Below are 144,179 nucleotides of genomic sequence, written 5' to 3' on the forward strand. Positions count from 1 at the left end.
GATGTGGGAAATCTAATACTAGGCTAGAATTTTAGCTGCTGCACGCAGAGAAGATATTTAAAGATAACATTTTAAAATTAAATACAGCTAAAATAACCTCTGTGACCACAGCAAAACGTTAGCTGTCCTATTAATGGCAAGACTTGGAGATATGAAGCCATTTTCATTGAAGCCAGCCTGCTGCATGCTGGGAGATATTCATCCCATGGGAGTCCAGGAGGTGTTGCAACCATCACCCTCTGCTGGGGTTTTCTACCAGCTTTAGTGCCTGATCCAAAGCCCTTCAATGTCTATCAAGAGACTCCCATTGACTTCAAGTGGCTTTGGCTCAGGTCCTTAGGCCTGGTCTACACTACAAAGTTAGGCAAATATAAGCTGTCTTGTGTCAATCCTGGGTACGTGTCTACACTTAAATTTGTCTCCCACCGATGTAAGTGCCCCATTACAGCAATGCAATAACACAACCTCCCTAAACTTCCTTGTGCTACAGTCGATGGTGTTTCCAGTAGAGCTAGGGAAGGGTTATTACCATTATACAAGGCATTGGTGAGACCTCATCTGGAATACTGTGTGCAATTCTCCCATGTTTAAGAAAGATGAATTCTAACTGGAACAGGTCCAGAGAAGGGCTGTTAGGATGATCAGAGGAATGGAGAACCTGCCATTGAGAGAAGACTCAAAGAGTGTGTCACTGAACAAAGGCTCAGGGGGAACTAGGATTGCTCTCTAGAAATACATCAGAGGGATAAACACCAGGGAGGGAGAGGACTTATTTAAGTGCCAGTGTTGACACATGAACAAATGGATATAAACTGACCATCAACAAGTTTAGGCTTGAAATTAGACAAAGATTTCTAACCATCAGAGGAGTGAAATTCTGGAGCAGCCTTCCAAGCATGGCAGAGACTGAGGAGGGGCATTGCCTCCCCCAAAACTATTTTCTAACTGTGGAGGGTGTCCCCCTAGGGGGGCATGGAGGAACGTTTGTGGGGGTGATAGAGTGGCGACGCCAGATGGCTCGGGTCAGCCCCATATGGTGAGACTCTGGGAGAGAGTGCCACCTCCACCCTGACTCATTCATTAAGTACACTGTAATGTAAGTACCACTAACAACTGGTAAATCTGGAAGTTAGACTTATACCTATTATTAATAGTATTAAACCCTGTGCCCCCACCCCCAAAATATAGAAGTCAAACTACACCTATGCTTCCAAGGGGAGCAATGGGGGCAAAAAAACCCACCCCTAACTGGCTTCAAGACTGAGCTTGGTAAGTTTCTGGAGAGGTTGGTATGATGGGACTGCCAATAATGGCATCTGGCCCATCTTCAAATATCCCCAACAGCCAGTGATGGGACGCTAGACAGTGAGGGCTCTGAGTTACTACAGAGAATTCCTTCCCAAGTGTCTGGCTGGTGGGTCTTGTCGAAATGCTCAGAGTCCAACTGATCAGAAAGGAATTTTCCCCCAGGTCAGATTGGCAGAGCCCCTGGGTTTTTTTGCCCTTCTCTGCAGCCTGGGGCATGGGTCACTTGCAGGTTTAAGCTATAATAAATGGTCGATTCTCTGTAACTTGAAGTCTTTAAATCATGATTTGAGGACGTCAGTAACTCAACCAGAGGTTTGTGGCCTAGAATGTGTAGATCAGATTAGATGATCACGATGATCTGTTCTAGCCTTAAAGTCTGTGTGTCTACGTACTGAAGTTGACACAGAGTGAATGTAGATATTATGTCACTTATGTTGACCCTAGCAGTCCTCTACCTGGTGTCCCACAATGCCCGACACTGACCACTCTGGTCACAATTGTGAGCTCCACTGCCCATGGTTCACAGACACCAGAAGGCCCTCCCCACTTTAAAGCCTCATGAACTTTTGAAATTCCTTTTCCTGATTGTCCAGCTTGGCAAGCATACCTAAAAGCTCTCCTTCGTTGTACACAACTGTCCAGTTGACCATGTGATCTGCAAGCTCCAGACACGAGCTGGCTTGAAGCAGGCAGGCTTGGAGTAGATATTGGATCTCCTGGGACTGTAGTGAGAAAAGGCAGTGCAATACACCAGCCATAGAAATATGGACAGCTACAAGCAGATTGCACAAGGGTATGGAGCATGACAGGGACCAGCAGCAGTGCCATGTGAAAGCCAAGGAACTGCATCAGGCATATCAGAAGGTCGATTCGGTGCTGAGCTGCAGGCTTGCTGCTTTTACAAAAAGCTGCTTGCCATGTTAGGCAGAGACTCCCCCCACCACCACCCTGCATAGTATTGCAGATACTTCTGAGGAGTCACAGGCTCCTGGCATGAACCAGGAAGGAAGGAGGCTGGGAGACATGGGACTGGGGAGTCCAGCTATGCCGTGAGCCAGGCCATGTTCAAGACACCCCTGCAGTCCAGTCAGTCTCGCCAGCTGAGCACGGGTGAGAGTTGAGCACAGGTGAGGGCACTGACTAAGACAGTCCCGTCAGTCTCGCCAGCTGAGCATGGGTGAGAGTTGAGCACAGGTGAGAGTTGAGCACGGGTGAGGGCACTGACTAAGACAGTCCCATCAGTCTCGCCAGCTGAGCATGGGTGAGAGTTGAGCACAGGTGAGAGTTGAGCACGGGTGAGGGCACTGACTAAGACAGTCCCATCAGTCTCGCCAGCTGAGCACGGGTGAGAGTTGAGCACAGGTGAGAGTTGAGCACAGGTGAGAGTTGAGCACGGGTGAGGGCACTAAGACAGTCCCGTCAGTCTCGCCAGCTGAGCACATGCAGCAAAGTACCTAGCACTTAGTTGTTACGGTACAGCATGACAACTCACAGGATCCATGACCTACCCAGTGTAACAATCGTGAATGCACAGCAAGCACCGCAACATTAATAGGTGCATCGACAGTGTTATATTCATAGATGTGCACCAAGCACTGCACATTTCCAGACAGGCCCCAAAACAGCAGGGCAAGGTAAAGCACAGTCCACCACAACGCATTGCTGTGGTTCACCATTCAAATGCTCTTTCAGTGCTTCTCTGAGATGCATAACTCCACACTGAGCTTTTCCAATAGCCTTTGTGTCAGACTGTTCAAACTCAGCAGAAAGCTGCTCGACTTCCATTCTCCACCTCAGCAGCATCTTTTCCCCCTTTGCTTCACAGATATCATGCAGGGCACAGCCAGCGGCTATAACCATTGGGATGTTTTTATCACTGAGAGCCAATCTTGTGAAAAAACAATGCCAGTGCCCTTCAGTCTACCAAAAGTACATTCAACTGCACCTGTTGAGCTGGTAGTTGAATCTTTCCCTGCTGCTGTCAAGGTGGTGGGTGTCCAGCTTCCTGAGCCAGGGGAACAAAGTGTAGGCTGGGTCCCTGAGGATCGTTACTGGCATTTCAACGTTGCCAATGATAATCTGCCAGTCGGGAAAGAAAGTCCCAGCTTGCAGCTTTCTGAACAGTCCCGTGTTCTTAAAGGTCCTGCATACTTGCCTGACAACAGCTCCTGAGGTGGATTTTCCAACCCAAAATGATTTCCCACTGACTGGTAGCAATCTGGTGTCGCAAGTTTCGACCATATGATCACCACTTGCTTCTCCATGGTCAGTGCAGCTCTCGTTTTGGTGTCCCTGCGCTGGAGGGCTAGGGTGAGCTCAGAGTCCAGATCCAGAAATGTGGCCTGGCACATCCCAAGCCTTCATCATGATGAGATTCCATCAGTCAGTGTTCATTTCTCGGGTCCAGTGCAGCACTTCACCATCTGCAGCTGCTCTTCAGCAACCAACAGCCTTGAATTGGTTCTCGCTGTGTCCTACTGCCAGAGGTGCCGACTTTCTGATTTCCCAGGGGGTGCTTGAACCCTGCTCCACCCAGGCCCCCGCCCCCACTCCACCCCTTCCCCAAGGCCCCACCCCTTCTCACCCCATTCCACCCCTCCCCCAAGCATGCCCTGCCCTCACTCTGCCTCTTCCTGCCCCCACTCCTCCCCCTCTTCCCAGCACCTCCTGCCCATTGCTGAACAGCTTATCAGTGGTGGGCGGGAGGCGCTGGGGGCAGAGGAGGAGGAGCTGATTGGTGGGGCCCACTGGTGGTGCTGAGCACCCACTATTTTTTCCCCATGGGTACTCCAGCCTCAGAGCACTCACAGAGTCGCCGCCTATGCCTACAGCAATCTGTCCTCCAAGAAATCATCATGTTCCCCACTGATTCGGTTCTTCTTATGGCTCTGCAAACTCTGGAGGCTCATGTGTCCTGTGCTTTCAAAGTTCATGACAATAGTGCAGAGCGGTGCAGGCTCCATGCTTGTGTCAGAGATGGTGGACAACAAGGAGGGCTGCGTAAGTTTGTGGGATTTTGAAAAAAGATGTGGAAATTTTGCGATCTAGATGACATTATGGGTTGGAGACAGACCCTGCCACCATGCAGCCAGAGCAACTGCTGCCTGCCACCCCAGGGCTGAAGCCGGATGCCTGAGCCCCACTTCCCCCAGGAAGGTGGGGAACTCATGCTGGCTGGCTCGGCAAGGGAGAGGGTCCAACCCTTGCTGGTGGCCCCAGGGGCGGGGCCCCTGCTTTTCTCCTCCCCATCACCGCCCAGAAAATGTGGCCACAAGAAAAGCCCCTGGTGGCTGCATGTGACCATGGGGGCTGCATTTGAGAAATGCCCAAACTAGACACAGATAAAGGGGAAGCACTTAAAAGAAGATACTGTTTAGTTGCTACCTTTCTGTTAAACATGGGGAACAATCTTTATATGAGTGGCCCCTGAACATGGTGGTTTTGGGCTTTTCGTTGGGGTTTTTTTGAGTCTCTTTGGCCAGATTTACAGAAGTGCTTTGATCCAGTTTATTTTAGCTGGAGTTCACCTCTTGTCATTTCATTAGTAATCTCGCAATATTTGGGTTTTACTTAAAGCTCCTGGGGAAAGTAATTATGAGAGAATCTCAGTGCTCATTTTTTTGTTTGTGTGTTTGTTTTATTAAAGAAAAGTTTCTAGCCCTCATGGCTGTGGAGAAAAACTTGACAATGTGACCCGAGTGCACCCTGAAGACTCCAAAGTTAGAAGCCAAATAAAAATGGAGCCAAAAAAAGTCAAACATTATTACGCTTAAGCCAATCTTGTGATTTTGTGGGGCTCAACATCTGGGGTTGGCAATAGTGAGCTTTAGTGCTTCACTCCTAGGAAAGTCAGGGCCTAAGTGTTTCAAGAAGGGCTGCCAAAACTGAAACCCCCCCAGATGAAAGGCCACTTTTGAAAATTTAGCCCCTTAAGGGCCTGGTCCATAGCCCAGTCAGTCCCTTTGACTGAATACCCTTACTGACTTCTATGGGCTTTGGATCCAGGCTTACAACCCTCTACTGCCTCAGTTTACCAATCTGTAAAAAGGGTCTACTTACCTACTTGAATGCTCAGGGGTTCTGTGAGGCTGAATGTTTGCGGAAAGCATGGCAGGAAAAGATTTATACTCATCTCCTAACAGCTGAACAAATGAGAGGGCTAAAGCAGGGAAGACGCTGTGAAACACATTTAATGTGCAAAAAGAAAAGGAGTACTTGTGGCACCTTAGAGACTAACAAATTTATTAGAGCATAAGCTTTCGTGAGCTACAGCTCACTTCATCGGATGCATTTGGTCCACCAAATGCATCCGATGAAGAGAGCTGTAGTTCACGAAAGCTTATGCTCTAATAAATTTGTTAGTCTCTAAGGTGCCACAAGTACTCCTTTTCTTTTTGCGAATACAGACTAACACGGCTGCTACTCTGAAACCTGACATTTAATGTGTAAAGAGCACCCAGTTCTTTCTGCATAAATAACTGCATAGAAGAAATAATTCAGTGCTTTTTTGTGCATCATTCAATGCACTTATTGGGAGTATTCCATGTTAGGCAGTTTCTGCCTCATGCATGCATCCCATCAAATAACACTTACTACAGCCATAGTTAAAACACTGACTTGCAGAATGGCAATGTGCCCATTGGAACAAGGACCTGAAACAAAATACCTTCACTCTATCTCACATGGATTCTTTCTTTCTGTAACTATGATATCATTCTAGAAAGCATTGGGATGCATGTGTAGGAAAGATGCTATTTATAAAGTATATTATTAATTTGTCAGTATCATTGCATTATGCTAGTACAAGAAGACAGCACTTATAATAAAATATTGCATGTATACTTATACAAGGTGGCCAAGAATGCCATGTGGATGTGTGTTGAGTGAGATCTATTAGTAGATTTTAAAACAGAAGAGATCATTCTGATCACCTAGTACTATTTCCTACAAAACACAGTCCAGAGAATTCCACCTAGTGATTCTTACATCAAGCCCATAACTTCTGGGTGAGAATTTGCATTTCCACCCGCAGGGCTTCCTCTGGCCAGGGACCTTTCGTCAGCCATGAATGACACATTATACATTAAGCTGCTTTGTATACAGAGATAGATTGGAACAAAAACCCTGGATCCAAAAGCAGTTTAACTTTGGCAAAACTCATATCTGAATTTGCGGCTTGGGCCCCATCTCCAGCTGAACTGCATATGGCCCATTACTCTTCTACGAAAGACATATATAGGAATAGTAACCAAGTCCCGATGTCCATTCCATACATGTTTCTTCTCATCCTGTTCATCAGATCCTTTAAAGTAAATTTTCCCACAATGGGATACTGGATGACTCAGAGGACTGGCAATGGAATACAATACCTTTTGCCTCTTAGCTCACCTGTTTGAATCCAGCCCAGGTATAGAACCAGTGAGGAATTTTTCAACTGAATTGTTTGGTTAGAAAATGCCATCTTGTCGGAACTGAGACTTTTCATGGGAAAGGGTTGGTTTCAATGAAACAGGGAAGGTTTCTCAGGTCCAGGATGGAATTTCTGGTCAAAATGAGAGAAATACACCTTCCCCACCCCCAGAACAGCCAATAGTGGAGTAGGCAGAGTACTCACCTGAGATGTGGGAGATGGAGGGACTTGATCTTGAATCTCTCACATCTCTGGGGAGTGCCCTGACCCACCATGCTATTGTCTACTTTGTGAGTGTGGGGTGCTCTCATTTTGAAAATTTTCGTGGTACAGGAAAACTGTTGCCTACCCAGCTCTACCCAGCTGGGTGCTGAAGCGACAAAGTTATCATCCAATGGCTGCTGGGTGGCCTCTGGGAAGTGAACTGGCCTCCACCTTGCTCTCACAGTGGACACGTGTCCATATCACAATAACCACTACCCCTTTGGGCACTGACTGACATTCTGATGGACACTCTCCGCAGGGAAGCCAAGGACTGGATGAGCCCTGGAGACCGAACCACCCTGTTAGCCCTAAAGGTTGACCCCTCCAGGTCAGGGTTCAGGTCAGAGATGAGCTGCCAAAATCTTAACAACCGGTTCCCTCCTCACCCGACGAGGGGGTCGTGGCCCGCCCCAGGACTCCTTTATCCAACCCCCTGCGTTCCTTGATGCCCCCTCTCCCGGGACCCACTGCCCCATCCACCCCCCTCCCCTGTCCCCTGACTGCCCCCAGAACCAGGCAGGAGGGTCTCGTGGGCCACCATAGTGGGTGCCCACCCTGCCCTGCCCCTAAGAGCCAGAGGGACCTGCCAGGGTGCAAGGTGGGGAGTCCCAGCAGTGCTTACCTGGGGCAGCTCCCAGGAAGCATCCGGCAGGTCCCTCTGGCTCCTAGGGGCGGGATAGCGTAGCTAGGGAGGGAGCAGGGGGAGCGGCTGCTCCCCCCACTGATCACATCAAAAGTGGCGCCTTAGGCACCAACTCCATGGGTGCTCCGGGGTTGGAACCCCCACAGTGAAAATTTGTGGCAGCTCCCCGCCCCACGCCCGGCCCCAGCTCCCCTCCCCTCCGCTCCGCCTCTGCCTCCTCCCCTGAACATGCCGCCCTGCTCTGCTTCTCCGCCCCCCACCCCGGCTTCCCGCAAATCAGCTGTTCATGCGGGAAGCTGGGGAGGGCTGAGAAGCAAGTGGCAGCTTCCCACTCAGGTCGAGGGTGGCGGAGGTGAGCTGGGGCGGGGAGCAGTTCCCCTGCGCGCCCCCCAGGTTACCTGCTGCGGTGCGGGCAGCCCTCCTCGCGCCCCCCCCGCCCCAGCTCACCTCCGCCTTCACCTCCCTAGGCCTGAGTGCGAAGCCGCTGCTTGCTTCTCAGCCCCCCCGGCTTCCCACGCGAACAGCTGATTCATGGGAAACTGGCCGGGGGGAGCGGAGAAGCAGAGCGGGGCGGCACGTTCAGGGGCAGAGATGAGCTGGGGCTGGGCGCAGGGTGGGGCGGGAAGCTGCTGGTGGGTGCTTTGCACCTACCAAATTTTCCCCGTGGGTGCTCCAGCCCCAGAGCACCCACGGAGTCAGCACCTAAGGCACCACTTTTGAACCGGTTCTAAATTTAACAACCAGTTCCAGTGAACCAGGGCGAACCGGCTCCAGCTCACCACTGGTTCAGGCCCATTGGTAAGATAGTGTAGGGAAGCCAGCACTACTGATGTCTAAGGCTGGGCCCGCTCCACGCCAGTCTCCAGGGCTGTCAAAGAAGCTCTTCTGAGCATGACACACTAAACAATCTGCCCAGTGATATTAAAACCACTCATCTCAGCTTCTTTGAAACCTGAAGTACAGTGTGTGTGGGAGGCGTGTGTCCCTGAGTACTTATGAATCAGACATTTTGCTGCCTGCCTTTCTCCCATACAAAGTGTCTCAGTGACTTAGGCAAAGTCTCTGGAAACAGGACTTCTTTAGTCAAATGTCTGTGACCCAGATAGTCTATTATTGGAGTGACTTGCATCGAGTACAGCACTGGCTTTCTAGGTTAGGTGTGAAGAGTGTTCATACCATTTCTACTGTTATTGCGGTTCCCACTGCAGGTGCTTTCCAGCTAGATTGGCTCAGAACAGCAACGTTATATTGATTACCCATTAGACACGGTCCTCTTCCAGCATAAGAACAAGCAAACTAGTTACTTTGAATAGCCTGGTTAGACTCCATTAACACGGCACAAACTTTGGAGCATCCAGCAGAACTCAAAGCTATCGGATTTGATTACATTTGAAGGTTTGTGAGGAAGCCAGAGATTAAGAGAGTTTCTGATTGTTTTGGGGCATCACAGTTTTGCACAGTTTTTGCAATGCTCGGAACTAGGCAGGGACCCAAATCAAATCCTCTGAGCTGAACTCACGAGAAAGCTCTGAGCTAGATCCTTCCTGTGGCATGGGCCCATTTCTACTTAGAATTATTTCAGGACTTCCCATCCTCATTGAATTGCTAATCAGAGATATTAAATGACTTAAAAAATAATATGTGCTCCTATTGTGCCTACCATCTGAGCTCTCAGAGCAGGACACCAATGCTTACTGTGGTTAAACCTCACCGTACCCTACTTATAACATTAACTGATCTCTTATTTGACGGTATTAGATGAGGAAGTTGGTGCCCAGAGAGGTTAAATGACTTGTCTCAGGATCACACAAGAAATCTGTTGCACAGCTGGGAACAGAATTCATGAATTCGGACCCAAACGACCCAGATCTCTAACAGTGGCCCCCTGTATGTGTGGCAGGGATGTTCACACCGTCCCCCACCCCCACAAACGGACATAAGAAAAATGAACGCTATTGCTGGGAAGGGACATTAGCACAGGGCTAAAGAATGCTATTGTATGCTGATCTTTTAAAAAATCTCCTCCTGTCATCTTTTGCAGGCTTCCTAATGGGCTTCCAATAACTAAGCAGCAGGCAGGTTTCTGCCACATCAGCAGAAAGGAAAGAAGATGGAAATAATTTATCTTGGAGTTTTCTTTCCACTATTAAATATATTGTGGGGAAAAAACCTTTAAAAGGCACAGTATATGGTGGAAGCAATGACCCTGCCAACGTATGCTACAAATGAGTATCTTCTCCTTTAGTTATTCGGTATATCTTAGGTTGCACCATCTACCCTAGTATTTAGGTAAAGGGAGATTAACACTGAGCAGGAAGATTTAAGATGAATCAAGAACAATATTTTAGCTTGTTGAGTTGTTCCTTTGGGGATTCTTCTTACAGCTCTCCCCCTCCTCCCTCCTGTGCCCCATTTTGTGCATCTTCCCATTTCAAGCACCATCCAATAACTTCTGAGAGACAAGCAGGGCATTTGGAGGAGGGGGCGGGAGGACATTAGATGGGATATTACCCACTGGCTGCTATTTCAGTTCTCGGGAGAAATTTATGATGTGATCATTAAATCCTCAGGAGACAAACCTGAATAGCATTTTCCTTCTTTCAGGCAAGAATGTTGGAACTCTTAAAAAGGAGTTTGATTTCACAGTTCAGCAATCCAATTGCATTTAAAGAACTAGAGACTAAATAAGGATTTTTAAATGGACAGGGTTTGTTTTGTTTTGTTTTAAGATCCCACACTTTAAAAAATATTTTTCAGGAGAAAAAAAAATCTAACATCTGGTAATTAATGGGCCATGGCCCTAGGAATATTTCTTGACAGAGCCAGTTCTCCAGGGTACATTTGCTTGTCTTCCTCATTTTCACCGAAGATCGGTGCTCTCTATCTAAAGCAAAAGCCTTCCACAAGCTGCATCTTAAGCAACATTTCTATAGATTTGATTTCTCTGTGTTAGCAAAACAAACAAGAGCGAGTGCAGCCCATGGGGCCATGGAGGTCCCCACAATGTTCGGATTCTTTGCATCAGCATTCACACAAAATCCAGGAAAATGTATGAAGGTTGTGGGTCTGATTCACCACTGCATTACTGCAGTTTTACACTGAGGCAACTCCACTCCAATGCACTCATGCCAACCTACAGCTAGAATGACACAGTTGTAAATCAGATTTCTAGCTACTTGTATAGTTCCTCATCTCTCTAGTGTCTGAGCCTCTCACAAATATGAATGATTTTATCCTCACAAGACCCCTGTGCTGTGGGGAAGGATTCTCATTTCCATTTCAGAGATGGGGAACGGTGGCACAGAGATTAAGTAACTTGCCCAGGGCACACAGGAAACCTGTGGCAGAAAGCCAGGAACTGAAATTAGATCTCCTGAATTCCAGTCCAGTTCCTTAATCACAAAAATCTCCAGCACCCAGAAGAACTATGCCAAAGAAGAAAACCAAACCAATCTGCATTGGCATAATGACTTCACAGAGGAGACATCAGCAGCACTGCAGTTTTGACTAGTCATGACAAACTTGTTCAGGTCCAATGAGGCCCCAGCGCCACAAACCTTCACACATGTAGAGCTGAACCCTGGAGGTTCTGAGATAAACTTCTCCTGCCCTTTCTGGGTGGCGTGACTCACAGAACTACCAATTATTTTCTTACCAACCCCAGGTGGGACTGTGGGGAAAGCCCCCTGGCTAAGACCCATTCACTAGGTCAGATTGATAGCACAAGATTGGGCCTTCATCGAGAAGCCATCATGTGGGGGGAACCAGGGCCTGCTGGGAAGACGGGCTGGATAGCGACAGATGATGGCAGGAACTCCTCCAAAGCCTTATTATTTATAGGTATGTTAATGGCACTCATCACCATAATATCGGACAGCCTTACAAACCAGCAGCTTTTGAGGAAGGCTGGTCTGGTGGTTAGGGCATGAGCTTAGGACTCTGGACACCTAGGTTCAGTTTGCTCCTCTGTCACAGACTTACTGTGTGATCTGGGGCAAGTTATTTGGTCTCTGTGCCTCCTGTCCCTTATGAGGGTATCAGCAGAAGGGTGTGCTGAGGAAAAATAATTTCAAAAATTGTGAGGTGCTCAGATACCATGGTAATGGGGGCCATGTGCCACATCTTAAATAGAAGGTTTCAGAGTAGCAGCTGTGTTAGTCTGTATCTGCAAAAAGAAAAGGAGGACTTGTGGCACTTTAGAAACTAACAAATTTATTTGAGCATAAGCTTTTGTGAGCTATAGCTCACTTCATTGGAATGCATCTGATGAAGTGAGCTGTAGCTCACGAAAGCTTATGCTCAAATAAATTTGTTAGTCTCTAAGGTGCCACAAGTCCTCCTTTTCTTTTATCTTAAATAGACAGATTTTAGCCTCAGCTCCCTGGGAGGTGGGTATTATACCCATTTTATAAATGATGGGGAAACTGAGGCACAGAGCAATTGAATAACACCTAAGGTCACACAGGTGCTCAATTCCTGTCAAAGCTATCGTCACTATGAGGTTAATTGGAGACATACAGGGGCATTCTAAGTAGACTACTTCATGGATGGCCAAAATATGGTCCAGGAAGTTTCAACAGGATGTGTTATACACAGAAGCAATTCTCCCACCGTGCAGTTTTTTCTTTATGGGAGCAGACAGGCTGTTTGGATCAAGAGGGATCTGGAACTTGAGTTTGTGGGCTTCAACTGCATACTGAGGCGGACTACCACAGCAGTGCCCTATTTGTAATTGAAGGTAGGCAGAGATGCTTTGGCCGTATTGCTACTCCTCCGTGCTGCTGAATGAAACAATGAAGATGAGTGTCACAGTTGAGCATGCCACAAGTGAGATGGAGGGTATCTCATCACTGCTGCTTCAAGCACTGCTAAAATGGGCTCTATTTTGTACCCCTTGTCGTGTGGACTCCTAGTTATTGCCCACTGCTGCCTCCCTTTGGTCAAATTTTGTGGACTTTATCCACTCCCTTGTGTGTGACGTGTGGGCTGAAGGGTCATTTGCTGGAGAGACAGTTAAATGCAATTGTCTTTTAGGCAGAGGAACACCACCAAGTGATATTTACCCAGCTGACACGGAAGACAAAGTTCTAGCGCTTTTTGAACTGCTGGATTGCAATTAGGCTGGGAAAAGGACTTCACCCCAGGGGAATAGGAGAGGCAAAGTGGCACTGGCCTTAAATTCATCTAGCCACTGAATGACATGTAGAAAGCTTACATTCCGTGAAGTCACCATTCCCTATAGAGTCAAACCAGTCCATTGAAGCTACCAGCATACAATGTACTGTGCCATTTAATCTCAAAACAGAGGCATTAGGCCACCAGTTTGACACTGACCTTGAAAATTAGAGACAAATGACTAAGAGCTGATCTCTTTAATTAGCAGACTGGTACATATGGTATATGTTCTGCACAGCTGTCTGAATGAAATCCCCTTTTTCTCATGAAGTGACTGTCTCTGCCCTTGAAAAACCTATTCAGTACATTCATTTCAGTTCTCTTATGAATCTACATATGTTAAAGGACAGCTAAGGTAGGTCACTGTACTTAAAAAAATAATGTTCTTCATGCAGACACTGTAAATGGTGAACATTTTAAATAGTTTGTGAGGATTGGGCCAGGAGACACTGATCCTAACTCACAGATATATTGCTTTAGCTAGATACGTTAGACTAAATTTATTTTCAGTGACACCCTGTAAATCCAGAATAGTTCCAATTAAGTGGAGTTACACTGATGTGACAGAAGAATTTGGACATTTTAAAGGACCTGATCAACTTTCATTGAAGTCAATGGTCAAATTCCCATTAACTTAATGGTGTAGGATGAAGTCCTTATGGTCTGATATCAACCCCATTCAAATCAGTGGGAGTCTTTCCATTGACTTTAATAGATCTGAACAGGTCCATAATGAGGGTAGTGTGAACTAAAATGGGAAATAGCCTCTCATTCAGACACTCCAAGAAGTATTTTTCACCAATGAAAAAGGAGGATTCTGCTAAGTGATTAATAGTTCAGTGTCTGCATAGCTGAGTTACATACACTAGGCCCTACCAAATACAAAGTTATGTACAAAACTATCTCTGGAGTTACTTGTCAGTTATTAATTTATGCACTCTGGCAATAGATCAGTACACCTAAAAACTAGCTTAGTAACTTACCTTCGGAGTTGCCTATCTATAAACACTGGATTCCTAAATTAAACAGAAACGGATTGTTTTTCTGTGTGATTGTGGCTAAGTCTGCTTTACATAGTTACTTTAAATGGTAACTCTTATGTAAAGACTTGAAAAAACACTGTATTATTAAGACAGGTTTCAGAATAGCAGCCATGTTAGTCTGTATTCGCAAAAAGAAAAGGAGTACTTGTGGCACCTTAGAGACTAACAAATTTATTTGAGCATAAGCTTTCGTGAGCTACAGCTCACTTCATATATGAATCAAGGTGGGAGAATCGCTGTATATTACTTGGTTCAGAAATACGCACTATATGGGAAGTATCAATAAAGCTATGATGAAAGGTATAGCAGTTGCGTATTATCTGTGGTTTCCAGATGGCATTAGTCCTTGCTGTCTTTTGCTGGGGTTTCCATGTAGACAGCGTGTTCAGGTGCAATTATGTGATCCAAACTCTTGTCTTTCCAATGCCTGGGCAAATCCTAAAATCATTGCTCAGGCAAAACTTCCACTGAAGTCAAGGGGGAGATTTTACTTGACAGAGGACTTCAGGATTTGTCCTGTGTTAATAGTAATCATAGTAAAATTTGGGATACAGCAACTTCCATCAATGGCTCATGCAACAAAACATTTTTCATGGTCGAATGCGCCATGGCATGACTAATTGTTATTTACAGACATCTGTTAGAACTTGTTGAATCTTATCTTCATTTTTAGTGTGTTCTGTTTTGGAATGAAGTTTAATTTAGGAGACCGACTTCTAAAGATTGCTCAAGAGTCACATTACAGGATTAGCCTTCCCAACAAAGGGAAGGGGATGTTTTGTGATTAAGAGCACAGGACTGGGAGTCAGGACACTTCCCCTCTCTGTGGCTGATTTTCTGCGTGACCCGAAGCAAGTCACTTAACTCGTGTGGCTAAATGTACTGAAAAGTCTCTGTGCTCCCTCACATGCATAGTGTGAGGCTTAGTTAACATCTGTGAGGCATTTGAGAGCCTTTGCTGAAAGGTACTGGGTGAGTACTAATAGTGGTCCTCAGCTGCTCACAAGTTGTGCCTTTTCTGGTATCTGCATTTCCAAACTGAGATCCCCTTTAGAGATGGAGTTTCACCAGCAAAAGCAGGACCTGTAATTACCTGATGCCAGCTCAAGCATATGTTTTACATGGGCTACAACAGAACCAGCTAATGCCACAGCTGCCATCCAGGCTGATACACGGGGGGCCTTCAGTACTAAAAGCCTAAACTGCTAAAGTTTGGGCTGAAAAGCCAAGGCTTCCTAGCAGTGGCTGTAACAGACTTATGTTCTCTGCAAATCAGGCACAGAAGAGGACACAACACACACTGACCAGTGGTTTCAGAGTAGCAGCCGTGTTAGTTTGTATTCACAAAAAAGAAAAGGAGTACTTGTGGCACCTTAGAGACTAACAAATTTATTTGAGCATAAGCTTTCATGAGCTGCAGCTCACTTCATCACTAACATGAGTTAAAAAGTCTTAACTGTACGTACATGAGCGTTCTGATCCTGTCACGCTAATTTAATTTAACTCAATTTTGTAAAAAGCAGAGTGCAACAGTGAGGGTTCGGCATCAAGGGAAGAGCTGTGAAAGTTCAGAGACAATAAACAACCATGTAGGGGGATAGGTTATATGTATACCAGATTGAGGCAAGATGTTAATTTAAACCATTATAGTTAGACCAGTCTAACTCCCACTGGAGACAGTCTTCGTCCAGAATAAGAGTGACGTTTTCAGCTTAGTTTTAAATGCTTCCAAAACAACATTAACTGAAATGGGAAAAGCATCTTACATCAGAATCAGTGTTCACATAGCAAGCTATAGCAGTCTAACTGTAGAAGTTTAAATTAACAATTTACCTCATGTGGGTATAACTTTTCCATATAGACAAGCCCTGAGACACATGCAGACCACACAGTTAAGAATTAACTACTTTAGTAGGGACACTCCAAAAAGCAAACAGCTGAGAATTAATGTTAATCTTCTGTAATCAATAACATTGCATTATTCCAATAGTTTATTGCCAGGGCAGGTTGCATGATCAAACAGTAAACATGTGCTTTGCTGGTGGTTGACACCAGTGAATCCAGATTCCATTTTAACTTGTAAAATGAATTTTCTTCTGTTTTTTCTTTGCTGTGAGATATTCAACAGAAGCCTCAGTTCATTATTATGATACTAAACTGGGAGGAGTGGTAGATACGCTGGAGGGGAGGGATAGGATACAGAAGGACCTAGACAAATTGGAGGATTGGGCCAAAAGAAATCTAATGAGGTTCAATAAGGATAAATGCAGGGTCCTGCACTTAGGATGGAAGAATCCAATGCACCGCTACAGACTAGGGACCGAATGGCTCGGCAGCAGTTCTGCGGAAAAGGACCTAGGGGTGACAGTGGACGAGAAGCTGGATATGAGTCAGCAGTGTGCCCTTGTTGCCAAGAAGGCCAATGGCATTTTGGGTTGTATAAGTAGGGGCATAGCAAGCAGATCGAGGGACGTGATCGTTCCCCTCTATTCGACACTGGTGAGGCCTCATCTGGAGTACTGTGTCCAGTTTTGGGCCCCACACTACAGGAAGGATGTGGATAAATTGGAAAGAGTACAACGAAGGGCAACGAAAATGATTAGGGGTCTAGAGCACATGACTTATGAGGAGAGGCTGAGGGAGCTGGGATTGTTTAGTCTGCAGAAGAGAAGAATGAGGGGGGATTTGATAGCTGCTTTCAACTACCTGAAAGGGGGTTTCAAAGAGGATGGCTCTAGACTGTTCTCAATGGTAGCAGATGACAGAACGAGGAGTAATGGTCTCAAGTTGCAATGGGGGAGGTTTAGATTGGATATTAGGAAAAACTTTTTCACTAAGAGGGTGGTGAAACACTGGAATGCGTTACCTAGGGAGGTGGTAGAATCTCCTTCCTTAGAGGTTTTTAAGGTCAGGCTTGACAAAGCCCTAGCTGGGATGATTTAACTGGGACTTGGTCCTGCTTTGAGCAGGGGGTTGGACTAGATGACCTTCTGGGGTCCCTTCCAACCCTGATATTCTATGATTCTATGATTCTATGATTCTATTGTCTCTAAAATGCTGGAAGTTAGTGACTAAAATCCATCCAGGCCTAATGTGGTTGAGAGACGAGATTTTTCACCAGTGCTTAAAATGCTCCCATTTGTCACTTCATTCAAAGACATCTAGGGCCAAATTCTACTCTTGGTTACACTGGTGTAAGTCTGAAGTGACTCCAAATTTAGTTACCCTGCATTTGTATAGGTGCGGCTGAGAGCAGAATTTGGGTCTTATCGTTCCACAATAAATTTACATACACTGAATCCCATGAGTGTGAATGGCAGTTATGTATGTGCACCAAAGAGAATATAACAAAGTCCCAGGGTTACTAGGAGGAGATCACCAAACATAGTTGCTTTGCTTGTCAGAGTTAGACTGCCACTTGAGGCATGTACAACCAACCTTTAGGTGCCACTGGGATTCACAAAACCGCGGCTCAGCTGCAGCGATGCAAGTACGGTGATATGATATTGTACGCCGTACCAGTATGATATTTATAGACATAGGAGGAGCAGAACACGGGCAGCTCCTTCAGCGCTTCTGTACCACCCCCAGCCCCACCCTCAGCCCTTCCATGCAGCTGTGTTTCCTGTCTGGGGTCTGTACAGCAGCTGAGCCGGAGGACAGGGCTGGGGCAGTACAGCAGCGCTGAAGGACAGGGCCTGGGGCAGTACAGCCACGCCGGAGGAGCTGCCAGCATGGGGCCGCTGCTCCTTTCACCGCTGCGGTTCCAGAGAGCCCTGTGATTCAGAAGTCTCCAGCGCATCGGGAGGATGACAGAGCCCTCCCCCCGAGGTAATCTGGGATGGATCATGGGGAGGGGACAGGGAGAGTGCGGGGGGGCCTGGGCTGGAGGCGGGAGGAGTCACACGGGGGGGGGGTGTCACATACGGAGGTCTCGTGCCCCCCTTTGTGTCCCTCCCATGAGTGCAGCGTACCCGTAAGAAATGAATTCCGCTTGCACCACTGCTCAGCTGCCACCTACACCTGTGGATGCCAAAAGTTCCTAGGTGTCCAAGTTTCCACCATTCAAGTTGCCAGGATACTCTAGATTTCAATGACTGGCTACGCACAATGCTGCCTCCGTCCTGACAGCACCCAGCAACTCAACACCTAGCTCGTGCCTAAGTCCCCACAGGATTCACAAAACAGGTGTTTCCCTGCCCAGCTCGTCTTCAGGGCCTGAGCCCATAAATATGCTCTGAGCAGGCCTAAACTCACATGGGGGGGGGGTCTTCCTTCCACCATGACCTTTAGCTCTGTCCTTGAAGCACTCTCCCAGGACATGGGACACCCACGTTCAAATCTCTGCCTGATGTGGAGCAGGGAAATGAACTAGGGTCTCCCACTTCCCAGGAGTGCCCTAAGCACTGGGCTATGGAGTATTCTGGAGCAGGTCTCTCTCAGTCTCTCCTGCTGAAGCTGTTCCACTGTGTATAAACACTTATTAGGCCAGGGAGGGTGTAGAAATGACTCTATAGACCAGTGGTTAGGGCACTCTCCTGGGAAGTAGGAGACCCTGGTTCCAATGAATCTTTAATTATTTATACACTATGGAGCAGCTTGAACAGGAGAGAGACCTGCCCCAGAGAACCCCACAGGGTATTGAGTAGGGAGGTGGGAGATTCGAGTCCCCCCTCTACATCAGGCACAGGGGGAATTTGAACATGGATCTTTCACATCCTAGGTGAGCGCACTAACCACTTGCCTAAAGGTTCTAAGTAGGGCAGCGCTGTCTCCTCCTGGATTTTCCTCCTTAGTTAACTTGGGTCAGGCTCTAACTCTAGGAAAGGGTTCACACCTGTGAATCCCAGCTTCTAGCTCCCCTGTTGATTTCAATGGGCATTTAAATATCTTTGAAAATCTGGCCCTTGATTCTGCTGTGGCCAAATTCCCCATCTGTAAAATGTGGGTGATGATATGAATTTCTTTCCAGCCTTTGTCTTAATGTAGGTTGTAAGTTCTTTGGGAAAGGGACTGTCTCTTACTAGGTGTTCGTACAGTCACTAGCCTGACCTCAGTTAGGGGCATCGCAGCACTACTGCCATGCAAATAAAATAATCATTAGAATAAGTCAGCAAGAACAGCACCTGTTAGGTGCAGAGTAAACTGAAGGAAAATTTTGACTTGCAAGTTATCATTTCTAAAGGACAGATTTCCCAAGAAATGAACCCGGCTTCAGAGAAACAACAGGATCGATTCCCTCCATGTCATGACACTTTCATTCTGAAATGACTTGGGCTATTGTGCTTCTGAATGTCATTTCATCATAACCCTTCATATGCTCAGCGGAGTCTGCTTGTCCTAATAAAAATCCATCCCAGAAACATCTAGAGCCGTTTTCTCTTTGATATAACTTTAGGCATTCTAGTTTGGTCTCTCTGAGCCTCAGTTTCCCCATTTATGAAATGAGACAGTGATACTTACCATTCTTCAGAAAGAACTTTGGAATTGACAGATCAAGAAGTGCTTATTAATATTAATACAAGAAGTCTGTTCTAAAGATAGTGAATTTTAGTCTCTTCCCACTGGGGTTTTCCCAAAAGATCTGTAGTAGCACAAGAGACTTGAAGAAGTGGGTTAATCAAATTGTGTGCATGGACATTCATGATTCTCGGATTCAGTAGTGTAACTGTCCTAATTAAAGAAAAAATTTTCCAGGGACAGGAGTGCACTCAGTCTCTGTGTTTTGTTGGCCATTTACTGCACAAAGGGAGTTGTGGCTTCACTTTTCCTTCAACAATGATAAAAATACACATACTGCACCTTTGTCTGTCAGTAGGGAAGGAATTTTCTCCACATGCAGCCATTTTCCTCCTCCTTTAAAAAAAAAAAAGAATTTGATACTAATTGCAGGTGCCAGAGTGACATCCCCTATGCTGAAACCCTCCTTTTATCCACAGGCCAGGAGAACATCATGATTCTCACGAACTGGTGTGAAGTTCATACAACTCATGATTCACAAGAGCAGCATGGAATAATCTCTCCCTATCCCTGCTAGGCAGTGCAAGAATGCTATGCACCCATTGCTAGTTTGGCCTGTTGATCTGCACCGTGCTCAGACTGCACAAACAAAGTGCTGACCACAGGAGCAACTCCAGTTCATTCCAGACGCACAGAGCACACTGACCTAATGGACAAAGCAGTGTGGGAGGGGCCTAGTTTCTTCCCATTCCCCAAAGGGGATCCCCTCCATGAGAATGCTCATTGGTGCCTCTCCGAAGGCGGGGACAGAAAGAGAGAATGGAGCCCCCTCCTTCCCACCAGCCAACCTGAGGCAGATTTTGTACATTTCAGACTAAAACATAAATACCATTATTATTATTTTTTGGCACCTTCTGATTTTCACACTCTTGGAGCTGGACAACACTGCAACGCATTGTCAATGTGACTCAAAGCAGACCTGGAGTGACCTACTGGAGCTTGAGGTTAGCTCAGTCTCTGTGCTTTGTTCAGTCCCTTCTGCCAGAGTGGGCATCAGCTAATGCCAACTACGGTGGTGGCTTGTGTGTGATGCAGGACCTAGAGTGAGACCATCAGATTCAGCTGGCATAAGCTACTGACTCAGCAAGCTGAATTCAGAGTAGCAGCCGTGTTAGTCTGTATTTGCAAAAAAGAAAAGGAGTACTTGTGGCACCTTAGAGACTAACAAATTTATTTGAGCATAAGCTTTCGATGAAGTGAGCTGTAGCCACAAGTACTCCTTTTCTTTCTAGCAAGTTGAATATCGCCCCGCTGCTATTATTATATTGATACCGTGCTCGCATTCCAGGGCCTCTGTCAGGATTGGGGCCTCATTGCTCTGGGTGCTGCACAAACAAGGAGCAAAATGCCAAACAGTACGTATCTTAACAAAGGCAACTTATCTGTTCATTCCCCTATTCTTCGCCAACACGCTGGACACGGAAGCTCTGGTGTCACCTGTGGCTGGATGCAATTCCACACCCCACTGTTACTCTCGCTTTAACAAATGTGGTCCGTGTAGAGAGGAGCTGGAAGTGACGGCATGTTCTACTGCAGGCGTGTAGAACATTTCAAAGGCACAAAGGGCATTTAGGCACCCAATTTCAAAGTCAATGAGTCGGATGCTTAAAAAATCTCCCCCATAGCTTTTATGTCCTGCCTCTTAATAAGCAATTAAAAGCCAAAAAATCATGAGCCTGCTGCTTTCATTACGTCCTAAAGCACACTTGAGATATCACCGCCCTATGAACTACTTTGCGTGTACAGCATCCTATTGTAAATATGCCAAACAGTGAAGTGCTTAGCATTACAAAGGCAAAGACATCAAGGAGGCTTTGATAAAATCTGCTGAGCAGACAAGCATCACTTTGGTTGGCACCAACCAGGCTGGGGTTTTATTCCACAATGATTAAAAGCATTTCAGGAGAAGTATGCTAGTGTGTATTACAGACACGGGACCGGGCTGCCGCTAGGTGCCAAAGAGTGAAACCTTTCATTATGGAGAAAGGAGATTAACCTACTCAGTATTCCAGGAAGGAGGCTCTTTGATGGTTAGGTCAGGTCAAAAAAATTGGAACATTAATATTTTTCAATGGGAAAAAATAGATTTTTCATTCCCCACCTCCCTAAAGATTGTGTCCCATTTCTCAGCAAGATCTACTAATGGTATATTGTACAATGGAGACATTTCAGGGGTGGAACACAACAAGTGCACACAGCAACATTATACAACGTTTTAGGGCAAGAAATGAAGAGACAGTGTATCCAGCTGAAATTGCAGGAGGGAATTTAAGGGGACAGAAGCCAGGAATCTCTGAGGTTATTATTAAGAATTCTGCCTTTGTCTTAATGTAGGTTGTAAGTTCTTTGGGAAAGGGACTGTCTCTTACGAGGTGTTTGTGCAGTCACTAGCCTGACCTCAGTTAGGGGCCTCTCAGCACTACTGCCATGCAAATAAAATAATCATTAGAATAAGTCAGCAAGAACAGCACCTGTTAGGTGCAGTGTAAACTGAAGGAAAATTTTGACTTACAGGTTATCATTTCTAAAGGACAGATTTCCCAAGAAATGAACCCAGCTTCAGAGAAACAACAGGATCGATTCCCTCCATGTCATGACTCTTTCATTCTACCCTACAGCTTATGCCAGCATAATTTATGTCACGCAGGGGGTGAATTTATGTCATTCAGGGGTGTGAATAAACCACCTCCCGTTGGCTTAGAGCATCCATACTAGTAGTGCTACACTGGTGCAGCTGCGCCACTGGAAGCTCTGTAATGTAGCTGTAGCCCAGTTGCCCCTAAACTGTGGGGCACGACTCTGCGAGGGGGGCACGGAGGAACATTTGGGGGATGCAGCCCTCACACGAGCAGGGAGGCAACACCACCCAGCCCTGCTCTGCTCCTGGCTTCACTCTGGCCCCACCTCCAGCCTCAGCTGCAGCTCTGGCCCTGGCCTTGTCCCCCAGCTCCAGCCCCAGCTGCAGCCCCACTCCCCACCCCGGCTCCTGATTGCGGCTCTGGCCCCAGCTCCGGACCGCAGCTTCTGTCCGGGGCGTGTACTGGGTAATGGGGAGGCGTGACCATAAAAGTTTCGGGACTACTGCCATAGCCTGAGTTGGGATTTGATCATGACCCTGGAGCTAACATCCCTGCTCTTGTGAAAACTTCCTGTTACCTTCCATCTTCTTAAGTGGCCAGGACCCCAGTTTTACATAACCGAACACGAGCTTTTTGTGGCAGAGAAAATTCTTAAAATTTACATAGCACCCAGCACAGTGAGGTCCTGTTACTGACTGAGGTGTCTGGGCAGTTCTATGATGGGAATAATCACCACATCTGAAAAGCTGCATCCTTAGCAGCACCTATCCTCCAACACTGACCGGAGACACTGGGCTCAGAAGTTTCTGAGGGGGACTAGTACCATCTAAGTCATTAACAACATTTCCTGCAGAAACTGGGTTTCCCATTGATTCCTCCTGTCATAATACTGGCAATCCCCAACCTGCCTTAATTTGTCTGATCAAATGAGAACGCAGCCTGGAAGGTGGAAGGCAAAGTGCCAGTTTGGAGTGAAAACACCTGTAAAGAGCATTTCAGTGCAGAACGAAACCAGTTAAAGGTCATTATATCAGAGGGTTTAAGGTCAAAAGAAGGCCAGGATCATCTAGTCTGACCTACTGTCTATCATAGCCCATTAAGTTGCACCCCTATATTAAGCCCAAAGAGTTTAATTAGGCCAAAACATTTCAGTCCTTGGGAAGCTAAACTGTGTGCTACAGGCACAGACCAGGAGAGACCAGCATTAAATATTCAGACCATCCCATCCTTCACATTGGTCCCACACAGTTATTCTAATAATGTTTGGCACTTTGGATTTAGGTGGATGTACTTGATTGGAAAGATCTACACTCCTTATACAGATGAAGACTGATCCCCCTGTTCATATCAGGAATTGATTACAGAGACCTGTAAGGGACATTTTTCATGGATACCCACACGGATTGTGATCTCTTTGGGGCAGGGACTGTCTCTTACTATGTGTCTATAGAATGGCTAGCACAAAAGCGTCCCGGACTTGGGAAGATACCTTTTTATAGTTGAGGTTCTGACAAAACGTCCTCCATGTCTTAAGCCTCCTCGTCACTACTAAATCCAGAGGTCTAATTCAATTCCTGAAAGAAAACTAGAGAACAGAAAAAGCCATGCTTGTAGTACTCTCAGCCACAAACATTCTCAAAACAGGAGGCAGGTCCCTCCACCATATAAATAAAAAAAGAGTTTGACTTGATTTTAAAGACATTTTTAAATATATACATTTCGGGTTCTTGGCCTTCTGTTTTTTGAGCCTCTAGTTGCTCTCAGGATACATTTTCAAGCTTTTCCATGAAGCAACCAAGAAGTCTAGAAATTATTTTAATTTTAAAATGAAAGCTGAGATTCTCACACAATCACTTGCCTCCAGGAGCTGGGGATTTAAGTAAAATATCAAATATAATAAGACTCACAGTAAAATTGCAAGTGTTGGCAATGCTGTGATTGTTCATTAATTGCAGAGCTGTTGTAGCTGTGTTGGTCCCAGGATGAGAGAGACAAGGTGGTTAAAGTAATACATTTTATTGGACCAACTTTTGTTGGTGGAAGAGACAAGCTTTTGAGAGTCACAAAGCTCTTCTTCAGGTCTCTTCTGGCCTTCAAACAATCTCTCAACCTTGCCAAGCTCATCACCAGAAGCTCCCCACAGACCAGGACACACCAAATCAAGTCAAATTGATATCAGATCTTACTAGAACAACAGATTAATTTTTTTGAGCTAATCGTGTGAGTTAACTGCGATTAATTGACAGCCCTACTACTAACCCTTTTGGTCCTATGACTGCAGAGGTGTTAATTGTCCATTTCATTTTAAGTGATTTTTTGCAAAATGTGTTATCTCCTTATTCTTAATAATCTATCCCACTTTGTATTTAGATGTGACATTCTGGCTACATTTTCCATTCCAGCCCTGAAGAAGAGCTCTGTATAGCTTGTAAGCTTGTCTCTTCCATGAACAGAAGTTGGTTCAGTAAAAGATACCTTCTCTTTCTCACTCTTTTCTCTTTCTCACAGTTTTTTTACTGGCTCTTTGGAGTGCAAGGTGCATTTTCCAACTTCAAGCAGAGGACATAAAGAAAATATTCTACTTACCAGCATCTGGAAAGCTGATGTTTTCAGAGACCAGGTCACAGCGTGTTAATGGGGTTAGCAATATTAGGAACAAGAAGCTGCACCCAGGCCATATTTATAATATTTCTCCATCCTGGTCTAATGACAGACAAATCCTGTTCAATAAAGGGAGGAGTTCTTTCCCCCTCTTTTATATGTCTTTGTGCAATGCTGATCAAAGTGGTGAACAAGCCCAAATCAATTTTATTTCCTTGCAAATTAAATAGTAAGAGATCTAAAAAGAACATCTGGGGTGTTTACATTTCAATTTCCTGGTTATAGACAACTAATTTAACCCAGTCCAAAAGTGGACTCTTCCAGAGCATGTGTGGTTGTGATGGAGACATTGAACGGGCCCTTTTAAGCTTAGATGCTGTGCAGGGGTTTCATGAATGTGGTGTAGAGCTGTCAGGAGCTGACTGATGGAGGGCTCAATCCTGCTTCTCTTGACTTCAGTGGGGGCAGAAGGGAGCACGTAAGGTCATCAGGACGGATTGTGTCTCCTGCTGATCTCTGAAAGCTGCTCTAGTAGTATACAGAGACCACACAGGAGTCAAGTTGGCTGGGGCAGAATTCCCCTGGTGTGGAACGTTTCCCTCTTGCAAGCCCCAGCACAGAGAGTGTGTCAGGAACAGGTCTGGAGGTGGGCCCACAGCCGTGGAGGCAAACAGTGATTCTGGGGGGGAGGGATAGCTCAGTGGTTTGAGCATTGGCCTGCTAAACCCAGGGTTGTGAGTTCAATCCTTGAAAGGGCCATTTAGGGATCTGGGGCAAAAATTGGGGATTGGTCCTGCTTTGAGCAGAGGATTGGACTAGATGACCTCCCGAGGTCCCTTCCAACCCTGATAGTCTATGATTCTATGAAAAGGTAACCCAGGACAGGCTGCTGTAAGTTAGAATAGCCATGGGACTTTCTGCCCCTGGGAGCAGCCCAGAATTGGGAGGGACATAATGGTTTCCCACCCTCAGTCTGTGCCTTGCAAGTGCCTGAATCAGACCCATCTTGTTGTGATGTAGCTATATTTCAGCCTCCAATCAGATACGTTTTATCCCTTGTTTTCCTTTTCCCATTCTCTTTTGCAAATAAGAACCTGGGTCGTTTGAGCTGCAATGTGGGTGTACATTTTGCTTGGGGAAACCCCAAATAGTCAATGAAAGGAATCAAATGAAGGGGCTAATTCAGTTCTGATTAAAATAAACATTTCCCACAGAAAATAAAAAATAGGTAAACGGATTTAAACATACAGAGAAGTTTAGTCTTTTAGAAAATAAAAAAAAACAAGTCTCTTGGCACATTAGGGTTGTTGCCCCATCGTGAGCACCTCCATTATAAATCCCTCACAATGGAATTGGAAGTGTGAAACGTTTAAAACTCCTTCTGTGTGGAGGATAGCAAGGGGACTTGTGAAATAGACCCAGCTGTGTGCTCTAGATCTGATTGCTCATAAGCAAGTAGCTTTAGTCTGCAGGGAGCTTCATTCCTCCTTCTGGAAGGAACGGATGTATTTCTAAATTCAGGGTTGTCAGTCAGGGGTGTGAAAAAACACCCGCCTGACCGACATAAGTTACACCAACAGATGTGCTGGTGTGGACAGCGCTATGTTAGTGGGAAACACTCTCCCACCAACATAGCTACTGCTGCTTGCTGGGGATGGTTTAATGATGCCAATAGGGACCTGAGGCACAGGTGGAGTCAGGTGATTTAGGGACCCCCAGGAAGGCTGTAGTAGAGCCAAGAATTGAACTCAGATCTCCTATGTCTGCCTTACTTGAAAGGCTAAATTCCCTTCCAGACCATTAACCCCCTGATAATCCTCTCACACTATCGTAATCTGAGAATAGCTGCACCGAAGCCAGTAGTGTTACATTGGTGTAAAGGTGATTCTTGACACTTTAAATGACTGCTTCTTGGAGCAGCTAGTCCTGGAACCTACAAGAGGAGAGGCAATTCTTGATTTAGTCTAAAGTGGAGTACAGGATCTGGTTCAAGAGGTGAATATAGCTGGACTGCTTGCTAATTAGTGACCATAACATAATAAAAATGTAACATCCCTCGGGGAGGGAGGAAACACCAAAGCAACCCACTACGGTAGCATTTAATTTCAGAAAGAGGAACTACACGAAAATGAGGAAAACAAGGAAGTTAGTTAAAAAAAAAATTAAAAGGTATAGTGCCAAAAGTGAAATCCCTGCAAGCTGCATGGAAACTTTTTAAAGACACCATAATAGATGCTCAATTTAAAAGTATCCCCCAAATTAAAAACCATGGTAGCAGCACCAAAAAAGTGCCACCGTGGCTAAACAACAAAGTAAAAGAATCAGTTAGAGGCAAAAAGGCATCCGTTAAAAAGTGGAAGTTAAACCCTAGTGAGGAAAATAGAAAGAAGCATAAACATTGGCAAGTGAAGTGTAAAAATATAATTAGGAAGGCCAAAAAGAATTTGAAGAACAGCTAACCAAAGAGTCAAAAAGTAACAGCAAAAACATTTTTAAGCACATCAGAAGCAGGAAGCCTGCCAAACTATCAGTGAGGCCACTGGACAATCAAGATGCTAAAGGAACAGTCAAGGAAGATACGGTCATTATGGAGAAACTAAATGAATTCTATACATCGGCTTCAAGGTTGAGGATGTGAGGGAGATCCCCAAACCTGAACCATTCTTTTTAGCTGAGAAATCTGAGGAACTGTCCCAGATTGAGATGTCAGAGGACGTTTTTGAACAAATTGATAAATTAAACAGTAATAAGTCACCAGAAACAGATGCTATTCACCCAAGAGTTCTGAAGGAATTCAAATGTGAAATTTCAAAACTACTAACTGTGATATGTAACCTATCATTTAAATCAGCTTCTGTACCAGACAGAGGTTTTGACTTTCTGATTTCCCTGGGGGGTGCTCGACCCCTGCTCTGCCCCAGGTCCTGCCCCCACTCTACCCCTTCCCCAAAGGCCTCACCTAGCCCTGTCTATTCCTACCCCACCCCTTCCAGCCCTTGCTCCACCTCTTCCTGCCCCCGGTTCTCCCCCTCCCTCCCAGTACCTCCTGCCCACTGCTGAATGGCTGATCAGCAGCGGGAGGGAGATGCTGGGGAGGGGGGAACTGATTGGTGAGGCCTGCTGGTGGGTGCTGTGCACCCACAATTTTTTTTCTATGGGTGCTCCAGCTCCGAAGCACCCATGGAGTCAGCATCCACGGTACCAGATGAATGGAGGCTCCAAAGGTAATTCTGATAATTACAGGCTGGTAAGCCTAACTTCAGTACCAGGTAAATTGATTGAAATTATAGTAAAGAATAGAATTACAGATACATAGATGGACACGATTTGTTGGAGAAGTGTCAACATGGTTTTTGTAAAGGGAAATCATACCTCACCAATCTACTAGAATTCTTTGAGGTGGGTCACCAAGCATGTGGACAAGGGGGATCCAGTGGGTATAGTGTACTTAGATTTTCAGAACTTTTGTACTGGTGACCCCTTTCATATAGCAAGCCTCTATAGTGTGACGCTCCCTTATAAATTAAAAACATTTTTTAAAACATTTAACACCATTATAAATACTGGAGATGAAGCGGGGTTTGGGATGGAGGCTCGCGACCCCCCATGTAATAACCTCACAAGGTGACCCGACCCGCAGTTTGAGAACCCCTGCTCTAAAGGATCAGTCACCAGTTAAAAGATAGGAAACAAAGGGTAGGAATAAATGGTCAGTTGGCAGAATGGAGACAGGTAAATAGTGTGGTTCCCCAAGGATCTGTACTGGGACACGTGGTGTTCAACATATTCATAAATGACCTGGAAAAGAGGATGAACACTGTGGTGGCAAAATTTGCAAATGATATTAAATTACTCAAGATAGTTAAATCCAAAACTGACTGCAAAGAGTTACAAAGTGATCTCAAAAAGCTGGATGACTGGGCAACAAAATGGCAGATGAAATTCAATGTTGATAAATGCAAAGTAATGCACATTGAAAAACATAATCCCAACTATACATACAAAATGATGGGCTCTAAATTAGCTGTTACCACTGAAGAAAGAGATCTTGGAGTCATGTGGATAGTTCTCTGAAAACATCCATACAATGTGCAACAACAATCTGAAGAGCTAACAGAATGTTAGGAATCATTAGGAAAGGGAGAGATAATAAGACAGAAAATATAATATTGCCTCTATATACATCCCAGGTGGTCCCACATCTTGAATATTGCATACAGATCTGGTTGCTGCATCTCAAAAAAGATATATTGGAATTGGAAGAGATACAGAAAAGGGGAACAAAAATGATGAGGGGTATGGAACAGCTTCCATATGAGGAGACATTAATACTGGGATTTTTCAGCTTGGAAAAGAAACAGCTAAGAGGGGAGATGACAGAGGTCTATAAAATTCTGACTGGTGTGTAGAAAGTAAATAAGGAAGTGTTATTTACTCCTCATAACACAAGAGCTAGGGGTCACCAAATGAAATCAATAGGCAGCAGGTTTAATACAAACAAAAGGAAGTATTTCTTCACACAATGCACAACCTCTGGAACTCTTTGCCAGAAGATGTTGTGAAGGCCAAGACTATGACAGGTTTCAAAAAGAACTATATAAGTTAATGGAGGATAAGTCCACCAGTGGCTATTAGCCAGGATGGGAAGGGATGCAAAACTATGCTCTGAAGTGTCCCTAGTCTCTGTTTGCCAGAAGATGGGAATGGGTGGCAGGTGAACTATGGGCTCAGAGAGGCTAGCCCCTGGCCCTGCCTGCCCCTTCTGCCCAAGGCCCCACCCCTCCCACTGAAGCCCAGAGGCCCTCCCCCTGCGTGGCAGCCAGCCCCCCTCCAGCCCCGGGCCTCCCGAGCACGCACCCACCCCAGTGTGGGCCCCCTCCCCTGGTGCGCCAGGTGGGTGAGTGGGTAGCGCGGCCCCCATCCCCAGAACACCAGGTGGATGGGTGGCATATCCCCCCCATCACCAGAGCAGATGCCAGCCCCCATTAGCCTCAGCCCCAGTCTGGGGCCCCGGCCATGGGGGGAAAAGCCCCCCACAGCACAGCGCCAGGAAGCAGGAAAGGGCTGGGAGCGGAGCATGGGTGGAGCCATGCAAGGCTGTTTGGGGAGGCTCAGACTTTCCCTGTCTTCTATACCCACTGCCCATAGCGACAGGGGATGGATCACTTGATGATCACCTGCTCTGTTCATTCCCTCTGAAGCACCTGGCATCAGCCAGTGTCAGAAGACAGGATACTGGCCTAGATGGACCATTGGTCTGACCACTATGGCTGTTCTTATGTTCTTAAACAAAAGGACAATCAGGCCCTAACTGTATAATTTATTGTACCAAAAATTAGACATATGTGGTTCAGAAAAGCCCTCACAGGTTAGGATACTGATCCAAGCCTCTCTACAGTGGCACTGGAGTGGGATATAGATCAGAGTACAATTCCTGGCTCTGATACAGACTCCCCTCAAAGCCTTGGGATAGTCAGTTTGTCTTTCTGTGCCTCAGTTCCCATCTGTATAATGAGGAGGAAAATAATTCCATGGCTATTGAGAGTGTCAGTTCTGCAGGGCAAGGACAGTCTGTAACTCAGTGTTCATACAGTGCCTAGCACAATGAAACCCCAGTCTGCACGGGGGCCTTGTGGCACTAATGTAATATAAAAAAAGTCCCATGTTGGGTCTTAATTTACCCTAATTAGTTCACCCCTCCCAAACAGAAAAACCTATTATTTTTGTAGGGCTCTGCATTGCTTGTATTCGGGATGGAAACCCTTTCCTGCCGTGCTGAGGAACAGTCAAAATAAGGAATCTTTAGTAAAAAGTCAGCTACTATGGCTCAAAGTCAGGTTTCATTCCCAAGGGGAAATGATCCAATAGCCTTCTAGTACAAATGGACTCGTGCCTCCATTGTAGTGAAGGCAGTTCTCTGGTGGAAGTGGGCCATTTACAAGAACATTTAGTTGTGAATATGTCTTGCTGCAGGCATAAAGGAACAAAGAACTGTACTGTATGATCTTGTACTGATGAATACATTTATCACTTTCCCTAAACTCAGTGGGACCAGCCAGTCCTGTGTACCCTGAGTACTCTTACAACTTGTTTCCCTATGAAATTGGAAAGGGGACAAAATCAGTTACACAACTTTCCAACAACAAACCTCTGTGGGATATTAACTTAGCTACTGACTGTAGTTCAGATTAAGATTAAGCAAAAAGAAAAGGAGTACTTGTGGCACTTTAGAGACTAACAAATTTATTAGAGCATAAGCTTTCGTGAGCTACAGCTCACTTCATTTCCACCAAATGCATCCGATGAAGTGAGCTGTAGCTCACGAAAGCTTATGCTCTAATAAGTTTGTTAGTCTCTAAAGTGCCACAAGTACTCCTTTTCTTTTTGCGAATACAGACTAACACGGCTGCTACTCTGAAACAGATTAAGCAGCATCCCTCTTGATCAACATTTTTCTTCATTCTGGCAACGTGATCACAAACACATTTTTAAATCTACCAAAACAAACAATGACAGGGCTTTTATTCTTTAAAGATCTCCCTGAATAAGAATAAATCGGGAAAGTGCCTTTGCAAGAGCCCAATGAAAGAAGGGTATTCATCTCTGTAAACTCTGTGGGGAAGGAGCTGTCTTTTAATTACGTGTTTCTATAGTGCCTAGAGCAATGGGGCTGACTGAAGTAAGGAAGAATGGTCCACTGAAAGGGCACTAGCTAGAGACTCAGGGTGAATTCCCTACTCTGGCACAGACTTCCTGCAGGACCTTGGGCAAGTCCCCTAGCCCCAAATCTCCAAATGTATTTAGGCACCTAACTCTCATTTCAATGGGAGTTAGGCATCTCAATACCTTTGAGGATCTGGGCCTTAGCCGCTCCGTGCCTCCCATCTGTAGAATGGGAATAATAGCACTTCCCTATCTCACAGGGGTGTTGTAAGCAGAAATACATTGAAGGTTGTGAGGTGCTCAAATATTGTAGTAATGGGTCCAAATTCCTGCCAAGTGCTACTGCAATACAAATCATCATCATTATTATCATCTCCTAATGAACAAAAGGCCCTTTAAGTAGAAGTTCATATTAGAGAAAATGTTCCCATTTTGGAAGAAAAGCTTTAAAGCACTAGATCAATGAACAGCTTTCAGAATACTTCCGACTGTGTGTTTAAACCAATGTTTGCTCCCTCAGTTATGACACCTGGCAGGGGATTCAAGTTGAGCAACCAACAATGGAGGCACTTGAATAAATCCTTACTCTGTCCCTCTGGGAGTCAGCTGAGTATTGTTACTCCCATTTCAGCCACGATGCAGAGGGGTTAGTGGGATGAATCCTACACATGGTTAAAGTCAACAGCATTACTCAGGCACATAGAGTTACGCAAATACTTAAGTGTTTGCAGGAGCAGGTTTAAAGCCATAGAAGGCCAGAACCTAGATTAGATCTGAGGTGTTCACAGTACCTGGGCCATGACAACTAGCCCAGTCCTCACTCATAGCTGTTTCTGCCTACCGGTGACTGCAGGGAACTCTTCAAGCTGAATGGGTGACGTCCCGATAATTTCTCTGACATACCGTGTCCTCACTACACTGAGCACAAAAGGCCCTCGGTCATGCAAAGAGCTCTGCACAGGCACCGGTGGGTGCCTGTGAAGAACTCCATGCAGAGCGAGGGTTGCCAACTTTCTAATCGCACAAAACTGAACACCCCGCCCTTCCCCGAGGTCCCACTCTGCCCTGCCCCTTCTCCAAGCCCCACCCCCATTTGCTTCATTCCCCCTCCCTCTGTCGCTTGCTCTCCCCCCATCCTCACTCACTTTCACCAGGCTGGGGCAGAGGGTTGGGGTGCAGGTGGTGGGTGAGAGCTCCGGTTGGGGGTGCAGACTCTGGGGTGAGGCTGGGGATGAGGAGTTTGGGGTGCGGAGAGGTCTCTGGGCTGGGGCAGGGGGTTGAGGTGTGGGGGCGGGTATGGGCTCTGGGCTGGGGGTGCAAGCTCTGGGTGGGGCCAGAAATGAGGGGTTCAAGGTGCAGGAGGGGATTCCAGATTGGGGCAGGGGGTTGGGGTATGGGAGGGTGAGGGCTCTGGCTGTGGGTGTGGGATTTGGGGTGGGGCCAAGGATGAGGGGTTTGAGGTGCAGGAGGGGGCTCATGGAAGGAGTTTGGTTGTGGGAGGGGGCTCAGAACTGGGGAATGGGGTCGGGGTATGGGAGGGGTTCAGGGTGCAGGATCCCAGTGGGTTTTTCTTTGCAGTGTATACTTACCCCAAGAGACTCAGGTCAAGATCTACACAGGGTCTTAGGCTGAGCATTGCAACACTGAACTTTTAATGCCTAGAAAATCACAGGAATGACAATGTGATCCAGAAACCCTGAGGTAGGCACCTTTACTCCCTATACAATGCATGGGGAGAGGCAGGTGCCTAAGAATGGAATCCACAAAAGTCAGGGGCTTGAGCTGCAGGGCTAAAAATAGCAGTGTAGACGTTCCCACTCGGGCTGGAGCCTGGGCTCAGAGACTTCCCCTCCCTGGCTGGGTGTCAGACCCCAAGGTCCTGCCCAAGCGGGAACAGCTACACTGCTATTTTTAGTCCTGCAGCCCAATACCAGTGAGCCTGAGCAGCTGACCTGGGCTCTGAGACTCAGCACCATGGGTTTTCTTTGTAGTGCAGACATGCCCTGGGTGTCATTCCCCATCTGTAAAATGGCAATAATTGCACTTCCCTACTCCAGGGGGGCATTATGGAGATCAGTATATTAAAAATGGTGAAGTGCTTTACTATGGGAATGGGGCTGAAGGAGTATTTATTTTTTGTGGGAATACTCTTTTTCTTTTCCCTCAAGGTTGCTCCAGTGTGTCTCTTCTCCCTTACAATGCCAGTAATTGCAGGCCTTTCACCAATAACCAATAGGCAATCATTTCCAACTCCACTCCCTTGTTGTTGCAAGCTCAACATTGCAATGTTTATATGCACATTTCCCATCCTCACTTAGCCTGGTGGAGAATGAAGTGAGCTTAACAGGTATAATTGTTGCTTGTTTCCATCAAACCCCACTTACGCAAACACACCCGACAACTAAATAGAAAAATAATAAAAAATGAAAACTCTACAATGCACACACAAAGACCCCAAACAGTGTTTTTACCCCGTCATGGATCCACAGGATCAGTGCTATGGCCCCAGCTTTCGGAGGAACCGCTTCAGTGTGTCAGACAGCATTGTCAAAACGGTCATTGGGAACACAGCATAGGAAGTCCTCAGGTTAACACAGAGGGGTGAAGGTTAAAGCATCGCCCATTCTGGTTAGCTCAGAGCCCAGCCAAGCTATAGTGAATGCCATTGTTCAAACTCCGTCTCTCTCCATCTGTCTGACCTCCTTCATCAGACGCCCAGGTGTGCCCACCTGCTTTCAGCAGCAGCCCACACTTAACCCTCAACTCCCACCCCTCAGTCCTTTGCTCTCCCACTAGGAAATGCTGCTCGGCTTCCTGGGGAGACATGGGGCAATCTATGGTCCTTGTTTGCTAGGTATTAATGACCGGTCAATTGGATCTGCCATTGTATTCTCAAGAGGTCCATTGATATGGGACCAAAGACCCAGACAGCGAGGTGCCATTCACACCTGTGTCTTAGCCTGCCTCTGATAGCAAACAGTCCTTTCTCACCCAGTAGGTAACAGTGCAACATATAGAGGAAACTGAGGCACAAACAGGCCTCCATAAAAATATTAGAGAAAATTTGCACTTTGTCACAATGCAAAAGAGGGAGAAATGCCAGAGACTCCATGAAATCCACTAGGGACCTTGCTATTGCCATTGATTTTATGTGGAAGGTGCTCTGATACTATGGTGACAGGCATCCGTGCAGAACCCAGGCGCTACGTTGATACAAATAATAAATAATAGTAATAGTAATAATATAAACAGAGACAGATTTTTTCAGCTTTTCAGGCACAGCAGATAATCATGAAGAAAAGCCCCATACATATAAACATGGGGAAATAGTTTTACTTTGTGTAATGACCCATCCACTCCCAGTCTTTATTCAAGCCTAAGTTAATTGTATCCAGTTTGCAAATTAATTCCAATTCAGCAGTCTCTTGTTGGAATCTGTTTTTGAAGTTTTTTTGTTGAAGTATTGCCACTCTTAGGTCTGTAATCGAGTGACCAAAGAGACTGAAATGTTCTCTAACTGGTTTTTGAATGTTATAATTCTTGACGTCTGATTTGTGTCCATTTATTCTTTTACGTAGAGACTGTCCAGTTTGACCAATGTACACTGTATTTTCCACTGAATGCATCCGATGAAGTGAGCTAGCTCACGAAAGCTTATGCTCAAATAAATTTGTTAGTCTCTATGGTGCCACAAGTCCTCTTTTTCTTTTTACAGAAGACAGTTTCTGTCCTTTTACGCCAGAACACTGACTGATGGATTTAATCTGCATTTACATTGGTGTAACTGAGAGCAGAATTTGGCCCTCGGTTTTTACCCACTCCTTACTCAGGCACAGCTACTTTAATGGGAGCTTTGCCAGAGTCAGCAAACATTGAATAAAGACCTCGGGATTTGGCCCATAATGTTAGTTAGGACCCTTGGAGGAGTTCAGATCTGAATTCAGACTCAATAAAGTCTGAACCGCCATAAAGTTCAAGGTGTTTTGACTTGAGAGTTGTGGTTTGGACCAGTCACAGAGTCAGGCGTGAATCATGGAATTTCAGTCTGGACTAGTATTTGAATCTGAACTACCCCTAAATTCAGGGATGGTCAGATCTGAGTTTCAATTTTGTTCCTCACTATAAAGATAAACCTGATCCTGGATGTTTGGATCCAGACCCAAAGTTCGGCTGGGAGCAGTAGAGGTATCAAATCAGGAGTTCTGTTTCAGGCTCATCTTTAATTGAGATGCTGCACATTTACCCAATGAGCTATACTGTAGCAAAGCACTTCCCAGTGCCAAGCCCTAGTGACAGCAAAAACCGTAGAATGCATTATTGCCATGGAGCAGATGTTGCTAGGAAACCAAACAAGTAACAAGTTTATCTTCAAACCGGGATCCTTGGAAACTGGAATAAGCTGGGAGGAATATTCTTTACTCAGAACCACAGCATCTCATAATTCCTCCCAAACAACATTTTAGGTTCAGCCAAACCAAATAGGTGATGTGTGCACGGGGATTTGGACGCTATAATTTTTTCCAAGAACACTTCATTTGCAAAGAATGCTAATGATTTTAAATACATACATCTTTAAAAAAAACCCTAAAAAAAGACCTATAAACAAAGGGTTGTTTGAAATAAAATTTTAAGCAATAAGACACATGGGGTAGGGATGCTCAGCATGCATAATGAAGCATCTCACCCCACTCCTGATGGGCCTGCTTGTTTTACCTGGTCTTGAGAAACACCAGTTAGCATCACCAAGCAGTTCTCAATTGAATTTTTTCAATACACAAGGCAAAGGTTTGTATCAGGACAGCTACACTGGCGGCTGAAAAATCAGAATAGAATAATAGGCATTTTAGGTAATTGAAGCTAACCGAGGTACAAATCGTAATATTTTGTTCGTGATATCACAGTGAGTTGCTTTGGTGACAATTATGATGCATATACATAGGACTATGACTCCAAGTAAGCAATAAGATGAAGCTTACTGGGAGAGGCAGGATGGTCCAGTTCACAGGGCTCTGGACTGGGAATCAAGACATCTAATAATTAATTATAGTGAACTGGCTGATCTCGTGTACCACTGCCCTCTACTGGAGGGAAGCAGAAGTGCTGATGTGTGTCATGTACCCTACACTGGTAGCAACTAATGGAAACTCTTCTTTCATTCTAGTGCCAGGTGCTTTTCGAACAGGAGGTTCTGAGTTCTATTCCTCCTGGTGATGTAAAGTTGTAAACAGAGCTGAGCGAATAACTGATTTTTAGGTTCAGTGGCTGAACTGAAAAAATCTGGGGGGAAAAAATTGGTTCATTTTGTCTGTTTTGTTTTGGAATTTCGGTGTTTTAACTCTTTTTTTAAAAAAAAAAATACATCTAGCTATATTTCAAAATGAACCATCCATTTGAAATGAAAAATCAACAAGTTTCATTTTGAGAAGATCAGAATGAAACATGCTGACTTTTTTTTTTCCTTTTGGGAGTGGCGGAGCGGGAGGGGCTGAAAATACTCACCAAATTTGACCTGAAGTTATGAATAGTTTTGGTCAACCTGAAATTGCCTTTTTCAGTAAATAAATGATTTCTCTGAGAACTTTCATCCTGCTCTACTTGTCCGTAGCTATGGTATACAGCATGATGACAGCCCTGGGGATCTGAGATGCGCATGGATTGAACAGAATTAAAAAGAAAAGGAAGATGACAGAAAATGTGCTTTAAAAGATCTGTAGATTGATTGTTTGTTTTAGTGTTTCTCCATCTGGTGCCAGTGGCTCTTTAACTGGTTCTGAGCTGCTACTGTGTGTACTCAGCACTGGCATATTAATCCACATTTGTATTTAGTATGTAATGATGCTATTGATTGAAAAAGAAGTTCCACAATGTGCCTTGGTGCGAATTATCCTCCATATTCAGTCCTTCCGCAGGCAAATGGCCAGTGACTTCTGTTGGCATCAGGGGGAGTTTGTATTCAGTCCTGCTCTGATGTAAGGCCTTCGGTATTTTCCCCTATCTTTATACGAGTGCTGCTTTCAACCCTTAAAAGAAAAAGACCTGACCCACATTCAGCTCTGGGTTCAGAGCTAAAGGTTCGATTGGAGGTCTTGATTCAGGCCCATTTCTAATGTTGAGGATGGCAGAAGTATTTAGACCTTGTCTATACTGGGGCTTTAGCCCAATTTCAGTCCTGGTGGCCATCCATAGTTTAGCTGCACTGAGGCAAACCAGTAATACAGGCAGAGTAAAACAAAATAAGCCACAATTTGCACCTGTGCAGTTTATCCCCATTCCAAACTGAGTAAACTCTACCAGTGTAAAGCTTTTCCTCTCTGCCCAGGATTTGTCAGCTCCTCCAACGGCTGGCCACCAATGGCTGCAATTGGAGCAAAGCTTCTGTGCTGTCAAGGCCTTAGCTTCACTTTGCATCAGAAAAAGCTGGGAAAGCAGCAAGCCCAGCACAGCCACAAACATGCATAATTAAGAGATAATGTCGATGAGATAGAACATTATCATAGGGTAATGGTCTCCAGCTGCTACATAAATACCATGGCAAGGCTGAGACATTTATTTTCAAAGAGAGAGACATAACATTGACCCCGTGACAATGGTCTCTTACAATTACCTTAATTCTGTTAGGTCAGTACTTAAATACTTGTGCAGGTATCACTGAGGCTGATGGATGCTGGAACAGTAGGCCGGCAGTCACTCATTATTGCCTCCTCGTTGGCTTAGAGAACCACGATATGTCTAAGCTGGGCAGAATTCAACAGATCCATAAACGCACAGGCAGAAAGCACCAGAGGGAGGTGAGAAAGGGTGCTCTTGTGGGTAAGACATTGATTTGGGACTGGTGTTCTTTGCTCTGCCTTCTTCTGTGACCTTGGGCAAGTCATTCCACCCTTCTGTGGGTGTGTCGGCACCAGGAAAAGAAGATGTGTTTTTACTATATGTTAGCAAAGGTGACAAAATCCTAGTGTAGACAAGGCAGTTGCAGTTTTAACACATTATTAATTATATGATTAATAATACATTATTATTGGTATTACCATAGGGCCTAGAAACCCGAGTCATGGACCAGGACCCCATTGCACTCAGTGCTGTATAAACACAGAGCAAAAAGACAGTCCCTGTTCGCTGGTCGAGGTACACCAGGGTTTACCCAGGTCAGCAGTGACTGAAAGTTGGTACTATCTGGTGGCCTGTGTGAAATATCATAGGAGACAGAACCCTTTTTTTGACAGTGAAGCCAAGAATGACTAGGCACGGGGAATGAATTATCCTCTTGCTCCTCAATGTGGTCTCCCCGGGTCAGGGATGAGGCAGGAGGGTGAGGTAGATGGGCAGTTTAGAAGAAGCTTTTCCTGCTACTCTACATAATATTCAAGGATGTCAGTGTGGCAAATTTCACAAGTACCAGATTCATTTAACAGAAAGCATGCTGTGGTTTTACATGTCAACTGCTTTCCCCTGTTGAAATGTGAAAGGCTTTTTCTTTTGGGGAAACTGTTTAAAATTTGCCTGACTAAAGCATCCCCTTGCCTAAATATTATGCTAATCTACAAATAATGTGCCACTTTCCAAAACCACCCATTTCACCAAAACGGTCATGAATGGTCTGGGTCTCCCTAAGCCTCTGACTGCCAGAAGCTGGGACTGGATGACAGGGGATGGATCATTCGTTAAATTGCCCTGTTCTTTTCATTCCCTCTGAAGCATCTGGCATTGGCCACTGTCAGAAGACAAAAAGAAAAGGAGTACTTGTGGCACCTTAGAGACTAACAAATTTATTTGAGCATAAGCTTTCGTGAGCTACAGCTCACTTCATCGGATGCATTTGGTGGAAAATACAGTGGGGAGATTTATATACACACACAGAGAACATTACACAAAGTAAAACTATTTCCCCATGTTATTTCTCCCCCCCACCCCACCCCCCACTGTTCCTCAGGTGTTCTTGTTAACTGCTGGAAATAGCCTACCTTGCTTGTCACCATGAAAGGTTTTCCTCCTTTCCCCTCCCTACTGCTGGTGATGGCTCATCTTAAGTGATCACTCTCCTTACAGTGTGTATGATAAAACCCATTGTTTCATGTTCTCTGTATGTGTATATAAATCTCCCCACTGTATTTTCCACCAAATGCATCCGATGAAGTGAGCTGTAGCTCACGAAAGCTTATGCTCAAATAAATGTGTTAGTCTCTAAGGTGCCACAAGTACTCCTTTTCTTTTTGCGAATACAGACTAACACGGCTGCTACTCTGAAACCTGTCAGAAGACAGGACACTGGGCTAGATGTACCATTGGTCTGACCCAGTATAAGTGTTCTTAAGTTCTGCTTGCTCACACTGTAAGGTCTCCAGTGCACTGCTGGAAAATGTAGCCTTCAAGAATCTTCCCTGCACTTCTGAAAAATAAATAACATTGCCCAAGAGATAAAGTCTATTTGTTTGTACTGAGAACATTCCTCCCAGTTTATTACTTTCTACATTTAAACATGATATCTCAATGCTTACTCGGTCTCTGGCTCTCTGCAGGTCCTGCCAGGACATCCTCCTTCACCTTGCTGCAGCTGCCCACCCCCTCCCAATACTTATTATATCCTCCAGCTGACACCTTTCCTGCCGAAAGAGGAATGAGAACTGAATGGTCATCCTAGCCATAGGCGCTCAACACCCACCAGCCACCTGCTGAACAGCTGCTTGGCAGGCCCCGCCCATCAGCTGTTCAGTGGGTCATCGGGAGATGCTGGAGGGGGGGAAGAGGCGGAGCGAGGGTGGGGCCTTGGGTGAAGGCAGAGCGTGGTGGAGCACCCACTGGAAAGAAGAAAGTTGGCGCCTGTGATCCTAGCCTCCACTTGAGAAACAGACTAGGCAATGGTTTAGAGAGCCAGGGCCTTATGAGACTTTGAGCTCATTTCCCACAATTCCCTTGGGCTCCCAGAAGGCCTTTTGAAATCTCCCACAAGCCACTCTTCCACAGAGTAGTGCAACAGCAAAATATAGTATAGTACAAATGCAGTCTCATCATAAAACTGAAGCTGAAGTTTCTTGACTAGCAAGCACACACACACACACTGCATTACTGATATTTACACAGGTGTCCTCCCATTGGTTCAGTTCTCTAGTGTACACACAGCCAGAGGATCACACTTTAAAGCAGGTCTCTGGTGGCAGGGATTTGACTTAGATAGAATAAAACATGACCATTGCATCACTCAGCTCTGTGTACAACTACCATTCTGAACTGTCTAATATATTTCCCCTGAACAAGTACAATTCAATAGCTCTAGACATAACAGGGTGTTCTTTTTTACAGATCATGGTAGTAGACAGAAGGACTGAAGCAGTGAAGCTAGCTGCCTAGATCCTGTTTTCAGGGAGACCGTTTAACTCCCAAGCTCTAGGCAAACAGAGATTCTAAAATTGTGGGCGTGTGCCAGGGGATGGATGGTGCCAGCTGTAGTATATACTGTTGGCCAGCTCCTGGAGCGACAGTGGAGCTGCCTGTGCCTGCCCTTTGTGGCTGATTAGTGAAACAATACTGGAAGGGTTACCGGAGAGAGGCCAGGCAGAAGTCCTTGCATAGCTGGGATATGGTACCAAGAGCAAGGCTAATGCATGTCTGAGCAGTTCACCATAGACTTGTCTTTGAAAGTTGCTCATTCTAAGGGAAAGCTTGAATACATGCAAATTGCTCCCTATATGCAAACCTGGGAACAAAAGGTACTCAGGCCCAGCTTGTTAAAGGCATTCAGGCACCTAACTCCCCCTTCAATGGGAGTTAGGCACCTAAATACCTTTAAAAATCTTGCCCATGGTACATAACAGAAAGTGCCCATCACAGTGAAGTATTGGCCCCTAAGTCTCTGATGGTTTGCTGCAGCTGAATGGAAATTGGCTTATCGGTGCTTTAAAAAATGCTATTCCACAAAAACCCCTTCACTCTTGCTTTGAGTGTCACCATGAGACATGGAATGGAGGCAGGGAAAATATGGTGACTGGATGGCTGGGAACCAACTTGTGGCTAGAAGTCCAATGGCCAGTTAGGAAAATAACAACTGGCTTTATTTGGTGTAAGAGACTAATTCCACTGAGTTTAAAGAGTGCACTATGGAAGGAGGATTCCACCTCTGTTTGGTTTCACAGAAAACCCACTCACTAAAGCCCCCAGAAATTCAACCACCAGACTGATAGCATCAGGGGAAATTGGCTCACCATATACAGACTGTACGCTGGTCATTTCTGCTAGCTGCTTGTGGACGCTGTTACCAGACAAAAAATAATCCTGTCCCTGGGATTTGCTGGGGATGGGTGGGAGGCCAGCAACTGGAGGAGGAACCTGGCATCTTTCGTCTCCCCATTGCACTGGGATTCTTTTGAGGCAGCGGTGGGCCTTACCTAAAGCCCATTGAAATCAATGAGGGTCTTGCCATTAACTTCAAAGTGTGTTGGCTGCAGAGCCTGGAGAAATAGAATGTTGGGCCAAATGCTCAACTCATGTAAACTGAGTTACACTGAAATCAAAGGAGCTCCGTTGCGTTATCCCAGATGAAGGCATGATGAGGAGGAGGAGGAGGAATATGTTGACAGATGAGGACTATGTTGGGCCAAATCTTCAGCTAGTCTCAGTTACCTTGGCCCCAATCAGTGGAGCTACCTTGTTCTGTTGTAGATGAGGAGCTATGTTAGTTCATGCACACAGGACAAAATGGAATTTTTTATGCCACTTAAAAACAGTGATCCACTGGTTAGGGTACTAGCCTAGCACCCTGGAGACCTAGGCTCAAGTCCCTGCTGGAGCCCTGGTTTTTGAGCCACCTTGCACAAGTCATTCTCTCTGTGTCTCAGTTCCCCATCTGTAAATGGGGAAAGCCTACCTCACAGGGTGTAGAAGGAGTAACTCCATTAACGACTGAGAGGCTCAAATACTGTGCTGTTGGTAAGACAGATTTTCCCTTTTGCTGGGCTCAGCAGCCTTGTAGCTGAAACGGCACTAAATTCTGCTCTCATAGAATCCTAGAATAATAGAACTGGAAGGGATCTCAAAAGCTCATCTAATCCGATCCCCTGCACTCGTGGCAGGACTAATTATCTAGACCATCCCTGAAAGGTGTTTGTCTAACCTGCTTTTAAAAATCTGTAATAATGGAGATTCCACAACCTCCCTGGACAATTTATTGCAGCGCTTAATCACCCTGAGAGTTAAGAAGTTTTTCCTAATGTCCATTTGGACTAGTCAACTTCTTTAGCTCACTTTTTGAAATTAAAGGCTGAATGTTCCCACTTGGGCACATTGCTTTTGTGATGTTACTTCCCACAAAAGTAGGGCATACGTAGTACATAGGCCTTATTCTGGTCCTCTGCAAGACGTGAATTTAAGCCCTGTTGTGCCATGTGGTGCTCTTCATATCTGAGGAGTTTTTGAGGAATGAAGAATCTTGCTGACATTTGTGGCCTGATCCAAAGTCCACCAAAGTCAGTGAAGAGACTTCCATCAGCGTCGGTGGGCTTTGGACAGCATTGGTCTCTTTATTTTTGTTTGCTTGCATTTTGCTTTCTGTTACCGCCACTGCTGTATGGATTGTATTATTAAAAGAACAAGTGCATTCTTTTCCTGCTGCAAAAGAACGATCACCAGGGATTTATAAACTGGGTTGTGGTTGATGACTATTCTGATCACAGAGCTGGCACTGCTAGGGTCCGTCTAGTACCTCAGTATACCCAGCGCTGTCAGGCTATGTGCAGCTAGAGTTATAAATGGTTTATTAACAGCATTTCTGTTACGAGGTCAACTGGGAAGAATGTCACAGCTCTACAACTGTCAGGGTCATTCTCTGTAAGCAGAAAGGGCTTGTAATGGGGCATTTAAAAACAAAATGGGTAAGTAACACACAATGCAACTATCCACATATCAGCACCGAACAGACCAAACTTAACAGCCACCATATAAAGACTCAGAGCCAGTTCTGCCCTCATTTACACTGGCTATGATCCAGAGTGACTCTGTTAAATCTGCAAATAGAATTTGACCCAGAATTTGACCCAGAGATGGGAACAGAATAGCGGGTGGGAACAGGAGTGAGATTTTTCCCAGTATGTGGTTCAGAGCTGAGTTTTTCAGTATTATATGTTGCCTTAGTCCTATGAGAAAAGACAATTTTACATTCCACAGTTAGTTATTTGTGGAGGCCCAAATTCTCAGATGTGGGTGCCTAAAGTTAGGCACCTACACAGAAGTGGCCTGATTTTCAGAGGGGCTGAGCACCCATAAAATCCACCGAAGTCCATGGGAACAGCAACACTCAGTACCTATGAAAGTTGGGATCCAATTCAGGGGCTTGGTTTTGTACAGTGTTTACCAGCTGCCTCTGCCCCACTGTGAGCAAAGGTCTTCATTTTTACCAGCCTGGGAGGCACAGAGATGTAGACAGGGCTTCAACAAAATTCAGGTCCCAATTTCCTTTGCTAGAATAGCCAATTACTGTCATTAGTAGAGCTGGTCAACATAGGCCACTTTTCAATTTTTGGATGAAATTTAGATGAAAAAAAATGTGAATTGTGAAAAACTGCCCTTTTTCAACCAGCTCAAGTCATTAGCTAATTATGTTAGATTCATCAGAGTGCCCATCTGATGCACTGGATGTACATGAAAAGATGCATCGCTTTCCCTTATTTCCTGTCATTTATTTCTCTTTCCTTCTTTGATTCTTCTCTGAGTTTTCTTACAACACAACACAGAGAACCAATGTAAAGCATTAGTATATGATATAATGAGTAAAGCTTCATATTGTCCTTGTATTTTTTCTTATGTCATTGGTATTATTATAGTTCTGTTTGTTTTCCTTCATACAATCAAAAGGGCATGAGAGACCTTAAAAGAACACCCGACAACATTGCAAATATTGAGAACCAATACACGCCGTGGTTCATTTAGATTCAGTCTGCTGCAGAACTGCCATGTTCTCAGCACTGCTGATAAGGCTTGGGATTGCAGCTGTCTATACGCAACAAAGAATTTTCTGTCAGCTGGACAACAGTGTTGCTTCTTAAACCATTGAGAACTCTCGCTCAACCTGTTGCATGCTGCTGGTGTTTTAGCAAAGTGTCTTGTGTGTGCCAAAAGGGAGAGAGAGCTATTGATATCATGTGTGTCTTTGCAAAGGAAAATGAGAAAGATTAAATGCGATCTCACCTGTCTCTTTCATATTGGTATTCCCATGTGGCATGTTCATAGAGAGAATTGACCAATTATCTCCTGAAGACTTAGTAATGAATTTGATTCAGCCACATTTTGTCCCATGTAAACAATAGCTGAAAGCTAATTTCAAAGCCAAGGGTTTGAGGATTAGAGCTGGTTGGGAATTTTTTGATGGCATTATTTTTCTGCTCCAAAATGGCGATTTGTTGAAACCCAAACTGCTTGTGAAACACTTGACTCAAAAAATGTTTGGTAAAAAAAGTTTCTAGATTTTCAAAATTGCAACACTGTGGAACTCAAAAATATTGGTGTTTTGATCTAAGCCACTTTTTGTTTTGAAATTTTAGTAAGTTTATATCCAAAAAAAGGTAAAAAGGCAAAAAAGGTCAAAATTGAATCAAAATGTTTTGAAATTAATGAAACAAAATGTCTTCATTGGCCCAAACCAAAATATTGTTTTTATTTATTTTTGGTTCATGAAAACTTGAGATTTCCACTTTTTGTCCTGATTCAAGACGGGGAAAAATGTTTAAATGTTGAAAATTCTTGGCGGATGGGAAAACTATTTCCTACTCAGTCCAAATGAGGATTCATGGAAATTGAATTTGGAACTTCTATCTGAAGTACTGGCTGGCATGCTGATCTGATCAGGGGACAGAAACAATCCCATGTAACTTACCAAACCAACAACATCTTAAACAATGCAGCTTGGATAACAAAAAATTGAATAGTCTCAAAAAACTGTCCTGAAGGTTTAATAACAAAATTAACCAGCAATTAATTGAATAATTTTAACGCAAAATACATTTGAGAAAATTTCCATCTGTTCATGAATAGTTCATGAGCAGGAAAAGAGGATAAGTTCATTGTATAAAATTATTTGCTGCAAATTACTCAGCTCTATATAAGGTGATCCAACAGTGATATTTAATCAATAATAGGGGAACAGTCTCAGGGGTAGATCCTCAGTCATAGCTCTGAGGCGATGACAATTTACAACACCTGAGGATCCATCACCAGTGACCAGCGTCATTACACTGAAACCACAATTTTGTCCAAGCTGCTCTGTAATTAGCTGACTGGCCATTCAGCAACCTCCACCTGTGTCATCCCACTGAAGTTTCCTCTCAACCAGCTCCACCAACTTTCAGATGAAGTTGGGCCCAGCTGTCTCTGTGCTGGGCCTTAGATGTGTTTAGTACTCTGTGTTTCAGCCATCTTTTTGTTAAATTCAGAGCACTACAAAGGACAGGGCATCCCAGATCACATTCCTTAAACCACTGCCCACAGGGGTGAGTGGGGGCTGATTCTCCATTGTCTGCTCTTTGTGAAGTCATTTACACCAGTGCACAGCGGGTGGGAAATGGTACCCCAAATCGGAATGTGATTGTTTTGCTCCCACATCGCACTGTTGTAAAAGACCACACAGGGTGAAAGGCAGTGGAGAATCAAGCCCTGAGAACTTCGTAAAGAGATGTCCAAGAACCATCTGGGAAGAGGAAGCAGGACCAGCCCACCAGAACCAGTTAGGGTGGTCCAGTCAGCAGTGCTAAGGCAGGCTAGTCCCTACCTGCCCTGACTGGCATCACGCTGCGTCCCAGAAGTGGCCAGCAGGTTGGCTCCTGGGGGGGGGGAGAGGGGCACCCACAGACTAATCACAACCCTTAGTCCACATTATGTCTCCATGTAGAGCCCTTAGATACCAGTAACCATTTCTGGTGACTTTACCAGTGTTTATTGCATAAATACCAATTTCAGGGTTTTTTTATAATGGGGATGTTTTATCAGTGTTTATTGGTTAAAATTAAAAATCAGAAGCCCTACTTATACAGGTTTCAAAGTTGTAGCCATGTAGTCTGTATCAGCAAAAACAACGAGGATTCCTCGTGGCACTTTAGAGACTAACAAATTTATTTGGGCATAAGCTTTAGCCCACAAAAGCTTATGCCCAAATAAATTTGTTAGTCTCTAAGACGCCACAAGGACTCCTCATTGTTCCTACTGTGACGGGGCAAGGCCAGATGGCTATGGAAGAGTAGTGGGAGATAGATATATTAGCTCCAGGCTAAACAAATCCCTGGTACCAGGATAAGTGAAATGGCAGCTGCTCCAGGTCAATTAAGACACCTGGGGCCAATTAAGAACTTTCCAGAAGGCAGGCAGAAGGCTAGGTTGATTGGGACACCTGAAGCCAATCAGGGGCTGGCTGAAACTAGTTAAAAGCCTCCCAGTCAGTCAGGTGGGTGGGCATGACAGGAGCTGTGGGAAGAAGTTGCGCGATTGGAGAGGCTGAGTAGTACACACCATATCAGGCACAAGGAAGGAGGCCCTGCGGTAAGGGTGAAGTGGAGCTTGAAGAAGGGAGGGCTGCTGTGGGGGAAGTAGCCCAGGGAATTGTACATGTCATGTTTCTAAAAGGTTAGCTACCATAGCTGATACTATTAGGGTCCCTTGGCTGGAGCCCGGAGTAGAGGGTGAGCTCCCCCCACAACCTTTGCCCCCTGATTAATCACTGAGACAACAGAGACTGTGCAAGGAAGGATAACTTCTCCTCACCTCCCTTGCTGGCTTATGATGAAAATGGCTCAGTAGACTGTGACCCTTGTCTCTAGAGAAAGAAGGGTTATGTGGAGGGTCACAGTGAGCCTCTGAGGCTAGCGAAATCTGCCAGGAAACGTGGGACCCACGGAGGCAAGGACAGAGCTTTATTGCACTACCTATACAGTTATTTACATACCCACATAATTTGACCTAAGAGACATATCTTGCCGAAGCCAATCTCAGACACTCTAGTAAATCAGGAGTAACTCCGCTGAAGTCCATGAAGCTACACCAGGGCCAGTGAGGGGAGAATCAGTTCCTAAGACACTGGCTCTCTCACCTCTCATTTTTCTCGGGAGCTATCCTAAGAGTCATGAAAATTTGCTAGAAAAAAATCAATTTCAATAGTAAGAAATAAGGAAGGGGAGGGGAACAGTTTCTTCCCCAAAGAGGGGATAATTGGTTTATATAAGCCTCATCAGCTCTGACGAAGGAAATCTGTGCCATAAACTGTTCCATGCTGAGTGCTCATTTGGCTCCTTGCATCCAGTATCAATTCATGTGCACACTGCCTTTGAATCCAAATTGCAGTCATTTCCATCAGCCCCTCACCTCAGCCTTTGAACACTATAGGGAAACAGTGAAATCAAATGCTCTGTGCCTTCCCTCCCTTAATAGCTCTTAGCATGCGTTTCATCTTTAGTCACAAACCAAACGCTTTCTAAGTTACATTTAATGTTCCCAGTTATCTGCCCGTCATTCTGACTGTTTATAGCATGGCACATTTTGATAACTGGGAGCATTAGATGTTACTTCAAAAGCGGCCTGCTCATGACTAGACTGGAAATGTGGACTAAGTTCTATTAAGGGGGGAAAGTAGAGAGCATTTGATTTTACTATTCTGTCTACAGACAAACGTTGTACCACTTTAGTCATACCAGTATAGTTAAAGCAGTACTAGCCCTGTAGTGCGGGCACAGGCATAGTTGCATAAAAGTGTTTTACATTGGTACAGCTATTCCCATGGAGGAAGAGGAATGAGCTAGACTGGTATTAGGCACCTTTATACCAGTATAACTGTGTCCACACTAGGGGCTGTATTAGTACAGCTACACTGGCAATAAATGAATGAATGAATGATCATTGCCCCCCACCCCCATACTCAATACTGTTATACAGGTACAAAAACTGTGTAGACCATGCCTAAAGTGTTCCAAATATAAGGGGTGAATATATCACTAAGCACAAGGCACAGAACAAGGACCATGAAACAGGCAAGTCCTACAGTGGTGGACAGGCCTCGCACTGGCACAGGGCCAAATGTCACCCTCATTGAGGAGATTCAAACTCAACAGGGATTGTTAATCAGAATGCTCCTCGACTCCAGTTTATTGACCTTCATCCAGTGCAAGAGAGCTGGCAAGCCAAGTTCTGCTCTCTGGCCCCAGTGTTGATCTGCAGTGACTTCATCAAAGTCAAGGGGATTCCTGTGGATTTAATCCACCTGGAGCAGATTCTCTTCCCCTTTGCATATTGTGCTAGGCACATGGAACAAAGGGACTGGAAACCACCAGCAAGTCTCCTGCTGGGGATTCCCTCAGGGCATGGAAATCCCCCATGGGAGTAGAACCAGGACAGCCAACTCCTACATCTCCCATGAGCCAGGGGCTGCAGGGGCATGTTGGAAGTGAAGAGAGAGTGGTCAGAGCACACTGTGTTCTGGCTATCCTCAGCAGGCAAACTGGCTCAGATACTCAAACATATTTAGATGCCTCACTCTCACTGATTTCAATGGGAGTGAGGTGCCTAAATACCTTTAATGATCTGGATCATATTCTCCTGGGAACCATAGTCTTTGCTGGTGCAAATTAGAGCAGCTGCTAGGCTGCTCCAATCCTCTTGGGGCTGGGGCAGAGAATCAGTAAATTGAAGCTGCCTCTCTGCTGCACCTGCACACAGCAGAGACTCTGGCCCTCTAAATGAGCACAGGATTTGGAGTGGTGTATATTCCCTTGTTTACCATCTTGCTGGCAGTGTCAAGAGGCATCAAAGTGGATTTACACTCACTTTACATGGCCAGAATGATGTAAAGTGCCATCGTGTAAATGAGAATCAGGCCGAATGAAATTACACTGATGTAAGTGAGAGTAAAAATCAGGCCCAACAAATACAATAGTTAATTTAAGAATGATATAGTGCTGCAAAACAAAGCTTTATCAAGCATTTTACTAATGCATCATAAGGAGAATAAGCTCACATCTGCATTCTGTGTGAGTGTTTCTCTATTGTATTATTTTCTCCTCAGTTTCTGACCTTGGGACCAGTCCTACTACCATGGAATTCACTGGAAGTTTTGCCCACTGACTTCAGTAGGAGGCAGGGTAGGATCCCAGATCTTTTACTGATTCCTACTCTGTATTCTCTTTTCTCCATATGTAGGAAATTCCCAGGGCCTGAAAATTCTACTTTTTTTAAGTTTGAGAGAACATCCCCCATCATGCTCAACATTCAACTACTTAAAAAAAACAACCTCTTTTGGTTCAGACTCCGCCACCGGGAGGACTTCAGATGAACCCGAGCATGAGAACACAAATCAGAGAGAGGGGTGTCATGTGAGACTGCACTTCTGTGTATTTGTCAGAGCAGATGCACAATCAGAACACTCGCTGTTACATTTTCAGGGCTGTCTCCTTATTAAGGTATAAGTAGCTTATTCTTGCATGTCGAATGCAAAGTCCAGATGGTAGCTGGAAAGGGCAGGCCCATCAGACACATACCAGCTGTCGCTTGTAGCAATCACTCCAACCTTCCCCAGAATAGCCTCTCACTGCATGCAACTTCTTATTTCACACTTTTTGGTTTTTTATTTCTTTATTTTTTTGAGCAATTGAGTCTTGGTCTGAAATTAAGGAATACCATCACCTAAAATATCACACAGATCTAACATCTAGTTTAACAGGAGGAGCTCAACAAGGTTAGAGAAAAGTATATAATTCTCTGTTTTTCCCCCGTTTGTGCATTTGATAGAATTCGTTTGCATACAGCCAGTCTCTCTGTTCCCCTGCCTTGCTAGCTAGTCAGCTGGTCCCTGTGCTTATTTCTTCAAATAGCAACAGCAGAGAAAAACATTTTAAAAAATAAGGAAGATATGACTGTAAGGCCACAAAAACTAAAAGGAAGATTCAGGGCCAAGTGCAAAAGCTGAAATTACTTTCAAGTCATCTTGTTTAAATTAACTATATTTCAAGTTATCTATAGTAGCTTTAGAGAAAATGGTCAAACACTCTGCTGAATAGGGGCCTGATCAAAGCCCATTGACTTTGGGTTTAGATCAGGCCCCAGGAAAGGCCTTTATGATAATAACAAAGTTACAGGGGTGAACATGACATTTTGATGTCTTTGCTCCTTTAGGATTTTTGTGTTTCAGGGGTAAGATAAATGTTTTAAACTCACTTCAACATTTTCTTTGACTTGGTTTAATCTTAACCAATTTAAGCTAAACCCAACCCAACCTGGTTTAAATTGGAATAAGAATGGCCACACAGCCTTTTGCACTGGTTTAACTAAATAGGTTTAAAGTCACCTTAAGTTAAACTGGGTGTAAATTTTTATGTAGACAAGGCCTCTGTCCCTTTCTCTCTGCTCCACAAAGTCTGTAAAGCTCCCATCTAGAACCTGCGCAGTCTTCCTCCTCCCTGGCTTTCTGCTATAATTTTAAGGGAGCTGTGCATACATCCTTATTTTTGTTGCAAAGAAGTTTTTTGCACGAGTTAGATAGTGCTTCCCCTTATCACACAACAGCCATATAAAGAGGTTAGGAGTGACTGGCATGCCTATAACAAGGAATACATGCATTACTGTGCACTTATCAACACTGAATTTCATCTGACATTTTGTTGCCCAGTCACCCAGTTTTTGAGATCCCTTTGTAACTCTGTTCAGTCAGCTTTGGATTTAACTATCTTGAGTAATTTAGTATCCTCTGCAAATTTTGCCACCACAATGTTCACCCTCTTTACCAGGTCATTTATGAGTATGTTGAACTCCACATGTCCCAGTACAGATCCTTGGGGGACCCCACTATTTACCTCTCTCCATTCTGAAAACTGACCACTTATTCCTACCTTTTGTTTCCTATCTCTTAATCAGTTACTGAATCATGAGAGGACCTTCCCTCTTAACCCATGACTGCTTACTTTTCTTAAGAGCCTTTGGTGAGGGACCTTGTCAAAGGCTTTCTGAAAGTCTAAGTACACTATAACCACTGGATCATCCTTGTCCACACCCTCAAAGAATTCTAATAGATTGGTGATGCATGATTTCCCTTTACAAAAGCTGTGATGACTTTTGCCCAACATATCGAGATAATCTATGTGTCTGATCATTCTGTTCTTTACTATATTGTCAACCAATTTGCCCAGTACTGAAGCCAGGATTACTGGCCTGTAACTACCAGGATCACCTCTGAAGTCTTTTAAAAAAAATCAGTGTTACATTAGCTATCGTCCAGTCCTGGTACAGAGGCAGATTTAAGGGATCTCTGTTAGTAGTTCTGCAATTTCACATTTGAGTTCCTTCAGAACTCTTGGATGAATACCATCTGGTCCTGGTGACTTATTACTGTTTAATTTATCAATTTGTTCCAAAATCTCCTGTAGTGATACTTCAGTCAGGGACAGTTCCTCAGATTTGGCACATAAAAAGAAGGGCTCGGGTGTGGGAATCTCTTTCATATTCTCTGCACTGAAGACTGATGCAAAGAATTCATTTAGTTCTCTGTAACGGCCTTATCATCCTTTAGTGCTCCTTTAGCACCTTGATCATCCAGTGGCCGCACTGATAGTTTGGCAGGCTTCCTGCTTCTGGTGTACTGTACTTTCTTTTTTTTTGCTGTTAGTCTTTGTGTCTTTTGCTAGTTGCGCTTCAAATTCTTTTTTGACTTGCCTAATTATACTTTTACACTTAATTTGCCAGAGTATATTCTCCTTTCTATTTTACTTACCAGGATTTGACTTCCAATTTTTCAAAGATGCCTTTTTCCTCCAACCACCTCTAACCACTTCTTTTATTCTGCTATTTAGCCAGCTATTTATTTTTTTTTTAAAAATTTTTGATCCTCTTAATGTGTGTGTGTGTGTGAGGAGGTTATTCTTAATTGATTAATTGGCTTAATGCCAGAATGGCACAAAGCTGCTGAAGTGGACCTGAGAATCAGTACTATTAATTGGAAAACGAATGGCTGAATGTCAAAGCAGTAGAATTCTAAGGTTAATTAGGTATCTCCATAAACATTCCTCACAGTAAATGGGCTTGTACAAATATTTTCAGGGGGTGAATGCAAATGGTGGGGGTGGGGCGGGAGGGGTGAATGCCCCCCAGATTTTATTTTTTATTGAGAATCTGCAGCACATTTTTGGAGGTGTTTGCCCAACTGTGCAACTGAATCATGATCATGGGCCAGATCTGTTGTTGTGTAAATCAGTACAGCTCTGTTGAAGCCGTTGGAGCGTCACCATTTGATACCAGCTGAGGATAGGGACTAAAGATTTTGGGGAACAGGGTGTTGTTTTGTTATTTTCTTCCTCATCCCCCTCCCCCCCAAGAATGAAATAAAAATGAAAACATTGATTTAGGGATTTAGGGCCAGATTTTCAAGTGCTCAGCACCCAGCAGCTCCTATAGTGAAACTTTTGGCCAGATGTTCAAAAAAGCCCGGCATCCAACATGCTGAGCTCTTTGGAGAATCCAGATGCAATTTTGGGGTGCTGAACCCTTAAATTCTGGCCCCTGTGAAAGCTCTTGACAATGCCACAGATCCTGCTGTGCCCCTGAACTAGATCAGGCACAGATCTAGGAATCCTCTAAAATCTGGGGGAAATTTAGATCTAAGATCCAATCCAACTGCCACCTTCTCTACAATGGGCCAGATCAAACACCAGGTCCAAACACCTGTGACCTTTCTGAGGCTTGAAGTCTGGGTGTAATACTGTGCCTTGGCCTTTACTGCTCATGCCCTCATCAGCCTTTATCTATTTAAAGGACACACCTTCAAATTAGGTTCAAGCAAGCTATATACCCGGCTATATAAACCAATACTGAAAGACATAACCAGACAGGACTCTGCCATTGGGCATTATGACCACTAGCATTTGTTTCACATCAGAATCTAGCCCACTGAATGCTTATTCATTTTTAATTTTGTTGCTCACATATTCAGATACACAAACACACACACACCCCTTCATGTGCGATGGAGTTTTACAGCTGGGAGCTTTGAATCGTGTCTGGTCATTGTCCATGATTTACTTCAGCTGACCTAGCAGCATCTTTTATCCCAGGAAAAAGCTGATCTGGGTTTCTAGTTAATAACTTATCTTGACAGCGCAGCTATCAATCCCTCCCCCCAAAACTCCCCCAGTGCAGAGACTTAGCAACAGAAACCATTTTGGCTCCATCCTCACCCCAGTAAAGGTTAGAGACTTGTAGTAATTGACAATTAGTGCAGTACTGGATGATAAGTGCAGGTGGGTTTTTTTTTTTTACTTCCTCTCGTCTAATTACCGGCACAAATTCACTTCCCACAGACATATCTGAATCCTCAGGGATCTCAGCGAGCTGAAGACAACTGATATTTTGATTAATGTTGTGTTTCTTAGATGGATGGAGTTTGCAGAGCATGAGGGAGAGGAAATAAAGGATGGTTGGATTTGTTTCAGAAACTCTGGAGTAAATAAATACTAAAGTGAGAAGACACTGAGTGTCTAATCCCAGCAAATAAAACAATGGTGCCAGAGTACCTTGATCGATATGGTAGTGAGTGGATAATTAAGAGTTTTTTGCTTGTTGTGGAAGAAGCTATGAACAGAACCACACATGCAATACCTGACCCCAGCCTTTGGCCCAGTTGCTCAGAACAGAAATGGGGAGAGAGTTTACACCACCTTTGCCCTCCCGTACTCTGGGGCTGGCCAGAGGCTTATTCGGCCCCTGAAACAAGTTAAAGCAGCCCCAGGGCTACATAACTTGCACCCAACTGCCTATCTCCCATTCAGGCAGATGGGAATGGCCAGAGAGCAGTAGTGTTTCAAGCCATGCCCTCTTTTCTCCACCATGCCTCTGAAATTGAGGGCTACAGCTTGGTGTATATTTAAAAGTTTTGCCAGCATAGCTCCTACTGCCATAGCTGTGCCACCGAAAGCTCTAGTGTAGGTGCAGTTATACCAGCAGAAAACTCCTTTTGCCAGTACAGCTTATTCTGTTTGGGCAACTGGTTTAAGTTACGCCATCAAACACACTTTTTGCTTATCTGTATCTCCACTAGGGAGGCTGTGGGAATTGCTTTCACTGTATATACTAGCAAACCCTTTTAAGTGTAGAGAAGGCCTACGAGAAGGGCTGGTGGAAAATTTTCCATGGAAACTGCTTTTCAATGGAAAACTGAGTTTTCAACTAAGCAAAATTTTTCATGTCAAGTGTCTGCTTTCCATTGAAAAGTGCTTTTTCATTGAAAAACTGAACTCCTGGAAGCCAAAATACATTAGTTTTCAACCAAAATTTATTGGTATTTAAATTTCCATTGAAAATGAAAAAAAAAAATCATGAAAAATTCAGCTGAAATTGAAGTTGTTTTCATTTTTGTTAACATTTCCTGTGGAAAATCATCCCATTTTTGGCCAGCTCTTGCTGCCAGCTTGGGGTATGGTGTAGAACTGCTGTGCCAGCTTTGCAGCACTCTGGGATTTCCCCTACACCAAGGAAATTCCTGGGTAGTGCTATGTGTCACTGGAGGTGCTCAGGGAGAGGTACCCTGGTAACAATAGAAGCTCAGGTGCTGCCTTTGCTTTTGCAATGGTGGTTGTGGATGACTAGCTGTGACATTATCTGATTAAAATATGACCATATAGATCATTGTTGCAACCACTGTTATACATTTGCAACAAATTTTGTACAAAGGTTGTCAAGTGAGGTGTCTATGAAAAGGTTATAAATTGCTGGTTAGGATTATGCTATCTGTATGCATGTATCATGTTTGTATTTGAAGTTATAAGTATTGGCTCTATACCTGGATTTCAAGTGTTTGCTCCTGAGGTACCGCTCACAACGTAGCTAGCCAGCACATCTTGGAGGGCTATTCAAATGAAGTGGATCATCAAGAAACACTTGGTTGACCTTGGACCATGGGTAACACCCATCTGCCCTGAGTGAACTGTCATGTAAATGTGCTGTCGGGAGCATAGGTAAAGGCTTCCTGCAATGACTGAGCGAAATTGGGCATGGACATGTGACTTGCCCATGTGACTCCAAATGCCATCTTGTTGCTGTTTCCACAGTAAGAACATTGGGTGTCTGTTCACATGGTGGAGAATATAAAAGGCTTTGGAAACCCCTCCATTTTGCCTCTATCCTGCTCCAGCCTCTTTCTTGCCCAAGCCTCTGGACTATGAATTTATACTAATGGGAGTGTTCTAATCAAGGAATTGAGGACCTTCCAATGATTTGGAAGCAATCAGAGACTAATTAAGCCAGCAGTTCATTCCATCATTGCTACAAGCCAGAACCAAGAACTTTGCCATTACTGTATGTATTTGATTCCTTTAACCAATTTTAACTCTCACCTTTCTTTCTTGTTATAAATAAACCTTTAGATTTTAGATACTAAAGAACTGGCATCAGCATGATTTTTGCTTAAGATCTAAGTTATAGATTGACCTGGGTGTGTGGCTGGTCCTTTGGGATCAGAAGAACCTATTATTTGATGTGACTGGTTGTAAAGAACTACTCATCTCTGAATCCAGTGTTTTTGGTGGTGATATAAGAACTGGAATGCCTAAGGAAACTGCCTTTTTGTCTTCTTGTTAGCCAGTGTGGCAAAATAGGAGTTTACTTTTGTTGCAGGTTTGGTGTACCCTATGGGGGATTAGCCACCAGTCTTGGGCTGCCCTATTTCTGCGCAGTTTGTCCTGAATTTCGCATCTTCAGTTGTGACCCACTGAGGCACGGTTACACTAGCTGAAGGTCTTTTATGGATGAGCTGGATGACAGCCACAGTAGAAATTCAAGTCACTGGGCTAGGTGGCAAGTGGCGGAATGGGCGTAATGCAGTGGAACTCTGCCAGCTTATGGCAGTGGTGGAAGCAGCTCACCATACTTAACCACAGGAGATGCAGGGACTTTTCAAAGAACATCTGATTTTTCTGGGCTTAACTTGAATTTTGAAACGTGGATTCCCAGAAAGAGCTGGGGGCAGCAATGGTGCTTGCTAGACTTTAACCCTAAAGACAGAGCTCCTGCTCATTGTTACACATGTTCAATGGGAGGTAGAAGTTCTAACTGTAATGCTGTTTTACAAAGTGCAATGAGAATAATAGCAAGTTAGAAACAAAATAGAAAGGGAAAAGTTCCTGTGTTCTGTTTTGGTAAGTTGCAAAGTCAACTGTCAAGAGATATTGGGTTGTATTACTAATATCCTCCTCCAATAAATGATCAGATGCAATCAGATACAGAAAAACTTCCTAACTGTCAGGGTGGTTAAGCACTGGAATAAATTCCCTAGGGAGGTTGTGAAATCTCCATCATTGGAGATTTTTAAGAGCAGGTTAGACAAACTCCTGTCAGGAATGGGCTAGATAATACTTAGTCCTGTCTTGAGTGCAGGGGGGACTGGACTAGATGACCTCTCAAGGTCCCTTCCAGTCATATGATTTTATGAATCCCTGCAACTATCATTTGTTATTCGGTCCATAGCTTAGCTTTGGCTGAACGCCATTTCCAGTTACTTGGTACTCAGCTGAACGCTACAGTTTAGTCATTCAGTACACCCCTTGTAGAGGCATTAATCAAATAAGTCAGGCAAAATCATCACAGCCCTGTACGTTATGCCATCATTTACACCAGTGCGAACTGAGATCACAGTGGGAGCCTTTTATGCTTCCTTTGCATTCGTGGAAATGGTGACACAATGTGCAGGGCAACGGCAAATCAGACCCAAAGAGCTTGATTCCCTTCTCACTAATAGTTAGGGGCATAGCGAGCAGATCGAGGGACGTGATCGTTCCCCTCTATTCGACACTGGTGAGGCCTCATCTGGAGTACTGTGTCCAGTTTTGGGCCCCACACTACAGGAAGGATGTGGATAAATTGGAAAGAGTACAACGAAGGGCAACGAAAATGATTAGGGGTCTAGAGCACATGACTTATGAGGAGAGGCTGAGGGAGCTGGGATTGTTTAGTCTGCAGAAGAGAAGAATGAGGGGGGATTTGATAGCTGCTTTCAACTACCTGAAAGGGGGTTTCAAAGAGGATGGCTCTAGACTGTTCTCAATGGTAGCAGATGACAGAACGAGGAGTAATGGTCTCAAGTTGCAATGGGGGAGGTTTAGATTGGATATTAGGAAAAACTTTTTCACTAAGAGGGTGGTGAAACACTGGAATGCGTTACCTAGGGAGGTGGTAGAATCTCCTTCCTTAGAGGTTTTTAAGGTCAGGCTTGACAAAGCCCTGGCTGGGATGATTTAACTGGGACTTGGTCCTGCTTTGAGCAGGGGGTTGGACTAGATGACCTTCTGGGGTCCCTTCCAACCCTGATATTCTATGATTCTATGATTCTATGATTCTACACTGGTGTCATGTTACTCCTGATTTACACCAGTATGAGAGGAGAATCAGGCGCAGGTAGTACAGAGTGGGTCACTCTGAGAGGGAGGTGATGAGCAGATAGATTTGATGGAAAAGAGGTGCAATTCAACAGCTGAAATGCAACCACTCATAAGTGAACTTTGAGTCGTGTGTGACCTGGAACCTCACCTTCCCCCAGACAAGTCCACCCACAAACGCTGAGGATGTTCAGATCCAGAGCTTTGGTTCAACCCATTACAGAGATGAAGCCAGCCATGAAATACGGAGGTGGGTTTGAATTCCAACTGCCCACAGCTTGGCCTGGGTTTAGCCCTTCCAGTCCATCTTCTTACAGCACATGATGGGTTTGATTCTCTGTTTCTGCTCCATGCATGAGGGCAGTGCGGAAAACAAGACCAATGGCCGAAGTTGACAAATGGGTCTCTTCTTCAGCATAGTGGAAAGGGACATCTGGGGGTGGGAGGGGCAACAGGATAAGAGCCTACATTAGATGAGGCTGCAGGGGAGTGAAGTAGGCAAGCTATTGACTGCGAAGACAAGACGTTTTGATTTGTTGCAGTGGAGAACGAGGAGCAAGTAGAAAGAGTCAAAGAGGGAGGTGATGTGGTTGGATTGATAGGCAAGAAAGATGCATTCGCAGCAGCATTTTGTATGGCTTGGAGAGAGCGATACGGGTATTGGAGAGCCCAGAGAGGAGGAGGCCAAGAAGGGAGATGACTGGGGCATTACCAAGACTATTAATTCCTATGGGAGCAGGGACTGTGTCTATTCTGTATGACAATGGTTCTCAAAGCCAGTCCACTGCATGCTCAGGGAAAGCCCCTGGCGGGCCGGGCCGGTTTGTTTACCTGCCACGTCCGCAGGTTCGGCCGATCGCGGCTCCCACTGGCTGCGGTTCGCCGCTCCAGGCTAATGTGGCTGCGGGAAGTGGCGCGGGCCGAGGGATGTGCTGGCTGCCCTTCCTGCAGCCCCCATTGGCCTGGAGTGGCGAACCGCGGCCAGTGGGAGCTGCGATTGGCCAAACCTGCGGACACGGCAGGTAAACAAACCGGCCCAGACCACCAGGGGCTTTCCCTGAACAAGCGCGGACCGGCTTTGAGAACCACTGCTGTATGGCATCATGTATCTATCTATATGTGTGTGAGTGTGAATTTTCCATAGTATTTTCTTGGTCAAACATTTAATAACTTTGGCCTAACCCTCTCAGTGTAAATGTGATCTTTCAGAATTTATTTCCAAAGCATCTCATGTTTGTGAATAATACTACAGTGACCTGAGCAAGATCACTCAGGAAGCTTGTGACAGATGAACCTAGAACTGAGATCTCCTGAATCATAGCTCTGGGTGATTGTACTTGTCACGCACAGCTAGCCAATATATTTACGTATCAACCCAAGAGCGCTTTGGAAGGATTGCCCAATGAGGTCTTACCAGATGTAATTTCCTTTTGGCTGTTATGACAGCTCAAGCTGGAATGGAGCTAGTTACACCGCTGGCATAAACTGGCCAATTTACACCCACTGAGGATTTGGCTTTCAATTTCTAAGGCCTTGTCTACACAGGAAAGTTACACTAATTTAACTTAAATCTGTTTGTAAACCGATACAGTGAAACCGATGCAAAGTCCTGTGTGGACACAAGTAATGTGGTTTAAAAGCAGCTTATTTTGATTTAACTTAAGCCTGTTTGACTTCAGCTAAACTGAAAAAAGCCACTCATACTAAAACCAGTGAGTCCACATAAGAGCTTGCTATATGGATTTAAATTCACACCTAAGGTTACACCAGGGCAACTGTCGTATGTTGACCAGGCCTTGTTTGATGGTTGGTTGCAAAACGCGCTGTGAAAATTGTTTTAATTGTCTTTGGCTAGAGCCACTAACATTCTGAAATGAAAAGGGAAAACCAGGCATCATGCACTAAGCATGAATATTGTCAAATAGCATGTTTAGATAAGGATTAGTTATGAGTGGATTTCTTTTCATTCCAGGTTTCAGAGTAGCAGCCATGTTAGTCTGTATCCGCAAAAGGAAAAGAAGTACTTGTGGCACCTTAGAGACTAACAAATTTATTTGAGCATAAGTTTTTGTGAGCTACAGCTCACTTCCGATGACGTAAGCTATAGCTCACGAAATCTTATGCTCAAATAAATTTGTTAGTCTCTAAGGTGCCACAAGTACTCCTTTTCTTTTCATTCCAGTTTCTCTTCCCTTTTGTATTGGAGGCTGGGCTGTCATAAACTTGCAAAACCAGTTCACATCCTATTTCTGAAGGCTAAATAAAATGGTCATGTGATTTCTTTTTATTTCCATGCTTGTCGTGCTGCCCAGGTATTTACATGACATATGGTTATGAGGAAACTGTTTAATTTCTGCAGAAGCACAACCCAGGATTCCAACTCTTGTGATCTGATTGGGAGTCTCACCATATTTTGTGCTTTTCATATTTCCCCAGTTGCTGGAATTAAGTGACTACCTGAGGAGCGCAGCTTTATTTATTTTTAAAGTATATTTTCTAGCCCCCCTGGTTAAGACCACCTCTAACAGCTCAGAAACCAAAATGCAAATTAAAAGACCCCAAAATACATTATTAAAAAAATTCCTGATTTTCTGGGAGCCCAACTTGAGATTTTTGAATGCCTGGGGTCAGCAATATGGAGGGATAACGCCATTTCAGACCCAATCTTGCTAGGTGTTGAGCCTATGAGCCCCTAGGGAGTTCAATGGGAAAACTCAGCACTTAGCAGGAACTGAAAGCCTGACAGGATCAGGCTCCATGCACGCAGCTGACAATAACTTTGTTGAGGGAGAGTATCGATCTATCTTGGGTATTTACATGGCCCCCTTACTGGGGTATCTGAGTGTCTCACAGTCTTCAGTGTACTTATCCTCACAACACCATGTGTGGTAGGTAGAGTGCTATTATCCCATATTATAGTTGGGAATCTGAGGCATAGAGACTCTACTGAGTATCATACAACAGTCTATGGCAGAGGAAAGAACTGAACCTAGGTCACCTGAGGCTAGCTTCCTAAGCTTGGACCATCCTTCCTTGCTAGCTACAACTGAAAAGAAGAGCGTATATGTTGGTGAGATGAATTACCACCTGTTTGTTGCACTGCCGCATCCAAGAAAGCTGAAGAGGGGGGGTTATAGGAAATGGGGTTTTTTTGCAGTTCTCTGTCCAGGGTTTTTATTTAGCACCTATTGTCATGGTAGCTACATGATGCATTCATTATATAACTTGGCATAACAGATCTCAGAGGGTGTATGAACCCTCAGGAATTCCAGGCATTCAGGGCCTGTTCCCATTGAAGTCCACCTATTTCCACACTTTACCAAAGGACCCAAGCACCTTATAGATTCTGGAAAAGATAACATGGCAATATTCCCCACTGATGTCAGAGAGCCAGATTGGGTCCGGGAGGTTGGATTTTAAGAGCTAGTGAATACTGACGGTTCCAACTGAGGTGTTCAGCCACTCAGCAAATCAGCTCCGAACTAACATCTTCTATCGATTCCTCGCCCCCTCAAAAAATATTCAGCAGAAACAAAGTTTTCATTTTATTTACCAAAATACAGTTTTTAGCCTTTCTGGTTGCAGAGCCTGCCCTGCGAAAATAAACTGCTGCCTTTCAGTCTGCAGCCAGGCAGACGGCAACAATAATACCGGTAGAAGAGGGAGTTCCCCCTCATTCATCTTCATGGGTTTTCGCTCAGAAATCTGATTACGATCACTGGTGCCAAGAGCACTAACCATTTCACTGCTGCTCATCCCATCAAAAAAATAGTAAAGCCCACATGGCTGGCTGGATTGATCAGACCTGGACAGGATGTAAGTAATACAGAAATGAGGCGGCCAGTTTTCTGTATGCCAATAGTCCAGTATGCTTTGCCTTCTTCTGATAGTCAAGGCCTTTGCTGCAGGGATTTTATAATGATATGAGTTAAAACACTTTGGGTCCTTTCTGAGGTATAGCGTGGGGGATGGGCGCCGAGGAATTTGCTGGGTTTTCTCCAAAATGTGCTCCAGCAGCCGGGAAGGCTGCTCAGCTTAATCAGCTAAAAACATTTTGTGAAGGACTTGGCCTGAGTTTCTCTATGATAATAGTATCTAATATTCAAACAATCAGACTACGTCAAAGTAGAGGAGCAAAACAGGGAAGGAAATTGGTGGAAATTCTACAGCTATGGCTAATCCCCACAAATTATTATTTGTATCACCTGGGTTGCATCTTGAGGCCTCAGTCAAGATCAGGGCCCCATTGTGCTAGGCGCTGTACAAAAGCATATTCAGAGACAATCCCTGTCCTGCAGCTCTTACAGTCTAAACAGACAAATGGTGGGAAGGGAAACAGGCACACAGAAAGGTGGAGGGACTCACTCAGTCACACAGCAGGTTAGTGGCAGCCTGGGAATAGAACCCAGTCATCCTAGGCCACTGCAAGTCTTTAGCCCTTATTATTGTGAAAAAAACCTTCCAAATGCAAATCAGATGTAAACCAATGCAGGGACATCTGCATGAGCATGCCGATAGTCTGAAGCGATAGCAAAGAGTGGCATGAACTGCTCCCATTCATCTTCCTTGTGCACTAACTCCGAAACCAAACAGTGACCATTTAAATTGTGGTAGGTGTGTTGGTTCCAGGATATTGGAGGGACCACGTGGGTGAGGTAATATCTTTGATTGGACCAACTTCTGTTGGTGAAAGAGACAAGCTTACACAGACCTGAAGAAGAGCTCTATGTAAGATTCATAGATTCATAGATTCATAGATACTAAGGTCAGAAGGGACCATTCTGATCATCTAGTCCGACCTCCTGCACAGCGCAGGCCACAGAATCTCACCCACCCAAGATCAAAAGCTTGTCTCTTTCACCGATAGAAGTTGGTCCAATCAAAGATATTACCTCACCCACCCTGTCCCTCTAATTTAAAGGTAAACACTTAACGATTACTGTGATGATCAGAACAGGCAAGCCAGAAGAAGGATGATCATATTATTAGTGGATTTGGTTTTGACATCACAAGTGGAGCCTGGGAACCACCCTTTACATTTCCCATCCTGATTCCTGAGTGATGGGCTAGGAAAGGTTTCAGGAGTTGGCCCTTGGCTGCAGTGCTGGAGGTATCTGGGGTTGGGTGAGTTTACTTTTCTCTTTCATGGTGAAAGCATCAATACAATTCCCCAAACCTCCTTCCCCAAGCCCAACCAAGAATAGGTATATTTCAAAAAGCCCTGAGCTAGAGTCACGGCCAAGAACAAAGTCTTGGCCTAACCCTGCATTTAGGCTACGGTAATGAGAATCAAAGCTATAAGCTGGGGGCTCATCAGCTGGAAGCATAGAGGAGGAGTGCATGGACCAATCACAGGATGATTATGAGTTACCAGTGTGATGCAGCTGCGAAAAAGGTAAATATATATATATGATGATGTACAAGTACAGAACAGACACAGTCCCTGCTCCCGTGGGAATTTATATATATATATATATATATATATATATATATATATATATACAAGACATATATATGATGCTGTACAATATATATAGGCCTTCCATTCCCCTGGTGAGACTTCATCTGGAATTGTGTACAATTCTAGTCACCCAGGTTCAAGAAAGGTGAATTCAAACGGGAACCGGTGTAGAGAAGAGCTCCGAGGATGACCAGGGGAATGGAGGGCCTATCTCATGACAGGAGACTGTAAGACCTTGGCTTGTTTAGCCTAGCCGAAAGAAGGCTGTGAGCAGATACAATGACTCTATAAATATATCAGAGGGTAAATACCACAGAGAGTGAAGAGCTATTTAAGCTAAAGGACAACGTTGGTACAAGAACAAATGGGGATAAACTGGCCATGAACAAATTCAGACTGGAAATGAGAAGACGGTTTCTAACTATTGGAGGGGTGAGGTTCTGGCACAGTCTCCCAGTAGGAGTGTGTGTGTGTCGTGGCAGGGGGAGGAGGGCAAACAACTTCATTAGTTTTAAGAGAGAGCTGGACATATTTATGAGGGGGATTGTGTGATGGGGTCGCTTGTGATGGTCGGGGTGTGTGTGTGTGTGTGTGTGTGTGTGTTTGTGTGCGCGCCAGGGCTCTGCAACCCTAAGGGTCCCTTCAGGTTTGTCTATTAGTTCCTAAAGCTCTTGTTTCAGGGCTTCAGCTGATCACCTGCAGGAGGCAGGAAGGGATTTCCCCTCTTCCCCACAATGAATTCGGGGGGAGGGGGGCGTGGCGGGGGTTTTTCTTTCCTCTGAAGCATCAAAGATGGTCCTGGCTGGAGACAGGGATGCTGGATGTGGAGGTCAGGGCTCAGAGGTGGCATTGAGCGTTCTCTCTCTCTCATGTGCTTAGCTGGCTGGTTCTTGTTCACATGCTCAGGGTCTAACTGATCACCCTATGTGGGATTGGGATGGAATTCCCCCCTCCCCCCAAGTCAGAATGGCAGTCACCTGGGGGCATTTTCACTTTCTTCTGTTGTGTGTGGTTGCGGGTCACTTGCCAGGCTTACCTCGGTGTGTTTCACTTAAGCATTTCCGTGGATGACAGAGGATCTATCATGGGAGAAAGAACCTTTTGGAAGGCAGTGTGGGCCAGTGGCTAGTGCATCAATTTCCCATCTGTACAATGGGGATAATAGCACTTCCCTACCACACAGAGGATTTATGAGGAGATACCCATTTGAGGTTGTGAGACGCTCAGGTACAGTGATAATGGGGGGCCATACAAATAGCTAAAATAGATTATCATCTTATTTCTAGAGGGCAGTTCCCCTATCTACTGCATGCTTTGTGGAGGAATAGTTGGCTTGAACCTTCAGTGGTGTCCATCCTGTGAACCTTACACAAACCCTAAATTCACATTTTTTAAATGTATAAGGGGCGAGTGTAGGTTGAGCACAACTGTATCACAGGAATTCGTTGCATTAAACTATTGGAGGCAAAGGGAAGGAAATTAATAATAATAATTAAAAAAAACACCCAAATCCAACCTCACAATTACAGCCAGTGCTGGCACTGGCCAGTTAACTCCTATTTGATTTTGGTTTCCTGTTAGTTGTGAAAGATGGTTTCCTTTCAGCTTCTGCTCTGCTAGCTCAGTTTCCTCTCTTTAATTTTCTCTTTCCTAGCAGCAGGAGGAATGCAGAAGCAGCAGTTGTCCAACTCGCTTTCAATTTCAGACCTACCTTTGTTTGTTTTTAACATTTTTGTCAAAGTGATTCACATAAAGGACTCCCAGACAAAGCCATTGCGAAGCCAGAGTTATGATTAGGGCAACGGTGCTTGGGACAGATATTACAACTGCATACAGTATCTCTGGGGATCACACAGCATTAAGTTTATGTCTCACTGTGGGCCAGGGATTGTATGCAACTCCAGGAGGGAGGGTTATCGCAAGTCCTCCATGAACCAGAACCAGTGGGGGGTGATTCAGGAGAGCCACTTAGGTTGTGAACAGTTCTAGAGAGGTACCACCTCCTGGGGAGGCTTGCACAGACTAATTCAAACTGGATTTTCCAGGGACCAAAAGATGAAGAAGGGCTTTCGCTATAACACGGCTGGGTTTAAACTGACTCGGGACCTCCTTTCTGATCCAGGTAATGGGCATGACCTTCTGTCCAAGAGCCCCAATACTTGCAGAAGGGTTGGAAAGACTTCAGCCTGCTAGGCCCCTCGAACTGTTGGGTGACCTTGGGAAACCCCAAGCACGTGTATAGGAACCTTTATTGCATGTTGTATGTTTTCTCTGTAATGCTTTTCCCAGAAACATCAATGAGCTTGCTGAGAAAGAGCTGTGTGGTAAGTGCTGGCATACACAGTTCATAGCCCTTGGACAGAAAGCCAAGGGCCGACGCTGGAGATATCATAGTCTAATGCAGGGAGCTGTGCAGCCTTAAAACCCCCCGGCCTGAATGGGGAGGGACAAGGTTCCCTGCCCAGAGACAGGTGATAGCTGAAGACCTGAGATGAGACTGGGTGCTGCTGGAGGGGAACACAGAGTGGGGTGCAGTCACCCTGAAACAGTGACAGAACTCTATCAAGCAACATGAGTAGGATGCATTTGTTTGAAAGTGCAATGACACATTAGACACTTCAGTTATATTTCCAGCTCTTAAGTGAGGGGGAGGAGAGTATTGTGGTTAAAGCACTAGACTGGAATTAATTCCTGCCTTGGCCACAGGCTCCCTGTGTAACCTTGGGCATGTCACTTAGGACTAGATCTTTAAAGGGGTTTAGAGTAGCAGCCGTTAGTCTGTATCCGTGAAAAAGGAGTACTTGTGGAACCTTAGAGACTAACAGATTTATTAGAGCATAAGCTTTCGTGAGCTACAGCTCACTTCATCGAATGCATACAGTGGAAAATATAGTGGGGAGATTTTATATAAACAGAGAACATGAAACAATGGGTGTTACCATACAGACTGTAACAAGAGTGATCAAGAAAGGTAAGATATTACCAGCAGGAAAGTTGGGGGGGGGTGGGAGGAATAAAGACTGGGAGTGGATGTGTCATTTCACAAAGTAAAATTATTTCCCCTTGTTTATTTCCCCTCCTACTGTTCTTGTAAAGTGCGAGAAATGGCCCACCTTGATTATCACTACAAAAGGTTCCCCCCACACCTCACCCCCTTCTCCTGCTAGTAATAGCTCATCTTTCTTGATCACTCTTGTTACAGTCTGTATGGTAACACCCATTGTTTCATGTTCTCTGTGTATATAAAATCTCCCCACTGTATTTTCCACTGAATGCATCCGATGAAGTGAGCTGTAGCTCACGAAAACTTATGATCTAATAAATTTGTTAGTCTCTAAGGTGCCACAAGTACTCCTTTTCTTTTTAAAGGGGTTTAGGCTCCTGCTGATGTAGAGAGGAACCTAGTGGGATTATCAAAAGCACCCAGCTGCCTAAATGCCATTAAAATCAATGGGAGTTAGAAGCCTTGGTGCTTCTGAAACTTTTACGAGGCACCTAGCTACCTATAAATGCCAAAACACCTTTACAAACCTGGCCCTTGGTCCTGCCGTGCTGCAGTGTATCATCTGTAAAATGGAGACAACGCTTCCCTTCTCCCACCGTTCTTCTGTCTTGTCTCTCACTATATGTATGTACAGCACCTAGCACAATGAGGCCCTGATCTCAGCGGGGGACCTGTTGACACAACTGCAACACACACAATAATCATTAACACCCAAAGTTCATGTTGTTTAGAATCAGACATAATAGGTTTGAGATGCAAACTGAGCTCCAAATGGATCCATATCTAGGACTTTAAAGCAGGGGTTTGCATGGGGCGCACTGTTATTCCAAATGCATTGATTTATAATTTTAACTGGTCTTTTAAGGATTTGATTCCAAATCCTTAAAGACCACTTTAAATTTATAGTATCACACTCTCGACAAGAAGAAAAGGAGTACTTGTGGCACCTTAGAGACTAACAAATTTATTAGAGCATAAGCTTTCGTGAGCTACAGCTCACGATGCATCGGATGAAGTGAGCTGTAGCTCACGAAAGCTTATGCTCTAATAAATTTGTTAGTCTCTAAGGTGCCACAAGTACTCCTTTTCTTTTTGCGAATACAGACTAACACGGCTGCTACTCTGAAAACTCTCGACAAGTTACATGCAATCCTGGCCCACAATAATCCATAAACCATTCATTTAATACAATTGGTCCGAAAGATACTTACACTTAATTCAAAACGGTCTCTCAAGGATATATACACATGCACTTACATATAGCGTTTCAGTTCATCTGGCAATGGATGCCCAGGGAGGTGATGGTGCAATTTGATGATGACAAAGTTGTTATTTTTTTTCTCCAACTATTAGCCTGGTGGGCTGCCATGGGAATTTACTTGAATAAAGATTGAGCACTTGTCCCTGATCCTGTTTAACTCAATGCAGAACTCCATTGACTTGAATGGGAATAAACCAGCCCTTGGGTGAGAACTGCAGGATGTGACCTATTGGCTATCTAAGCTTTCAAGCTCTCTCTCTCACTCTCTGTGGCTGCCTGCCACCTGCTTATTCCCTTCAATGTTAGGCATTTATGGGGCACTTAAGCCCTGAGGTTGAAATTCGTTCCATGCAGAGGCTCAAAACAAGGCCTATACAGCCGTCCAGACCTTGCCTATTCTAGAAAGTTGTACACCTTTGACAATACTGGTCTAGTTAAGCAGAACAATGCCTCTCCCCCCCCCCGCCCCCAGGTGGATGCAGTTTTACTGGCATAAAGGTGCTTTATACTGGTACAGCTATTCCCTTAAGGGATGGGCAATAACTATACTGGTATTAAGCTCCTTTAGACCAGTACAACTAAGCCACAGTAAGGCTTGTACCGGTACAACTGTAGCGCTAAAAAAAAAATCGCACCTTCCCCCCCACCTGACCATTATATTGCACAATTTTCAAGTGTAAACCAGGCCCAAGTCCTACGTACATCCCTGATTCTGCAAGCTGCTTCATGTGGATACAGGGGTTCACCTGCCTGCAGCAGGACTGGGGCCTAAGCCCTCAAAATAGGGCTTACGTGGTGCAGATGCCTCATGCTGGACCTCTAGCACAAGGGCTAACTATCCATTCCCACGGGCCTGTGTTGAAACCCAAGGAGCGTTCTGCTGAAGTACTCATGGCACAATGACCTGAAATTCATTAACGGTTATGAATTATTTTCTACCCATTAACAAAAAACACCTCAGCAATCAGATCCACTGGTACATTTCCAGAGAGGGATGTTAAACCTTTAAAAGAACAAAACAGAACAACTGAAAACCATCTGCTTGTTCCCTTCCTCGGGATGAATCTGGTTAAATGATGTGAAACTATGACAAAGGCTTTTGTTCGAGGAGATGGAAAATATTGTTGGGGTTCAGCACCTTGTAAGTGTTCCGTCAACAGCGGAATTTGAGGTGTGAATTTGGCAGACACTGGAACTCTGCTGTGGGTGTTCGTACAAAATGGGAAGATGTCGATCTCCTGCTGCAAGGTGGAGCTGCTAGCAGCAAAGAGAAGAGAGGTGATTTATTCGCTTTCGCCATTCTGATCCCTGTGGCCAAAAGTAGCACAAATGCAGGTGTGTTCTTTATTTGTAGTATTAAAAGCACTTCAGAATAGTTATTGAAAAATGCCTGTTGGAGAGAGATCCTAGGAGCCTTTGGATCAGAACCAACAGAGGACACTTAGACTTTTGGAGGGAGATTTTTAAAGGGCCTCTTGGGTGTTTCGTGCCCAAATCTCATTGGAAATCAATGGGAGTTGAGTGCCTAACTCCCCTTTGTGCCTCTGGTTTAAGGCCAGAAGGGTCTAGCGATCACCTAGTCTGATCTCCTGTATATCACAGGCCACTAAACACAACCCAGCCCCTCTCCACCAAGCCCAATGTCCAGAATTAGACCAAAGTATTACAACTGTCAGAAGACTAGACTATTATCTGCCACAGGCAGGGAACAGGAGGGACTGAGGTGCACCAGTGCCTGAGATCACTGCAATGGCAGGGAACTGATTGGATGAGATATACCCAGATGATGCTAGTAAGTGACCCATGCCCCGTGCTGCAGCGAAAGGCAACCCCCCCAATGTCCCTGCCTATTTGACCCAGGGAATCATTCTTTTCCGATTCCGAATGCGGTGAGTAAGGAGACCTTGAGCATGTGAGAAAGAACTGCCAACTAAGCCCCTGAGAGAGAGAGCATTACTCCCTCTTCTGTTTCTCTGGCCTGGTCTACACTATAGGGTTAGGTCGAATTTATCCACGTTAGGTCGATTTAAAAATGACTGTGTCCACACAACTAATCCTGTTCCGTCGACCTAAAGGGCTCTTAAAATCAACTTCTGTACTCCTCCCCGACGAGGGGAGTAGCACTAAAATCAACCTTGCTGGGTCAAATTTGTGGTAGTGCAGACACAAATCAACAGTATTGGCCTCGGGCAGCTATCCCAGAGTGATCCATTGTGACCACTCTGGGCAGCACTTTGAACTCCGATGCACTAGCCAGGTACACAGGAAAAGCCCCGGGAACTTTTGAATTTCATTTCCTGTTTGGTCAGCGTGGCGAACTCAGCAGCACTCAGCAACACAGGTGACCATGCAGTCCCCCCAGAATCTGCCAGCAGCACCCAGGAGACGTACAGTGACGGTGAGCGGGCTCTATGCTTGCCGTGGTATGGTGTCTGCATGGGTAACCCAGGAAAAAAGGCGTAAAACGATTGTCTGTCGTTGCTTTCATGGAGGGAGTGGAAAGGTAGGGGAGACCTGATGACATGTACCCAAAGCCACCCGCGACAATGTTTTTGCCCCATCACGCATTGGGAGCTTAACTCAAAATTCCAATGGGCAGCGGAGACTGTGGGAACTGTGGGATAGCTACCCACAGTGCACCGCTCTGTAAATCGATGCTCGCCACGGTAGTGAGGACACACTCCGCCTACTTAATGCACTTAGTGTGGACATACGCAATCAACTGTATAAAGTCGGTTTCGAAAAATCGACTTGTATAAAATCGACCTAATTTCGTAGTGTAGACATACCCATAAGTTGTCTATAAACTGACTCAGAACATAGAGCCCACATGCTTCTCCTTCTGCGCTCACACACCCCTTTCTTGTTGTGGAGCTGGGGAAGTACTGAGCATCTGTAATTTTTTTAAAAAAAGATAAAAGCCCTGACACTGGTGTAACCCACAAAGAATTACGTGGACTTTGTAAAGAATTCAGAAAGAAAAAGTAGGTCATATGCTGAGCTACTGAACTTGGCAGTGTCTCTTTAAGTGCTATTGTGACACAGTCCGTGTGTAATTGAAAGGAGAAGTGTGAATTGCAGATTTCACTCCTGTGCCCAATACAGTCACTGGTAAAACCCTCATTGATTCTAATGGAGCAAGATTGGTCCCTTTGGGTTTGATTTTTCACAGGGGCTGAGCATCTCAATTCCATTTGAAGTCAGTGGCAGTTGCAGGCGCTCAGCACCTCTGAAAAACAGGCCTTGTGAATTTCTGTGGGAAATTCCAACATTTCAAACAAAGTCATTCTAAATTGAACAAAAAGTTGACATTTCAGAATTTCCCATAGAACGAAAATTATTAAAAAAAAATCAGTTCAGGGCCAACAGAATGTTTTATTTTGATAATGTCAAAACATGATAATACAATACAAACTATTACATATAATATAATATATATATATAAATATATTTACAGGAATATTTGACTAAAATATAAATACAGAAAGTAAACAAAACGATAAAGTTGAAACAAAGTTATAGAAACATTTCAATATTATCAAAATGAAACAAAAGTCACAATGATTCCTTTTGATTTTTTCCTATTGAATGTGTCATCAAAATGGACACGTTATTGCAAAATGCTTACATTTTGATGAAACTGTATTTTCCAATGGAAAACTGTTCCATCAAATTTCATTCAGCCATTTGTACTAACAGGCATATGACACAACCTGTGTTTGTTTTTAAAGAGAGAGACAATGGCAGTCATTGCAAAGAACTAAAAGAAGTTTGGTGCCTATCCACATTCAGAGCTGGCAGAAGCAATTACTCACAGTATCCTTTTAATACAATTCACAATTTCCCCACTATGTGCAGGTACTTTTCAGATGTAGGATGAATTTAAGAATGAGCTGATTTTGTGGAAGGGATGGAGACATTGAGAAGAGGCTCATTCATCCTCAGACATGGAAAATCTAGCTAAGCAACTAGAAGTGTTAGATTTTTTGCCCAAAGCAGTTGTAGTAGCTACTGTACCATCACCCCTGCACTCCACATTAACAGATGCACTAACCAGTTATTATACCTGACTTGGTTGTATAATCCTACTGTTGTTCAGTCCTGATGATTAATTGCCCTAATTAGTCAAGCCCTAACCCATGCTCATATAATTGCATGCGCTGTATGAAAACACATCCATGCACCCACGTGTATCTCCCAACACCTCCACTAGTTACAAATGCCATGTTTTTTTCTGCATGCTTTAGAACAGTGGCTCTCAACCTTCCCAGACTACTGTACCCCTTTCAGGAGTCTGATTTGTTTTGCGTACCCCAAGTTTCACCTCACTTAAAAACTACTTGCTTACAAAATCAGACAGAAAATAAAAAAGTGTCACAGCACACTATTACTGAAAAATTGCTGACGTTCTCATTTTTACCATATAATTCTAAAATAAATCAATTGGAATATAAATATTGTATTTACATTTCAGCGTGTAGTATATAGAGCAGTATAAATAGGTCATTGTCTGTATGACATTTTAGTTTGTACTGACTTTGCTAGTGCTTTTTATGTAGCCTGTTGTAAAACCAAGCAAATATCTAGATGAGTTGATGTACCCCTGGAAGACCTCTGTGTACCTGTGGTTGAGAACAACTGCTTTAGAATAAAAGTAAAAGTATTTGAGAATAGGAGATGGGGAGCCTGGCTGGCACCACAACAAGACAGGGTCATGTTCTTCTTCCAAACTTCTAACAATAGGAGGTAAGAAAAGAAGGGCTGCTTGCTTTCTGCCCCACATCCCTGCCTCCCGTCATTAACAGTCAGCTGGGGCATATCCATACGCTCTAGGAATTATTTTGGGGAAGTTCTTTGGTCTGTATTATACAGGAGGTCAGACTAGATGATCACAATGGTCCCTTCTGGTCTTGGAATCTATGAATCCACATTATTTAGTCCCATCAGCTGCCTGGTTCACATGTTGTAGTGTTAAATAGCTATCACCTCCTTTCCAGAGATGGCTGGTGAAGTGATTGCTGTGTGTTTACCCTGGGGAAGAGGGTGCGGTATGCTAGGACCAGATTTTCAGAAGGCCTGACTACCACAATTTCCATTGTATTCTGGGAGCTCCGTGCTGCTCAGCAATCTGACAACCAAACTCCATATAAATAGATATTAGTATTGGCCCCTGTCCATGCACAGATTCATTCCAGGCTTGTCCTCACTGCAAAGTTAACTTGAGTCATAACTTGAGCGTTCTCCCTAACTCCACTCCTGTTCACACACAAAAACCTTTGTGCAGTGCTGCTGGCCCCTCAGGGGGTGTAGGCTAAAGCTCCAATTAGCACAGCTCATCAGCTGCCAACATGACCACCCTACAGAGTGGATGCAGACTAGTCAGCTCACCATTGCCCCCATGTACCCAGAAAGAAGAGACACCCCACTCAACATGCCTCCTCCCCCTTCTCTCTGTATGAGCCCTGATTCTGCAGAGTGCTCTCCATGGGGTCCTGGAAAAGGAGAGAGGGGTCGGTGCCTCTTTGCACCTCTCCCCATGGGAGAGGGGAGTTTTTCACTTGGAGCTAGGAGGCACAATCTGTCCTCTAGTAAGGACTTCAGCACTGGGCCCAGTTCTCAACCCCTAAAGTTAACAGTGGGGTAAGGTGCTGCAGTACAATCAGAAGGGATGTACTTTTTCTAAGGTCATTTTCTCAAGGGCTGGTCCATGACTGCAAAACTCACCCCTTCAGAAACTAAGCCACCTCAAATCTAATCCCTTCCTGCTGCGGAGCAGGGTGCCTCTTTCGAGCTCACCTTCACGAATATCAGCTCACTGCACATTGCAACAAAATCTGATCCCAGCCTTCCCTCTGGGGAAAGGAACGGAGAGGATATCATGCCTGACATATTCCAGGCACGTCACTGAACGCACCACTGGAAAGCACTCAGAGACCACTAAAATGGGGGCAGTGTGAGGTAAATGACTGCCCCTTTTGGAATGGCTCCATGAAAAGCACACAACATACACTGAGAAGCTGAGTGTTTTATTTCCCTTTTCAATCTTTTCCCCCTTTCACATGTTTCCACCTCGTTTTTCTTTGCTGAAGGACCTTAAATTTGGAGTGCAGTCAGGAAGGAGACATGGCGCTCCCCATCTGGAGTACTATGCCTTGCCACTGCAAGTATGGACTCCAGGCTGCAGCTTGACTTCCCTCAGCCTCCCACCCCTGGAAAACCCACCCGAGAATGGAGTCAAGTCCTGCTACAACTTGAAGCACTGAGGAACCTGAACATTCACTGTGATGTTTGAATCCCAGCCAAAACTGAAAGCGAGATCACGTGATGGTCCTAAAGCCTGAAAACATATGGCATTAATTCTGCTTTCCCACAGTCCCTAAAACTGCAATTAAATCAACCCCCACTGACTGGAACCCCATAACTCAGCCACATGATTGATTGAAATAAAGAAGGTTTTGGGGAAAGTTGGCTAGGTGGAAGAAATGCGCTATACACACAGCCCATACACAGCCAAGTTTATTTTATTAACTTGCCACTGGCGGAAGGATAGGATCAAAGAGGATGTTCTTTAGAGAAAGCTTATCTTTGGCACCCATTTGGCTTCTAACAATAAACTCTGCCACAGTCTGTGTGGGCTGCAAAGGATGTAACTACAAGCACAAAGTGAAAGCTAATCTGCTTGTGTGCTACAGTAGTCCAGTGGGGAAACAAAATGCCTTTGCTTTCCCTTTGGTTACAGATAAATGTGGCCAACGAGGGGTCAAAGATCAAAAGTCATGGAATTGTCGGGGTGGATTACAAATTTCCCACTCGTCAAGAAGACCGCTGGACCACACCGGCTCTCTTGGAGACAGTAGATTTCATTTCTGGACTGTAAACATAGATGGGCTCCAGCTGTAAGATTTGGATCTGGATTTCAAACATAGCCCAGTAGTTTGAGAGGGAGAGGTGGGTAGTGTTGCTCTTTCTATGAAATTCATTAGATAGACTGCTATGTGTCTGTCCATGTCATTTCTATAGCACCTTCCACCACAGTATCTAATTGCTAAAATTTAGTCCCTAACGGTAAATGGGACCAAGTGAATTTCTAGTGGATGTCTAATTATCTTCATCCTCAGCACTTCTGCGTTTGGCATACTTTAACCCAATCCATTCTCACAGCCAGGCTGGGGCGATGAGTCCCATGAGCATTGTCCCCACCTTACAGAAGGAGAAATTGGGATTCTCAGTTCGTTTGCACCTTATGCAGTTGCTTATACCTGTGCAGAGTGGCTGTAAAGTGCTACCTACCACTCTGAGTTGGTCCGACTATATATAGACAAGCCTTGCACAGATGTAAAACGAAAAGCAGCAGAGACTCAGGAGAAGCCATCAAAAGGAATTCCCATTGATTTCAGGGATCAAGCCCTCACTAGCTTGCCTATGCCTACCCACACAACACATCAGTCGAAAACTGGATGCATATGTTTCTCTGTTTTCAGCTGAAGGACTTGACCATGGGTGTAGGGGAGTTGGATGGAGAAGATTTGATAGGAAAAAAAATTCAGCATTCTGTTCCCTCTGTGTTGATCTTTTTGACTCCTGCTCCTCCCAAAATCAAACCCATTTTCAAAGAAGTTTCACATAAAGGGTTTCAAATGTAAGCAAACCAACCAAACAAACATTTGCATAACCTGTCCTCTGGGTAGCCAGTACTGGTTGGAGAAACTTTGATGGACCCATATTTCATTAGTGTATGCAATTCCATTGAAATGGAAATGCTTTACAAAATCAGATCCGTTTGCCAGAATTTTGTTTTGGAACAAAGCAAGGAAAAAAAATGTTCCAACAATATCAAAATGTCCCATTTTGACATTTCTGGAATGAAACATTTTGATGTTTCATTTTGAAAAGTTTCGAATATATTATATTATACAGTATTTTGTGAAATGAAAAGTCAAAATCGATTTTGCTGAAACATTGAAAATTCAATCTACCTGAATCTAAAATTATTTTCAGGTTTTTCTTTCATGGAGGATTCCAAAGTTTTCAGGTTTTGTTCCAGTTTGGGACAAAACCAAATTTTGAAATCTCGAAATCATTTGTGAAATGGAATTTTCATTTTCCACACAGCTCTAGTTTCAGTTTCCAAATTGGTCAACACTGAGCTTTCCAAGCACATTAATTTTACACCAACTTTTTTCAAAAATCTTTGATTTTTTTTTAAAAAGTGGGCCCTGTTGAAGCCATGAGGCAGGCTGAGCAGGTAACCCTTATATGCTCCACTTGGCATTTGCCATTTTACCTGCAATTCCTGTATTGTATGTGCAAAAGCACATTTAGCTCATGAAGTTTCAGTGTATGCTATTGAAAATGCAGCCTAACAGATTATGGGCCTTATTTAGGGTGACCATATTTCCTTATGCTGAATACGGGACATCTGGTAAAATTACTCATATTCAAGCGAGTTCAACGGCAATCAAGCAGAATTATGCAGTACAAACGCTCAGATTAACAGCAAGTTGACTGAGCTCTTGTTGAAAAAGAAATACTGCCTAGTTGGAGTCTTTTTATTTACCTTCTTATCTTTAAAGCTTTAGGGTTCCCCCGGGGAGAGGTGACACCCATACACTCCCATACACCTCTCTCACACAGTGGGGTGACCGACCAACCTGACCCTCCCTGCCCAACGCTCTCTGCCCTCCATGCCTGGCTCAGCCCCAGGGATGGACCTGCCTCTCCTGGTACCTGACCTCTGCAGGGTCACATGCCCCCCCACCCCAGATTTCTGCCAGGGTTCACAACAGAATGTGGCCAGCAGCAGCTTTTTGGCACTGTGCTCGAGGAAAGGGAGGGGAGCTGCTTCCAGATGCAGGGGAGGAGAAGGCGGGGAAGGGATGAACTGGCCTATGTCTTTGCAGAGCTCATCTCTTCCCCCCTCCATCCCCTCCTCCTGCTCATACAGTGTCAAAAGTCAGCTAACACCTCCAGGCTGCTGCTGGCCATGGAGATAACCCAGCTGCCTCCTAACCCCTGGCTACAGTGAAGGCAGGAAGGAGTTAATCCCTCAGGATGCATTGAGCACCAGGACCCAGGGAACCTGACTGCAGGGGCTTCAGCAAACCTGTCCAGAGAGATGGCTCAGCAAGGGAGGGTGCCCAGGGGACCGAGCAGCCCCGCGCTTCCTGTGGGCAGGACCCAGGGCAATGGACGGGGGAAAGGGGAGTGTGTGTGAAGAGGATGCTGAACCCTAGCCCGGAGGGCTGCTGTGGAGCCTGCAGGGTCGGGGCACAAACAGGCTGGAAGTTGCTTCCCCCCCCCACCCACCACCACTCCAGAGCTTAGCTGAGGGGCGGAGAGGCTTCCCCATGCCAGCACTGTGGGGGGCTTTGGCACACACAGGCTTGACTCCTCCTGGCCAATGCCCCGGGCTGGAGGGTCATGGGCCTTCCTGGAGCACCGCCAGCCAGAGGCAGTGGGGGAAGGAAGGAGCCTGCCAGCCAGGCTGTTCGTGAACTGAGTGCGCCGACAAGGGGCTGGTTCTCCGTACAGTGCTGGGAGAGGGATGCGCCCCACCGGGGGGGGGCGGGATGTGGAAGAGAAGCAGGGCTGGGGGGGAGGTGAAGGGGCAAAGCAGGGAGAGGAAACTAAGAGGGGGAGTGAGTAAAGGGCCGATGGGTGAGCAGCGGAGGCGACACGTAACTGGCCACTGCCTGGCACGTGCCCCCACTCACTGGCCACCACAGCTCGCAGCCAGTGCCGGCCGGAAATGAGACAGTGGGCAAGGCCCTGCTGGCAGAGGGCCAGCACACAGCAGGGGCTGCACTGACGGACCAGCAGGGGGAGCAGCCGGCCCTGAGTGCTGCAGCTTTGCCCCGCCACCAGCCTTGCACACCCATCCCCACCATTGTCCACTGGAGCCTGCCACTCACCGCTGGTGGGCGGGCGGCATGGGGGACAGAAAATACGGAAATAATTGGGACACCTGCAGGAGGGCTTAAATAAGGGACTGTCTCTTTAAAAAGTGGTTTCAACCCAACTTTCTTTTGAGTATGTGCAAATTTTGAATTTCCAAAGACTGAGTTTTTGCCAAGAACTAACTCATGCACGTGGGTGATAAGAACGTTTAGAGATGGTGAAATTCATCTCCAGAGTACTAGCACACATATTTGTGTTAACCCTCTGCATGGATCTTGGGGTGGCCTCCTCATAAGGTGAATTTCACCCCAAAGGACATCACTTTCTAAACACCAGGTTTGCTAAAAATCTCCAAATGAAATCAACTAGATTGTTTCTAGCTGGGTCCTGCAGGGACCTGTTCTTGACCCAGTGCTATTCAATAGATCTTTAACAATGATTTGGATGGAAATACAAAACCATTCCTGGCAAAGTCTGCAGATACCACAAAGACTGATGAATTGGTGAATAAGAAAAGAGGCAGATTAATTATACAGAATGATCTGGATCACTTGTTATGCTGGGTTCATTTGAATGTGCATTTTAATAAAGCCAAAGGCTAAGCCACATATCTCGGAGCAAAGACTGTTGGTCACACTCACAAACTAGGGGACTGTGTCCTAGAAAGCACTGATTCTGAAAAGGACTTCAGGGTCATGGTGTTTAATCAACTGAGCTTGCAGTGTGATGCTGTGGCTAAGAGAGCTAACATGATCATAGAATATCAGGGTTGGAAAGGACCTCAGGAGGTCATTGAGTCCAACCCCCTGCTCAAAGTAGGACCAATCCCCAATTTTTGTGCCAGATCCCTAAATGGCCCCCTCAAGGATTGAACTCACAACCCTGGGTTTGGCAGGCTCAAATCACTGAGCTATCCCATCCCCCATGAGCCTTCAATGTATAAGGGGAATATCAAATAGGAGTAGGGAAGTGGTATTGCCTCTGTATGAGGCATTAGTGATGCCATTACTGGTATACTGTGTTCAGTTCTGGTGTCCACACTTCTAAAGGTTGCTTAAAATAGGACAGGATTCAGAAAAGAGCCCAGAAAAGAAATTTGTGCTCTAAAAATCTGCATTGCAGGAGAGATTAAAGAAGATCAATCTGTTTAGTTTATCTAAGAGATAATAAAATGATGACTTGGTGAGGATCTATACATATCTATTCCAGGGAAAAAATTCTGATAGTGGAGGACGTTAATCTCACACACAAACACATAGTAAGATTCCATTGCTAGAAGCTACATTTAAAAAAAAATGAAAACTTAATGGAGAAGGTAATTAACCATTGGCACAATTTACCTAGGGTTGCTGCATTCCTTGATGTCTTTAAACCAAGGTGGGATATCTGTCTAAATGATGTGCTCTGGTTCAACCAGAAGTTATGGGGCTTCATTCAGGACTTCCTGGGTGAAATTCTGTGGCCTGTGTTATGCAGGAAGCCAGACTAGATGATCAAAATGGTTCCTTCTGGCCTTAAAAATCCATGGACCTATGACTAATGCCAACTTTGGATGACTTATGCATGTTTTTCAGACAGACAAGCGACAAAATCTTAATATATTAGTTCTCATTCTGAGCCTAAAGAAATAAATCAAATCTCTGAATTGTCAGGAACAATCCAATATTAAAAAAATACATCCCCCAGCATATTTTATTAAACATGATTACTATGTTATTTATTTATCGAGCACTGTACATGTCGACAGTGTTTTACAGGCACATAAAAGACACCCCCCCTCCCCCCGAAGAGTTCAGTTAAATTCAGGCAGACAAATCTGACACTCTTTGTAGCAGCACTATGGGTTAATGATCGTATTTCCCTTTTTATTTTCTTGCTTCCTTTTAGATTTTATTGCACTAAAGTCAAACACATTTTAAACTCTGGACTTCTAGTTAATCTATCTAAGGGACTTATATGGCCTCTGTTACCAGAGCCTCACATTCTTTCATGTATTTATCCTCATCAAACCCATCTTAGGTTTGGAACTGGCACTAAATCTGCTTAGAAATTTTCCGCTGATACGTCTTCCTGATGGAAAATGACTTTTCGATTAAACAGATTTCTCAAAAAAAATTCCATTTTGGTAGAAAAGTTTTGGGGTTCCTGTAAAAAACACCCTCCCCCTGCCTTTTTTTGGTTTTGTTTTATACAGAAACTTTTGGTTACAGACATTGGATGGGGGGGGGGGAAGAGAGGGGGCGGGCGGGAGAATTCTGGTTTTCTTTTTGGTTGACTTTTTTTTTTGGTAGAAAAAAATAAATGTTTTCCTGACCAGCTTTAACTGACACCCATCATTGTAGTATGTGAGTGCCTCCCAGGTAAACAGATTGGCACGAGAAAGTCCTTAGATGATTTTTCTATAGGCCCCAACTCAACAGAGCACTTAAGCATCTGCTTTACTTTAAACAGAGGGGAACTTCCTCCTGTGTCCTCTCCTGCCCAGCACAGGGGAAATGGCAGGGGAGGAAAGGGGCATAAGAGAGCTCTGCTCCACCATGCCAATCTTTCACTGGGGGACCTTACCCCAGTGGCATATGTTAGAGCAGCTCCTAGGTTGCTCTAACAGAAGCTGGGCCAGGCAGCACAAAATCAAGGCACTATAACTGACCGCCTGTGCTGAGTCAAGCACCTATCTCAAGCTTTTTTTTAGTTGTACTTTTGGATGCAAATGAATAAAAAGATCCTGGTAATATAATAACGGGTCCAGGATCCCTCTGATACCAAATCTCCAACTATTTAATGTCTCATCTTTCAACAGATTGTCTCACAGGAATTGGCCCAGTGCTGTCATCCAAGCCTACAGAAGTACTGACATGCATATGGCATGGTCGGGAGAGGGGGCAAAGAGCAGCGAATTATTATGATACGAGATATTACCGTCCCAAGTACAGTGGGGAAGGGAGGCACCATAAAATGACAGATTTAGATAGTGATTGTTCCTCATTCAAATAAAGAACATTTCTCATAATCACTATCAAAATCCATAAACCTGATGTATTTAACTAGAGGCAGCTTTGTTCTCTGCCCTGGAAAACCCCATCTCTGGCTGGCATGCTCAATAGAAGAGGACATTTTACATCCTCCCCAACAGTGATGAGCTGCCAAAATCTTAACAACGGTTCCCTCCTCACTGCACGAGGGTGTCGCTGACTTCCCTTGAATCAGCTGTTCGGCGGGAAGCCGGGGAGGGCTGAGAAGCAAGTGGCGGCTTCGCGCTCAGGCCCAAGGAGGCGGAGATGAGCTGGGGCGGGGCGCGCTTCCCCTGCATGCCCCCCAGGTTACCTGCTGCAGCGTGGGGGGCCTTCCTCACGCCCCTCCCGCCCCAGCTCCCCTCCGCTCTGCCTCCTTGGGCCTGAGCGCAAAGCTGCCGTTTGCTTCTCAGCCCCCGCCCCTCCTGGTTTCCCGTGCAAACAGCTGATTCACAGGAAGTTGGGGGGGGGCAGAGAAGCAGAGTGGGGTGGTGCATAACTCGGGGTGGAGGCGGAGCGGAGGTGAGCTGGGGACGGGGGCGGGGAGGGGAGCTGCCAGTGGGTGTTCTGCACCCACAATATTTTCCCCTTGGGTGCTCCAGCCCTGGAGCACCCATGGAGTCAGCGCCTAAGGCACCACTTTTGGCTGGTTGTTAAATTTAGAAGCCTTTTTAGAACCGGTTGTCCCTCGCAGTTACAGACATTGGACTGGGGGTGGGGGAGGGAGGGGTTGTCCCTCGCAGGACAACCGGTTCTAAAAAGGCTTCTAAATTTAATAACCAGTTCCAGTGAACCAGGGTGAACCGGCCCCAGCTCACCACTGCTCCCCATTCCATGATTACTAGGCTTCACAACAAGAAGAGATTTCATTCATACACCAACCCCTAAAGAGTGTTTCTTCTTCTAATGGCAATTCATATCTTATATTAATTAATGTATTGTTAATTATTTCAGAGTCTCAAAGTGTTCTAGACCCCTCTCTCCAGTCCCCATGGTATACATTGGAAATGTGGCCTCTGACTCAAAGAGTTTACAATCAAAGTTCCAATGGGACTCAACCATGTGGTAACAAAAAAGTGGCAAGGGGAAGAAAGAGGTTGCATCAATAAAGATGTAAAGCTCCATAGCAAAGGCTAGTGGATAGCATGGTAGAGCAAAGAGATTTTTAAAAATAGCATAAATAAGTGTCTTAGCTAATTCATTTCTCGTAGCACCATGGCAGAAGGGGGGTTTTGAAGAGGGATTTAAATAAGGGTAGTGGAGGGGTAATTGCCGGGGAGAGTAGTTCTAAATGAAGTGTGGAAGATGTGAGGAAGGATTGCCTAGTGGTTAGTCACCAGGCTAGGACTTGGGAGTCTTGAATTCAATTCTATTCCACCGCAGACTTCCTGTGTGACTTTGGTCAGCCTCTCTGTGTCTCAGCTGTTCCCCAGCTGTAAAGTGCAGATAACAATACTTCCTAGGGGGTGCTGTGACAGTTAACGGCATTAAATATTGGGGGGCACTCAGCTTCTTCAGTACTAGGGGCCAACTAAATACCTAAGATAGATAAAATATTCCCTGTGCGAGTCGCGGTGCGGTTCATAAATCTGGCATTTTCATCATACTTGAAATATTGTCACCTCAAATCTTACCTTAGCCCTGGGGATATAATGCTACCAATAACATAACCTGGGTCCTCCCAGAGCAGGCAATGAGAATGCAAAAAACATATCTGGGATCCACCCTGCTGCCTGTAAGTCATCCAGTGCACTTTAATTTTGTTTGATTAGTTGGTCTGACCATATGATTAATTATTATTATTATTGTGTGTGTTCCTGTAGCACCTAGGAGCCCTGGTCATGGATCAGACCCCATTGTGCTAGGCACTCTACACACACAGAACAAAAAAGACAAAGAGTTTACAAGCTAAGTAATCACATGGCCCTCCGTAGTAATTCCTGTTGGCTGTGGCAGCAACACCCGCTCCTGGAGTTAGACTGGAACAGCTGAAGGTCGTGCTACTGCTCAGCTCTGCAAACAAGTCAGTCAAGATTCCAGGGAATGAATGCTCCTGATGGAGCCCTAATTTCCTCCTGTACTTCAGGATCTCATGACAGATTATACAAGAGCTGCAAAACTCCTCGCCTCCGCAGTATCAGCACCAGGGGCAGCGTATTGTTTTGTGCAGCTTCTCTCTGCCCCATGTGCTGTGAATTGAATTGTCATGCTATCCATCATCCCTCTGTTCGGCTGGAGTTATGGGTGTTGCTGAGAGTTTCATTTTCAGTGCTCTTTAGACCCCAAGTTTCAGGTGTAATTTAATTAGCCTTTTTTTAATAGGTCAGACAAATTGAACGTGTTATCTCGGATCACCGAGATGTGGATTGCTGGATAAATGAACACATGCCACAAGCCCATGTTCAAATACTCTGTGTGAAATGAATAGGAAATGCCTGCATGATCAGACCATGTAACCAAGTCTTTGCTCAGGCTTTGAAACAAGCAACCCAATGTGTACTCTAAAGCCACAACCCTGCAAAGACTTACACCTGTGCTTAATTTTGCTCACATGAGCACTGGGTGTGTAAAGTTAGACATGTGCCTAAAGCTTTACAGGATCAAAGACAAGGTTAGCATGTGCAATCTCTCTGCTCTGGTGATAACTCAAGCGTAGACAGCAGGCAAGCATATGAGTTTAGCTATACCATGCTTCCAGCAGGAGGATGCTGAGAAATTTGCTGTCAGGCCAGGCTGATGCTGTATTGATTTTATAGTACTGTGTTAAATATATACCTGTGTTCTTGCTAACATCATCTTTTAGGAAGCAAGCATCCTGACTGTCCCACAGAGGAGTTGTTAGAGTGAGGATGAGTGCGTTAAAGAGAAAGGTTGATCTCGTCACTAATGATGAGGTGTTGCATAACAATCAGCACCCAAGGCCAAAAGCCAGGAACCCCTGGATTCTAATTCTATCTCTGTTGCTGACACCCTCTTGGGCAAATCAAGTAAGGCAAAGACTGTCTCTTTGCAGCAAGTTTGTGTAGTGCCTAGTGTATGGGGGCTCTGATCTGAGCCTTTGGGTGCTACTGTAACATAAATGACAAAAAATTGCCCTGCCTCGTTCCCCTCCCAATCTGTAAACTGAGGATAACAACATTTACTAGTGTTACACTTGTTGTGAGTATTAAAGTTAAGTGATGATTTCAAAGTGTTAACACTCTGTATCGTGCAAATATAAATGCTAAGAATTGGGCCAAATCCTAGAGTTCCTCAAGACTTAGTCCTGGGTTATTAAAAACCAAATAGGTGTTGCATTTTTGAGGGATTTTAGCACAACTACTGCAGGTGCAACATACGGCACATTCAGCAACCCCAGTGCAATATTGCCCCCAGGAATGCCCTGCCCTGAAATACAGGGGTTTTTAAATAACTGAGATGATATCAGTGCATTTTAGTAGCAATATTGACATTATTTTCCCATGAGTCTTAAAAAGCTACTGGCAGTTGGCACTCCAAAACCATTTACTAATCTTATACACCATTGAAAAGACATGACTAGACATATTTTAAGGAAGGCACCACCCATACATTATGTGGCAAATGAGACCCAAATTATGTAGCTGGATCTTCTGAATTATGAAGTACTGTCCTTCTTCCTCCGCAAGCCCTCTACCCCTCACCTCTTCCCAACCAGTGCAATCAGTCCAAGATCCCTTGGTATTTACATTGATGTTAAATTCCATTTGTTTTACGCTGCCCCCAAGTTTTCAGTTTTCAACCTGCTGCATGTATTTATACTGAGACATCTGAATTACAAGGCACATGCTGTCAGAGTGAGTGCGGAGGGGTAGAAAGCAGCCAGGAGGGGCAGCTGGCTGTACCACTCTTCACCGTGCCAGATTCACCTGGCTGTAACAGTGGTGAAATGCTGTGCTGTGTTTTAGTATTATCATCACTGTGGAACACATATTTAGTGCCATGAATCTGCATGTTGCTTTCCAAATACAGGGGATCAGGTGCTGTGCTGGGCCTCGGGCAGCACAGAACTTGCAGCCTGGGTGGAAGGTGGCTACACTGATTTTTAGCTACCTTTCAGTCCCCCTAGGCCCAGGTTGCATCCGGGGCTTAAGCAGGCCACAATGTAACTTCTGCAGCCTGGGATCTGTATATGTTACAGCAACTTCCCAGTGCTGCAGGCTAAGGCCCCACCCCCTTCATACCCTAGTCCTGCCCTACACCAGGGCTTGTGAGGGAGTCCTTGGAAGGCAGATCTAGCGCTCTCTCCACAGTGTCTGAGTCAGGAAATCCTTCCCTGATTGAATATGGAATTTCTAGGGCCCCTTTATGCTGCTTTGGTCCTTTTGCCTGGCATAAAGGGGCTAGGGCGGGGATGAGGATCTCACTCAGGGTCTGATCCTGCAAACACTTAGGCAAATAGGTGACTTTACTCGTATGAGAAGCCCCTTTAATATCAAAAGTAAGACTAAAGTTATGTGTATATTTACAGGATCAGGTCCATAGATATACAGAAATATCGTATAAAACTCTGCCTGTGAAATTTAACATTCATTTTGGAGCACAAAACAACTCCACCTTTCATTGTTTATTTTTAAGCAACTGAGAATGGTTGATAAAAGCATGGAGTTTTTCCACATCTTGTGCACACACAGAGTTTGATCCAGTGTAAATGAGAGGACAGCTTCAACAAACACTCCCTGAGCCAAAACAAACTGTGGAAATGTCTTATAATAAAGACCATGTCATGAGAATCCAGCATTTTCTGCAAGTGTTATGTTTCATGTGGGAATTTAGGCTTCCCACGTATGCCAGCTCTCATTATTTTATTGTGAACCTCACCATACTCAGTGTTTTTCCTAAAGCCCCAGGACCTGGAATCATGTGATTATATGAGTTTCTCAATTTTCATTTATTTTTAAGGATGTTTCTAACCATGATGGGCAATACAAACCCCACTGGGCTGGAAAGGGTTAACAACTGTGGTTAGCACAATCAGCCTCACCTGCTATACCCGTAGTGGGTGTCAGGCCTATGGAAAGGAGGTGAAAAGGGAAGACTCAGGCAGTTGTGGCTGATTGGGAAGGAAAGCAGAGCAACTGCTCTTGGCTGAGAAGAAAAGCTTGGCTGAAGCCAGGGAGGACCATGGCTGGTCAGAGCCTCCCTGGAGGGAAAGCAGGTTTGCTGCTGGACTATTTGAGTTTATCAGAGACCAGCTGATGGTTGTTAATCCAGGCTATGGCAGGGGTGGGGGGCAGGGAAGGCAGGTCCCACTTGAGGGGAAGGGTGGGGAGTTGGGATAAGGAAGCCTTTATTTTGTGTTTGGTTTGAAATTGTGACTTTGGGACTGTGACCCTGGAAGGGGGTGAACATTTGTAGTGACCTGGTCAGAGATCTGGGCTATGCCTCTAAACCATCAGAGTGGGCTGGAAATCCTGCTGAGGAAACTGAGGTAGAGCAGCTGCAGTATGGTGCCCTGCCACAAAGAGATGCACAGGGATTGGTGACCCAGCAACCCTACCCTTCCCAGTTGCGGAGAAAAGCTTGACAACATGTACCTTAAAGAATCCTAATTTTTAAGCCAGTCTCATGATTTTTTTGTGTGTGGGGGGGTCTGACTCATAATTTTTTAACCTGTTGGGCTGGTAATATGGTGAATGAGCAAAGCATTTGTATAACTTTAAATCCATGAGTAGGACCGTGTAGGAAGCTGGAAGTCAATGAGATTACTCATGTGCTTACATTTTTACACATGCTTTAAGTGCTTTGTTCAATGGGGACTCAAACCCCAGTTGTAAAGCTATCAAAACAGTTCAAGTAGTGGTGTTCACTTGCCACCATCCTTAACTGTGTTTCTGAGAACGATTTATACCTAAGGATTCAAAAACCTGACAGCAACGATTACAGAGTGAAACAGCTCATCACAGTCCTACAACAAAGGATTCCCATCAACAATGTGTCTTTACGCTCAGCATTTTCTTCAACATATTTTATGGTAACAGTTTTGATCTATGATGCTTGAAGCAAATAAGCTTTGGAACAATTGTCCTTTTTTATGCTAGGCAATGACCAATCTGATGCTATTTTGATCCAGCAAAATTTGGAACATGGCTGGCTGCTAATGATCCACCAAAGTCGACCTGGTTTAGCATTACTGAGCCACAGCCTGCACCTACAAAACCACATAGAGTCCCAGCAGAGGGGCTTCGATGGGCACCAGGCGCTAGGGTCAGTGCTGTCTACTTTCCATGATCCAAAGTGGGAGTTATACCTGCACAGAGTCTGTTCAACTCATATAAGTGAAGCAATCTAGGCCCTAAACAAAAAGCTTAAGGAAGGCAGGTCAGAAACTACATCAGCATGCTCTTGCAAAAAAAAAAAAAAAAAAGCCAAGCTGGAATCACCACTCCACCCCAGGGAGTTACATAGCACACAAAGAGTGCAATTAATAGAACTAGTCAAACTTTGAAATCACATTTTTTCTGATGGAAACAAAGGGACAAATATTTCACAGAAATGATTATGAAAAATACATCCTGGGTTTTGATCTGCTACAGAGCAGATTGAAAAATTTGCATTTTTTTTAAATGAAACAAGGTGGTTTTCTGACAACCTCTGTTAATGGAGCAGATGGTCAGGTCCCATGCAGCGAGTAGAAAATTCCTGAAGTTCCCACTTAGGGAACGCGATGGTGGAAAATCTGCAAGTGGGAACTTGTAAACCTTCTCTATTTCCTCTATGGGATTTTCCTGACATGCCAGGGTCTCAAATTCTTTAGCAGTCACAGGAGGAACAAGAAGAAGAGAAAATATCCAAATGGGTTTCCACTCCTTCACTAGCTGGGTCAAAGTTGGGGTGGATTTGGAAGAGGTGAAGAAAATGAAAGATACAACAAGATGTTTTAATTGGAAATCCTAAACCAGTAGCTAGCCACAAAATTTCACTTGCATTTCCCTCTCCCACAGAAAATGATAGCGATAGATGATTGCTATATACAGAGAGACCATTTCAAATGGCTGTCAAATGACAAGACTATAAGGAGGGCTGTGTTCTAAATAATGCAAAATTATCTTCTCTCACGAGCCCTAGGACTAATTGCAGTATTATGAGTGCTTGACATTAATTAAATTGTTTTCCTGCCTCACTGTTCTCTTCTAAGATGAAAGCACCCGAAATAGGCACCATAACACAATATGGTGGTTTGGTGAATTGTGACCACGTGGCCTAGTTAAAGAGTTTTACATGCTGTACCTGTAGCTCAGATGAAACACTTCTTGCAGTTGATTTGAAGTGCCTGCGTTCAAGTGACCTACATACTAGACAAATGTGACACTGCATTGCTGAATCAATACATGTCAGGTCAAATTACCTATTATTGATGAATGTAGTTGTTAATCCTAACATATTGTATTGGCAGGTCTTTCACTGTCTCTCCTGGCCTTCTGGGATGAGGTTTTGCTCGACTGAATTTCTTTAAAGGAGAGAGGTATCATTGAGAAATATTCCATGTAAATTGATTTGAAAATGTACTATGCTACGACAGGGTGTGTACTATGGGCCAGTTCCTGAAGCCCTTTCTTAGAACTTAGCCAAATCCTGGTACCCCCAAGTAAAAGGCTTTACACAGGAGGTTGTGGTAGCAGTTTGGGGGTTGTGGAACCCCCTTCCCAGTCCCGTGCACTGGAAGAGCAGTTGCTGTTCCTCCTATGCTGCCATGGAATCCATGGACTTCATGGCCAAGTTGCTACCTGTCCTTTTGTCATTCCCCTTTCCAACAACCGCCCTGCCTTGCTGTTGTGGAGCACAGTCCCATGGTGTGCATGGGGTATTAGGTTCCCTGGCATAGCTATAATTTACTGGCTTCTTTGGATGGAATGCGGAATCTTCAGCTGTGTGTGTCATAGGCCATTTACAGAGGTGCAAGAAGGTGGAGTTCCTACCCTGCTCTGAATAGAGTATTCACACACTGTATAGAGTCCAAACTCAACCTTTTCTATTAGGGCTTGGCCTCACTGGTAACTCAGGTAACAACAGCGTAACTCAGATGCCCCCAAAGAACATCAACCTTAGCCTGAACTTTCTCCCCAACCCTGGGTGTTATGCGTGTTTCCTTCCAAGCCTTTCTTTGGCCCAGCCTCCAATTCCTTCTGCCTCTGAGATGTTCCTACCCCTCTTACCAACTGCTTGAAATTGACAAGATTCATCAGCCACCATGCAGGAATCCAGTATCTGGAACCAGATTCTAGCCCTTGCTGTGGTCACTTGATGCCACAATGGCCCTCAAGGAGCAGAGTAGGGCTGTATCTACTGCCCCAAGCACTGGGAGATGAAAGGGGAATGAGGAAGTGACTGGAGTTCTCTGCTGCCTGGCAATTCTATGCTGCGGAGTAGCCTTTAGGCAACGGTGGGGAAGCTGCCATAAGTTAGAGCAACCCTGGCATTGCTCCAACTTGTAGTGGGGCTGCTTTAGCCCCCAGCACAGCCAGAGCCTGAGAAGTACAAAGGTGGCTTAAAATCAGCTTCACCCTCATACCTGGGGGCTGCATGCAGGAGACGCAATCCAGAATTGGGTCTCTGACATCAGGATGGCTCAGCAGAAGACACCTGCCTCTCGACTTAGGGGTTAGACTCTGCCACCTTTTCGAAAGGGATGTTCCTTCAACTCTCGAGCTCAGGACTTCTGCTTTTGGAGCTAGAGGATCCCAGTTCTAGCCTCACTGGCATCTCAAGTGCTCGGTCACAGCTCAACTATTCTGTAGTGTCTAGGCTCTCCCTTGACCGCAACGCTGGGGGTGTTTTGCAGGACTTGGCCCCACAAAATGGTGTTTTATAGTAGAACAGAGCCTTCTGTGCATGTTGACAGGAAAGAAGTAAAACCATTGCAGGTGGGAGAGTCTGGCTTAGCAGTTAAAACTCTGGCCAGGTTTCTGTTGCAGCTGGTTTGAAGGATTCCTCGGTTGCCATCTGTTCTCAGTCAAGGGTGAAGCTGTGTGGTTTCGAAACATATGCACTGACATTAAAAGGCAAAAAACACCCCAAACCACTTCAGAAAAAGAGGCAGCAGCCACCCTGCTTGAAATGAGGTAGCATTCAGGGTGATTAATGTTATTTGGTGTCGTCAGAGCCTCGTTTGGTTTGGGGGATGGTGCTTAACGTACATTTGTTTCTAACAGTTGTCCTTTTTTGAGCAAAAATGTCAAGCAAAGCAAATCAGGTGAGTGATCCCATTTCCAACTGAAATCAGACAGTGGAAAGATTTTGAAGACTTTATGTGCTGGCTCGTGTATGGATGGAATCAGAACTGCTCACATGTGTGTGTCATAAGCCCTATAGTGCCACCAGCTAAGTGAAGTAAATATTAAGCTCAAATCAAAGGGGACCTGTGCTTTTGGTGCAGGAGCAGCTGGGTTTTATACTTGCGGCTGCCATATAGTGGCCAGTGTGTGCAGCTGGGATGGCCTAGGAGAATCTGATCCACTTTATGTAAAGAGGAAACAGGAGGGAGTCTCTCATTAAAATAGTAACATTTACACAACACACTCCTTCCTTGCTGAGGCTTCTGTCCAGGGACCAAAGCCCAGGAGATGCTGGATGCCTCCTGTGTGGGGTGGAGCATCTTCTCCCGGGAGTCCAGGACACCCTGCACCTTGCAGGGTCAGGTGAGTTAGCCTTGGAAGTTTTTGTTATTGTGGCTATATATTAAGTTAGTATAGAAATGGCTACTGCCTTGCACCTTGCATAGCCATTTAAACTCATGCAGAGTGCTACCAACTCAGAAAGGCAGTGATTTATTCTGCACAAAGTGGTGATAAACTCAAGTCATTCCCAGCAGCCTTAGCCCTCCCCCCGTGTGATATTTCTGCATCAGAGCACTGACTCAAAGCAATCCCTTTGCCTAGCGCTGTTGCTCTTCTGACTCAATCAGCCTGAGCAGCACAGATGGGGAAGGAACAAGGGACAGTAATTTGGGCTGCAGTGAAAGCTGAAGTGGGAAGCACACCTAACTCAACTCAGTCATTCACTCAGCATTTCTGACATACAAGCATTGTCTGGTGGATTGAGCCATGGGCACTGGTCCTCTTAATGACACTCCATTACCAAGTGGGAGGAATAGAATAGCCGTCTGCAAGTATATACTGGTATAAACACCAAGGAGGTGGAGGTGGGATTGAGTTAGGGGAGCTCCAGGGTAGTTTTACTAAGCACAATAGGATGAAATTAAAGGGGAAATGAAGTTAGAATATCAGGGCAATTTTCTTAATGGTGAAATCTATTAGATCAGTGTTTGTTGAAGTGTGGTGCTTGAAGGGCTAGGCAAGATGTGTGTGCGGGTGGGTAGGGTAGAAACAGTTCTCCCAGTCATTCTCCAGAGTTAGTTTTCATAGTTAGAAGTAATAAGTCCCTAGCTGTTATGGTTTTGGAGAACACCTTCTGCATGTGACCCTAGTGCAACTAATACAATGACATCTGCTTGAATTTGCAGAGAGCCTGAAACAATAGCTCTGAGATGTGAACTCTCACATTCATCTCAATATTAGTGCCCCAGCCCCAAGACCCTTCTGTGCTCCCTTCTGCCTTCTCCTGCATGCTCTTGCCAGGAAGTCAGCTAGGATTCTGCCTGTTGGTACTCTGGGTGCTGCTCTGAGCGGTACTTCCAACTTCTTCAGAGAGCTCCCCTCCCAGCCCCTGTCACAACAAAGAAGTGAGGAAGGGGCTGGAAATGACTGAAAATCATCTGAAAATCTCCTCACTTAAATGGTAAGGAGGGGCGGGGGAGGAGACAATTGGGATTGGTCAACACACAGTACAAGAGCACATGCGGAACAATCCCACACCAGACACGAAGAGGTCTGTGCCATCTCTTGCAGCTACAGTGAGAGGAATCCTGGAACTGGCAAATACATCATTGTGTGCCAAACCACATTCCGACCAAACAACATTCTTCATTAGTCATCAATTGCCAATTGTTAGTTAATAAACACAGAGCCAAAGATTCCAGCCCCCAACACCCTTGACCTCTGCAGAAGTTCATAGCATACCAAACTGCTACAGTTCAAGATCTGACCCACATGGCTGGATCCCTTATCTTCATAATGGACCAATCCGAAACTCCAGACCCAAACATCCAAGGACTCTGGCTGGTTTATCTGGATCTGCACTTTGCCTGTCTCTGTCACGTAGCTCATTTCACGTAGCGGGTGCCGAGTGGGAGATGACGGACAATGCAGGCATCTGAAACTGCTGTAGCAAAGATGACACATGTCTACCTGCAGGCTGTTTTAGCCTGTGCAAGGTCACAAAGGTTGTGGACCAGGGTAGGAGAAACAGCCAGCAGTTTGAGCCTAGAGGACCAATCCAGATTTATTTAAGAAACAACAAGGGACTGGTCACACCCACCATAAACCATAGTGACCAAGTATTGGCCAGTGTCTCCCATTGCCCCTGCAGGAGTTTGCTTCCGGTCCCTCCAAAACCCACCCACACATCTCACTGCTCCAACGCTTCGTCTCTGATTGCAACTCTGAATGAGTCAATTACCCCTAGCTGGGTCTGCCCACGCCCATAGCTGGGCTCCTGGGCCATGCTCGCAGGGAGCCCTGGCACCTGTTGAACTTCTCTGCTTGGCCTCTTTCTTCTGACAACATGGCACAGTCGCTCCACGTTGTCATAGTGTCAGGGCAGAGAAACATCAGTGGCTGAGTTATTCCGACTGACTTGGCAGAGCAAGGTTGTCTTCTCCCTGTCTGACATCATCACAGCTGGTGCAAGCTAACACTTCCCCATGGTGACAGTTACTAATGAAATCCCTTCCTCCCAGAAATGCCCAGGAGGGGATAGAGTAGGAGGCAGAAGCAAATTACATTCACTTTCTATCCTGGACAAGGGATAATTAATTATCATCAATGTTACAATTACAATTAGTGTTTCAGAAATGGATCTTAGGAAATTAATATGAAAGGGAGATAATGTTTTTTGTTTGAAAGATCTCTGTGTAAAGAGGAACTAAGTATTTCTCTCTCTCTTTCTCTCTAATACCTGTCATCTAGTCCACTGGTTCTCAACCTTCTTCCATACTGGGGTTCCCCCAGGATCTCCCTTCCATCTAACTGGGATCTATCTAGGACTCCTCTTCCACTCAGCGGTAAGAAATGGGTTGGGGATCATGACTCCCAAACTGAGAACCCATGATCTAGTATAGACACAGCCTTAATGGACTGGAGTAAATCATGTAATGCTAGAGCCCCAGAATCATTAGAAGATTGTATTATGGTCCATAAAATAGTTGTAACATAAAATCATAGACATAGAGGGTTAGAAGGGACCTCAAAGGGTCATCTAGTCGGTCTCCTGAGGTGAAGCTGGACTAAGTATATCTAGACCGTGCCTCACAGATGTTTGTCTAATCTGTTCTTAAACTCTTCCAACAATGAGGATTCCACAACTTCCCTTGCAATCCTGTTTCAGTGCTCAGCTACCCTTATTGTTAGAAATGTTTTCCTAATAGCTAATCTAAATCTCTTTAGCTGCAGATTAAATCCATTATTTCTTGCCCTACCTCCGGTGGACATGGAGAACAATTGATCACTATCCTCTTTATAACAGCCTATAACATCCTCTTTATATTGGAAGACTGTTATCAGGTCCCTCCTCAGTCTTCTTTTCTCAATATTAATTATGACCAGTTTTTTAACCTTTCCTCATGGGCCAGGTTTTCTAAACCTTGTATCGTTTTTGCTGCTCTTCTCTGGACTCTGCCCAAGTTCACATTTTTCTTACAGTGTGTCGCCCAGAATTGGACACAGTACTCCAGTTGAGGCCTCACCAGTGCCGAGTAGAGCAGGGACAGTTATCTTCCGTGTCTTGCATACGACTTTCCTGTTAATACACCCAGAATGATATTAGCCTTTTTAGCAACTGTATCACATTGTTAACTCAATTTGTGATCCACTATAACCTCCAGATCCTTTTTAACAGTACTGCTTCTTAGCCAGTTATTCCCCATTTTGTAGCTGTGCATCTGATTTTTCCTTCCTAAGTGAAGTACTTTGCACTTGTCTTTTTTGAATTTCACCTTGTTAATTTCAGACCAATTCTCCAATTTGTTAAAGTCATTTTGATTTCTAATCCTGTTCTCCAAAGTGCTTGCAACCCTTCCCTGCTTGGAGTCATTCACAAATTTTATCATACTCTCCATGCCATTATCCAAATCATTAATTAAAATATTGAATAGTACCAGAGCCAGGAATTACCCATGTGTGACCCAACTAAATATGGCCTCCCTATTTGACAGCAAACCATTGATAACTACTCTTTGAGTAGGTTCTTTCAACCAGTTGTGCACCCACCTGATAGTAATTTCATCTAGACCACATAGCACTAGTTTGCTTATGAGAGTGTCATGTGGGGCTATGTCAAAAGCCTTACTAAAATCAAGATATATCATGTCTTCTACTTCACCTCCACCCCCACCCATCCACTAGGCCAGTAGCCCTCTCAAAGACAGAAATGAGGTTGATTTGGCATGATTTGTTCTTGACAAATCCATGCTGGCGATTACTGACCATTCTATTACCCTCTAAGCACTTATTAATGTATTGTTTAATAATTTATTCCAGTATCTTTACAGGTATCAAAGTTAGGCTGCCTGGACTATAATCCTTGGATCCTCCTTGTTGCCCTTTTTAAAGAGAGGTGCTACGTTGGCCCTTCTGCAGTCCTCTGGGACCTCACCCCTCCTCCAGGAGTTCTCAAAGATAATTCATAACAGTTCCGAGATTACTTCAGCTAGTGCCTTAAGTGCCCTAGGATGAATTTCATTGGGCCCTGGTGACTTTAATATGTGTAACTTATCGAAATACTCTTTCTTTCACATTGGGTTTGCCCCCAACAACATAGGACCCACCAAAATGGTTTGCTCTCACCAACATTATTAGACAACACTAAGTGTGAACCCTTCCAAGGTTCAAAACTGACTTAGTTTCAACTCAGATGTGTTTCCTGCAAAGAGCTGTCAGCAGTGCCATATCTGCTTCTTCTTCCACCAATCCATTTTTTTCCCTCTTTCTCTCCCTCTCTCACATACAGCAGTAATCCTCCTCCCCTGGATTCAGTCACTGCTCCCATTTTTCTGAGTACAGAAGGTGAAGGGAGATCCACATAGACTGCAGCCAACATGAGCAGGATCCCAAATGCACATAACCCAGAACATTCTGGTATTTGCAGAGCTGGGATGGGACCCCAGGTGCCATTGCTCTGTCTATCTTAGGTACTAATGACACCATTAGCATAGTATTGACTCCCACTGTTAGTAGTAGAGTACGGTGTGTGAGAGGTGGGGTGGCCACTCAATCCCTATGGGAACGTCACCACCTTCTTCTGAAAATGGGTTTATTTATTATGCCGGAATTATTCAGACCCACAATCCAGACATAGCACGCCTTTGGAAAAACCCTTCCCTTTTAATTACTCGCTTTATAATCCACAGGCCTCTTTTGTGGCACTGTCATTCCCGATCACGATCACGAGCAACACTTCCTGACAAGGGCATTGCTTAGGGGAACCCAAATATTGTGACACCAAGGCAAAGGCCCAACTGGCAACTTAATGGAAGCCCCAGGCTGCATTAAATTTACATCAGGGTTTCCATCAGAAATAAAAGCACACAGCCATCATCTTTCTTTGTGTGGGGATGCAGGCAGGAATTCTTTAGTGTCTGGAGTTCACCTGCAGTCAAATCTCATGGTAATCAGCTTTGCCCCTGCCCTGCAGCTACTGGGAGAAGGGGTTTCACAGGCTGTATTTTAGGATGCTGCCAGCTGTATTTTACACCTTTGGCATACCAGATCTCAGTGCAGGTTCCATGCTGCCAGAACTGACTCACACCATCCGAATGCAAGATCAAGCTAGTTGCAACCCACAGGGCAATTTCCATGGGAAGCAGCTGTGAGGTGGGGGTGGAGAAAGTTCTTGAGGAATTCTTGCAGAATTTCCCTGGAACAGTTATTGGGAGAGTGAGGCCAACCTCCTATGGAATGGAAAGTAGGTGGTGGACAGCACATGTGGCCAGGGCTACCCATGAGGAGACTGCCCCACCCAGGCGCCAGGTCTGGGGTTCTCTCAGCCCTGTATCTAGGTTCTTACTCCATGGCCCCAGCACTGTGATAACCACAGCAATCCCAGTTCCAGTTCCTGGGTAGAACAGCTCTATTGGAGCTAAGCTGCCACTAAGTCCTGAGCCCTCAAGATCTAGGGAGCTTGCCAGGTGACTTAGGGGAGTTATGTAACAATGAACTGTTTACCCTATCCAGCACCTCAGAACAGCAGACCCTAAAAACACTCAGATGTCCCTGTGTTTTAGCAGGACAGGTGCTCAGCAAATCAGTCGATGTGGCATCACTGCTTTGAAGTCCAAATTATATTCTGGGCCAGTATTAATCACAGGCAAAATTTCAAGTAAACAAACATGCTTTAAAATTGGTAGATGGTTTTACTGGCAGCCAATGAAGAGCCAGGATGTGATCCAAAATCTGGCTCCAGAAATAATTAGCCAGGCTTTAAGTTATGGGGATTTTGTCCCAGGTGTGAAACTCCCCAGTCTCCTGTCAAGTAGAGTGAGTTTAATATTCCAGCTAAATCATCCCACCAAATTGTGCTTCCCTATTTAGAAGGGTGATTGTATCATCATGAACCAGTTAGTGTGTATGTGCACAGCTGCTCTCTGCTGGATGGAATGAGAACTGCTCAACTATGTGTCACAAAGCCTATATTGCAAAGAGTGATTCTCCTTCAGCTCATGTAGTAGAGTCCTGGGTTTTCTATCTCCACACTTGCTGTGACATTCTGAGGGGCCATGGTGTGCAGAATAGCGACAACCAGGAAGTCCTGGGATTTTGGAGAGATTTGGCCAAGAGGACAGCTACAGCAGAGGACTTTAATACAGTGTGCCTGCCATAGGGCTTTCATAGCCCCTGTGACAGAACTGCACCACCATAAGAAAAAGAGGCAGACATCTGCAACAATCCTAAATACAAGGCACTCTTCAGAGCATCCCATTACCCACTGTTCCCACCAGCACACAGACATGGGTAGGGGGCAAATTCTTCCCTTGAATGCCTGCAGCCATCAGTGACAACAGTGCATGCTTCTGAGAGGGGAATTTGGTTGAAGGCTAAATATATTCATGGCCAGTTTATACCCATTTCTTCTTGTACTAACATTGTCCTCCAGCTCAAACAGCTATTCACCTTCCCTGGTGTTTACCCCTCCCCCTCGATGTATTTATAGATATAAATTTGCACAAGCATAGCCGATGGCAGAAATTGGACCTTATTGTTCTATTGCATTGTTTGCTTATATCATGCATATTCATCATATTCTAAAAGTACAGTTGTATAGAGTACAGTAACTATTAAAATGCTGCTGTGAGTTAGGAGAAAAACTGAAAACTTTGCTGGTAACAGGAGTGTGGGTGAAGAGGAGCGGAAGCATTTTATCGAGTCCATATTGGGGTATGTGGTTCAAGAGCATGTGCATCCCAAATTCAGACCAGAGGAGAGATTCTAGATAGGGACTGCAGAGAATGTCATTCAGGTCAGTTTAGGTCACTTCAGTTTAGATCAGCAACTCTGACTTGAAGCTAAGCTTCAGAACCCAAAAGGCACATGTGCCCATTATCTTGACAGCTTTCAAAACAGATGCTTTAATTTGAACAGAACGTGGGGAAAAACGTCCAGGGGAGAAATTTCCTTCTTCTTCCAAAACAAGACAATGCAAAATGCACGGGGCCTGAGCACATAACAACAGCCGGGCTGGCCCTCAGCTGTGGAGGTCCCTGTGCAAAGCAACACGTGGCACCTCATACACAAGGTGGGAAGGGCTCACCTGGAAGAGAGTGTCCCATAACAATAGGGCTCCCAAATGTATGAAGCCAAATGCCATGACCCCCTTTTGCCTGCTTAGGGCTAGCACTCAAAAAGGAGCTATGCTGGTGAAACTCTAGTGGGATGGTCCAGTGGTAGGGCTCTTATCTATGAGTTGGGAGACCTGCATTCAAGTTTCTGCTCTCTGTGACCTTGGGCAAGTCACTTAGCTTCTCTGTATCTCAGTTCCCCAGGTGTGTGTATATTGAATGGATAATCATCCTCTTCTACCTCCCAGGGGTGCTGAGAGGCTACATACATTAAAGATTGTGGGTGCTCGGGTACTATGCTAATGATGTCATTAGTACCTAAGATAGACAGAGCAATGGTACCTGGGGTCCCATCCCAGCTCTGCCATTGAGTCTTGGTGTGACCTTGGATGTTACAAAGACCAATGTTTTTATATCGGGGTATCTAAAGTTAGGCACCTAAATAGCAATATCCAGATTTTCTGAGGTGCTGAGCAATCACAATTCCCACTCCCTTCAGTGGGGGCAGGACTGGGCCCTTCATCTCCGAGCTCAGCCCTTCCATCTAGGTGGCCAGCAGCTGAATTATGGATGGGGAACTGAGAGCATGGTTTTCCAGCAAGCAGGCCAGTATTTCCACTGCACTTCACAAGTGGGGAGCCTGGGGTGGGGCCATTCAAAGAGGAAGCAGTAGCCTGACCAAACCCATGTCCTGTGATTTTAGAAGTCCCAGGTTTTTCCCCAGAAACCCCAGCCCTGACCACATCACCACCCTGTTTGGGGTGGTCTCCTGGAGCTTTGGGATGATAGAATGGTGAAGCTCAGCAGCGCCAGCATCCAGGGGCTGCAGAAGGAGACATATTTGTAAGGAACATGCCCAAGCTTGCCTAGAAAGACTCATCGTCTTCAAGCAACAGAGCCCTGTTAAAATGTACAGCCACCCTGTCTCGCTGAGCAGTGCAGAACAGCTGTGCATCTGATTCTCCTCTCCCAGGTGTAAGTCCACTGGCTTCTGCAGAGTTACTCCTGAGTTACACCTGGTGAGCGCAGAATCAGGCCCGTCCTCTTCAGAAAAAATGTCTGTGCCTATGTCCTATTTACTCCTTTTATTTTCCTGCCTTTTAGATTAATAGTAAAGATGGCTCTGGATTTCAAAGCTCCCCCCAGGTTCCAGGTGCTCAGATGCAGCATTTTGGTGCAGGCCCATCTCTCATTAGCAGAGATCTTGGCAGCTGTGGGTCCAGCCCTTCAAGTGGGTGAGCTCCTCTCAGGAATTTCTGAGTGCCCTGTTGATGCTGGCAGGCCAGGTGCCAACTCAGGCCAGGATCCCCAGGCCTCAGCTGAATATTGACAAACACATAGTTGGAAGCCGTCTGGTACACCTGTGTGTTAGTATCGTTAAAATAGGCCTTAGAGGTATAAGAGTGTGATTAGTGCTTAGACTCCATTGAATGCTCGTGAGTTGCTGCCTGTATTAATCTCCCTCACAACATCTATACTCCATATTGCGAGGTAATATCTGAGCATTTGCATTGTAAGCCTCCGTAACTGTGTAAATCACCAGGCAAGAGAGAGACATTAATTAGGGTGAAATGCTGGTCTCCAACAGAAGGTGTTTTGTCCTGCCCAGCAAGGAAAGCCCATAGACTCCAGACGGACTAGAGTGGAACATCAAAGAGGACAAAAGATTTTGTTGTTTACTCTTCCTACCTCCCCCAACGAAGATGAGTCTTGCAAGTGAATTCATCCCGACAGCAAATGTTGCAACTCAAGCAGAATGGGCGGAAGGTATAAAGGCCCCTAACAAGGAGGAATGGCACTTTATGCTTCTTGGACTCTGGGAGACAAGGGTTACTAGGCATAAGCAAAGATCTGCAGTGCTCAGCCTGGGTTAGCCCTAAAGGACATATAAAGCTTGCTGATTATAGAAACTTCTATTACCTTTTGAAACTTAAGATTGGCACTCAATTATGGGTATATATGTCTACCTGCTTTGACCTTGTAAGCAGCTCTCTTGTTTCCTTTTCCTATATAATAAATCTTTTGATAGTTTATTATAGATTGGCTCTATGTGCTGTCTTTGGTGTGAGGGCTAAAGTGCAATTGACCTGGGGTAAGTGACTGGTCCCTGGGGACTGGGAGTAACCTGAATATTCGTGGGACACTTGGTGTAAGGGACAATCTATCACAAAGGTATGCTCTCCTGGGTAGCAAGCCAGATCGGAGTATGCAAGGGGACTGTCTGTGACTCCGTGTTATAGTATCTGAAGAGTTTACATTTGATGATTGGTTGGTGAAACCTAAGTATAGAATTCACAACCAATTTGGGGTTTGTGCCCTGGTTCTTAACAGCCTGCCCTGAGGTTGGTAGTCATGCGCTTGAGTCACTGCAGGACAGCTTGACAATCCTCATTTCCCATTAGGGTGCTCACCATCTCCTGCGGCCGAGCTCTGTGAGTACACACAACTCCATACAACCAGAGATGACTGGTGCCTGCTGATGGGGGATGGAGGGAAGAGGTAGAGGGGGCAGAGTGAGGGCAGTTGGCTTCAGCAGTGTTACTGAGCATGCTCAGTCCATGTGAACATGCTCAGTACAAGCCAAACAGCAAATCTGGGGGGAGCATGTGACCCCGCATCCCCTCTCCCCCATCGCCTCTGCATACAACCAATGAGGAGAGGAAGGGAAGGATATCAGATTCAAATGAAACCACAGGGGCAATTGTGGTTGTTAGAAGGCAATTACCCACAGTGGAATATCATAGAATCATAGAATATCAGGGTTGGAAGGGACCTCAGGAGATCATCTAGTCCAACCCCCTGCTCAAAGCAGGACCAATCCCCAATTTTTGGCCCAGATCCCTAAATGGCCCCCTCAAGGATTGAACTCACAACCCTGGGTTTAGCAGGCCAATGCTCAAACCACTGAGCTATCCCTCCTGGCCAGGATACTAGCATTAGCATAATGAATATGCTCTCTAAATGGAATAGATGTTACTGTTTGCCATGAAGTATAAGCACCCTCTCTCTAAAGGCTGTATTTTTAACACAAATTGATAATAGAACACTTGTCTCTGCTGAAATGGTAGAGTCCACCTGTCAACATTTAGTCAAAGGACAATTTCTTTCCAATGAATCATAGAAGCATAGAATACCAGGGTTGGAAGGAACCTCAGGAGGTCATCTAGTCCAACTCCCTGCTCAAAGCTGTACTATCAATGATGATAATGTTCCCATATTTGGTATTATATCCTCCTGCTTCCTACGAGGGAGGTAAGTATCATTATCCTCATTTCACAAATGAGGAAACTGAGACACAGAGCGGTTAAGTGACTTGCTCAAAGCCACAAAATTAGTCAGTGGCAAAGATGGGATTAGAACTCAGGAGCTACCTTTGCTCCTAGCTGCTTTGTTCCTGGGCTGTGTCAGAAAATACTATCTTTCTCTGATGCATCCAGATTTTCTTGATGTAAATTGCTGAAATCGCTGAAAGAGGCATTTATTTCAAAGTTCAGCATGTTATGCACAGACATAGCAGTTGAGTAACTGGAAAAATCAACTTAGAATTGCATCACTGGGAGTTAGAATGTTTGCTTAGTCTTCATGTGAGATGAAGCAAGCGCCTGCCTATCCTCATCCAAGTGTGCGTGGTCAAGAGATAAGGAAGGGTTTCTACAGTGATCCCTTAGAGGTAGAGATTTCAGGCTTGGATGTCCTCAGCAAAACACCCTTCACAATTCAGGGGAAAAAGGGCCTCTCTATACCGATAATTATTCACTAAGATACAACATAGTCAGAGGGCCAGATCCTCAGCTGATAGAAATTGATAAGCTTATACTGAAATCAAAGGAGCGATGCCAGTTTGCACCTGCTGAGGATCTGGTCTTCCCCAGTAAAATGTAAAGCCATTATTTTAGTAACATATCTGTGCAGTTCCACTGATGTCAAGGCCCAGCCCTTTAAGATGCAGCTCTTTCATCTCTCATTCCTTAGGTTAAAATCTCAAGAAAATTATTGTCCTCCTGAGATTTCCAGCTGCATTTGGACCAATGGGACTGAGCAAGTGTAGGTCCATTAGTCCCTTCCCAGACTGCTCCCCAATATGAGCCAGCCTTTTTTGCTCTCTGTCTGTCTGCATCTCCCTGTTCCTGACAGGGGACTTAGGAGACAGAAAGTGTTTTCCCTGCCTGATAAATTTCATCCTGTATGCAAGACTTACAGCTGACCTAGGTAGGATTCATCTGCATTCCCTACTCTGATTCATTTAAAATCTTGCATTATGCACTAAAACATACTATTCTATGCTAGCTGCCACACTCAGCCTCTGAAAGGGATTGCCCAGCTGCTAGGGTGACCAGAGGTCCCGATTTTATAGGGACAGTTCCGATATTCAGGGCTCTTTCTTATATTAGATGCCTATTACCCCCCATCCTCTGTCCTGATTTTTCACACTTGCTATCTGGTCACCCTACCAGTTGCCATGTTGTGTGTACAAATCTGCAGAAGTGAAAATACAGCTGTGGAATCTGGAATCTCATGGGTTTTATTTAGTGATGAGCTTTTGCTGCTCTCTACAGAATCCAGCTTCCCCTTTACTCCTCCATCCCAGGTCGGCTTTGCCAAAGGGATGCTGCCTCTCAGAGCATCCGTCTGCAAATGATTTCAAAGGGAATTGGGGCCCGAGGTTTGATTCACACTTGCCTTTAGTTTTAAAACACACGTGAAGAAACTAGTTACTGCCTGTACCCTCAGCTACGGTGAAAACTGAAAGAGTCAGATGGCTGGCTCAGACGCACAATCAGAAGTACAGATGCTTCTCAGGACTGTTTAACCCTTTGGAGTCTGCAGCCTGGAGTTGTGAAAAGAGGGTTTCTTCATGAGTGTTCCAGAGCAGCTCACCATCAAGAAAAACAATTTAAAATCATTCAACCCCCCAAACTAGATTTGATCTGAATCTTAGAGGAAGGTTCTGGACAGTTTTGTTTTTGTTTTTGTTTTGTTTTTTAAATCCAGACTGGCTCAGGTGTCTTGAATTTTGTGATCCAGCAGTCAGAGAACACAGCCAGGAACAATGTACCTGCTAATTCCATCTCTGACACAGTTTCTTTCTTTGAATATAAGTAAGTCACTTAATGTTTATCTACACAGGGAGCTATTCAGGAACAGCTGTTTCTCAAGAACTCCATGTGTGGACATGCTTATTCTGGAACAGGAGTGCTTTGCTCCTATTTAGACAGACAAGCTGGGTGAGGTAATATCTTTTATTGGACCAACTTCTGTTGGTGAGAGAGACAAGCTCTTGAGTTTACACAGAGCTCCTCCTCAGATCTGGGCAATGTACTCAGAGTGTCACAGCTAAATACAAGGTGGAACAGACTGTTTAGCGTAAGTAGTTCACACATATTTCAAGAGACCATTCAAGGTGAAGTGGCCTATTAACACCTCACCAGTCATGGGGGGAAGGGGAAAAAAACCTGGGGTGGTGGGTTATAAATTGTTGTACTAAGCCATAAATCCAGTGTCTCTTTTCAGTCCATGATTTTCAGTGTCTAGCAAAGTCATGAATTTAAGATCCTAGGCTCATCTTTGGAAGATGTTGTGCAAGTTGCCTTTGACAATGAGATCTGAGGCCTGATCTACACTAAAATGTTACGTTGACCCAGCTACATTGCTCAGGGATGTGACCTTAAATTCCCTCCCACCTCCGTGTAGACAGTGCTATGTCCACCAGAGTGCTCTCTTCTGTCAGCTCAGAGCATCTTCATCAAAGCACTACAGCAGGGCAGCTGCATCAGTACAGGTACGCCGATGCAGTGTTTGTAGTGTAGACTTGCTCCTAGTTAAGCCGACCTAACCCCCAGTGTAGACAGTGCTGGACTGATGGAAGAATTCTTCTGTCGACCTAAAAAGAAAAGGAGTACTTGTGGCACCTTAGAAACTAACAAATTTATATGAGCATAAGCTTTCGTGAGTACAGCTCACTTCATCAGAAGTAAGCTGTAGCTCACGAAAGCTTATGCTCTAATAAATTTGTTAGTTTCTAAGGTGCCACAAGTACTCCTTTTCTTTTTGCGAATACAGACTAACACGGCTGCTACTCTGAAATCTGTTGACCTAGTTACTGCCACTCAGGGAGGTGGATTACTTACACCAATGGGAGAACTCCTCCTCTTGGCATAGGTAGCGTCTACACTGAAGCACCACAGCAGTGTAGATTGGGCACTGCCGCTGTGCCACTGTAGTGTTTCAAGTGTAGACAGGCCTTTAGAGGTCAGATTTAGAGTGATCACTTTGTGTTCCTGTTTAGCACAGTGGAAGCTAAAGAAGACAAACTGTATTAGATTAAAATTCAGGCACCCAAATCCATATTCAGGCATCTAAACAAAATGGTCCGATTTTTAGAAGTTCTGAGCATCCACAATTTATGCTAATATCAATGGAGTTACTCCCGGTTTGAGTGAGAAGAGGCTCTGGCCGTAATCCTCATTACTAGAGGTACAGAATATCACCTTTACTGGATACATCCCATCAGACTGACCATCCACCTAGAACTAATTAAACCTTCCAAATGGGTCCAGAAATGTCATGTTGTTTTCACAGGTTGAGAATCAGACCCTGAGGCAGTCAAAGGGCGGCACAAGGGTCAGGCAGGCCAAAGTTTCTCAGATCCCTCTTTCCCCCTGGCTACAGTTCAGAAGCTTAGCTTGAAGGTTAACCAAAGAAACAGAGAGGCTCAGCTACCCTTCACCTGTGGCTCATTCAGCTGCTTTTCACACATGTTCACTCAGCCTTAATGCTGAACACAGGTTCAACATCTCTGAGACTTCCTGGCAAACACATGTTGCTCAATCACTCCCTCCCATGGAAATGCCTCCAGGAGGGCGCTCTGGAAGGAGTCGATGTCCGTGCTGAGTTTTCTGAGGACTGCTCCAGCATGGCTGATTCACTGAGCGTTGTTTAGAGCGGCGCTGTCATCATGCTGCCATCTGAGAATGCCAGGCTGGTGGCTATATTAGAACAGACCACCTTGGATGTCTGTGCTGGGGGCTCCCCTAGCTGGTGTTTTGTTCCAAATTCCCACCCCTTCCCTAGGGCTGGAAAATGCCTCCACCCCCCAACCTCCACCTTTGGGGAGGCAGGAATTCACCAGAACTTACTCCAACACCTTTATCAGTTCAAATGCCTCCTCCAGTCTCAGACACCAACCAGAGTGCCCCCTTCCCTTGGGGTTCTGGGAAAGTCTCACATGCAGTGCAAGCAGCAGAACCATGGTCATCCAACCAGGCTACTCCCTGGCCCATCCTGAATCTGGAGCTCAGACTCCTCGGTCTGCTGTGACCCTGCAGCACCACCACCATGTGCCCTCTCCAGCAGTCTGTATGGTTCCTTCTCAACCCCTCCCCTAATCCTATCTTCCAGTCAAAGGAAGCAGGAAAGGGGAAATTCCTGCTAGCTCTCTAGCCAGCCACTGCCACGGAGGATGTAGACAGGCCAGCTTCTTCTAGCTACCCATCCTCAGCGAGGGACTCCAAGGACAGGACCAGCCTTCACAGCTGATCTATGGAGTGCAGGCTCCACTCTTCATTGGGTACGTCTACGCAGCAATTCAATTCCAGTGGTCAGTTTAGCCCAGGTCAGCTAACTCAGGCTTGCGAGGCTCGGGCTGTGGAACTGTAAACTTGCAGTGTAGAAGTTCGGGCTCAGGCTGGAACCCGAGTTCTGGGAACCTGCATGGGGGGAGGGTCCCAGAGCGTGGGTTGAACATCTACACAGTAATTCTTAGCTCCACAGCCCAAGCCCCATGAGTCCGAGTCAGCTGACCCGGGCCAGCCATGGCCATGCCTCAGCTTTTTTATTCCAGCGTAGATGTACCCATTATTTCTTCTCTTGCTGACACTGCGTGGAAGAGACAAGACTGGCAAATGCTGACGTCTTGAGGACTGTCCATTATGTAGTACAAGTGATCTGTACATGTGTGTGTCATCACAGTGCTCAAAGAGCAGGCAGGGACTGTGATACTCTACTAAATTTTCATTAAAAACAACTGAAGCTAGTCAAATCCCCCCAAACAAATACCTGACTGTGCAGCAGGGACAATGGGTTTGTATGATGCCTAAGGAAAGAGACCCTAACTCTGATTCAAGCTCCAAGAAAGAAAGAAAAATTAGACATTTTGTTTTGCCTCTTTCCCCACCAGCTATGAAGCTGGCCCAAGTCATTTCAGTTTTGGGGGAGAAATTCCAAACATTTTTTGTAATGTCTGCCCTCTTTTTTAAACAACACTAGCCACCATAAAAGTGTGGTGCCTAGTGGCAGAGTTGCTTGTGCACAAGCTTTAACAAATAATCTCCTCAGGACTGACCAATTTCCACCCAAAAAAGAATTTGGCAACTGGTGACTGTTGTTAGGTGCACAGTTGTTGTAGCCAGGTTGGTTCCAGGATATTAGAAAGACAAGGTGGGTGAGGAAATATCTTTGATTGGACCAACTTCTGTCAGAGAGAGAGAGGAACTTTTGACTTACATAGAGCTCTTCTTCAGGTCTGGGACAATCCCATCAACAGAAGTTGGTCCAATCAAAGATATTACCTCACCCACGTTGACTGCTGTTAGACTAGACCCAGTTTAGACTGGAAGCTTTGGGGGAGGGACTCTTTTTGTTCCTAGCACAAGGAAGTCCTCCTGATCCATGAATGGGGCTGCTAGATGCTACCCCAATATAAATAATCAAAAATAATATTAATAGAGCATTGTACTGTCTCTTCTTTCAAGCTAGCTCTGCTGATCGTGACCATGGAAAAAGCTAGTTTAAGGTTTTTCTGTAGAATTACAGCTGCTGTAACACTATTATCATTTTTACCATGGTAGCATCTAGAGACCCCAACAGAAATCAGGGACCTATTGGACTAAATACTGTGCATGCATGTTGCTAGACACAGTTCTTGCCTCAAAGAGCTCACAGCCTCTGAATGGATGCATACGGAAAAATACTTGCTCCAGACAATTTAAAAATCACCCGCTTTGTTTTGTTGTTTAAAACGCAGTGTCAGATTAAAAGTCCCCAGTCCATGTAACTGAAGATCAGACAGCCAACGATTGGGGATTGTTATGAAAGGAAGCCGTGGGAGTGAAATGTTTGTCATCTTGACCTTGGAAGACCTTATTACCTATATTTCTCACTCAGACCTGAAGTAGCACCATAACAACACGGGGCTGTAAAATTACACTTAACCCTCCCAGCTATTTCTGGTTTACAAAGGCTTTCTCTTTTTCAGTCTAACCTAGTTTTTCAGTGGAACCTTCCTAGGATCTACAAAGAGACATCCCAGTTTTCCTCCCTATGTAATTATATAAAGACAGGCCTATATTAGTGGCCTTTTGCTGCTTTTCTTGTCAGTTAAGGATGCTCTCCCCTTTGGAATAGTAAGGAGCTGGAAAATGAATGACCTCTGACCCCTGGCATCTGCCCCAAAAGTGAGATGGACGCAGTTTTCTTCTGCTTTCCATGGCACATGAGAGCTTCCTATTAAGCATGTCATTAGATGCCATTTGCATTGTCAAGGTCAAATCACATTCTGCTGCTCCACAGGCTCAGAAGACCCTACATAGGGCAACTGTCCTACCTGCTCTGCAGCACTGAGGGGCCAGCTGTGAGAGGCCAAGCAAGACAACTGCAGCCTGAGACAGAGGCTCTGATGGTGAAGGCACTGGATAGGGGTCCTTGTCTTCACTATGTGTGTTCTTACAGTAACAATTCAAGGGAAGACAAGGAAGTTTCATGTGAAAACTACAGTTAGCAAATGGGGGAGCCTTGTAAAACTCAAGTGAAAAGTGCAAACTGCCTTGCCAGCACTAGGATTGTAACTTGAGCTAGCTCAGCCAAGCTAAGGCGCACTCTTTTTCTCCCAGTGCTCCAGTCATGTGGGGTCTTTAAGTGCAATCACGACACCAGTAACAACACCTCTGAACCTTATGCTGGGGTGCAGCACTCCCCGACTGGCTCTCTTGGCAGCAGCACAGAGGATATGGGTGAGAATGTTGGTGTCTGGAGGAAGCAGAAGAGGACCAGGAAGGGAGGCCAGGTAGTGTGTACATAGATCAGCTGGCCTCAGGCATCAGAGCTATGTGGTCGGCATGCTATGGGGTAGAGTATCTGCATGACATATTCCCTTAAGGACCATGTAAATTCTTTGCTAGTAACACATAGAAATTCTTCCTTGGGGGACACACCACTGGACAGATTTTGGTTTTGCAAAACCAGAACCCAGTGGGATCAGACTTGGGTCCCATTTTTTTTAAAGCTCCACTACTAGGATGAAGGTGGGTTTGGATGAATGGTCCCAGTTCTGACCCCTCTGTACAAAAAAGCTCTTTTCAGCTTCAGCCTGGAACACTTGGCCAGTGTGTTCCCACTGATTGTAATGGGCCTTGGATCAATTAAATGCCATCGAGATTTGCAGATTGGGGTGTGTGTGGATAAAGAAGTGGGATTGAGTTGCATGTGAAAAGGCCACGTAGCTGGATATGCCCTGGAAAATGTGACTGGCCATTCCTAAGCTCCGTGGCATGTGTGACATGCACAGTGCCTTGGCTCAACTGGAAACTGAGTGCTGACAGAAAAGCAGCCTGGAAAGGACAAGACTTAGCAAGTTTTGGAGGCTGCTGGTTGGCTCTTCCTGACTGAGCGGTAGGTCTTGGATCGGAAACTTGGGAATAGGAGTGAGACAAGCCTGGTGTCAGGAAGTACAAGCAGGGGGGTGGCGGGGAAGGGGAGAAAGGACGCCTCCTGGACAGATCTGGCAATGCCTGTGGGATATGGAAGGCTTTTCTGGCTCTGAGGTCTCCTGACTCATGCTGCATGAATGTCATAAGTAACAATAACACTGAATCAAAACCACATCCATACACAGCCTTTCCCTGTCTCCAGAAGCTTGGGGTTAAACTCACCCTTGGATCAACCCCACTGAAGTCAGTGTATTTATCCAGGGAGATGAAAGTGGCCCTTTTCTTAGTATCACCAACCCCAAAAGTTCAAAAATCATGAGTCAGACACCCCCCCCCCCCGCCAAATCTTGAGATCAGCCCCCAAATCATGATTAAAACAAGGTTATATTGTGTTTTTTGATCTGTCATCTGATTTTCGAACTCCCCCTGGCCCCTGCCCACTCCTGGTGTGTGTGTGATAATCAGTGTGGCCAACTCTCTAAGCTTCATAGAGAGAGGTGATTTGGGCTTCTTCCTGGAGGACCCAACTGAGATCAGATTTACACAGATTTGTCACTAATGCTGCCTGATAATATAATGCTTCCAGCTTCTCCCCAACCCCCAACCTTTTAATTCATTCTGTGCCCCCACAGATCCACATCTGCCTATCCCCAGCCCAGCAATTAATTGTGAACCCTCAGCTCTACATCTGCCCATCCCCAGCCACACATCATTTCTACTCCTCACCCCACCTCTGCCTGCTCCCTCCGTGCAACGCTGCTCCTCCTTCAGATCCCAGAAGTTCCTCTCCTCCCTCTCTCAGGCCTAATGGGCAGGGAAGCTCCAGGGTTATTCACCCCCTGATGCCCCTCCCCAGATCTGGTGTTGCAGGAATGGTGAGGGGAAGGGGAAACAGAGAGCAGACTGACCCATTTTTTCAGAGGAGGGGAAGAAGGCAGCAGAGCTGCCCTAAGTTGATTGGCTCTTTCGGCTCCTCTCCTCCCCCTCCCCTCTTGTGAGAATGGGGTCAGATGCTCCTCCCTCCCTTCCTCCCCCAAGGAACCCAGAGGAGTGTTTGGGTAAGGAGAGGTTTCAGAGTAGCAGCCGTGTTAGTCTGTATTCGCAAAAAGAAAAGGAGTACTTGTGGCACCTTAGAGACTACCAAATTTATTAGAGCATAAGCTTTCGTGAGCTACAGCTCACTTCATCAGATGCATTCAGTGGAAAACACAGTGGGGAGATTTATATACACAGAGAACATGAAAAAATGGGTGTTATCATACACACTGTAAGGAAAAAGAAAAGGAGTACTTGTGGCACCTTAGAGACCAACCAATTCACCAGAGCATAAACTTTCGTGAGCTACAGCTCACTTCATCGGATGCATGAATGCATCCGATGTAGCTCACGAAAGCCTATGCTCCAACAAACTTGCCAGTCTCCAAGGTGCCACAAGGACTCCCCCTCAATTGGTTGGTCTCTAAGGTGCCACAAGTACTCCTTTTCTTTTTCCTTACAGTGTGTATGATAACACCCATTTTTTCATGTTCTCTGTATATATAAATCTCCCCACTGTGTTTTCCACTGAATGCATCTGATGAAGTGAGCTGTAGCTCACGAAAGCTTATGCTCTAATAAATTTGGTAGTCTCTAAGGTGCCACAAGTACTCCTTTTCTTTTTGGGTAAGGAGAGGGGCAGAGCTCTGCCTGCCTCCTGAAGTAACTGATTGGCTGCTCTTCCCCAGGAGGTGGGAAAGTGGCAGCCAATCAGATGGGGTCTCCCCCAATCCAGAGATGAAAATCCTGTCAAAGCTGGAGCTTCTGGCTTCCTAATGGGGCGGACGCCAGCTGGGGCTAAAATCGCATTAGGTCACGGGAGCTGGCAATATGGCGTATGGATTCACTTCATATGGCGAGTGCTCTCTGCACTGGAAGATAAGATGTCTGCTTACCATGACGGAGGAAGCAGGAGATGGGGAGAGGGCAGGAACAAACACCCCTCCATAATACTTCCGGCACATGCTCATGTATTGAATTTGTTACAGCAACCGGGCAGTACAAAGGGATTCTGTCCACGAATGTTCAGTCACCATGCAGCCAATTATCCAAAAAAGCCCTTCCTTGTTTGCCTCTGCCTGACCAATGGGCTTTACTTACCATCGAAAGGAAGGTCGGTGATTTATTTAGATTCCCACGGTTGGGGAGACAGCCATGCAGATATATTCCTTTGGGCTTTGTGAATATGGTATACTCCTGTTTATCCGAAGTCCTACTATTCAAACCTCCGTATTATCCCAATCCCTTTCTTGTGCCCCACGTATCTCATGCTGGGGGACAAGGAAGGGATTTGGATAATGTGCAGGTTCGGATAATAGAGCAGATGTCCCTGGCCAGGACTGCGAGGAGAAGGATTAGCTCCTGGCCACCCTGCTGCTGAGGGGGCCATGACAGCACAGCTGCAGAGGGCTCCCAGCTGTGCCGCAGAGGTAAGGGAAGGCTGTGGTCATGGCAGGGCAGAGCAGAGTCCTGACCGGGGTCTCTGCTCCGTCCGCACCTTGCGCTTGCAGGGACTGGGCATCACCAGCCCTGCGGCAGTGCAGGGAGCCCTCTGCAGCCTTGCTGTCATGGGAGTGAGTGAGCAGGGCAGAACCAAGACCCCAGGCCAGGATAGTGAGGAACAGGAGGATGAGCCCCTTGCCGTGGGGGTAGGGGGCACCCCACTGCTGTATGGCTCCTGCCCTCAATTATCCAAACTCCCGATTACCTGAAAAAAACCCATGTCCCCCGCTATTCGGATAATCAGGGATATGCTGTATTCCACAACGTTCTTCTGTAGACTGTAGGCTCATTGGGGCATGGTGGCCTATCTTATATTAAATGTGTGTCTAGTGTTCAGAACAGCTGTGGTCTCTCTTCAGGGCAAGGGATGTCTATGGCCGTTTGTACAGTCCCTGGTCCAATGGGTCCCCAGCCTTGGTTGGTTGCTAGGCTCTATCATCATAAATAGGTTAATAATAATAACTCTGAATGGGGCTTCCAGACACTACTGCCGTGCAAATGACGACGATGGTCCCTGTGCACAAACACCAGATTTCCCCCTGCAGAGGCTTACATTTGGGCAAAGAATTCAAAGGACAAACACAAAAGCTTTGTCTCTTTGCAACCCCAAGAAAACAGTCCACCAAAAGTGAGACTCTGTTCACAAAGCTTTCTGTCACCTTCTTGGCCTCCTTGAGTTTTAATGAACACTATAAACTTGACTAATGACGGCAGCTGGCAAAGCTGAAGTCACCCAAGAAAAGGAGATTGGCTTGGAAGAGCAAACATCCCTTGCTTGAGAATTCCCTACAGCCCCCGACTCCTGGTGACCTCCTTGTAGGCACTGAGTTTCAATGGGAAGTGGGTATCTATCTTTTCTAGGCACCTTTGAAATTCCCAGCCTGATGGGTTATCAAAGCAGCCAGCTGGAATAATAAATTTGCTGGTTCCTATTGGCTCCATATGCAATTGAAGTAGCAAAGAGAAGGGGATGAATATCTTGTGGTGCAGCCTTCTACCAGTATGGGGAGTCAGAACGGCCAGGGAGTGAGAGGGGGAGCCTGAAAGGAAATGTGATTAACAAAAATAATAGTGAATAAGAGAGGCTGACGTGGGGGCACATTGACTGAAAGCTGAGGTCTGTCTTTTTGAACACAAGAAGTTGTGTTTTGCCTAAAACCCATGCAGAGTGCCTTTCAGAGCAGGCAACTCACTTTTGTTGCCTTAGCCACTTTGTAGCCTAAGCCAGTGCACTACACATGTACAAATATTCATTGCTAGCCTACTGGCTTTAAAGCTCTCCTGTCTTACATGAGAAGATTTTTTTTTAAAACAGGAACTTAATGTGACCCAATGGAATTCAACTTGCAGGGCACAGAACCTTCAACAGCACTGGTCAAATGTTATGGCTCCAGAAGTGTTCTCTAGAGCAGGTCAGAAATTTCTTTTTTCCCCTGCAGAACATTGAGACTTTTCATCAAAAAAATGTTTTCAGTCTGTGACTGAAAACAGACACAATAATCAGACATATGAAAAATGTTCTAAGAAAGCAGGCACTTCTTGCAAAATTTTCCATTTTGTCAAAAACCCAGCCTTTCTCTGAAAAAACTTTCAATGGAAAATTTTTGACCAACTCTACTATTTGTTCTGTCCAACTACCCTCTCCAAGATTATGGTTTGGGCTCACCTTTAATTTTTAATGGAGAACCTTCCATTGACCTGGGCTTTGCTAAACTACCATAATCAAAAATCGGCCATCTTTCTCCAATGACCAGCAAAGATCACACAGCAGAGCATAGGCGCCCACTCTGTGGGTGCTCTGGGGTTGGAGCACCCACAGAAAAAATATAGCGGGTGCTCAACACCCACCAGCCACCTGCCGATGAGCTATTCAGGAGCAGGCAGGAGGAACGAGGGAGGGGGTGGAGCAGGACGAGGTGGAATGAAGGTGGGCACACTCAGGATGAGGGGCACAGCAGGAGTGGAAAGGGGCCGAGCAGGGGTGGAGCACCCACCTGGAAAGAAGAAAGTCGGTGCCTCTGCAGAAGAGGACATAGCCAGTTCTCCTGTACAAAGGTTTAAACTTTTATGAAAAATCTACCATAGTCTGTGTAAAGGCATGCCATGAAATTTTACCATAAATAATGACAATAAAAACTATGGCTGGGTTATAAAACTGAACAGCAATCAGAACAGTAATGACAATTAATTTCATAATTGTGACTTTTTTTCTTCTCCCCTTTGCCCTTTCTTACTCACCTCACTTCTGACTTACACTGAGCCAGCAGAACAGGATTGTCTTATTGTCTTTACTACCATAAAGGTACTTTCTAAATTCCCTAGACAACCAATTCACAGTTATTGTTGCCTTACAAAAATATAATATTTTTTGTGAATTAATAGGAAAGAAAGGCACATTGTATCCATTTGTCGACTCTTGCCTTACACTAAGATGGCAATCGTCTCAGGACAGGGAAAGTCTTTGTTGTGTGCTTGTATAGCACTAAGTGCAATGTCTATGACTGGAGCTTCTAGGACAGCAGTTTTCAAGTCCGCGGATTATTGTCAGGGCTTCCCCTTGCCCTCCCTTGGTTCTTGTCATGCAGACAGAAAGCAGAAGGCCAGAGTCCAAAGTGCAGGCAATGCAATGTTTATTGGGGTTACTAAGCCAGCATAATCCACTGCTCTGTACACTAGTAGAGCTGGCTGTCCAGTGCACAGGGACTGAGGGGTGCTGCAAGCACACCACCTGGATGCCCGGAGAACCAGCTTCACTCCCCGCCTGCTCAGTGCTGGGGCCGGGGGGCTGTGGTGGGGTGCTCTGGGCTCATGCGAGGGAGAGAGGCACAAAGGGAGGGGCAGGGCCTTGGGCACAAGGGGAGGGGCCCGGAGCTAGTGTCCCCCCAACAGATGGGTCACCGGCTGCCCATGGTGCCTGCCCCGGTACCACCCCTTACAATTTATGGTCATGTTCCATTTTGGAGGGTCTAGAGTCTGGGGACTTCGGTACCACCCTTTTTGTACCCCATGGGAGGGGTAGGGAGTAAGGTTGTGTTCTGGCCAGGGACACCTTTTCTTTGGCTTTAGTGTTTCTTACATCTTTCCCCCCAACCCCTTCGCCCCTCCCAACTGGTTGCTTGACCTTGTCTTGAGATAGGAGTAGAGGCAGTCGTATATGTATTAAACTCCCACCATGTCCAGCAACTCCTTAGCTCTAGGTCTTAACTTTTCTCATTATACCTAAAAACCAATCTGGTTGTAGGCAGAAGCAACACACAGTGTCTTTGTTCACATATGTTAATGAGGAATAAGAATATCAAAAATCAAACAGGCAAACAAAACCCAAAATTCTATCTCAGACTAATAAACAGGCCTAAATACTATATTACCATCACTAACAACTATTGCTAAGATTTCCACAGGGATCTGCACCTCTATTCGACATTTTTTAGGGGTTGGCAAATAACAAAAGGTTGAAAACCACTGCTCTAGGAGCTGCCATAATACAAATATGATTAGAGGGCTGAGGAACATGACTTATGAGGAGAAGCTGAGGGAACTGGGCTTATTTAGTCTGCAGAAGAGAAGAGTGAAGGGGGATTTGATAGCAGCCTTCAACTACCTGAAGGGGGATTCCAAAGAGGATGGAGCTAGGCTGTTCTCAGTAGTGGTAGATGACAGAACAAGGAGCAATGGTCTCAAGTTGCGGTGGGGGAGTCTAAGTTGACTATTAGGAAAAACAATTTCACTGGGAGGGTGGTGAAGCACTGGAATGGGTTACCTAGGGAGGTGGTGGCATCTCCATCCTTAGAGGTTTTTAAGGCCCAGTTTGACAAAGCCCTGGTTGGAATGATTTAGTTGGGGTTAGTCCTGCTTTGAGCAGGGGTTGGACTAGATGACCTCCTGAGGTCTCTTCCAACCCTAAGCTTCTATGATTCTATGAAATAATAACTAAAAAATGAATTATTCTTACAACAGTTTAGAATAGCCCACCACACAAGTAATCCATAACAGCTAGGGCAGAGGGCTTACTTTTAAAAACGTTAAGCCTGTCAACCTTCCACATTATATAGACCCCGAGTGACCTGAGTCACAGAAAGGTGAAGTGAAGAAGTGGCTTGCCCAAAGCCAGTAAGCAGCCAATCAACAGAATCAAAGAGACTAGATTTTCTGGTACTTTATACCATTTGTAGCCACGTTCACCAGTGGAAAGCTTTACTCTTCTGATCCACTTGGTAGTGATGTAATGACCTCAAAGGATGCAGTACAATCAAAAATCTGATCCAAAATTCCTCCTTCTAGTCCCCTCTTCCACATGACTGTGAATGAACAGCATGTTCTTACTCCCTGTCTGTATCTAGGGTCACGTTAAAATATATGTTTTTAATGCCCTTTCCTCCTGCAAGCTCTGCAGAGGCAGCCCAGCGAGGGGTGGGGGAGCTGGATTCTATTTCATCTCATGCAGCCACAGAAGTGTTAACCAAGTTGCCCTTTGAAGCAAAGTCATTGAGGAACCGTACACATGGGACTCCACAATATCACATCTTTACTGTTACTTCTCAGGGCAGAATTGTGCTCAGGGCTCCCATCCCCGCTAGTGGGAAATGAAGGTCCATCAACATTAACTCGGTTCCCTCATAGTTCTTCCAGTGGATGGAGCATGGTTTGCCCCTTTCCCACATGGAGGAAGGTGGGGATCCCTCCCCTCAGTCTGTGGATCCAGGACATCCATGCAGATGCCAGGGCATCTACAGACAGCAAGGGACATCTCTGTGTGTGCCCCGTGCCTCTGCTCTGCCATGAGCACCAGCCTACAGGAAGCGACCTTCCAGGGACAGCTTGTACTACCGCTGTCCCTGGAGCCCATTCCACAGTATGAAGGAGACGGCAGCACAAATTAATAGGCTGGGTTAATTTGTGCTGCACTCCCCTGTGGGTTTGGGGAGGAGCCCAGTTGGCTCACTCCAGCCAACTCTACAGAGCTGTAACCCCCCATGGAGGAACTTCCCGAGAGAAGCATGCTTCCAAGACAGATGTCCTGTACCACAGCCCCTTTGTGCTCATGATACTGGAGCCAGAGGGCTGGAAGGCCCCCTGGTGGGGAACTACCATGGCTCAAGAGGCCCCGCTGCAGAGCTGACTCAGGGCCTCCGGAGTGGGAAATGGCCAGGGAAGTCTTGTAACTCTGCTGAATCTCCTCCACTGAATTGGCCCACAGAGGTTCCTGTGAGACTCTGTACCTCAGGGGAACACCCTGCACCCCCTTGTTCATCCTTATAATATGATTATGTGGGATCCAGTGCAAAGTTTGTCACGTTGGGTGTCTTCGGAAGGCTCATGATGCACTGAGCATTGTTGTTCAAGTAATGTTATAGGTTGTAATTTCATGTATATAGCTATGAGGCTGAAAATGTATCCTCCTGGCTTAAAACAAGTCCAGGCAAAACTCTCCAGGAGCAGAGGGGCAGTTCACACCTCATTAGGGCACGTATGGGACAAACCCAGACCAACCTCACAGGAACAAAGGACACTGGCCTAGGCAGCAACAAAGGATCAGTTGGACTCTTGAGTGAGTCACCCCCCTTCCCTTGATCAATTTGGGACTACGATGAAGTAATGCTCACCTGACTCTGAAGGGGGGTGGGGCAAAGCCCAGGGGGAAGAAAGAACATGATGATGGGATGAATTGCACCCTCAGCAAGTTTGCAGATGACACTAAACTGAAGGGAGAGGTAGATACGCTGGAGGGTAGGGATAGGATCCAGAGTGACCTAAACAAATTGGAGGACTGGGCCAGAAGAAATCTGATGAGGTTCAACAAGGAGAAGTGCAGAGTCCTGCACTTAGGAAGGAAGAATCCCATGCACCGCTACAGGCTGGGGACCAACTGGTGAAGCAACAGTTCTGCAGAAAAGGATCTGGGGATTACAGTGGACGAGAAGCTGGTTATGAGTCAGCAGTGTGCCCTTGTTGCCAAGAAGGCCAACAGCATATTGGGCTGTATTAGTACGAGCATTGCCAGCAGATTGAGGGAAGTGATTATTCCCCTCTATTCGGCACTGGTGAGGCCACACGTGGAGTATTGCGTCCAGTTTTGGTCCCCCCACTACAGAAGGGATGTGGACAAATTGGAGAGAGTCCAGCAGATGGCAACAAAAATGATTAGGAGGTGAGGGTACATGACTTACGAGGAGAGGCTGAGTGAACTGGGATTATATAGTCTGCAGAAGCGAAGAGTGAGGGGGGATTTGATAGCAGCCTTCAACTACCTGAAGGGGTGGTTCCAAAGAGGATGGAGTTAGGCTGTTCTCGGTGGTGGCAGATGACAGAGCAAGAAGCAATGGTCTCAAGTTGCAGTGGGAGAGGTCTAGGTTGGATATTAGGAAACACTATTTCACTAGGAGGGTGGTGAAGCACTGGAATGGGTTACCTAGGGAGGTGGTGGAATCTCCATCCTTAGAGTTTTTTAAGGCCTGGCTTGACAAAGCCCTGGCTGGGATGATTTAGTTGGTGTTGGTCCTGCTTTGAGCAGGGCATTGGACTAGATGACCTCCTGAGGTCTCTTCCAACCCTAATATTCTATGATTCTATGATAAAAGGGAGATACTTTTGCCACGCTCTCTCTCTCTTCCACCTTCATCGACAGATACCATCACCAAGTGACTGAAGTGCTGATCAAAGGGGAGAGCCTGGCTGAAGAACAACCAGCCAGCCTGTGCTGAGAAGGATCTAAATTTGTGAGGGCACTGAAAGTGTTAAGATTAGCTTGGAATGCATTTTGCTTTTATTTCATTTGATCAAATCGGACTTCTTGTGCTTTGACTATAATCACTTAAAATCTGTCTTTTGTAGTTAATAAATTTGTTTATTCTACCTGAAGCAGTGCATTTGGTTTGAAACGTGTCAGAGACTCCCCTTGGGATAACAAGTCTGGTACATATCAATTTCTTTGTTAAATTGACAAACCCATATAAGCTTGCAGCATCCAGCGAGCATAACTGGACACTGCAAGACGGAGGTTCCTAGGGTTGTGTCTGGGACTGGAGATATTGGCTAGTGTCATTCGGTTGCACAATCCAAGCAGTGTCTGGCCAAAAGTGCTCATTCAAGTAGCTGGGAACAGCATACGTGCTAGAGGCTGTGCATGAACAGCCTGGGAGTGGGGGGTTTCATAGCAGAGCAGGGTAAGGCTGGCTCCCAGAATTGAGGATTGGAGTGACCTAGCAGATCACCAGTCCACATAACACCACAGGAATGTCACAGTTCCCTCTTCCGCTGCAGCCCTGCCTTGGCCCAGGCATGGCTAGATCAAAGAGTATGTCTCTACCTCAAGCTGGAGGGGTAATTCCCAGCAGAAGGAGACATACCCGTGCTCATTCTCCTCGAGCTAGCATACTAAAAATAACAGTGTGGCCATAGTGGCAGGAGGGGCTATCCACCCTGATATGATCCTGTCCCAGGCTATAGGGCCATGCTCGTGGCAGCTAGCCCCTCCCACTGCAGTGGCTACACTTCTGGTTTGAGCTCAACCCGACCTAGCGCAGGTATGTCTCCTCCAGCTGGAAATCACACCCTCTGCATAAAATACTGCTATTGTTCCTACTACCAGAGGATCCAAGGATCCTCACAACCTCCTAATGTATTATCCTCACAACACCCCAGGGAGGTAGGGAAGTGCTGTTAGGCAGAGACACGAGGCGGCTTGCTTAAAAATCACACAAGAAGTCTCTTGCAGAGGAGGAAACTGACCCCTGATCTCCAAAGTCAGCACCATAACCATTGCACCATCCTTCCTCTCTTGAAAAGGCACCATAACTGTCCCCTAAATAGAAAAGGAGTACTTGTGGCACCTTAGAGACTAACACATTTATTTGAGCATAAGCTTTTGTGAGCTTTTTTTCATCGTGCATCCGATGAAGTGAGCTGTAGCTCACGAAAGCTTATGCTCAAATAAATTTGTTAGTCTCTAAGGTGCCACAAGTACTCCTTTTCTTTTTGTGAATACAGACTAACATGGCTACTACTCTGAAACCGGTCCCGTAAATGTACTTTTGCTGAGGGAATTTGTCATAACTAGGCATCTGTGGTATCCTTCAAACGAGCTTGTTGTAAGGTTCCTCCTTGTGGTTCCTAATCCGCACCTTCTTGTAATATAAGCAGGAGTACTTTATATGCAAATAGCAGCACTATAGCTTTGGATTGCCTGAAGCCAATAAACAGGTATCGGACAAAAATAATTATTTTTAAGTCACATTATTCAATCTCAGAGGAACCCTGTTTACCTTGCAACCTTTTGCTGATGCAGGAGAAAAAGAAAATCTGCCCCGAGGGTAGAAACAACCATCCCAGCTCCTTTTTCCAACCCAGAGCAAGCTCTGAATGAGAACAGCTGCTGAACAGAAGTCTCTCCAAATAAGGATGGTTTAAATTAGTAGGATTCTGGCTAATTAAAAGATCATAAAGACATAATTAAAAGAATGGAGACCAAGTGATATTAAATTAGTCCACCAGCCGTCTTCCGAGCCATTGCAGTAAAGTGCAGATTGTTGCCATCACCTACCATATCCAAACCACCTCCACTCTTTGAATACTCGAGCAAGAACGAGGTTTCAGAATTGTGAGGGATTTAGATGGGAGAGGTGGAGGGGATGGGGGGAGACTCTTCATTCAAATGTGAAAGGGAATCCCCACTGGGCAAGAAAAAGCACAGTGAGAATTTCTCCTGGAATTTCCCCCCCAACAATCGTGTGGGAGGTGAACCTTCCTAGGAAGGTGTGAAATTTAGCAGGCTGTTCAATCCCCTGGCTAATTTCTTCTCTCACACATCACTGCTCCCCTTGTGCTGCTCTGTTCCCACCAGACAAGGAGCCGCAATATACATGCGGAATCCTCAATTAAAATGTCCTGGAGTTTGCAAATGAGCTCAGGGGGCTCTGCCTACCAGAGGGCTCTATCCAAAGCCTATTGAAGTCACCCTTGATGGTGGTGTGCTTTGGAGCAGGCTTCTAGTTAAGAGAGTCTGAGGCAACAGCTTAAAAAAGAGAGGCCGCCTGCAGGGTGGTTCCACTGCCTGCGAGGAGTAAATTCCTGACCTCCCGGAGCATCGTTTTCAAAAGCTGCTTTTCTATTTGATAGTCCTGCTGTGAAGTAATGGCAGACCTGGGGTGGAAATGAATCACGCTTCAAAAGCCCAGTGAGCGGACACTTCAGAGATGAATGACATCTGGGCTGAGAGCTGTATCTAGCTACCATACGCCAAGCAAGGGAGCGCTGGCACCATTTTTCAGGTAGGACTGTGGATTTGTTCAATCCCAACGAATAAAGAACTGGAGACAACATGGCCACAAGTAAGAAACGCAGAGCGTGGCTTCCAGCAGAGATAAGCGTCACACAGCACTTATGGGTTTGGCCAGGGGTAGGTGCCTTTTCACAGTTCGCCGGGCCGAGCCACTGCCTCTAGACCGTAACTGTCTACAAAATGTAAGGCCCATCTCTTTGCTACAGCTTCCTCAGAACTACATAATAAAGAGCATTACGGTGGGAGGGCTGCTCTACCTTACAGCTGCCTCACACAGCCTGTAGCCCAGAATAGCCGGAACATCAGTCACATACTTCCCTGCCCTCAGTACACCCCTAGCAGGCCCCTACCCTACAATAGGGTGGTAGTATTGGGCTGTCTAAGTTGTCCTCACACCATGCCCTGGGTTTGAAATTCCCAGTGGGGGGAATCTGCATCCCTTTATGCCAGAGTAGCATAAAACAGGCCAACCCCTGCTCAGGACAGACCCTCATCAGGACAAAAGAAAAGTGTGTGTGTTTGTGTGTGTGTGTGCACACACAAGGGCTCTCTCTCTTTCTTTCAGTCATTATGTTTCTGGCTGGCAGCTTGTCAGAAAACTTCCTCCTCACAAGTGAAATGTGTTGCAAGGTATGGACCTGGGTAACAGATACTTAAACACCATCTGGTGTAAGTCTCCATTTCCAGATGCTTCCCCTGCAAATTTAGGCTGCTTTTTCCTTGTGACTGTTATGGAGAGTACTTAGAACAGCCAAGGGATACCTTATACTTTTCTCCCTACACATCATCATTTATTTTTATTTGTTAGGAGAAATGATTTTTTTTTAAAAGGGAGTGCATACCTTCTCCCATGAAACTATAAAAGTGAATGATCAGCAGTTCAGAAACTGTCTCTGCCATAAACCATTTCAGTCTAATTCACGCTAGCTCCAGCACTGGCAAGGAAAGCAGATGATGAGCAGCGTATTCCAGTCAATGGACTAAAGTAGGATGCTTGTAATGACTCAAAGAGACACAGTCAAGTACTTTAGGGACAAAACAGAGCGTTTCTTTAAAAAAAAAAGAGGGGAGGGAGACCTTGGAGTGTAAGGAAAGCCTGACTCATGGGAGTGCTGGTAAGACATGTGACTTTACCGGTTCAGTGTAGCACATGATTTGTGACAATGGTCAATACCCTTGTCATATGACTGTATCTATTGACCTCACTGGGTGCTGATTACATTGCATGATTATACCTGTAATGCATTTATTAAAGCCCTCGGTACAATGTTAAAAATGATCTGATGTGACAATTATTTATATTACAGTAGTATTTGGAGGTGCCAGTTGAGATTGGGGTCCATTGTGCAAGGCACTGTACAAATACATAATAAGAGACAATCCTTGCTCCAATTCTTGCTACATTCTAAACAGACAGAAATTAAATGACTTGCCCAAGGTCCCACAGGAAGTCTGTGACAAAACTAGGTGTCCTTCTGAGTCCTAGGCCAGTGCCTTAACCATGAGACCATCCAGCCATTCTAGGTTAGCTCTGAAATGATTGTCATGCTAAGTACCATACAGCCCACTGAACCCCAACTAACTCATGCAGTCAGAAACTGGCTGGGCAGCTAGTAGCTAGGTTCTTTGGGGTAGTCTGTGCCAGCATGGTGGCTGCTGGACAGTGGGGAAAAAGAAAGCAGATGGGATGATATGTTCCTGTGAACACAGAATCCTCAGAGAGTTGGAATATTCAGAGCTGACTTACTGCATAATGCAAAGCTATTGAATGGTTCCGTGTTCTGCGGTCTGATGGTGTCTTTGATATTTCAGAGATGAAGGAACTAACCGCAATGATGGAACTCCATGTGATGCAGCCACTTTAAGACTCTCAGAGATATAAGCATTCTGGGAAGACCAAAAAGTAGTGGAATTCCTGAATACTGATGCTGGATGGTGACAAAATTTGGTTAAATTAATGAACTTGTGGACCAGCTCCTCAGCTAGTATAAATCAGTATAGTTCCCTGATGTCTGGAGAGCTAAGCCAATGGACCCCAGTTGAGGATCTACATACAGTGCTGCCATAACCTTATGGCCCAGCAGTGAGTCTCATTTCCTAAAAACATTGTGTGTTGAAGCTAGGGATTGGTGTGTAGATTTGAATAAAATACAAACTGACTCAGCCATACTTCCCAAATACAAACTGAACTAGAGCGTAATCTGATATGGATGTTTCAAAAAAATATGGTTATATTAAAAAACCCCAAACCTTCTATTTAACATGCCACATCACTTCCGGATTCCATCCAAAAGCAGAAGCACCAAAGTGCTGTGAGAAAGGCTGGAAAGGTGGAACCAGGTAGGATCGTAAATTTTGCTACACAGCCTAATACCAATATTCTTCCTAGCCCAATTTCCAGGCCAAAGAGTTTTGGCTAAGCTTTAAAGAAACATCTGAACTCTTGGATGCTTCTCCAAGCTAAACCTCTCAATGTTTTGAGGGTAACCTATCAATAGAAGTAAACTTCGCTTGTTGCCTATATAATTTGTTGATTATGCAAACACACACCCCTTTCATGCAGTTCTCAGAAGCCACCCACCCACTCTAGCCATAGACAATCTGAGGGCGCTGATCTTAAATGAAAGCAGAAAGATGTTTCTCCTTCAATGCTATAAACTGACAGCTACAATGAAACTTCCAACCATGCAGATCTCACCCGCAGCTGGACATATCGCCAACAAGTTGATGGAAACTATCAGTGAGCGATACCTTCTAAAAGCCAGCCTAGATGTGAAAAATTTATTTGGGAAGTGGCATTGCCTTATGTCTACAGAGGAGTCTGAGCCTAGTAGTGTGTTGTGTTTTCAAAAAAGTGAAATGGGAGTGGGAAATTTTTTGATTGTTTTTAAGATCTGAAGCCTCAGTCAAGAAAGAAACAGACCTAAAGGCACAAAGATAGCCAGGGTTCTGAAAGTAGGCAAGGATGGTGTGGATGTGCTCTGAGAATCCTGAGAACAAAGAGAGGGACTATTCCTTGAAAACTGACACGGGCCAGACCCTGTAAAGATCCATGACCAAAGGAACCAACCCTACCTAGCCAGACAGACAGGTGGTGTGCAAAACTTGGTGGGGTTTCACTTCTCAATGTTTTGTACAAATATTGGTTTTAATTTTCAATCTATGTCAGTTTATATTAATCTTTGCTTCCCCCCGCACACATTTCACTTGGAACAGACCCAAAAACTTCATAGCAAACCAAGGGCAAGATGGCCGTGTTCCATCACCATTCTAGCCAAAGCTGGGTAAAACCACAAGTTTCAAATCATTATCAAGCAGAAGCAGAAGCTGTGCTGGGTTAATGAGAATCTAGGCCCAGATCTGCTTACAAACCTCAGTGAATCTTTGGAGCAACCTGGTCCTTGCTTTGAATTTGTAACAAAACCCCAAAGGAGGAGAATTTAATATAGCATCCAGCTTCTTTGTGGCCAAGCTCTAGCTGTGTGGTGGAGATGTTGTTTCAGGATCCTAATGCTACAGCTGGACACTATCTCTAAAATGGACCTAACCAGACTCTAGGTCCAAATACCTGTGAATCTTGGAAATGTTCAATATCTGGGTTCATATCCCAAATCTGCAATTTGGCTGACCTTTATTTTTGATTAAAAGGATGGGGCTCTTTTAAAGTTAGGGAGACGGCACTTTGATCTAGAACTTTGTTTTGTGAGATGCTCGCAGTTGTTGAAGAGTCTAGAGGTATCTCTAGAAAATACCCTATCTTTTTTTTAAAGTAATCTCTGATCACATCACTCCAGCATATAGATGTTGCCTAGGAGAATTGAAGAGTGGAAATTCCTATGGAGTTTTGTTGTACTTTGGGTTTAAGAGTTGCTGCATAACAGTGTCCTATAATTTTAACTCATTCAGTTTATGGCAGGCTATCAGAACAATAGAAAAGTAGAGCTGCAAGGGACCTCAAGAGGTCAGCTAGTCCAGCCCCTGTTCTGTGGCAGATTAAGTAAACCTAGACTATCCCTAACAGGTGTTTGTCCAACCTGTTCTTAAAAACCTCCAGTGATGGGAATTTCACAACCACTTTAGGTAACCTGTTCTGGGGCTTAATCTTCTAGTTAGAAAGGAATCCTAGTATCTAATTTAAATCTCCCTTACTGCAAACTAAGCTGATTACTTCTTGTCCTACCTTCGGTGGACATGGAGAACAATTGATCACTGTGCTCTTTATAACACCTTTAACTTATTTTACATACTTATATAATCATATCCCCTCCCCCCTCAGCCTTCTCTTCTCTAGACCAAGCCTGGTCTACACTTAAAAATTAGATCAACCTAATTACATCGCTCAAGGCCATCAAAAACTTCACACCTGAGCACTGTAGTTAGGTCAACCTAATCCCCGCTGTCCGTGCTGTAAGGTTGAAGGAAGAATTCTTCCATTGACCTAGCTGCAGCTTCTTAGAGAGGTGGATTAACTACATGACAGAAAACCCCCTTCCGTCAGCATATGGAGTGCCTACACGCCAGTGATACAGCAGCGCTTGTAGTGCAGACATAGCCTAAACATGCCCAGTCTGTCAACCTTTCTGCATAGGCCATGTTTTCTAAACCGCTTATCATTTTTGTTGCTTTTCTCTGGACTCTCTCCAATTTGTCCACATTTTTCTTAAAACTGGACCCAGTACTCCAGCTGAGGCATCAACAGTGCTGAGTAGAACAGAACAGTTACCTCCCATGTCTTGCATACGACACTGCCATTAATACATCCAGAAATGATGTTTGTCTTTTTTGTGACAGAACCATGCTATTGACTCTGATGCAACAGTTACTGCTGGGGATAAGGCCATTTCTTCTCTTAGCTCTTTGAGTTGCTATGGCCTTGTCGTGAACTTTGGGTCTAATGCTGACCTCTCTTCTTCTGGGCTGGGACAGTGTCTTTCTTTGTATTTGTGCAGCGCCTAGCACAATAAGGACCTGCTTCTAACTGGGGCTTCTGCGGGGCTTGGAAAATAAAACAGGATGATCATCTTTTTTACATTACCATAACCCAGTTGATTTCAATGGTGTTTCGCCTGATATACACTGTTGTAAGCAAGAACAGAATCAGGCCTACAGACTTTTAAGCATAGCTCCAAAAGGGGGTAGGTTATGGTGATCAGAACTGATTAGCCAATTTGAAATGCAAAAGCAGCAAAAGCGCCAAGTTTAATCATTTCACTTATAGGAAATATCTCATCAATTTGTAATGCAAATCCACTTAAATCAACCCTTGAAGCGGAGCTCAGTACAGCATTCTCCTGGAAAACAAAAGGGAAGAAATTCCCACATGCAACTTGAGCAGCTGCCACTGGCTTCCGAGATAAAGTAACACTCCGTAATACAAGAGGCATTATGGGGATAGAATGTCAAAGTGCCATCAGGGGACTGCAACCTATTGTAAAAGGAAATTTAAAAAACCACCAACTAGCTTTATTAGTGTAAAATACAAGGTCACTGCACAGCATGATTTAGCCTTTCACCTATTTTGAATAATTCCAAGAGACTGGAACCTGGATTTCCACACTACAGTCTCAGTTAAAGACCTGAGTGGCATGAGACCCTGTAGCTTGTCAGCATCATAACTGCAAATTGCATGTAATGTTCTACCATTGGGAGCTGCTGGTTACTGCTGGCTTCCCAGCATAGGCCTTAGTGCAGGGGTGCCAAACTCATTCTGAGGAGCGGGCTGGATTCCATGTTTAATTATGATCTATGGGCAGGGGTATGAATTCAAGATGGCATAATCCCTTCGATCCATAGCGGAAACCTTACTGCTGTCAGTGGGAGGTTAGCACAGAGATCAAAGGGGAGAACACCGCTTGATGTAGTCACTAAACTCTTATTAATCCCTGTATTTCCTTCTTTGCAGCAACTCTCAATTCAAGGCTTCACTCCCACTTCCTACCCCATTCCATCCACTAAAAGAATCAGCAATGGAAATTTAGCATTGGCACTGGAGTCAGATCTGGCCTTTACAGCTAATGCCTCCAATTAGATTAATGGGGCAGGTGTCTTTGACTCAACGTTTCAGGCTGTCTGCAGATTCAGACAGATACCGTGATCTGACCCAGGGGCTATATGTTCCAGACCCCTGCTTTAGTTCCATGCTTGTCACCATCAGTCCAATTAATCATAGGCCTGATTCTCCACAGTCTTGCACCTAGTGTTGCCATTTTCACCTGTGCAAATTAGACGTAAAACTCTACTAGATGAAAACAGTAATCTTTTGTACTCGCTATGCAGACACCAATGACGTTACAAGGTGGGAGATAGTGGAGAATCAGGCTCCAGAACTGGATTTGACTCTCCTATCACACCAGGGTACATTAAATCAGGAGTAATTGCAAAGGTCAAATGGAGTTACCCAATGTAAAACCAGTGTGAATAATTAAATTTGGCTCTTACATACTGCTTCTCACACACTGATCTCAAAGCATGACTTTCAAAGAGCAGTGAGTGTCACTATCCCATTTTACATATGGGGAAGCTGAGGCACAGCAAGGTAAAACGGCTTGCCTGGTGTCACAGAGCAGGTCAAGGGTGAAGCCAGGAAAAGAAGCCAGGTCACAGTGCAGGGTCATATCGCCTGGACCACACTGCCTTGCTTGAAGAGAATCAGTTTCAAAAAGCTTCAGCTCATGTACCACAATGAGGAGCTTGAGTTTTATACTTGAGTCAAGGGAAGCTGCTGAGTGCTTAGCACCTCTGAAAATCAGGCCAGTTATTCAGGTGCCTCAAATGGATTTAGATGCCTAACTCTAGGCACCCACCCTGGAAAATGTTGTCTTAAGTGACTTGTGTGAAGTCGTTCTCAGGAAGTCTGTGACAGGGCCAGAAATAGAACAGAGATAGCCTGGTTCCTGTGTCCTCACCACAAGCCTGGCCTTCCCCCATTCCATACGGTTCTCACATCCTCTTCTGTGGCCCCACAGAGGCGTAAGTGTCTGTAAGTCCCTCTCTCCCCATGCCCTGCCTGGGTCTGGATGTGAAGGGGACAGCAAGGTTTGTGGGTGGAGCAAGAGGGTAGGGCCTGGGTGGAGTCTTGCTCGGCTCCCTCCAGCCCCCATCACAGCCAGCAGAGTTGGAAAGTGAGCTTCGCTTTGTAAATACAGTAGCTGCAGTGACTTATTTCCCTCTGGGATAGGGTGACCAGACAGCAAGTGGGGAAAATCAGGACAGGCTGTGGAAGGTAATAGGTGCCTATATAAGAAAAAGCCTTGAATATTGGGACTGTCCCTATAAAATCTGGACATCTGGTTATCCTAACCTGGGAGCAAGGGCAGAGTAAAGAAGGATTTGTAACTCAGAGAAGGATTCTAGTATGAGATGTAGCTAGAAGTTGGGTCCCAATCTTGCCACCAGTTTCCGTCGGACAGGAGACCAAAGCCACCTCTTCCTATTTCAAAACAAGCCTCCCCTTTGAAGTGGCACGTGGAGACAGACGCAGTTGAGGACTCAAACATCTATTCTCCTTGGAGCTTCTTTCAGTCCTGGAACAGTTTGTGAGGGGGAGGGGAAAAAATTGCCATGCATTTGTGCAATATCTGATATCGCCCAGCTAACGAATGGTATGTGGGTTAAATGCATGTAGGAAGCAATATAGGAAAATATCCATTACGTTGCAGGAAAACAACCCCAGCCTTTATCCATCTCTATGTGCCTGAGGAAATAATTTAAGGCAGACGGCATTCTCAAAGAGTTAAATCAGCAAGAGCAGATTGCAAGATGGTGCTTTAGCCATTTTAATAGATAATGGTTAGGTCAAGTCATGAGGCTGGGTTTTCATGACGCTATCAAGCAATCTATAATTTAATGTTTAAAATGCAACCTTGGCAATACGATTAATACTATTTTATTAGCCTACAGAGGCTTCATGTAACTACTTAGAGCCATATAATACCATCCGGTATCACAGGACCATATAAATTCATCCAGCAAGATAAACTTTGAGGTCTGTAGTCAGAGACACTGGAAATCTGCAGAGCCAGCATAAAGTAAATGGCTTTCACATTTGATAGAATATCACTTTGTGCACTCACACCTGTGACTCCTCTTCTGAGAAATGTGATGGTGCCAAGACCTTGGAGGAGAGATAAGTACAGAACATGCCTAGTAAGTTGTCCTAAATCATCCTCTCTCTCTCTCTCTCTCTCTCTCTCTCTCTCTCTCTCATATACACACACACACACACACATACACAGAGAGTTTTCTGCCTCATCCCTCCCTCCCAGATCTGAAACAGAAACACATATGCACAATGCTCTTCACTGAGTTAGAATCCTTCTGTCTATTTATATGGACCCTGCTACCATGGTATCTGAGAACTATGTACAATGCAGTCTTATGATTGCCAGAGAATAGTTACAGTATAAGAGCCAGATCCTTCCAATCCTTACACCAGTAATCTTTGCTCACAAGAGTGGTCTACTCCTGGGATAAACTGTATGCAGGATCAGGCTCTGCAATCAGTCTGTAAACCTCACAGTATGTCAGACATGGGGCCTGTTCAAGCCTGTGAAATGAACTCCCCCAGGAATGTAGGACCATCCCAAACCTCTCCACCTTCCACTCTATGTGCCCGGTGCATTTCTTTGACTGTACCTCCTGTAATGTGCACAAATAGCAATGTATATACATCTTTAACAAAATACCAAAACAAGATACCACCCTGCACGCATTTCTCCTCCCGCAGAGAAGATGAGAGAACAAACAGGTGACACGTTAGTAATGTTGCTTAATGCACTAGTGGAAGAAGCTCAGGTACTACAGGGAGTGAGCACAGGAAAACAACCTAAATAGCATAGGTTAGACCATCTCTGCTGAGATGTTTACAAATCCCTCCCAGCTGGCATAGGTTACGTCGAAGGTGAGCGAGACTTCCTTTATTCTGGTGACCTCTGTTCCCTTTGTGATCCTCCTACCCGCTTGTCTGTTTTGTCCACCTGCCACATCCTCTCTGACACCTAGATCACAAACTCTCTTAGGTTATTTGTCTGGAACACCCGGGCCCTGATCTTTGATGGGGGTTCCTATGTGCTGCCATAATAAGCAAAGTTTCAGTACTTTTTGCTTTGCTCAGACACTAGTAACAAAGGACAGGCTCCCCAGTCAGGTTCTGTTACTATTATTTATTTGGCCACTGGGTTCAGATCTTGACACCCAGCCCCCCAGCACACAGCCCCCTGCTTTCTAGCAGCAATAAGGAGCTGACAAATCCACAAATGAACAAAAAACACTAAAAACAAAAAAACCAAAGCAGTCCCGGTGTGGTCAACACTTGCAATTTGACCACAAGTCTCTCCATATTTGATGCTTTTCTTAAAGCTCCAGCTCTTGGAGTCAGGTGAATACAAGAGAATCTCAGTTTTTATGTTAAAAAAGTAAGTTGCTAGCCCTCCTGGCAGAGAAAAGCTTTAAAACATGCATTTTCTAAAGGCTCAGAAACGAGAGGGTAAATAAAAAGAGCCTAAAATGTATTTTCTGATCGAATGATTTTTAAGCCAATCTCATGATTTTTTGGAGTTTGATCATGGTTTTTGAGTTCTTTGGTGTGGCAGTAGCATAGTTCAGAGGGCCAATTTCCATCCTCTCTGACTTTAACACACCCCACCATGCAAAGTCATTGGTGCAACCAGTAAAGAAACTTGTGCACTGATCTGTGCCCCTTGAAAGGCCAGGAATGAGGATGCTAGTTGAGAAGTGAATAGATGACTTAACCCTGAATTTCCTGGCTTTCGCAGGTTTAGGATGGATTTTGAGCATTATGAGAATCATTTGTGTGGGTGGGTGCACGCATGTGTGTACTGTTATCTCTGAGTTTATGCAAATGCACCCAACTGCGATGGCACAGCTTCCTGAATAGATTTAATGAATGCCCTAGTCTGAGGTGATAATGACAGAGGAGAGTCAGAAATGCAAAGTTCTAGGTTAGCTCCCCAAGAAGCTGGAGGACCCGAAAGGTATGAAAAAGCAGAGCCATTCATAAGAAGCAGTGGGGAGAAAGATCAGAACAGCTGGAGAGGTAAGGGGTAACAAGCTCAGTATGGAGCACACTTTAAGGAGAGGAGGCATGGGGAGATAACAGACTAAATCTGACCTATGGGCAACAAAGCTAACCCAACACCTGCACTGGAGTTAGAACTTGCTTGACTTGCTGCTCGTCCACATGGGCAGCATGCTGGGTGCTGGTGAACAAAGGTTTCAGGGGGAAGAGACCCTTCCTTGATCACAGGATCGGTTACTGGGAAAAATCCTCCCCTGTCCTTCATGTAATCACTCCTTCTGTTCCATCCGCCCCTTCTCCCCTGTAGGAATCATCACTGGAGGGGCTGCCCCAGAATTACCCACAGTCTGCACCTCTGGTTTCCCCCTCCGCTCCCGCCAGGGCCTTCCTTGCTGAAGTTAAGAGGCAAATCAGGACAGGATCCTCCCTACCTAGACCGAGTTCCTATCCTGCAAGGTGCTGAATGTCCCCAGCTCTCACTGACTTGGCGGGAGTCACGGAGCACCCCCAGCCTGGCAGCGGCTGGCTCTTGCTGCGGGCCTCACGTGGAGCTCAATCATCATTCCCCGTGCCTGGCATCACATACTCTAGTTTTCATGAGCTGCAGGCTATATTTAGTACTCCACTATCACATTGAGAAACGCTGCCAGCCAGAAAACAAACACTCCGTCTGATGGAGCACATGGCCCACTGGAATCTACCTCTCAGGAGGAACCTCTGCCAGCATGGGGAAAACCCTAAGGCAAGCCTAGGGAGTTTGTCTCCCAAGTGCTTTCTATTTTCCCCTCACTGGTTTCCAGCTAGCCCTGGCAGAGCACTTCATAGCTATGTGGCAGATGGCCCACGATGCCAGCAGAGGTGACTCTGCCCTGTCACCTGTTTTATCTTCCTCATTGTTAAAACAGTCAGTTCAGCTCAGCCTTCACTATAGTGGGGCTGCTGCTCCACTGAGCTTCTCTCGTAGTCTAGCAGCTCATTATTGTTCTTTGTATTACAGTAGCACCTAGAAGGCCCAGCCAAGATCAAGGGCCCATTGTGCTAGGTGCTGTACAGACTCATGACAGGAAATGGTCCCCGCCCTTGCAATAATACTGTGCTCCATTTAGCACATAGCTGTTAGCAGGGTAGTGTTTAATACAGCACCTTGCACGCCAGAGAGCCACAGCAAGGGGCCAAAGGGGTAAGTTAAAGTAGCACCTGTTATTGTTACTGCTACTCTAGTTGCATCTGCAGGCCTCCATGGTGTGCTAGGTGCTGTTCAAATACAAAACATGGGACAGTCCCTGCCACAAAGAGCTCACCATCTAAGTCAGCCAGAGAGACAGAGTTGGAGGAACCGAGTACAAGGAATCCCAGTTGCGCACCATGTTAAAGGCACTGTACAAACACAGACCATAAAGACAGACCCTGCTCTGAAGCCCTTTCGATCTAAGGCACAGAGCGATTCTGGTGACATGCCTAAGGCAACACAGGCCAGTGCTTAGCCACCAGATCATCGTCCTTCCTCCGACCAGCAGCAAACTGGGTTCTCAGGAGAAATATCAGTCCTTTGGAAAAGGAGCACCCACAATGGCAAAAGTGCTACCTTTGCACCCTCTGAGGCTGGCATGGCCCCTGGCATAAATGGGGCCTCTCTAATTTATGGCACCCTCCCAGGGCTGCCCAGAAACCCAGAAACCCCCCCCCCCATAACATTGAGCTCCATGCTACTCCACCTCTTGTCCCAACATGTCATCCACACCAGGGACTGTTATGGGGTGTGTGCAGGGCTATTTATATCATCCCTGTGCAACTACTGTGGCAGGGGAACTTTCCCTCACCCATTTGCAGCTCCTGTACTGCCGCCACATAAGCCATCAGAACAGTGTATGGGGTAGAATCAGCCCCTTCATCTGCAAATGCAGACACTAGGCCAGACCCTCAGCTGGTATAAATGGGTGTAGCTCCAGCCTGGATCTGGTCCAGCACTTGGTCCTGATTCTCCTTTCACCCCGAGAGTAGGAGGACTGATTCCATTCAAGCCAATGGAATCATACCGGAATCAACGCAGTGTGAATGAAAATTCAGGCGCTGATAATTCCTACCCTCTCATGCTACTTTGTTCTCAGGAGGCAGCTTCCTTGTACAATGCATGATGTCTGCTTGCTAAGAAGTAGATGTGATGATCTAATCCAAGAGCAATTACTGTATGTGTTTTGGACACAGTTTCCCAAATCTGCTACCAAATAACAACACACAACATATAATGCTGCAACATCTGACAACTCCAAAGCGCCGTCCAAATATTAGCTAATTAACATTAAATACTGTACCCGCACTCTGCTCTTAGGTGAAGTACCGATGCCAGTGAGGCAAAAATCATGCTCCAAAGCAGGGTTCAAACTCAGTGTTGTGGTTATTAGGGGCTTTATGAAAGCACCCTGAAGTCACTAGGTGCTGTTAATATTTCTACATATCATGGAGGGATATTTAATTACATCAGAATCAACATGTTTCTCCAGACATGCAAGTCAATATTAAAGTAGTACACAAAATGCACCATAATCAATATAAGGGCAAAATGATACTATATGCCATGCAAAGTCTTCGCCACACATTTTTGCTATAAATCCTTGTCTATTACATTCCCATCTTTCATTACTTCTCTGTGGCCCAGCCAATACATCATCTCAATAAATACAATGAATGACTGGTTTGTGAAGCCATCCTTTTGTTAGTACCTTTGTACAAGCTCTTATTCAATGTAGATTTGGGAGCAAATTCTGCTCTCAGAGCAAACCTCCGTAGGACCCTGCAAACACCCTGCAGCTGCTGTGGGTCTTCTGCATAAGGCAGGGGGGTGGAGGGACGGAGGGATTTGCCGATCTCATGAAGGGGAAGCAGACACTATGTGTGCAGTGCCGGGTCCAGTTTTGCAGTGCAGTGATTGGTTCAGACTCACAGTCATAGATTCCAAGGTCAGAGAGGACCACTGTGATCAGCTAGTCTGACCTCTGTGTAACACAGGCCAGAGAACTTCCCCCAAACAATTCCCTTTGAACTAGAGCAGGTCTTTTCCAAATATGTCCCTGTCTTGATTTCCAAATGGCCAGCAATGGAGAATCCACCATGACCTTTGGTAAATTGTGCCAAAGATTAGTTACTCTCCCTTTAAAAAATTTACCCCTTAGTTCCAGTCTGAATTTGTCTAGCTTCACCTTCCAGCCGTTGGATCGTGTTGCAGAGGCCAGAAGATGGATCGTCTGCAGTGTAAATCCTCTGTGCTCTTCCCCCATAGAGAAGAGTCATAGATAGGGCCCTACCAAATTCACAGCCATGAAAAATGCATCACGGACCATGAAATCTGGTCTCCCCCCATGAACTCTGGCCTTTTTTGTGCTTTTACCCTATACTACACAGATTTCATGGGGGAGACCAGCGTTTCTCAAATTGGGGTCCTGACCCAAAAGGGAGTTGAAGGACGGATCAAAAGGTTATTTTAGGGGGGTTGCGATACTGTCACCGTAACTTCTGTGCTGCCTTCAGAGCTGGGTAGCTGGAGAGCAGCAGCTGTTGGCTGGGCACTCAACTCTGAAGGCAGCGCCCTGCCAGCAGCAAGCACAGAAGTAAGGGTAGCCGTACCACAACTCCCCCTACAATAACCTTGCAACCCCCCCAACTCCTTTTTGGATCAGGATCCCTACAATTACACTGTGAAATTTCAGATTTAAATAGCTGAAATCATGAAATTTACAATTTTTAAAATCCTATGACTGTGAAATTGACTAAAATGGACCGTGAATTTGGTAGGGCCCTAGTCATAGAGTTTAAGGCCAGCAGGGACCAGCAGATCATCTAGTCTGACCTCCTGCATATCACAGGCCACCAACCACACCCAGTGACCACACACTAAACCCAGCAACCGAAATGAGACCAAAATATTACAGCCCACAGGACACTAGATTGCGATGTGCCCCAAGCAGAGCAGGAGGGGTCCGAGGTGCACCAATGCCCCCGGCCCCCACAATGACAGGGAAATAATTCAGTGAGTTCAGGGCAGGAAGGGGAGACTAGTGAAGAGGAATGTATTCCAATGTTTAGGGTGGAGCAACAGCCGTTCAACAGCACACTTACCTCTCCCCAGATTCAGGGAGAGGATTCCTCTCTCCTTTTCCCCATGACAATCCCCAGCATCCAGTGGAGATACTAGAGCTGGATGCAAAGCAGAGGGTTTTCTCCTCTGGCAGTAAAGCTTAGATAGACTCTAACTGGGATTCATACAAGTCACTATGCAAGAGCAGAGCTTGTTCCACTGGATTCTTGTTTTCCCAGCTTGGGTTTTAAATAATTTCCTTGTACTGTGTCCTTTTCCCCTTTGCCCCAACATCCTGACTTCACAGTACATGCAAAATGAGAGGGTCTAAATTACCTGTTACCACTCAAACAAGAGATTTTGGAGTCATCATGGACTGTTCTCCGAAAACATCTGTTCAATGTGCTAACAGACTGTTAGGAATCGTCAAGAAAGGGATAGATAATAAGACAGAAAATATCATAATGCTACTATAGAAATCCATGTACACCCACACCTTGAACACTGCGTGCAGCTCTGGTCACCCCCATCTCAAAAAAGATCTATTAGAATTGGAAAAGGTACAGAGTAGGGCAACAAAAATGTTTAGGGGTGTGGAACAGCCTCCATATGAGGAGAGACTAAAAAGTTTGGGACTGTTCAGCTTGGAAAAGAGACGACTAAAGGGGGATATGCCAGAGGTCTACAAAATCATGACTGGTGTGAAGAAAGTGAATGGGGAAGTGTTATTTACCCCTTCACATAGCACAAGAACCAGGGGGTCACCCAATGAAATCAATACACAGCAGGTTTAAAACTAACATAAGGAAGTACATATTCACAAAATGCACCAACCTGTGGAACTCATTACCTGGGGATGTTGTGAAGGACAAAAGTATAACTGGGTTAAAAAGAGAATTAGATAAGTTCATGGGGGATAGATCCACCAATGGCTATTAGCCAAGATGGTCAGGGATGCAACCCCATGCTTTGGGTGTCCCAAAACCTCTGACTGCCAGAAGCTGGGACTGGATAACTGAGGATAGATCACTCGATAAATTGTCCTGTTCTGCTCATTCCTGCTGAAGCACCTGGCTCTGGCCACTGTCAGAAGACAGGATACTGGGATAGATGGACCATTGGTCTGACCCTGTGTGGCCATTCCTATGTTCTTAAACTAGTATCCAGGTGTTCAAGGCCAGGACTTCATGTGCAACATCCAATTGCTTTTAACACATGGTTTAACAGTAATGAAAACACACGAAGTGGCCTCAGGAAGTGGAAGGTAAGAACTGTTATCTCATATTACATCATTAACTGCTTCACTGCTAGATAGATAGACGTCTATCTGTGGTGTGCTACAGTCCTTTAACATTCCCGCGAAATCACAAGGGGATGGTACAATATATCTGGTCCATGGGGAAGCACTGGAAGATCACTTTTTCCTGGCACAATACGGACAGAGGGGAAGTTAATTCCTCTGATACGGTATCCACTGTACCGTATTGGTCACTGTCTGATGCTTCAGAGAAAAGTGAACTAGATACAATTATGGAGCTTGTTAATTGTAGAGTGCTGTATATTAGGGAGAGAAATTACTTCCTGACCGTTGCAGATAAGAAATGAACAAAGAGATGAAGACTGATGTCACTGCAGGACCAGAGTTAAGGTAGTTTTGATGGTACATTTCTTTGAGCATGATAGATGATACATGTGTTGAATGGTGACAGCTCCAGACTCTGCTGTCTGTAGGACATTGTTGATTCATTGTTTAACATAACTGGATTTCTTAATTTTTTTCACATTTGGGTTGGTGGTTGTAATTAAACAAGCTTAACAGTTATACAACCATATTTTGTTTTAGGGTTGTCTTCGCATCTGTAAATACGACCAAAGCTATTAGCGATCATATTCTGGATAGAACTGTGCTTTTAAAAACCCCACTCATAAACAGATTGGCATAATATTTCTCATTTAAAATCCCATCCTTTAATAGGACATGTGTCAGAGGAAACTCCAAAGGTTCAGAAATTTGGTTCCAGTTGAATGAGTCTCACATAGTTTAGACGCTTATCTGCCATGCAAATCCACCCCTTTGGTATTCAAAACACTCGAGACTGGTTTCTGGTGCATTCTGCTTTTAGCTAGGCTGGAAATGCCCTGGCAATGGCCTTTTTAGACCAGCATTTTAGTACCTCTGCTTGCAACTGAGAGGAGGAAGTGGGGAAGAGCACTAACATTTTACAACACACAGGGAATGTAACTTTTGCTAACCTCAGAAAAGTCAGGGTCAGTTCAGTCTGAGCCACATTTTGACACTGACTCAGACTAGGTATTACCTTGTTCCATAAGTAGCCTCATTAAAATCAGTGGAATGACTCCCAGAGAAAGATACTAGTCCGTGTGAATCAGAGTAACAGAATCTGGCCCCTTGTGATTCAAGTAAGGGCTTCAATCAGTTCCTGGTTTATCTGAACCTGGTCACCTACCTGGAATAGGCTGAGAGTTGTAGTCAGTGAAAACTGAAAATAACAGTAATAATAATAAAATAATATCAGATAGCACTTGTCATCAATAGAGCTCAAAGTATTTGCAAAGAAGGCCAGTACCTTTACCTGTATTTTACAGATGGGGAAACTGAGGCACAGAGAGGCGATATGACTTGCCCAAGGTCACCCAGCAGGTCAGCGGCAGAACCAGAAATAGAGCCCAGGCCTCCTGAGTCCTAGTGCAGTGCTCTATCCAGGAGGAGGGTAATTAACCACTCAAACAGATTACCAAGGGAATGTGTTAAGAGTCCATTGCTTGGAGTCTTTAAATGGAAACTCTCTCTTCAAAGCGATACACTCTAGTTCAACCACCAGTTACTGGTATGGATGCAGGAATGACTGGGTGAAGATCTATGACCCGTATCCAGGAGGTCAGCCAAGAGAACCATAATGGTCCCTTCTGGCTTTAAAATCCATGAATCTAACCAAGGGCCACTCTTCTAATGCTGGAATGTTGCAGCTTGAGGTTGTCTTGTATTTTATGGTATACCCTCCCTTTCTTCTAGAAAAGCCTCTCACTACATGCTTAGGGTCCCAGGCTCCAGTCTAGAGGTGGACTGCTGGGGTTCCATTCAAAACAATGAACCCAGGTTGTTAAATGCATGAGGCCTTTTCTCCCTACTGAGATTCACCTGCTTGCAAAACTTTCTTTGATTTCAGTGGGAGCTTCACCTTCAAAAGAACTGCAGGATCAGACCTCATATAGATTATAAAAATAATGGACCAGCCATTTCTTCTGCCAAATACCCTAGTCCAGGGGCCGGCAACTGTTCAGAAGTGGTGTGCCGAGTCTTCATTTATTCACTCTAACTTAAGATTTCGCATGCCAGTAATACATTTTAACATTTTTAGAAGGTCTCTTTCTATAAGTCTATAATATATAACTAAACTACAGCTGTATGTAAAGTAAATAAGGATTTTATAATGTTTAAGAATCTTCATTTAAAAATAAATTAAAATGCAGAGCCCCCCGGACTGGTGGCCAGGACCTGGGCAGTGTGAGTGCCAGTGAAAATCAGCTCGCATGCCGCCTTTGGCACGCGTGTCATAGGTTGCCTACCCCGGCACTAGTCCATGAGATCTAGTCTTGTCAGTTGTTTCATGGCACCGGGCTTGGTGAGTGGAGAAGATCCAGTCAAGGGCAAAGAGTGGGATACCAAATCCGGAGCTTTGGGAATGTGAGGCAGGCATGGAGAGAAGAATCCAAGTGCAAAGCCACTGGGGAACCAATAAAGGAAAAAAATAAAAGAAATTGGGGGCCTGTATTGCTGTGCTGCATAATAACTGGCATGGGGCCAGTCCATCCATCCACCCAATCTCATTCAAAGTCAAGCAACAGAGATGCTTTCTCCACAGCCCATAGAGGAGCAAGGTGAAAGATGTGCGGAAGAGTCAAGGTCAGAGCTACTGGATCACTTCCCAAATGAATAGCACAGGCACATAACTGCCAGCTTTGTCGAGAGCGCACACACGGAACATTGTAGACAGAAAGCCCACAGCCACAGTCACACTGCAGCTTCGCAGGGAGGGCGCACAATTCTCAGGAAGTATGAAATGATATATGCTTGAGGACACAGATTCCAGATGTCCTTGGTATGTCAGATCAAAGCTACCGCGGGACTCCTTTTCTGCTCTGTTTACGGAGTGGTACGGGTAAAGTCATCGGGGTGAAATGTCGCTTCTGGAACGCGAAGAGAGCATTAGTATTTCAATATGAAAAGCTGAATTGTACAGAGCTGTGATACAGCAAATTAGTCTGTAGCATTCACAGGCGTGCAGTCCTGGTCTAGAGGATGAAATTAAGGTCATCCCTGCTTTCAAAATGCACTGCTTGACTTGGGAGAAATTAACACCACCGTTCACTTTTCCTATAGCGCCCCCTGTGGGTGACTGTACTGCTATCAGATTTCTGGGCACTAACTGTTACAGGAAGTGGCTGCAGGGCACTTCTATATCAGTTTATGAGGCCAGTCACACATCTCTTAATTCTACATAATCTTCAATTCATCCCTGCAGTCTCACTGACTTCAGTGGGACTACTCACAAAGGGTTACTCACGTGATTACAGTTTGCAGGATCCGGTTCTAACTTTATAAAGCACCCTGGAGAAACCCTTTGGGGTCGAAGGCAGAGTATAACATAAAGGGCCAGATCTGCCGGTGGTTTAGATTGGCAGAGCCCCATTGATTTCAATGCACTTAGGCTGCTGTTCTCCAGCTGAGCATCTGGCTCATGTTACTGGACCCAGTACTCCCCAAAATGGGAGTTTTGCAATTGATTTCAGTGGGAGCAGGAGCAGACTCATTATTATTTCTGGATTAGCAAGAGACCCGGCCATTTTATTGTAAAAGGCCAGCATTTTATTTTATATATAAAATTCCTCAATCCTCTTATGGAAATGGTAGCTAGAATTTAATAGAGATTAAACCAATAAAGGTCTAAAATTGTACATACAATTTAACAGAGAATGAGATCCTTTCTATGGAATTTTAAAACCACCTTATGGGATTTAATAGAAAATTATACTGCTACCAAACAGTTCTAAGGCTTGGTTTAAAAATTCCATAGTAAGTGTTAGCATTCCCCAATAAATCTAAGAGTACTTTTTCTTAAGGGTTTGAAAAGAATCACCAGCAAAGTCCATTGCTGACCACATACATTCCCGCAGTTTGCTAGGCACGTTGCTCTGATCCTCTATTCCAGCCATCTGAATTCGGATTACCTTGTGCGCCATACAAATTACCTCTCAGACCATAGAAATGTTGCTTCTTGTTTCCCATTAAAGCATCGTATCACCTTTAATTCCATGAACCGTACAGTGTCTCTCTAATGGTGCAATCCTGCAAGGTGCTTCTGGTGGGACTGCAGGGTGCTAAGCACCTTGCAAGATCGAGGGCTTAATAGCCCCATGCTAGATAGATTGCTGACCTGATACACAATTCTGATTTGCATCTACAATATTAAGGGAAAACGTTGTATCCTATTAAATTAACAAACTACCACATTCCATCAACCAGTTCTCATGCCCTCAAGGCATCCTCTGGAGATTTTCACGACATGCCAATGAAACATTCAAGCTACAAGACAGCCCAGTCACTTCCCATCCATTTTTTATGGTCCCATGGAAACAAAGAGTCCCTGCCTGGCAATTGCTTGTTCAAGCTTTCAATAAATCATTTTGCAACTAGCAGGGGCACGTGATCTCAGTGTCCTCGCCTACGGGATCAGACAGACTCACATCCCTCTCGCACCATTTACCCTCCCGGCCACCTCCCTTCAAAAAAAAAAAAGTATTTTTGCATGAAGAGTTTGGAAGGGAATCCATTTCTTTCAGGCTTTTTTATTTGCAGATGCTCCTTGGGTTTTGTTTTTGGAACCAGTCCCGTACATGTGCTGTGTTGATGCTAAGCCAGAGCCTTAAACAGGGAGGTGGTTTTGCAACAGCTCAGCCAGCCAGAACAGAGACTGAGGGGAGAGGAACAGACACAGTGACTCCTCTGTTGGAAAAGTTACCTTTTGTCCTCTCTCGGGGAATTCTCCCACTCACCCACCACCCCAATCCTGGACTCTAATCTACACACCAGACCAGACTACTCCCTCCAGTGCTCAAAAGCAGCTCTCCACTCACAATAAGTGAGCGGGTGACGTTTTCCATTCTATTAAAAACAGCATTGTCCTGAGGAGACATGGGACAGGCAGGGCACCCTCCCCCGCTCATACAAGCTCTCTCTCTCTCTCTCTCTCTCTCTCTCTCCTCTCATGTAGCTATTACTGCAGTGTTGCCAACTCTCAGGATTTCATTATAAGGGAAAGTCGGCAGATAAAAAACTTAGCTTTCATTTAAAGAAAAAAGTTTCTAGCCCTCCTGGTTTCAGAGGAAAGTTTCAAAACACAACCCGAGAGCATCCAAAAGGCCCAGGAATCAGAAGGCAAATAACCTTCCAGCATGTCATTATTTTTAAAATCTCACCATGTTTAAGCCAATCTCATAATTCAGGGTGTGTGTCTGATCCACACTGAAACAAGTATAACTGAAATCAGAGTTTGGCCCAGAGGGTCCTACAGGATCTGGAAGTGGTACTAAAGCTAAACAGAACTTTTGGTTCTAGTATCATGCACTATAGTTCAAGCAGACTTTACCATCTCCACAACCTCGTTCACAATCTCTCAGTGGTGATGTGTAAGTAACACAAGGGTGCATGCAAAGGCACATCATCTGGAGTACGAGTTTATAATGGGCTTAATGTATTGCATAAAAGCTTCCCCAAATTTCAGGGCTGTTCTGATCCAGGTCTTTGGTTTGGGCCAATATAAAGAGCTATAGATGAGCCCCAAAGTTTGGCTCCAAATCTGGTTCAAAGCATCACCAGAATATGTGTATGTGTACTGAGATCTAGTGTTATGGTTAGAGTCCAGCACTGATTCATTCTCGCCCATTAGATACTGCTGCTGCAAACTGGGCCTAATCCGAAGCCCATTGAAGTCAGCAGAAAAACTCCCTTTGACGCCAGGGCTTTGGATCATGGATGAACATGACATGCATTTGAAATTAAACCACAGACACACAACCAAAGAGGAAGAGGGAAGTGACCCTTTGGGTGACAATCCAGTATTTTTAGGAAGTGCTGTGATTGGGGGTAACAGGGTTAAGCATGTAATAGTGGTAAAAAAGAATATTTAACTGAAGTTGCCAAAATGATGGCCAGGTACATTTTGATTTGCAGAGGCCCATGCTTGGTCAATCACATTTCATGTTTGATTTTAATTTATCAGTGTAATGGACTGGCTAGTGCATAGGTGTAGCACGGCCTCCTACAGCCGGAGTCGGAAGTACTCAACTCTGTGGCAGCCCCGGAGTTTCTGGAGGCTGGTTCAACTATGGTTGCCCTAAAGACCTGGACTGCAATGCAGGGAAGACACTATGCAGAGTTCAACACAAACGGATTACACAGTTTCCAAACAGCTGGGTGTAACTCCACAGACTTCAGTGGAGATGCTCTTGATTAATTATGAGAACAAAATCCAGACTTTGCTGGGTAAAGAGAAGAGAAAGACACGGGCAGGGGCATGCGGAGGAATTTAAATCCGACTGCTTTTGGAGGGGCATGTTCTGTGCCCCTGCCGGGGGCCGGAGAAGCTCACTCTCCCTGCTGCAGCCCTGAGGTGGGAGGAGCTCAGTGACTTGCTGCAGCCCCAGGGCCAGAGGACCTCAGGGTCCCCGCTGCAGCCCTGAGGCGGGAGGAGCTCGGTGACTCGCTGCAGTCCCAGGGCTGAAGGAGCTCGGTGACCTGCTGCAGCCCTGCAGCTGGAGAAGCTCGGTGACCCCGCTGCAGCCCCAAGATTGGAGTAGCTCGGTGACCCACTGCAGCTCTGGAGTCAGAGGAGCTCGGTGACTCGCTGCAGCCCCAGGGCCGGAGGAGCTCGGTGACTCGCTGCAGCCCTGAGGTGGGAGTAGCTTGGTGAACCGCTGCAGCCCCAGGGCCGGAGGAACTCAGTGACCCACTGCAGCCCCGGGGCCGGAGGAGCTCGGTGACCCCGCTCAGCCCCAGGGTTGGAGTAGCTTGGTGACCTGCTGCAGCCCTGTGGCCAGAGGAGCTCGGTGACCCGCTGCAGCCCTGAGGTGGGAGGAGCTCGGTGACCCCACTGCAGCCCTGTGGCTGGAGGAGCTCGGTGACCCACTGCAGCCCTGCGGCCAGAGGAGCTCAGTGACCCCGCTGCAGCCCTGAGGCGGGAGGAGCTCGGTGACTCGCTGCAGCCCTGCGGCCGGAGGAGCGCGGTGACCCTGCTGCAACCCTGGGGGTGGAATAGCTCTGTGCCCCCACCAATTATTGGGGGGGCTATGCCCCTGCTTGTCCCCCTTGTGTATGCCCTCCTTACGAGCATCTGTATCAACCCATTTGTTAATGGAAACCTCCCCTCCCAGTGTGCATTTCTTTGCTGGTGACTTAGATTAACACCCCATTATATGTACTTAATCAATGAGCTGCCAGGGCACACTCTGCTCTTGTTGGCAGCGTGGAAGGCATGCCTTTGCCAGATGGGTCTGGCACATGCAGCAGCAGTTAGCTGGTTATAGGCACTGGGTTTATTAAACGTTAATGGCTCCAACCTCAGAAAGAGCGACTCTCCTGCAGCTAATAATGAAAAGGATTGTTTAGGCTTATTCTGAAATGAGCAAAGAGCAATTTAGAATGATCTGGACCTTCTTAAACACTCTGGGCCTGAACCTCAGTTCCTGCACTTGGGACAGAGGCAGGAAGGGAGAAGGGTCATAGTTGGCTTTAAGCCACCTTTGTGCTCTTGATCTATTGGGGATGCTCTGATCCCCTGGGACAAGTCAGGGTTATGTTTGGCTTCCCAGGATCCCCCATAGACCCTAGGACGTCAAGACTAACCATAGTGGAGTGCAGTGCCCAACCCGACCTTAGGGTCTGGGGGTAAGTCTTGCACAGAGTCCTGTATGTTATCCAGCAAAGCCCTCGGGTGGAGAATATTCCAAGGTGGCTTTTCTGTCCACTTTAAGCTAGAACTGTTAGAAAATTTTCCCTCTGAACTTTTTTTGGGAGGGATGGAATTTTTTTCTTCCTCAGCAAAATGTAGGATTTCATGGGAAAGACCCTTTTGCATCAAAAGTGGATTTTTCTTTTTCAGTTTGTGAGATTCTGGTGGTTTTTTTGACAAAAACCTTGAAAGTTTTGAAGAAAACTTTCTGATGAAAACAAACACATTCTCCTCCCTCCCCCACCCATTTCTTTGTAGGGGCAGGGCATAATTTCCCAACCCACTCTAATTTAAAGCACACTTTTTGCTGTGAGAGGGACGCAAAAGGGACTTTGCTGAAGTGAGAATCAGACCCTCCCCCACTTCACCCCCCACCTCCCGGGCTTCAGAAAGTGACCTGCAGCCAGGGGCAGCTCGCTCATTTACTGGTGTGCTGGGCGTTTATCTGCTGGTAGAAATATTTTGTTTGTTTTGGCATAAGCTTTATGACTCATTTGAAAAATGTCACAGAGAACCGAAGGTCGAGGAGGGAGGCAAATGTTTTAGTGAGAATCAGACGATTTTATGAGTGTTAAACCACAGTGTTGCTAAGTACTTATCTATTATTTACTGAAGACAAGGTTGTGCTCGCTTCTAAAAAGCATAAGCCGGGCTCTGTCTAGACTTCCTCACACCAGCACGGCTTGCCCATCAAGCTAAGTACAGCAAGCCACACTGCACCTGCTTAGGGTTCTCGCTGCAGGCATCGGTTACTTTCAGCTTTTGGAACCTTGGCTTCAGAGGCCCCTTCCCCTTTTGTAGTTTCAGAAGAACACATCTGCGAAGGAGTCATCACGACATACCTCTGCCAGTGTCTGATCTGTCATGATAACCTGCTCTAATGAGCTTATCGATCCCCTCCTGGCTTGCAAACACTTCGGAGCTGCACACGACGCGAGATAATTAGAGTGACGTGCTTTCATGCACAGACAGAATAAAGGAACACGAAGGCAGGGATCTCATTCACTTCACTAAAAGAAAAGGAGTACTTGTGGCACCTTAGAGACTATGAAATTTATTTGAGCATAAGCTTTCGTGAGCTACAGCTCACTGTATTTGAGCTTATGCTCAAATAAATTTGTTAGTCTCTAAGGTGCCACAAGTACTCCTTTTCTTTTTGCGAATACAGACTAACACGGCTGCTACTCTGATTCACTTCACTGTTAATCAATTGTATCTGCGTAGCCCTAGTGCAAATGTAATGATAAACTATGAAGAAATATAGATAAACGCCAGGCCTTTAAATGTTACAAAGCCACTCAAGTACATTCAGGCCAGTATATGATCTAGCTCGACACAGCACAACTTTACTTTCTGTTCATAGTAGAGCTGGCCTGGGTAACAAAATCTGGATCTGGATCTAGGAT

Source organism: Dermochelys coriacea, chromosome 2 (assembly GCF_009764565.3).
Source record: "Dermochelys coriacea isolate rDerCor1 chromosome 2, rDerCor1.pri.v4, whole genome shotgun sequence".
In the NCBI taxonomy this organism is placed as follows: domain Eukaryota; kingdom Metazoa; phylum Chordata; order Testudines; family Dermochelyidae; genus Dermochelys; species Dermochelys coriacea.